This window comes from Pan paniscus, chromosome 8 (genome assembly GCF_029289425.2).
Source record: "Pan paniscus chromosome 8, NHGRI_mPanPan1-v2.0_pri, whole genome shotgun sequence".
In the NCBI taxonomy this organism is placed as follows: Eukaryota; Metazoa; Chordata; class Mammalia; order Primates; family Hominidae; genus Pan; species Pan paniscus.
Window position 1 is genome coordinate 53,227,850 of NC_073257.2, and position 144,179 is coordinate 53,372,028.

Sequence of the window (144,179 nt, forward strand, 5' to 3'; positions counted from 1 at the left end):
CAAATCGCTTGAAATCTAAACTTGCCATTTCCACAAAAAGAGTGTTTCAAAACTGCTCTGTCGAAAGGAAGCTTCAACTCTGTGAGTTGAATACACACAACACAAAGAAGTTACTGAGAATTCATCTGTCTAGCTTTATATGAAGAAAGCCCGATTCCAACGAAGGCCACAAAGAGGTCTAAATATCCCCTTGCAGACTTAAGAAACAGAGTGTTTCCAAACTGCTCGATGAAAAGAGAGATGAAACTCTGTGAGTTGAACGCACACATCAGAAAGGAGTTTCTGAGAATGATTCTGTCTAGTTTTAAAACGAAGATATTTGCTTTACTACAATTATCCTCAAATCTCTTGAAATCTCCACTTGTAAAATCCACAAAAGGAGTGTTTCAAATCTGCTCTGTCTAAAGAAAGGTTCAACTCTGTGAGTTGAATACACACAACACAAAGAAGTTACTGAGAATTCATCTGTCTAGCTTTCTATGAAGAAATCCCGTTTCCAACGAAGGCCTCAAAGAGGTCTAAATATTCCCTTGCCGACTTAACAAACAGAGTCTTTCCAAACTGCTCTATGAAAAGAAAGGTTAAACTCCGTGAGTTGAACGCACACCTCACAAAGTGGTTTCTGAGAATGATTCAGTCTAGTTTTTATACAAAGATATTTCTATTTCTACGATAAGCGCCAAATCGCTTGAAATCTCCATTTGCAAATTCCAAAAAAAGAGTGTTTCAAAACTGCTCTGCCTAAAAGAAGGTTCAACTCTGTGAGTTGAATACACACAACACAAAGAAGTCACTGGGAATTCATCTGTCTAGCATTTAACTGAGAGATCCCGTTTCCAACGAAGGCGTCAAAGTGGTCCAAATATCCTCTTGCAACATATCAAACAGAGTGTTTCCAAACTGCTCTATGAAAAGAAAAGTTAAACTCTGTGAGTTGAACGCTCACATCACAAAGTGGTTTCTGAGAATGATTCTCTCTAGTTTTTTTGCAATGATATTTCGATTTCTAAGATTGGCCTCAAATCGCTGGAAATCTCCACTTGCAGATCCCACAAAAAGAGTGTTTCAAAACTGCTCTCTCGAAAGGAACGTTCAAATCTGTGAGTTGAATACACACAACACAAAGAAGTTACTGAGAATTCATCTGTCTAGCTTTATATGAAGAAATCCCGTTTCCAACGAAGGCCTCAAGGAGGTCTAAATATCCCCTTGCAGACTTAAGAAACAGAGTGTTTCCAAACTGCTCTGTGAAAGGAAAGGTGAAACTCTGTGAGTTGAACGCACACATCACAAAGTTTTTTCTGAGAATGATTCTGTCTAGTTTTTATACAAAGATATTTCGATTTCTAAGATTGGCCTCAAATCGCTTGAAATCTCCACTTGCAAATTCCACAAAAAGAGTGTTTCAAAACTGCTCTGTCTAAAGGAAGGTTCAACTCTGTGAGTTGAATGCACACAACGCAAAGATGTTACTGGGAATTCATCTGTCTAGCATTCAACTGAGAAATCCCGTTTCCAACGAAGGCCTCAAAATGGTCCAAATATTCTCTTGCAAACTTAACAAACAGAGTGTTTCCAAACTGCTCTATGAAAAGAAAGGTTAAACTCTGTGAGCTGAACGCACACATCACAAAGTGGTTTCTGAAAATGATTCTGTCTAGTTTTTATACAAAGATATTTCGATTTCTAAGATTGGCCTCAAATCGCTTCAAATCTCCACTTGCAAATTCCACAAAAAGAGTGTTTCAAAACTGCTCTGTCTAAAGGAAGGTTCAACTCTGTGAGTTGAATACACACAACACAAAGAAGTTACTGGGAATTCATCTGTCTAGCATTTAACTGAGAAATCCCGTTTCCAACGAAGGCCTCAAAGGGGTCCAAATATCCTCTTGAAACTTAACAAACAGAGTGTTTCCAAACTGCTCTATGAAAAGAAAGGTGAAACTCTGTGAGTTGAACGCACACATCACAAAGTAGTTTCTGAGAATGGTTCTGTCTAGTTTTAAAACGAAGATATTTCCTTTAATACAAAAGGCCACAAATCGTTTGAAATCTGCAATTGTAAAATCCACAAAAAGAGTGTTTCAAATCTGCTCTATCTAAAGAAAGGTTCAACTCTGTGAGTTGAATACACACAACACAAAGAAGTTACTGAGAATTCATCTGTCTAGCTTTACATGAAGAAATCCCGTTTCCAACGAAGGCCTCAAGGAGGTCTAAATATCCCCTTGCAGACTTAAGAAACGGAGTGTTTCCAAACTGCTCTGTGAAAAGAAAGGTTAAACTCTGTGAGTTGAACGCACACATCACAAAGTTTTTTCTGAGAATGATTCTGTCTAGTTTTTATACAAAGATATTTCGATTTCTAAGATTGGCCTCAAATCGCTTGAAATCTCCACTTGCAAATTCCACAAAAAGAGTGTTTCAAAACTGCTCTGTCTAAAGGAAGGTTCAGCTCTGTGAGTTGAATACACACAACGCAAAGAAGTTACTGGGAATTCATCTGTCTAGCATTCAACTGAGAAATCCCGTTTCCAACGAAGGCCTCAAAGTGGTCCAAATATTCTCTTGCAAACTTAACAAACAGAGTTTTTCCAAACTGCTCTATGAAAAGAAAGGTTAAACTCTGTGAGTTGAACGCACACATCACAAAGTGGTTTCTGAGAATGATTCGGTCTAATTTTTATACAAAGATATTTCGATTTCTAAGATTGGCCCCAAATCGCTTGAAATCTCCACTTGCAAATTCCACAAAAAGAGTGTTTCAAAACTGCTCTGTCTAAAGGAAGGTTCAACTCTGTGAGTTGAATACACACAACACAAAGAAGTTACTGGGAATTCATCTGTCTAGCATTTAACTGAGAAATCCTGTTTCCAACGAAGGCCTCAAAGGGGTCCAAATATCCTCCTGCAAACTGAACAAACAGAGTGTTTCCAAACTGCTCTATGAAAAGAAAGGTGAAACTCTGAGTTGAATGCACACATCACAAAGTAGTTTCTGAGAATGGTTCTGTCTAGTTTTAAAACGAAGATATTTCCTTTAATACAGTTGGCCTCAAATCGCTTGAAATCTCCACTTGTAAAATCCACAAAAAGAGTGTTTCAAATCTGCTCTGTCTAAAGAAAGGTTCCACTCTGTGAGTTGAATACACACAACACAAAGAAGTTACTGAGAATTCATCTGTCTAGCTTTATATGAAGAAATCCCGATTCCAACGAAGGCCTCAAGGAGGTCTAAGTATCCCCTTGCAGACTTAAGAAACAGAGTGTTTCCAAACTGCTCTATGAAAAGAAAGGTTAAACTCTGTGAGTTGAACGCACACATGACAAAGTTTTTTCTGAGAATGATTCTGTCTAGTTTTTATACAAAGATATTTCGATTTCTAAGATTGGCCTCAAATCGCTTGAAATCTCCACTTGCAAATTCCACAAAAAGTGTTTCAAAACTGCTCTGTCTAAAGGAAGGTTCAACTCTGTGAGTTGAATACACACAACGCAAAGAAGTTACTGGGAATTCATCTGTCTTGCATTTAACTGAGAAATCCCGTTTCCAACGAAGGCCTCAAAGTGGTCCAAATATTCTCTTGCAAATTTAACAAACAGAGTGTTTCCAAACTGCTCTATGAAAAGAAAGGTTAAACTCTGTGAGTTGAACGCACACATCACAAAGTGGTTTCTGAGAATCATTCTGTCTAGTTTTTATACAAAGTTATTTCGATTTCTAAGATTGGCCTCAAATCGCTTGAAATCTCCACTTGCAAATTCCACAAAAAGAGTGTTTCAAAACTGCTCTGTCGAAAGGAAGGTTCAACTCTGTGAGTTGAATACACACAACACAAAGAAGTTACTGGGAATTCATCTGTCTAGCATTTAAATGAGAAATCCCGTTTCAAACGAAGGCCTCAAAGGGGTCCAAATATCCTCTTGCAAACTTAACAAACAGAGTGTTTCCAAACTGCTGTATGAAAAGAAAGGTGAAACTCTGTGAGTTGAACGCACACATCACAAAGTAGTTTCTGAGAATGGTTCTGTCTAGTTTTAAACGAAGATAGTTCCTTTAATACAATAGGCCTCAAATCGTTTGAAATCTCCAATTGTAAAATCCACAAAAAGAGTGTTTCAAATCTGCTCTGTCTAAAGAAAGGTTCAACTCTGTGAGTTGAATACACACAACACAAAGAAGTTACTGAGAATTCATCTGTCAAGCTTTATATGAAGAAATCCCGTTTCCAACGAAGGCCTCAAGGAGGTCAAAATATCCCCTTGCTGACTTAAGAAACAGAGTGTTTCCAAACTGCTCTGTGAAAAGAAAGGTTAAACTCTGTGAGTTGAATGCACACATCACAAAGTTTTTTCTGAGAATGATTCTGTCTAGTTTTTATACAAAGATACTTCGATTTCTAAGATTGGCCTCAAATCGCTTGAAATCTCCACTTGCAAATTCCACAAAAAGTGTTTCACAACTGCTCTGTCTAAAGGAAGGTTCAACTCTGTGAGTTGAATACACACAACACAAAGAAGTTACTGGGAATTCATCTGTCTAGCATTTAAATGAGAAATCCCGTTTCAAACGAAGGCCTCAAAGGGGTCCAAATATCCTCTTGCAAATTTAACAAACAGAGTGTTTCCAAACTGCTCTGTGAAAAGAAAGGTTAAACTCTGTGAGTTGAATGCACACATCACAAAGTTTTTTCTGAGAATGATTCGGTCTAATTTTTATACAAAGATATTTCGATTTCTAAGATTGGCCTCAAATCGCTTGAAATCTCCACTTGCAGATCCCACAAAAAGAGTGTTTCAAATCTGCTCTGTCTAAAGAAAGGTTCAACTCTGTGAGTTGAATACACACAACACAAAGAAGTTACTGGGAGTTCATCTGTCTAGCATTTAACTGAGAAATCCCGTTTCCAAGGAAGGCCTCAAAGTGGTCCAAATATCCTCTTGCCAACTTAACAGAGTGTTTCCAAACTGCTCTATGCAAAGAAAGGTGAAACTCTGTGAGTTGAACGCACACATCACGAAGTAGTTTCTGAGAGTGATTCTGTGTAGTTTTAAACGAAGATATTTCCTTTACTACAATTGTCCTCAAATCGCTTGAAATCTCCACTTGTAAAATCCACAAAAAGAGTGTTTCAAATCTGCTCTCTCTAAAGAAATGTTCAACTCTGTGAGTTGAATAAACACAACACGAATAAGGTATTGAGAATTCATCTGTCTAGCTGTGTATGAAGAAATCCCGTTTCCAACGAAGGCCTCAAAGAGGTCTAAATATCCCCTGGCAGACTTAAGAAACAGAGTGTTTCCAAACTGCTCTATGAAAAGAAAGGTTAAACTCTGTGAGTTGAACGCTCACATCACAAAGTGGTTTCTGAGAATGATTCTGTCTAGTTTTTATGCAATGATATTTCGATTTCTAAGATTGGCCTCAAATCGCTTGAAATCTCCACTTGCAGAACCCACAAAAAGAGTGTTTCAAAACTGCTCTTTCAAAAGGAACGTTCAAATCTGTGAGTTGAATACACACAACACAAAGAAGTTACTGAGAATTCATCTGTCTAGATTTATATGAAGAAAGCCCGATTCCAACGAAGGCCACAAATAGGTCTAAATATCCCCTTGCAGACTTAAGAAACAGAGTGTCCCCAAACTGCTCGATGAAAAGAGAGATGAAACTCTGTGAGTTGAACGCACACATCACAAAGTAGTTTCTGAGAATGATTCTGTCTTGTTTTTAAACGAAGATATTTCCTTTACTACAATTGGCCTCAAATCGCTTGAAATCTCCACTTGTAAAATCCACAAAAAGAGTGTTTCAAATCTGCTCTGTCTAAAGAAAGGTTCAACTCTGTGAGTTGAATACACACAACACAAAGAAGTTACTGAGAATTCATCTGTGTAGCTTTATATGAAGAAATCCTGTTTCCAACGAAGGCCTCAAAGAGGTCTAAATATCCCCTTGCAGACTTAAGAAACAGAGTGTTTCCAAACTGCTCTATGAAAAGAAAGGTTAAACTCTGTGAGTTGAACGCTCACATCACAAAGTGGTTTCTGAGAATGATTCTGTCTAGTTTTTATGCAATGATATTTCGATTTCTAAGATTGGCCCCAAATCGCTTGAAATCTCCCCTTGCAGATCCCACAAAAAGAGTGTTTCAAAACTTCTCTCTCGAAAGGAACGTTCAAATCTGTGAGTTGAATACACACAACAAAAAGAAGTTACTGGGAATTCATCTGTCTAGCATTTAACAGAGAAACCACGTTTCCAAGGAAGGCCTCAAAGTGGTCCAAATATCCTCTTGCCAACTTAACAGAGTGTTTCCAAACTGCTCTATGAAAAGAAAGGTGAATCTCTGTGAGTTGAACGCACACATCACGAAGTAGTTTCTGAGAATGATTCTGTCCAGTTTTTAAACGAAGATATTTCCTTTACTACAATTGGCCTCAAATCGCTTGAAATCTCCACTTGTGAAATCCACAAAAAGAGTGTTTCAAATCTGCTCTGTCTAAAGAAAGGTTCAACTCTGTGAGTTGAATACACACAACACAAAGAAGTTACTGAGAATTCATCTGTCTAGCTTTATATGAAGAAATCCCGTTTCCAACGAAGGCCTCAAAGAGGTCTAAATATCCCCTTGCAGACTTAAGAAACAGAGTGTTTCCAAACTGCTCTATGAAAAGAAAGGTTAAACTCTATGAGTTGAACGCACACATCACAAAGTGGTTTCTGAGAATGATTCTGCCTACTTTTTGTACAAAGATATTTCGGTTTCTAAGATTGGCCTCAAATCGCTTGAAATCTCCACTTGCCATTTCCACAAAAAGAGTGTTTCAAAACTGCTCTGTCTAAAGGAAGCTTCAACTCTGTGAGTTGAATACACACAACACAAAGAAGTTACTGAGAATTCATCTGTCTAGCTTTATATGAAGAAAGCCCGATTCCAACGAAGGCCACAAAGAGGTCTAAATATCCCCTTGCAGACTTAAGAAACAGAGTGTTTCCAAACAGCTCGATGAAAAGAGAGATGAAACTCTGTGAGTTGAACGCACACATCAGAAAGGAGTTTCTGAGAATGATTCTGTCTAGTTTTTAAACGAAGATATTTGCTTTACTACAATTATCCTCAAATCTCTTGAAATCTCCACTTGTAAAATCCACAAAAGGAGTGTTTCAAATCTGCTCTGTCTAAAGAAAGGTTCAACTCTGTGAGTTGAATACACACAACACAAAGAAGTTACTGAGAATTCATCTGTCTAGCTTTCTATGAAGAAATCCCGTTTCCAACGAAGGCCTCAAAGAGGTCTAAATATTCCCTTGCCGACTTAACAAACAGAGTCTTTCCAAACTGCTCTATGAAAAGAAAGGTTAAACTCTGTGAATTGAACGCACACCTCACAAAGTGGTTTCTGAGAATGATTCAGTCTAGTTTTTATACAAAGATATTTCTATTTCTACGATAAGCGCCAAATCGCTTGAAATCTCCATTTGAAATTCCAAAAAAAGAGTGTTTCAAAACTGCTCTGCCTAAAGGAAGGTTCAACTCTGTGAGTTGAATACACACAACACAAAGAAGTTACTGGGAATTCATCTGTGTAGCATTTAACTGAGAGATCCCGTTTCCAACGAAGGCGACAAAGTGGTCCAAATATCCTCTTGCAACATAACAAACAGAGTGTTTCCAAACTGCTCTATGAAAAGAAAGGTTAAACTCTGTGAGTTAAACGCTCACATAACAAAGTGATTTCTGAGAATGATTCTGTCTAGTTTTTATGCAATGATATTTCGATTTCTAAGATTGGCCTCAAATCGCTTGAAATCTCCACTTGCAGATCCCACAAAAAGAGTGTTTCAAAACTGCTCTCTCGAATGGAACGTTCAAATCTGTGAGTTGAATACACACAACACAAAGAAGTTACTGGGAATTCATCTCTCTAGCATTTAACTGAGAAATCCCGCTTCCAACGAAGGCCTCAAAGTGGTCCAAATATCCTCTTGCCAACTTAACAGAGTGTTTCCAAACTGCTGTATGAAAAGAAAGGTGAAACTCTGTGAGTTGAACGCACACATCACAAAGTAGTTTCTGAGAATGATTCCGTACAGTTTTTAAACGAAGATATTTCCTTTACTACAATTGGCCTCAAATCGCTTGAAATCTCCACTTGTAAAATCCACAAAAAAGAGTGTTTCAAATCTGCTCTGTCTAAAGAAAGCTTCAACTCTGTGAGTTGAATACACACAACACAAAGAAGTTACTGAGAATTCATCTGTCTAGCTTTATATGAAGAAAGCCCGATTCCAACGAAGGCCACAAAGAGGTCTAAATATCCCCTTGCAGACTTAAGAAACAGAGTGTTTCCAAACTGCTCGATGAAAAGAGAGATGAAACTCTGTGAGTTGAACGCACACATCACAAAGGAGTTTCTGAGAATGATTCTGTCTACTTTTTATACAAAGATATTTCGGTTTCTAAGATTGGCCATAAATCGCTTGAAATCTCCACTTGCCATTTCCACAAAAAGAGTGTTTCAAAACTGCTCTGTCTAAAGGAAGCTTCAACTCTGTGAGTTGAATACACACAACACAAAGAAGTTACTGAGAATTCATCTGTCTAGCTTTCTATGAAGAAATCCCGTTTCCAACGAAGGCCTCAAAGAGGTCTAAATATTCCCTTGCCGACTTAACAAACAGAGTCTTTCCAAACTGCTCTATGAAAAGAAAGGTTAAACTCTGTGAGTTGAACGCACACCTCACAAAGTGGTTTCTGAGAATGATTCAGTCTAGTTTTTATACAAAGATATTTCTATTTCTACGATAAGCGCCAAATTGCTTGAAATCTCCATTTGCAAATTCCACAAAAAGAGTGTTTCAAAACTGCTCTGCCTAAAGGAAGGTTCAAATCTGTGAGTTGAATACACACAACACAAAGAAGTTACTGGGAATTCATCTGTCTAGCATTTAACTGAGAGATCCCGTTTCCAACGAAGGCGTCAAAGAGGTCCAATTACCCTCTTGCAACATAACAAACAGAGTGTTTCCAAACTGCTCTATGAAAAGAAAGGTGAAACTCTGTGAGTTGAACGCTCACATCACAAAGTGGTTTCTGAGAATGATTCTGTCTAGTTTTTATGCAATGATATTTCGATTTCTAAGATTGGCCTCAAATCGCTTGAAATCTCCACTTGCAGATCCCACAAAAAGAGTGTTTCAAAACTGCTCTCTCGAAAGGAACGTTCAAATCTGTGAGTTGAATACACACAACACAAAGAAGTTACTGGGAATTCATCTGTCTAGCATTTAACTGAGAAATCCCGTTTCCAAGGAAGGCCTCAAAGTTGTCCAAATATCCTCTTGCCAACTTAACAGAGTGTTTCCAAACTGCTCTATGCAAAGAAAGGTGAAACTCTGTGAGTTGAACGCACACATCACGAAGTAGTTTCTGAGAATGATTCTGTGTAGTTTTAAACGAAGATATTTCCTTTACTACAATTGTCCTCAAAGCGCTTGAAATCTCCACTTGTAAAATCCACAAAAAGAGTGTTTCAAATCTGCTCTCTCTAAAGAAATGTTCAACTCTGTGAGTTGAATAAACACAACACGAATAAGGTATTGAGAATTCATCTGTCTAGCTGTGTATGAAGAAATCCCGTTTCCAACGAAGGCCTCAAAGAGGTCTAAATATCCCCTGGCAGACTTAAGAAACAGAGTGTTTCCAAACTGCTCTATGAAAAGAAAGGTTAAACTCTGTGAGTTGAACGCTCACATCACAAAGTGGTTTCTGAGAATGATTCTGTCTAGTTTTTATGCAATGATATTTCGATTTCTAAGATTGGCCTCAAATCGCTTGAAATCTCCACTTGCAGAACCCACAAAAAGAGTGTTTCAAAACTGCTCTTTCAAAAGGAACGTTCAACTCTGTGAGTTGAATACACACAACACAAAGAAGTTACTGAGAATTCATCTGTCTAGATTTATATGAAGAAAGCCCGATTCCAACGAAGGCCACAAATAGGTCTAAATATCCCCTTGCAGACTTAAGAAACAGAGTGTTTCCAAACTGCTCGATGAAAAGAGAGATGAAACCCTGTGAGTTGAACGCACACATCACAAAGTAGTTTCTGAGAATGATTCTGTCTAGTTTTTAAACGAAGATATTTCCTTTACTACAATTATCCTCAAATCTCTTGAAATCTCCACTTGTAAAATCCACAAAAGGAGTGTTTCAAATCTGCTCTGTCTAAAGAAATGTTCAACTCTGTGAGTTGAATACACACAACACAAAGAAGTTACTGAGAATTCATCTGTCTAGCTTTCTATGAAGAAATCCCGTTTCCAACAAAGGCCTCAAAGAGGTCTAAATATTCTCTTGCCGACTTAACAAACAGAGTCTTTCCAAACTGCTCTATGAAAAGAAAGATTAAACTCTGTGAGTTGAACGCACACCTCACCAAGTGGTTTCTGAGAATGATTCAGTCTAGTTTTTACACAAAGATATTTCTATTTCTACGATAAGCGCCATATCGCTTGAAATCTCCATTTGCAAATTCCAAAAAAAGAGTGTTTCAAAACTGGTCTGCCTAAAGGAAGGTTCAACTCTGTGAGTTGAATACACACAACACAAAGAAGTTACTGGGAAATCATCTGTCTAGCATTTAACTGAGAAATCCCGTTTCCAACGAAGGCGTCAAAGTGGTCCAAATATCCTCTTGCAACAGAACAAACAGAGTGTTTCCAAACTGCTCTATGAAAAGAAAAGTTAAACTCTGTGAGTTGAATGCTCACATCACAAAGTGGTTTCTGAGAATGATTCTGTCTAGTTTTTATGCAAGGATATTTCGATTTCTAAGATTGGCCTCAAATCGCTAGAAATCTCCACTTGCAGATCCCACAATAAGAGTGTTTCAAAACTGCTCTCTCGAAAGGAACGTTCAAATCCGTGAGTTGAATACACACAACACAAAGAAGTTACTGGGAATTCATCTGTCTAGCATTTAACTGAGAAATCCCGTTTCCAAGGACGTCTTCAAAGTGGTCCAAATATCCTCTTGCCAACTTAACAGAGTGTTTCCAAACTGCTCTATGAAAAGAAAGGTGAAACTCTGTGAGTTGAACGCACACATCACAAAGTAGTTTCTGAGAATGATTCTGTGTAGTTTTAAACGAAGATATTTCCTTTACTACAATTGTCCTCAAATCGCTTGAAATCTCCACTTGCCATTTGCACAAAAAGAGTGTTTCAAAACTGCTCTGTCTAAAGGAAGCTTCAAATCTGTGAGTTGAATACACACAACACAAAGAAGTTTCTGGGAATTCATCTGTCTAGCTTTATATGAAGAAAGCCCGATTCCAACGAAGGCCACAAAGAGGTCTAAATATCCCCTTGCAGACTTAAGAAACAGAGTGTTTCCAAACGCAAACAGAGTTGAATGCACACATCACAAAGTAGTTTCTGAGAATGATTCTGTCTAGTTTTTAAACGAAGATATTTCCTTTACTAGAATTATCCTCAAATCTCTTGAAATCTCCACTTGTAAAATCCACAAAAGGAGTGTTTCAAATCTGCTCTGTCTAAAGGAAGGTTCAACTCTGTGAGTTGAATACAGACATCAGAAAGAAGTTACTGAGAATTCGTCTGTCTAGCTTTATATGAAGAAATCCCGTTTCCAACGAAGGCCTCAAAAGGTGTAAATATTCCCTTGCAGACTTAATAAACAGAGTCTTTCCAAACTTTATGAAAAGAAAGGTTAAACTCTGTGAGTTGAACGCACACATCACAAAGTGGTTTCTGAGAATGATTCAGTCTAGTTTTTATACAAAGATATTTCTACTTTTACGATAAGCGCCAAATCACTTGAAATCTCCATTTGCAAATTCCAAAAAAAGAGTGTTTCAAAACTGCTCTGCCTAAAGGAAGGTTCAACTCTGTGAGTTGAATACACACAACACAAAGAAGTTACTGGGAATTCATCTGTCTAGCATTTAAATGAGAAATCCCGTTTCCAACGAAGGCGTCATAGTGGGCCAAATATCCTCTTGCAACATAACAAACAGAGTGTTTCAAAAGTGCTCTATGAAAAGAAAGGTGAAACTCTGTGAGTTGAACGCACACATCACGAAGTAGTTTCTGAGAATGATTCTGTGTAGTTTTAAACGAAGATATTTCCTTTACTACAATTGTCCTCAAATCGCTTGAAATGTCCACTTGTAAAATCCACAAAAAGAGTGTTTCAAATCTGCTCTCTATAAAGAAATGTCCAACTCTGTGAGTTGAATAAACACAAAACGTTATTGAGAATTCATCTGTCTAGGTGTGTATGAAGAAATCCCGTTTCCAACGAAGGCCTCAAAGAGGTCTAAATATCCCCTGGCAGACTTAAGAAACAGAGTGTTTCCAAACTGCTCTATGAAAAGAATGGTTAAACTCTGTGAGTCGAACGCTCACATCACAAACAGGTTTCTGAGAATGATTCTGTCTAGTTTTTATGCAATGATATTTCGATTTCTAAGATTGGCCTCAAATCGCTTGAAATCTCCCCCAGCAGATCTCACAAAAAGAGTGTTTCAAAACTGCTCTCTCGAAAGGAACGTTCAAATCTGTGATTTGAATACACACAACACAAAGAAGTTACTGGGAATTCATATGTCTAGCATTTAACTGAGAAATCCCGTTTCCAACGAAGGCCTCAAAGTGGTCCAAATATACTCTTGCCAACTTAACAGAGTGTTTCCAAACTGCTCTATGAAAAGAAAGGTGAAACTCTGTGAGTGGAACGCACACATCACAAAGTAGTTTCTGAGAATGATTCTGTCCAGTTTTTACACGAAGATATTTCCTTTACTACAATTGGCCTCAAATCGATTGAAATCTCCACTTGTAAAATCCACAAAAAGAGTGTTTCAAATCTGCTCCGTCTAAAGAAAGTTTCTACTCTGTGAGTTGAATACACACAACACAAAGAAGTTACTGAGAATTCATCCGTCTAGCTTTATATGAAGAAATCCCGTTTCCAACGAAGGCCTCAAAGAGGTCTAAATATCCCCTTGCAGACTTAAGAAACAGAGTGTTTCCAAACTGCTCTATGAAAAGAAAGGTTAAACTCTGTGAGTTGAACGCACACATCACAAAGTGGTTTCTGAGAATGATTCTGTCTACCTTTTATACAAAGATATTTCGGTTTCTAAGATTGGCCTCAAATCGCTTGAAATCTCCAATTGCCATTTCCACAAAAAGAGTGTTTCAAAACTGCTCTCTCAAAAAGAACGTTCAAATCTGTGAGTTGAATACACACAACACAAAGAAGTTACTGCGAATTCATCTGTCTAGCATTTAACTGAGAAATCCCGTTTCCAACGAAGGCCTCAAAGTGGTCCAAATATCCTCTTGCCAACTTAACAGAGTGTTTCCAAAATGCTCTATGAAAAGATAGGTGAAACTCTGTGAGTTGAACGCACACATCACAAAGTAGTTTCTGAGAATGATTCTGTCCAGATTTTAAACGAAGATATTTCCTTTACTACAATTGGCCTCAAATCGCTTGAAATCTCCACTTGTAAAATCCACAAAAAGAGTGTTTCAAATCTGCTCCATCTAAAGAAAGGTTCAATTCTGTGAGTTGAATACACACAACACAAAGAAGTTACTGAGAATTCATCTGTCTAGCTTTATATGAAGAAATCCCGTTTCCAACGAAGGCCTCAAAGAGGTCTAAATATCCTCTTGCAAACTTAACAAACAGAGTGTTTCCAAACTGCTCTATGAAAAGAAAGGTGAAACTCTGTGAGTTGAACGCACACATCACAAAGTAGTTTCTGAGAATGGTTCTGTCTAGTTTTAAAACGAAGATATTTCCTTTAATATAAAAGGCCTCAAATCGTTTGAAATCTCCAATTGTAAAATCCACAAAAAGAGTGTTTCAAATCTGCTCTGTCTAAAGAAAGGTTAAACTCTGTGAGTTGAATACACACAACACAAAGAAGTTACTGAGAATTCATCTGTCTAGCTTTATATGAAGAAATCCCGTTTCCAACGAAGGCCAGAAGGCGGTATAAATATCCCCTTGCAGACTTAAGAAACAGAGTGTTTCCAAACTGCTCTGTGAAAAGAAACGTTAAACTCTGTGAGTTGAACGCACACATCACAAAGTTTTTTCTGAGAATGATTCTGTCTAGTTTTTATACAAAGATATTTCGATTTCTAAGATTGGCCTCAAATCGCTTGAAATCTCCACTTGCAAATTCCACGAAAAGAGTGTTTCAAAACTGCTCTGTCTAAAGGAAGGTTCAACTCTGTGAGTTGAATACACACAACGCAAAGATGTTACTGGGAATTCATCTGTCTAGCATTCAACTGAGAAATCCCGTTTCCAACGAAGGCCTCAAAATGGTCCAAATATTCTCTTGCAAACTTAACAAACAGAGTGTTTCCAAACTGCTCTATGAAAAGAAAGGTTAAACTCTGTGAGTTGAACGCACACATCACAAAGTTTTTTCTGAGAATGATTCTGTCTAGTTTTTATACAAAGATATTTCGATTTCTAAGATTGGCCTCAAATCGCTTGAAATCTCCACTTGCAAATTCCACAAAAAGAGTGTTTCAAAACTGCTCTGTCTAAAGGAAGGTTCAACTCTGTGAGTTGAATACACACAACACAAAGAAGTTACTGGGAATTCATCTCTCTAGCATTTAACTGAGAAATCCCGTTTCCAACGAAGGCCTCAAAGGGGTCCAAATATCCTCTTGCAAACTTAACAAACAGAGTGTTTCCAAACTGCTCTATGAAAAGAAAGGTTAAACTCTGTGAGTTGAACGCACACATCACAAAGTAGTTTCTGAGAATGGTTCTGTCTAGTTTTAAAACGAAGATATTTCCTTTAATACAAAAGGCCTAAAATCGTTTGAAATCTCCAATTGTAAAATTCACAAAAAGAGTGTTTCAAAACTGCTCTGTCTAAAGGAAGGTTCAACTCTGTGAGTTGATTACACACAACACAAAGAAGTTACTGAGAATTCATCTGTCTAGCTTTATATGAAGAAATCCCGTTTTCAACGAAGGCCACAAGGCGGTATAAATATCCCCTTGCAGACTTAAGAAACAGAGTGTTTCCAAACTGCTCTGTGAAAAGAAACGTTAAACTCTGTGAGTTGAACGCACACATCACAAAGTTTTTTCTGAGAATGATTCTGTCTAGTTTTTATACAAAGATATTTCGATTTCTAAGATTGGCCTCAAATCGCTTGAAATCTCCACTTGCAAATTCCACGAAAAGAGTGTTTCAGAACTGCTCTGTCTAAAGGAAGGTTCAACTCTGTGAGTTGAATACACATAACGCAAAGATGTTACTGGGAATTCATCTGTCTAGCATTCAACTGAGAAATCCCGTTTCCAACGAAGGCCTCAAAATGGTCCAAATATTCTCTTGCAAACTTAACAAACAGAGTGTTTCCAAACTGCTCTATGAAAAGAAAGGTTAAACTCTGTGAGTTGAACGCACACATCACAAAGTGGTTTCTGAGAATGATTCTGTCTAGTTTTTATACAAAGATATTTCGATTTCTAAGATTGGCCTCAAATCGCTTGAAATCTCCACTTGCAAATTCCACAAAAAGAGTGTTTCAAAACTGCTCTGTCTAAAGGAAGGTTCAACTCTGTGAGTTGAATACACACAACACAAAGAAGTTACTGGGAATTCATCTCTCTAGCATTTAACTGAGAAATCCCGTTTCCAACGAAGGCCTCAAAGGGGTCCAAATATCCTCTTGAAACTTAACAAACAGAGTGTTTCCAAACTGCTCTATGAAAAGAAAGGTGAAACTCTGTGAGTTGAACGCACACATCACAAAGTAGTTTCTGAGAATGGTTCTTTCTAGTTTTAAAACGAAGATATTTCCTTTAATACAAAAGGCCTCAAATCGTTTGAAATCTCCAATTGTAAAATCCACAAAAAGAGTGTTTCAAATCTGCTCTGTCTAAAGAAAGGTTCAACTCTGTGAGTTGAATACACACAACACAAAGAAGTTACTGAGAATTCATCTGTCTAGCTTTATATGAAGAAATCCCGTTTCCAACGAAGGCCACAAGGCGGTATAAATATCCCCTTGCAGACTTAAGAAACAGAGTGTTTCCAAACTGCTCTGTGAAAAGAAACGTTAAACTCTGTGAGTTGAACGCACACATCACAAAGTTTTTTCTGAGAATGATTCTGTCTAGTTTTTATACAAAGATATTTCGATTTCTAAGATTGGCCTCAAATCGCTTAAAATCTCCACTTGCAAATTCCACAAAAAGAGTGTTTCAAAACTGCTCTGTCTAAAGGAAGGTTCAACTCTGTGAGTTGAATACACACAACGCAAAGATGTTACTGGGAATTCATCTGTCTAGCATTCAACTGAGAAATCCCGTTTCCAACGAAGGCCTCAAAATGGTCCAAATATTCTCTTGCAAACTTAACAAACAGAGTGTTTCCAAACTGCTCTATGAAAAGAAAGGTTAAACTCTGTGAGTTGAACGCACACATCACAAAGTGGTTTCTGAGAATGATTCTGTCTAGTTTTTATACAAAGATATTTCGATTTCTAAGATTGGCCTCAAATCGCTTGAAATCTCCACTTGCAAATTCCACAAAAAGAGTGTTTCAAAACTGCTCTGTCTAAAGGAAGGTTCAACTCTGTGAGTTGAATACACACAACACAAAGAAGTTACTGGGAATTCATCTCTCTAGCATTTAACTGAGAAATCCCGTTTCCAACGAAGGCCTCAAAGGGGTCCAAATATCCTCTTGCAAACTTAACAAACAGAGTGTTTCCAAACTGCTCTATGAAAAGAAAGGTTAAACTCTGTGAGTTGAACGCACACATCACAAAGTAGTTTCTGAGAATGGTTCTGTCTAGTTTTAAAACGAAGATATTTCCTTTAATACAAAAGGCCTAAAATCGTTTGAAATCTCCAATTGTAAAATCCACAAAAAGAGTGTTTCAAAACTGCTCTGTCTAAAGGAAGGTTCAACTCTGTGAGTTGAATACACACAACACAAAGAAGTTACTGAGAATTCATCTGTCTAGCTTTATATGAAGAAATCCCGTTTCCAACGAAGGCCACAAGGCGGTATAAATATCCCCTTGCAGACTTAAGAAACAGAGTGTTTCCAAACTGCTCTGTGAAAAGAAACGTTAAACTCTGTGAGTTGAACGCACACATCACAAAGTTTTTTCTGAGAATGATTCTGTCTAGTTTTTATACAAAGATATTTCGATTTCTAAGATTGGCCTCAAATCGCTTGAAATCTCCACTTGCAAATTCCACGAAAAGAGTGTTTCAAAACTGCTCTGTCTAAAGGAAGGTTCAACTCTGTGAGTTGAATACACACAACGCAAAGATGTTACTGGGAATTCATCTGTCTAGCATTCAACTGAGAAATCCCGTTTCCAACGAAGGCCTCAAAATGGTCCAAATATTCTCTTGCAAACTTAACAAACAGAGTGTTTCCAAACTGCTCTATGAAAAGAAAGGTTAAACTCTGTGAGTTGAACGCACACATCACAAAGTGGTTTCTGAGAATGATTCTGTCTAGTTTTTATACAAAGATATTTCGATTTCTAAGATTGGCCTCAAATCGCTTGAAATCTCCACTTGCAAATTCCACAAAAAGAGTGTTTCAAAACTGCTCAGTCTAAAGGAAGGTTCAACTCTGTGAGTTGAATACACACAACACAAAGAAGTTACTGGGAATTCATCTCTCTAGCATTTAACTGAGAAATCCCGTTTCCAACGAAGGCCTCAAAGGGGTCCAAATATCCTCTTGCAAACTTAACAAACAGAGTGTTTCCAAACTGCTCTATGAAAAGAAAGGTGAAACTCTGTGAGTTGAACGCACACATCACAAAGTAGTTTCTGAGAATCGTTCTGTCTAGTTTTAAACGAAGATATTTCCTTTAATACAAAAGGCCTCAAATCGTTTGAAATCTCCAATTGTAAAATCCACAAAAAGATTGTTTCAAATCTGCTCTGTCTAAAGAAAGGTTCAACTCTGTGAGTTGAATACACACAACACAAAGAAGTTACTGAGAATTCATCTGTCTAGCTTTATATGAAGAAATCCCGTTTCCAACGAAGGCCTCAAGGAGGTCTAAATATCCCCTTGCAGACTTAACAAACAGAGTGTTTCCAAACTGCTCTGTGAAAGAAAGGTTAAACTCTGTGAGTTGAACGCACACATCACAAAGTTTTTTCTGAGAATGATTCTGTCTAGTTTTTATACAAAGATATTTCGATTTTTAGATTGGCCTCAAATCGCTTGAAATCTCCACTTGCAAATTCCACAAAAAGAGTGTTTCAAACCTGCTCTGTCTAAAGGAAGGTTCAACTCTGTGAGTTGAATACACACAACGCAAAGATGTTACTGGGAATTCATCTGTCTAGCATTCAACTGAGAAATCCCGTTTCCAACGAAGGCCTCAAAATGGTCCAAATATTCTCTTGCAAACTTAACAAACAGAGTGTTTCCAAACTGCTCTATGAAAAGAAAGGTTAAACTCTGTGAGTTGAACGCACACATCACAAAGTAGTTTCTGAGAATGGTTCTGTCTAGTTTTAAAACGAAGATATTTCCTTTAATACAAAAGGCCTCAAATCGTTTGAAATCTCCACTTGTAAAATCCAGAAAAAGAGTGTTTCAAATCTGCTCTGTCTAAAGAAAGGTTCAAATCTGTGAGTTGAATACACACAACACAAAGAAGTTACTGAGAATTCATCTGTCTAGCTTTATATGAAGAAATCCCGTTTCCAACGAAGGCCTCAAGGAGGTCAAAATATCCCCTTGCAGACTTAACAAACAGAGTGTTTCCAAACTGCTCTGTGAAAAGAAAGGTTAAACTCTGTGAGTTGAACGCACACATCACAAAGTTTTTTCTGAGAATGATTCTGTCTAGTTTTTATACAAAGATATTTCGATTTCTAAGATTGGCCTCAAATCGCTTGAAATCTCCACTTGCAAATTCCACAAAAAGAGTGTTTCAAAATTGCTCTGTCTAAAGGAAGGTTCAACTCTGTGAGTTGAATACACACAATGCAAAGAAGTTACTGGGAATTCATCTGTCTAGCATTCAACTGAGAAATCCCGTTTCCAACGAAGTCCTCAAAGTGGTCCAAATATTCTCTTGCAAACTTAGCAAACAGAGTGCTTCCAAACTGCTCTATGAAAAGAAAGGTTAAACTCTGTGAGTTGAACGCACACATCACAAAGTGGTTTCTGAGAATGATTCGGTCTAATTTTTATACAAAGATATTTCGATTTCTAAGATTGGCCTCAAATCGCTTGAAATCTCCACTTGCAGATCCCACAAAAAGAGTGTTTCAAATCTGCTCTGTCTAAAGAAAGGTTCAACTCTGTGAGTTGAATACACACAACACAAAGAAGTTACTGGGAGTTCATCTGTCTAGCATTTAACTGAGAAATCCCGTTTCCAAGGAAGGCCTCAAAGTGGTCCAAATATCCTCTTGCCAACTTAACAGAGTGTTTCCAAACTGCTCTATGCAAAGAAAGGTGAAACTCTGTGAGTTGAACGCACACATCACGAAGTAGTTTCTGAGAGTGATTCTGTGTAGTTTTAAACGAAGATATTTCCTTTACTACAATTGTCCTCAAATCGCTTGAAATCTCCACTTGTAAAATCCACAAAAAGAGTGTTTCAAATCTGCTCTCTCTAAAGAAATGTTCAACTCTGTGAGTTGAATAAACACAACACGAATAAGGTATTGAGAATTCATCTGTCTAGCTGTGTATGAAGAAATCCCGTTTCCAACGAAGGCCTCAAAGAGGTCTAAATATCCCCTGGCAGACTTAAGAAACAGAGTGTTTCCAAACTGCTCTATGAAAAGAAAGGTTAAACTCTGTGAGTTGAACGCTCACATCACAAAGTGGTTTCTGAGAATGATTCTGTCTAGTTTTTATGCAATGATATTTCGATTTCTAAGATTGGCCTCAAATCGCTTGAAATCTCCACTTGCAGAACCCACAAAAAGAGTGTTTCAAAACTGCTCTTTCAAAAGGAACGTTCAAATCTGTGAGTTGAATACACACAACACAAAGAAGTTACTGAGAATTCATCTGTCTAGATTTATATGAAGAAAGCCCGATTCCAACGAAGGCCACAAATAGGTCTAAATATCCCCTTGCAGACTTAAGAAACAGAGTGTCCCCAAAATGCTCGATGAAAAGAGAGATGAAACTCTGTGAGTTGAACGCACACATCACAAAGTAGTTTCTGAGAATGATTCTGTCTTGTTTTTAAACGAAGATATTTCCTTTACTACAATTGGCCTCAAATCGCTTGAAATCTCCACTTGTGAAATCCACAAAAAGAGTGTTTCAAATCTGCTCTGTCTAAAGAAAGGTTCAACTCTGTGAGTTGAATACACACAACACAAAGAAGTTACTGAGAATTCATCTGTCTAGCTTTATATGAAGAAATCCCGTTTCCAACGAAGGCCTCAAAGAGGTCTAAATATCCCCTTGCAGACTTAAGAAACAGAGTGTTTCCAAACTGCTCTATGAAAAGAAAGGTTAAACTCTGTGAGTTGAACGCACACATCACAAAGTGGTTTCTGAGAATGATTCTGCCTACTTTTTGTACAAAGATATTTCGGTTTCTAAGATTGGCCTCAAATCGCTTGAAATCTCCACTTGCCATTTCCACAAAAAGAGTGTTTCAAAACTGCTCTGTCTAAAGGAAGCTTCAACTCTGTGAGTTGAATACACACAACACAAAGAAGTTACTGAGAATTCATCTGTCTAGCTTTATATGAAGAAAGCCCGATTCCAACGAAGGCCACAAAGAGGTCTAAATATCCCCTTGCAGACTTAAGAAACAGAGTGTTTCCAAACAGCTCGATGAAAAGAGAGATGAAACTCTGTGAGTTGAACGCACACATCAGAAAGGAGTTTCTGAGAATGATTCTGTCTAGTTTTTAAACGAAGATATTTGCTTTACTACAATTATCCTCAAATCTCTTGAAATCTCCACTTGTAAAATCCACAAAAGGAGTGTTTCAAATCTGCTCTGTCTAAAGAAAGGTTCAACTCTGTGAGTTGAATACACACAACACAAAGAAGTTACTGAGAATTCATCTGTGTAGCTTTCTATGAAGAAATCCCGTTTCCAACGAAGGCCTCAAAGAGGTCTAAATATTCCCTTGCCGACTTAACAAACAGAGTCTTTCCAAACTGCTCTATGAAAAGAAAGGTTAAACTCTGTGAGTTGAACGCACACCTCACAAAGTGGTTTCTGAGAATGATTCTGTCTAGTTTTTATACAAAGATATTTCGATTTCTAAGATTGGCCACAAATCGCTTGAAATCTCCATTTGCAAATTCCACAAAAAGAGTGCTTCAAAACTGCTCTGTCTAAAGGAAGGTTCAACTCTGTGAGTTGAATACACACAACACAAAGAAGTTACTGGGAATTCATCTGTCTAGCATTTAACTGAGAAATCCCGTTTCCAACGAAGGTGTCAAAGGGGTCCAAATATCCTCTTGCAAACTTAACAAACAGAGTGTTTCCAAACTGCTCTATGAAAAGAATGGTGAAACTCTGTGAGTTGAACGCACACATCACAAAGTAGTTTCTGAGAATGGTTCTGTCTAGTTTTAAAACGAAGATATTTCCTTTAATACAAAAGGCCTCAAATCGTTTGAAATCTCCACTTGTAAAATCCAGAAAAAGAGTGTTTCAAATCTGCTCTGTCTAAAGAAAGGTTCAACTCTGTGAGTTGAATACACACAACACAAAGAAGTTACTGAGAATTCATCTGTCTAGCTTTATATGAAGAAATCCCGTTTCCAACGAAGGCCTCAAGGAGGTCTAAATATCCCCTTGCAGACTTAAGAAACAGAGTGTTTCCAAACTGCTCTGTGAAAAGAAAGGTTAAACTCTGTGAGTTGAACGCAGACATCACAAAGTTTTTTCTGAGAATGATTCTGTCTAGTTTTTATACAAAGATATTTCGATTTCTAAGATTGGCCTCAAATCGCTTGAAATCTCCACTTGCAAATTCCACAAAAAGAGTGTTTCAAAACTGCTCTGTCTAAAGGAAGGTTCAACTCTGTGAGTTGAATACACACAACGCAAAGATGTTACTGGGAATTCATCTGTCTAGCATTCAACTGAGAAATCCCGTTTCCAACGAAGGCCTCAAAATGGTCCAAATATTCTCTTGCAAACTTAACAAACAGAGTGTTTCCAAACTGCTCTATGAAAAGAAAGGTTAAACTCTGTGAGTTGAACGCACACATCACAAAGTTTTTTCTGAGAATGATTCTGTCTAGTTTTTATACAAAGATATTACGATTTCTAAGATTGGCCCCAAATCGCTTGAAATCTCCACTTGCAAATTCCACAAAAAGAGTGTTTCAAAACTGCTCTGTCTAAAGGAAGGTTCAACTCTGTGAGTTGAATACACACAACACAAAGAAGTTACTGGGAATTCATCTCTCTAGCATTTAACTGAGAAATCCCGTTTCCAACGAAGGCCTCAAAGGGGTCCAAATATCCTCTTGCAAACTTAACAAACAGAGTGTTTCCAAACTGCTCTATGAAAAGAAAGGTGAAACTCTGTGAGTTGAACGCACACATCACAAAGTAGTTTCTGAGAATGGTTCTGTCTAGTTTCAAAACGAAGATATTTCCTTTAATACAAAAGTCCTCAAATCGTTTGAAATCTCCAATTGTAAAATCCACAAAAAGAGTGTTTCAAATCTGCTCTGTCTAAAGAAAGGTTCAACTCTGTGAGTTGAATACACACAACACAAAGAAGTTACTGAGAATTCATCTGTCTAGCTTTATATGAAGAAATCCCGTTTCCAACGAAGGCCTCAAGGAGGTCTAAATATCCCCTTGCTGACTTAAGAAACAGAGTGTTTCCAAACTGCTCTGTGAAAAGAAAGGTTAAACTCTGTGAGTTGAATGCACACATCACAAAGTTTTTTCTGAGAATGATTCTGTCTAGTTTTTATACAAAGATATTTCGATTTCTAAGATTGGCCTCAAATCGCTTGAAATCTGCACTTGCAAATTCCACGAAAAGAGTGTTTCAAAACTGCTCTGTCTAAAGGAAGGTTCAACTCTGTGAATTGAATACACACAACGCAAAGATGTTACTGGGAATTCATCTGTCTAGCATTCAACTGAGAAATCCCGTTTCCAACGAAGGCCTCAAAATGGTCCAAATATTCTCTTGCAAACTTAACAAACAGAGTGTTTCCAAACTGCTCTATGAAAAGAAAGGTTAAACTCTGTGAGTTGAACGCACACATCACAAAGTGGTTTCTGAGAATGATTCTGTCTAGTTTTTATACAAAGATATTTCGATTTCTAAGATTGGCCTCAAATCGCTTGAAATCTCCACTTGCAAATTCCACAAAAAGAGTGTTTCAAAACTGCTCTGTCTAAAGGAAGGTTCAACTCTGTGAGTTGAATACACACAACACAAAGAAGTTACTGGGAATTCATCTCTCTAGCATTTAACTGAGAAATCCCGTTTCCAACGAAGGCCTCAGAGGGGTCCAAATATCCTCTTGCAAACTTCACAAACAGAGTGTTTCCAAACTGCTCTATGAAAAGAAAGGTTAAACTCTGTGAGTTGAACGCACACATCACAAAGTAGTTTCTGAGAATGGTTCTGTCTAGTTTTAAAACGAAGATATTTCCTTTAATACAAAAGGCCTAAAATCGTTTGAAATCTCCAATTGTAAAATCCACAAAAAGAGTGTTTCAAAACTGCTCTGTCTAAAGGAAGGTTCAACTCTGTGAGTTGAATACACACAACACAAAGAAGTTACTGAGAATTCATCTGTCTAGCTTTATATGAAGAAATCTCGTTTCCAACGAAGGCCTCAAGGAGGTCTAAATATCCCCTTGCAGACTTAAGAAACAGAGTGCTTCCAAACTGCTCTGTGAAAAGAAAGGTTAACTCTGTGAGTTGAACGCACACATCACAAAATTTTTTCTGAGAATGATTCTGTCTAGTTTTTATACAAAGATATTTCGATTTCTAAGATTGGCCTCAAATCGCTTGAAATCTCCACTTGCAAATTCCACAAAAAGAGTGTTTCAAAACTGCTCTGTCTAAAGGAAGGTTCAACTCTGTGAGTTGAATGCACAAAACGCAAAGATGTTACTGGGAATTCATCTGTCTAGCATTCAACTGAGAAATCCCGTTTCCAACGAAGGCCTCAAAATGGTCCAAATATTCTCTTGCAAACTTAACAAACAGAGTGTTTCCAAACTGCTCTATGAAAAGAAAGGTGAAACTCTGTGAGTTGAACGCACACATCACAAAGTGGTTTCTGAGAATGATTCTGTCTAGTTTTTATACAAAGATATTTCGATTTCTAAGATTGGCCTCAAATCGCTTGAAATCTCCACTTGCAAATTCCACAAAAAGAGTGTTTCAAAACTGCTCTGTCTAAAGGAAGGTTCAACTCTGTGAGTTGAATACACACAACACAAAGAAGTTACTGGGAATTCATCTGTCTAGCATTTAACTGAGAAATCCCGTTTCCAACGAAGGCCTCAAAGGGGTCCAAATATCCTCTTGAAACTTAACAAACAGAGTGTTTCCAAACTGCTCTATGAAAAGAAAGGTGAAACTCTGTGAGTTGAACGCACACATCACAAAGTAGTTTCTGAGAATGGTTCTGTCTAGTTTTAAAACGAAGATATTTCCTTTAATACAAAAGGCCACAAATCGTTTGAAATCTGCAATTGTAAAATCCACAAAAAGAGTGTTTCAAATCTGCTCTATCTAAAGAAAGGTTCAACTCTGTGAGTTGAATACACACAACACAAAGAAGTTACTGAGAATTCATCTGTCTAGCTTTATATGAAGAAATCCCGTTTCCAACGAAGGCCTCAAGGAGGTCTAAATATCCCCTTGCAGACTTAAGAAACGGAGTGTTTCCAAACTGCTCTGTGAAAAGAAAGGTTAAACTCTGTGAGTTGAACGCACACATCACAAAGTTTTTTCTGAGAATGATTCTGTCTAGTTTTTATACAAAGATATTTCGATTTCTAAGATTGGCCTCAAATCGCGTGAAATCTGCACTTGCAAATTCCACAAAAAGAGTGTTTCAAAACTGCTCTGTCTAAAGGAAGGTTCAGCTCTGTGAGTTGAATACACACAACGCAAAGAAGTTACTGGGAATTCATCTGTCTAGCATTCAACTGAGAAATCCCGTTTCCAACGAAGGCCTCAAAGTGCTCCAAATATTCTCTTGCAAACTTAACAAACAGAGTTTTTCCAAACTGCTCTATGAAAAGAAAGGTTAAACTCTGTGAGTTGAACGCACACATCACAAAGTGGTTTCTGAGAATGATTCGGTCTAATTTTTATACAAAGATATTTCGATTTCTAAGATTGGCCCCAAATCGCTTGAAATCTCCACTTGCAAATTCCACAAAAAGAGTGTTTCAAAACTGCTCTGTCTAAAGGAAGGTTCAACTCTGTGAGTTGAATACACACAACACAAAGAAGTTAGTGGGAATTCATCTGTCTAGCATTTAACTGAGAAATCCTGTTTCCAACGAAGGCCTCAAAGGGGTCCAAATATCCTCCTGCAAACTGAACAAACAGAGTGTTTCCAAACTGCTCTATGAAAAGAAAGGTGAAACTCTGAGTTGAACGCACACATCACAAAGTAGTTTCTGAGAATGGTTCTGTCTAGTTTTAAAACGAAGATATTTCCTTTAATACAGTTGGCCTCAAATCGCTTGAAATCTCCACTTGTAAAATCCACAAAAAGAGTGTTTCAAATCTGCTCTGTCTAAAGAAAGGTTCCACTCTGTGAGTTGAATACACACAACACAAAGAAGTTACTGAGAATTCATCTGTCTAGCTTTATATGAAGAAATCCCGATTCCAACGAAGGCCTCAAGGAGGTCTAAATATCCCCTTGCAGACTTAAGAAACAGAGTGTTTCCAAACTGCTCTATGAAAAGAAAGGTTAAACTCTGTGAGTTGAACGCACACATGACAAAGTTTTTTCTGAGAATGATTCTGTCTAGTTTTTATACAAAGATATTTCGATTTCTAAGATTGGCCTCAAATCGCTTGAAATCTCCACTTGCAAATTCCACAAAAAGAGTGTTTCAAAACTGCTCTGTCTAAAGGAAGGTTCAACTCTGTGAGTTGAATACACACAATGCAAAGAAGTTACTGGGAATTCATCTGTCTAGCATTCAACTGAGAAATCCCGTTTCCAACGAAGTCCTCAAAGTGGTCCAAATATTCTCTTGCAAACTTAGCAAACAGAGTGCTTCCAAACTGCTCTATGAAAAGAAAGGTTAAACTCTGTGAGTTGAACGCACACATCACAAAGTGGTTTCTGAGAATGATTCGGTCTAATTTTTATACAAAGATATTTCGATTTCTAAGATTGGCCTCAAATCGCTTGAAATCTCCACTTGCAGATCCCACAAAAAGAGTGTTTCAAATCTGCTCTGTCTAAAGAAAGGTTCAACTCTGTGAGTTGAATACACACAACACAAAGAAGTTACTGGGAGTTCATCTGTCTAGCATTTAACTGAGAAATCCCGTTTCCAAGGAAGGCCTCAAAGTGGTCCAAATATCCTCTTGCCAACTTAACAGAGTGTTTCCAAACTGCTCTATGCAAAGAAAGGTGAAACTCTGTGAGTTGAACGCACACATCACGAAGTAGTTTCTGAGAGTGATTCTGTGTAGTTTTAAACGAAGATATTTCCTTTACTACAATTGTCCTCAAATCGCTTGAAATCTCCACTTGTAAAATCCACAAAAAGAGTGTTTCAAATCTGCTCTCTCTAAAGAAATGTTCAACTCTGTGAGTTGAATAAACACAACACGAATAAGGTATTGAGAATTCATCTGTCTAGCTGTGTATGAAGAAATCCCGTTTCCAACGAAGGCCTCAAAGAGGTCTAAATATCCCCTGGCAGACTTAAGAAACAGAGTGTTTCCAAACTGCTCTATGAAAAGAAAGGTTAAACTCTGTGAGTTGAACGCTCACATCACAAAGTGGTTTCTGAGAATGATTCTGTCTAGTTTTTATGCAATGATATTTCGATTTCTAAGATTGGCCTCAAATCGCTTGAAATCTCCCCCAGCAGATCTCACAAAAAGAGTGTTTCAAAACTGCTCTCTCGAAAGGAACGTTCAAATCTGTGATTTGAATACACACAACACAAAGAAGTTACTGGGAATTCATATGTCTAGCATTTAACTGAGAAATCCCGTTTCCAACGAAGGCCTCAAAGTGGTCCAAATATACTCTTGCCAACTTAACAGAGTGTTTCCAAACTGCTCTATGAAAAGAAAGGTGAAACTCTGTGAGTGGAACGCACACATCACAAAGTAGTTTCTGAGAATGATTCTGTCCAGTTTTTACACGAAGATATTTCCTTTACTACAATTGGCCTCAAATCGATTGAAATCTCCACTTGTAAAATCCACAAAAAGAGTGTTTCAAATCTGCTCCGTCTAAAGAAAGTTTCTACTCTGTGAGTTGAATACACACAACACAAAGAAGTTACTGAGAATTCATCCGTCTAGCTTTATATGAAGAAATCCCGTTTCCAACGAAGGCCTCAAAGAGGTCTAAATATCCCCTTGCAGACTTAAGAAACAGAGTGTTTCCAAACTGCTCTATGAAAAGAAAGGTTAAACTCTGTGAGTTGAACGCACACATCACAAAGTGGTTTCTGAGAATGATTCTGTCTACCTTTTATACAAAGATATTTCGGTTTCTAAGATTGGCCTCAAATCGCTTGAAATCTCCAATTGCCATTTCCACAAAAAGAGTGTTTCAAAACTGCTCTCTCAAAAAGAACGTTCAAATCTGTGAGTTGAATACACACAACACAAAGAAGTTACTGCGAATTCATCTGTCTAGCATTTAACTGAGAAATCCCGCTTCCAACGAAGGCCTCAAAGTGGTCCAAATATCCTCTTGCCAACTTAACAGAGTGTTTCCAAAATGCTCTATGAAAAGATAGGTGAAACTCTGTGAGTTGAACGCACACATCACAAAGTAGTTTCTGAGAATGATTCTGTCCAGATTTTAAACGAAGATATTTCCTTTACTACAATTGGCCTCAAATCGCTTGAAATCTCCACTTGTAAAATCCACAAAAAGAGTGTTTCAAATCTGCTCTATCTAAAGAAAGGTTCAATTCTGTGAGTTGAATACACACAACACAAAGAAGTTACTGAGAATTCATCTGTCTAGCTTTATATGAAGAAATCCCGTTTCCAACGAAGGCCTCAAAGAGGTCTAAATATCCTCTTGCAAACTTAACAAACAGAGTGTTTCCAAACTGCTCTATGAAAAGAAAGGTGAAACTCTGTGAGTTGAACGCACACATCACAAAGTAGTTTCTGAGAATGGTTCTGTCTAGTTTTAAAACGAAGATATTTCCTTTAATACAAAAGGCCTCAAATCGTTTGAAATCTCCAATTGTAAAATCCACAAAAAGAGTGTTTCAAATCTGCTCTGTCTAAAGAAAGGTTAAACTCTGTGAGTTGAATACACACAACACAAAGAAGTTACTGAGAATTCATCTGTCTAGCTTTATATGAAGAAATCCCGTTTCCAACGAAGGCCAGAAGGCGGTATAAATATCCCCTTGCAGACTTAAGAAACAGAGTGTTTCCAAACTGCTCTGTGAAAAGAAACGTTAAACTCTGTGAGTTGAACGCACACATCACAAAGTTTTTTCTGAGAATGATTCTGTCTAGTTTTTATACAAAGATATTTCGATTTCTAAGATTGGCCTCAAATCGCTTGAAATCTCCACTTGCAAATTCCACGAAAAGAGTGTTTCAAAACTGCTCTGTCTAAAGGAAGGTTCAACTCTGTGAGTTGAATACACACAACGCAAAGATGTTACTGGGAATTCATCTGTCTAGCATTCAACTGAGAAATCCCGTTTCCAACGAAGGCCTCAAAATGGTCCAAATATTCTCTTGCAAACTTAACAAACAGAGTGTTTCCAAACTGCTCTATGAAAAGAAAGGTTAAACTCTGTGAGTTGAACGCACACATCACAAAGTTTTTTCTGAGAATGATTCTGTCTAGTTTTTATACAAAGATATTTCGATTTCTAAGATTGGCCTCAAATCGCTTGAAATCTCCACTTGCAAATTCCACAAAAAGAGTGTTTCAAAACTGCTCTGTCTAAAGGAAGGTTCAACTCTGTGAGTTGAATACACACAACACAAAGAAGTTACTGGGAATTCATCTCTCTAGCATTTAACTGAGAAATCCCGTTTCCAACGAAGGCCTCAAAGGGGTCCAAATATCCTCTTGCAAACTTAACAAACAGAGTGTTTCCAAACTGCTCTATGAAAAGAAAGGTTAAACTCTGTGAGTTGAACGCACACATCACAAAGTAGTTTCTGAGAATGGTTCTGTCTAGTTTTAAAACGAAGATATTTCCTTTAATACAAAAGGCCTAAAATCGTTTGAAATCTCCAATTGTAAAATTCACAAAAAGAGTGTTTCAAAACTGCTCTGTCTAAAGGAAGGTTCAACTCTGTGAGTTGATTACACACAACACAAAGAAGTTACTGAGAATTCATCTGTCTAGCTTTATATGAAGAAATCCCGTTTTCAACGAAGGCCACAAGGCGGTATAAATATCCCCTTGCAGACTTAAGAAACAGAGTGTTTCCAAACTGCTCTGTGAAAAGAAACGTTAAACTCTGTGAGTTGAACGCACACATCACAAAGTTTTTTCTGAGAATGATTCTGTCTAGTTTTTATACAAAGATATTTCGATTTCTAAGATTGGCCTCAAATCGCTTGAAATCTCCACTTGCAAATTCCACGAAAAGAGTGTTTCAGAACTGCTCTGTCTAAAGGAAGGTTCAACTCTGTGAGTTGAATACACATAACGCAAAGATGTTACTGGGAATTCATCTGTCTAGCATTCAACTGAGAAATCCCGTTTCCAACGAAGGCCTCAAAATGGTCCAAATATTCTCTTGCAAACTTAACAAACAGAGTGTTTCCAAACTGCTCTATGAAAAGAAAGGTTAAACTCTGTGAGTTGAACGCACACATCACAAAGTGGTTTCTGAGAATGATTCTGTCTAGTTTTTATACAAAGATATTTCGATTTCTAAGATTGGCCTCAAATCGCTTGAAATCTCCACTTGCAAATTCCACAAAAAGAGTGTTTCAAAACTGCTCTGTCTAAAGGAAGGTTCAACTCTGTGAGTTGAATACACACAACACAAAGAAGTTACTGGGAATTCATCTCTCTAGCATTTAACTGAGAAATCCCGTTTCCAACGAAGGCCTCAAAGGGGTCCAAATATCCTCTTGAAACTTAACAAACAGAGTGTTTCCAAACTGCTCTATGAAAAGAAAGGTGAAACTCTGTGAGTTGAACGCACACATCACAAAGTAGTTTCTGAGAATGGTTCTTTCTAGTTTTAAAACGAAGATATTTCCTTTAATACAAAAGGCCTCAAATCGTTTGAAATCTCCAATTGTAAAATCCACAAAAAGAGTGTTTCAAATCTGCTCTGTCTAAAGAAAGGTTCAACTCTGTGAGTTGAATACACACAACACAAAGAAGTTACTGAGAATTCATCTGTCTAGCTTTATATGAAGAAATCCCGTTTCCAACGAAGGCCACAAGGCGGTATAAATATCCCCTTGCAGACTTAAGAAACAGAGTGTTTCCAAACTGCTCTGTGAAAAGAAACGTTAAACTCTGTGAGTTGAACGCACACATCACAAAGTTTTTTCTGAGAATGATTCTGTCTAGTTTTTATACAAAGATATTTCGATTTCTAAGATTGGCCTCAAATCGCTTAAAATCTCCACTTGCAAATTCCACAAAAAGAGTGTTTCAAAACTGCTCTGTCTAAAGGAAGGTTCAACTCTGTGAGTTGAATACACACAACGCAAAGATGTTACTGGGAATTCATCTGTCTAGCATTCAACTGAGAAATCCCGTTTCCAACGAAGGCCTCAAAATGGTCCAAATATTCTCTTGCAAACTTAACAAACAGAGTGTTTCCAAACTGCTCTATGAAAAGAAAGGTTAAACTCTGTGAGTTGAACGCACACATCACAAAGTGGTTTCTGAGAATGATTCTGTCTAGTTTTTATACAAAGATATTTCGATTTCTAAGATTGGCCTCAAATCGCTTGAAATCTCCACTTGCAAATTCCACAAAAAGAGTGTTTCAAAACTGCTCTGTCTAAAGGAAGGTTCAACTCTGTGAGTTGAATACACACAACACAAAGAAGTTACTGGGAATTCATCTCTCTAGCATTTAACTGAGAAATCCCGTTTCCAACGAAGGCCTCAAAGGGGTCCAAATATCCTCTTGCAAACTTAACAAACAGAGTGTTTCCAAACTGCTCTATGAAAAGAAAGGTTAAACTCTGTGAGTTGAACGCACACATCACAAAGTAGTTTCTGAGAATGGTTCTGTCTAGTTTTAAAACGAAGATATTTCCTTTAATACAAAAGGCCTAAAATCGTTTGAAATCTCCAATTGTAAAATCCACAAAAAGAGTGTTTCAAAACTGCTCTGTCTAAAGGAAGGTTCAACTCTGTGAGTTGAATACACACAACACAAAGAAGTTACTGAGAATTCATCTGTCTAGCTTTATATGAAGAAATCCCGTTTCCAACGAAGGCCACAAGGCGGTATAAATATCCCCTTGCAGACTTAAGAAACAGAGTGTTTCCAAACTGCTCTGTGAAAAGAAACGTTAAACTCTGTGAGTTGAACGCACACATCACAAAGTTTTTTCTGAGAATGATTCTGTCTAGTTTTTATACAAAGATATTTCGATTTCTAAGATTGGCCTCAAATCGCTTGAAATCTCCACTTGCAAATTCCACGAAAAGAGTGTTTCAAAACTGCTCTGTCTAAAGGAAGGTTCAACTCTGTGAGTTGAATACACACAACGCAAAGATGTTACTGGGAATTCATCTGTCTAGCATTCAACTGAGAAATTCCGTTTCCAACGAAGGCCTCAAAATGGTCCAAATATTCTCTTGCAAACTTAACAAACAGAGTGTTTCCAAACTGCTCTATGAAAAGAAAGGTTAAACTCTGTGAGTTGAACGCACACATCACAAAGTGGTTTCTGAGAATGATTCTGTCTAGTTTTTATACAAAGATATTTCGATTTCTAAGATTGGCCTCAAATCGCTTGAAATCTCCACTTGCAAATTCCACAAAAAGAGTGTTTCAAAACTGCTCAGTCTAAAGGAAGGTTCAACTCTGTGAGTTGAATACACACAACACAAAGAAGTTACTGGGAATTCATCTCTCTAGCATTTAACTGAGAAATCCCGTTTCCAACGAAGGCCTCAAAGGGGTCCAAATATCCTCTTGCAAACTTAACAAACAGAGTGTTTCCAAACTGCTCTATGAAAAGAAAGGTGAAACTCTGTGAGTTGAACGCACACATCACAAAGTAGTTTCTGAGAATCGTTCTGTCTAGTTTTAAACGAAGATATTTCCTTTAATACAAAAGGCCTCAAATCGTTTGAAATCTCCAATTGTAAAATCCACAAAAAGATTGTTTCAAATCTGCTCTGTCTAAAGAAAGGTTCAACTCTGTGAGTTGAATACACACAACACAAAGAAGTTACTGAGAATTCATCTGTCTAGCTTTATATGAAGAAATCCCGTTTCCAACGAAGGCCTCAAGGAGGTCTAAATATCCCCTTGCAGACTTAACAAACAGAGTGTTTCCAAACTGCTCTGTGAAAGAAAGGTTAAACTCTGTGAGTTGAACGCACACATCACAAAGTTTTTTCTGAGAATGATTCTGTCTAGTTTTTATACAAAGATATTTCGATTTTTAGATTGGCCTCAAATCGCTTGAAATCTCCACTTGCAAATTCCACAAAAAGAGTGTTTCAAACCTGCTCTGTCTAAAGGAAGGTTCAACTCTGTGAGTTGAATACACACAACGCAAAGATGTTACTGGGAATTCATCTGTCTAGCATTCAACTGAGAAATCCCGTTTCCAACGAAGGCCTCAAAATGGTCCAAATATTCTCTTGCAAACTTAACAAACAGAGTGTTTCCAAACTGCTCTATGAAAAGAAAGGTGAAACTCTGTGAGTTGAACGCACACATCACAAAGTGGTTTCTGAGAATGATTCTGTCTAGTTTTTATACAAAGATATTTCGATTTCTAAGATTGGCCTCAAATCGCTTGAAATCTCCACTTGCAAATTCCACAAAAAGAGTGTTTCAAAACTGCTCTGTCTAAAGGAAGGTTCAACTCTGTGAGTTGAATACACACAACACAAAGAAGTTACTGGGAATTCATCTGTCTAGCATTTAACTGAGAAATCCCGTTTCCAACGAAGGCCTCAAAGGGGTCCAAATATCCTCTTGAAACTTAACAAACAGAGTGTTTCCAAACTGCTCTATGAAAAGAAAGGTGAAACTCTGTGAGTTGAACGCACACATCACAAAGTAGTTTCTGAGAATGGTTCTGTCTAGTTTTAAAACGAAGATATTTCCTTTAATACAAAAGGCCACAAATCGTTTGAAATCTGCAATTGTAAAATCCACAAAAAGAGTGTTTCAAATCTGCTCTATCTAAAGAAAGGTTCAACTCTGTGAGTTGAATACACACAACACAAAGAAGTTACTGAGAATTCATCTGTCTAGCTTTATATGAAGAAATCCCGTTTCCAACGAAGGCCTCAAGGAGGTCTAAATATCCCCTTGCAGACTTAAGAAACGGAGTGTTTCCAAACTGCTCTGTGAAAAGAAAGGTTAAACTCTGTGAGTTGAACGCACACATCACAAAGTTTTTTCTGAGAATGATTCTGTCTAGTTTTTATACAAAGATATTTCGATTTCTAAGATTGGCCTCAAATCGCGTGAAATCTCCACTTGCAAATTCCACAAAAAGAGTGTTTCAAAACTGCTCTGTCTAAAGGAAGGTTCAGCTCTGTGAGTTGAATACACACAACGCAAAGAAGTTACTGGGAATTCATCTGTCTAGCATTCAACTGAGAAATCCCGTTTCCAACGAAGGCCTCAAAGTGCTCCAAATATTCTCTTGCAAACTTAACAAACAGAGTTTTTCCAAACTGCTCTATGAAAAGAAAGGTTAAACTCTGTGAGTTGAACGCACACATCACAAAGTGGTTTCTGAGAATGATTCGGTCTAATTTTTATACAAAGATATTTCGATTTCTAAGATTGGCCCCAAATCGCTTGAAATCTCCACTTGCAAATTCCACAAAAAGAGTGTTTCAAAACTGCTCTGTCTAAAGGAAGGTTCAACTCTGTGAGTTGAATACACACAACACAAAGAAGTTAGTGGGAATTCATCTGTCTAGCATTTAACTGAGAAATCCTGTTTCCAACGAAGGCCTCAAAGGGGTCCAAATATCCTCCTGCAAACTGAACAAACAGAGTGTTTCCAAACTGCTCTATGAAAAGAAAGGTGAAACTCTGAGTTGAACGCACACATCACAAAGTAGTTTCTGAGAATGGTTCTGTCTAGTTTTAAAACGAAGATATTTCCTTTAATACAGTTGGCCTCAAATCGCTTGAAATCTCCACTTGTAAAATCCACAAAAAGAGTGTTTCAAATCTGCTCTGTCTAAAGAAAGGTTCCACTCTGTGAGTTGAATACACACAACACAAAGAAGTTACTGAGAATTCATCTGTCTAGCTTTATATGAAGAAATCCCGATTCCAACGAAGGCCTCAAGGAGGTCTAAATATCCCCTTGCAGACTTAAGAAACAGAGTGTTTCCAAACTGCTCTATGAAAAGAAAGGTTAAACTCTGTGAGTTGAACGCACACATGACAAAGTTTTTTCTGAGAATGATTCTGTCTAGTTTTTATACAAAGATATTTCGATTTCTAAGATTGGCCTCAAATCGCTTGAAATCTCCACTTGCAAATTCCACAAAAAGAGTGTTTCAAAACTGCTCTGTCTAAAGGAAGGTTCAACTCTGTGAGTTGAATACACACAATGCAAAGAAGTTACTGGGAATTCATCTGTCTAGCATTCAACTGAGAAATCCCGTTTCCAACGAAGTCCTCAAAGTGGTCCAAATATTCTCTTGCAAACTTAGCAAACAGAGTGCTTCCAAACTGCTCTATGAAAAGAAAGGTTAAACTCTGTGAGTTGAACGCACACATCACAAAGTGGTTTCTGAGAATGATTCGGTCTAATTTTTATACAAAGATATTTCGATTTCTAAGATTGGCCTCAAATCGCTTGAAATCTCCACTTGCAGATCCCACAAAAAGAGTGTTTCAAATCTGCTCTGTCTAAAGAAAGGTTCAACTCTGTGAGTTGAATACACACAACACAAAGAAGTTACTGGGAGTTCATCTGTCTAGCATTTAACTGAGAAATCCCGTTTCCAAGGAAGGCCTCAAAGTGGTCCAAATATCCTCTTGCCAACTTAACAGAGTGTTTCCAAACTGCTCTATGCAAAGAAAGGTGAAACTCTGTGAGTTGAACGCACACATCACGAAGTAGTTTCTGAGAGTGATTCTGTGTAGTTTTAAACGAAGATATTTCCTTTACTACAATTGTCCTCAAATCGCTTGAAATCTCCACTTGTAAAATCCACAAAAAGAGTGTTTCAAATCTGCTCTCTCTAAAGAAATGTTCAACTCTGTGAGTTGAATAAACACAACACGAATAAGGTATTGAGAATTCATCTGTCTAGCTGTGTATGAAGAAATCCCGTTTCCAACGAAGGCCTCAAAGAGGTCTAAATATCCCCTGGCAGACTTAAGAAACAGAGTGTTTCCAAACTGCTCTATGAAAAGAAAGGTTAAACTCTGTGAGTTGAACGCTCACATCACAAAGTGGTTTCTGAGAATGATTCTGTCTAGTTTTTATGCAATGATATTTCGATTTCTAAGATTGGCCTCAAATCGCTTGAAATCTCCCCCAGCAGATCTCACAAAAAGAGTGTTTCAAAACTGCTCTCTCGAAAGGAACGTTCAAATCTGTGATTTGAATACACACAACACAAAGAAGTTACTGGGAATTCATATGTCTAGCATTTAACTGAGAAATCCCGTTTCCAACGAAGGCCTCAAAGTGGTCCAAATATACTCTTGCCAACTTAACAGAGTGTTTCCAAACTGCTCTATGAAAAGAAAGGTGAAACTCTGTGAGTGGAACGCACACATCACAAAGTAGTTTCTGAGAATGATTCTGTCCAGTTTTTACACGAAGATATTTCCTTTACTACAATTGGCCTCAAATCGATTGAAATCTCCACTTGTAAAATCCACAAAAAGAGTGTTTCAAATCTGCTCCGTCTAAAGAAAGTTTCTACTCTGTGAGTTGAATACACACAACACAAAGAAGTTACTGAGAATTCATCCGTCTAGCTTTATATGAAGAAATCCCGTTTCCAACGAAGGCCTCAAAGAGGTCTAAATATCCCCTTGCAGACTTAAGAAACAGAGTGTTTCCAAACTGCTCTATGAAAAGAAAGGTTAAACTCTGTGAGTTGAACGCACACATCACAAAGTGGTTTCTGAGAATGATTCTGTCTACCTTTTATACAAAGATATTTCGGTTTCTAAGATTGGCCTCAAATCGCTTGAAATCTCCAATTGCCATTTCCACAAAAAGAGTGTTTCAAAACTGCTCTCTCAAAAAGAACGTTCAAATCTGTGAGTTGAATACACACAACACAAAGAAGTTACTGCGAATTCATCTGTCTAGCATTTAACTGAGAAATCCCGTTTCCAACGAAGGCCTCAAAGTGGTCCAAATATCCTCTTGCCAACTTAACAGAGTGTTTCCAAAATGCTCTATGAAAAGATAGGTGAAACTCTGTGAGTTGAACGCACACATCACAAAGTAGTTTCTGAGAATGATTCTGTCCAGATTTTAAACGAAGATATTTCCTTTACTACAATTGGCCTCAAATCGCTTGAAATCTCCACTTGTAAAATCCACAAAAAGAGTGTTTCAAATCTGCTCTATCTAAAGAAAGGTTCAATTCTGTGAGTTGAATACACACAACACAAAGAAGTTACTGAGAATTCATCTGTCTAGCTTTATATGAAGAAATCCCGTTTCCAACGAAGGCCTCAAAGAGGTCTAAATATCCTCTTGCAAACTTAACAAACAGAGTGTTTCCAAACTGCTCTATGAAAAGAAAGGTGAAACTCTGTGAGTTGAACGCACACATCACAAAGTAGTTTCTGAGAATGGTTCTGTCTAGTTTTAAAACGAAGATATTTCCTTTAATACAAAAGGCCTCAAATCGTTTGAAATCTCCAATTGTAAAATCCACAAAAAGAGTGTTTCAAATCTGCTCTGTCTAAAGAAAGGTTAAACTCTGTGAGTTGAATACACACAACACAAAGAAGTTACTGAGAATTCATCTGTCTAGCTTTATATGAAGAAATCCCGTTTCCAACGAAGGCCAGAAGGCGGTATAAATATCCCCTTGCAGACTTAAGAAACAGAGTGTTTCCAAACTGCTCTGTGAAAAGAAACGTTAAACTCTGTGAGTTGAACGCACACATCACAAAGTTTTTTCTGAGAATGATTCTGTCTAGTTTTTATACAAAGATATTTCGATTTCTAAGATTGGCCTCAAATCGCTTGAAATCTCCACTTGCAAATTCCACGAAAAGAGTGTTTCAAAACTGCTCTGTCTAAAGGAAGGTTCAACTCTGTGAGTTGAATACACACAACGCAAAGATGTTACTGGGAATTCATCTGTCTAGCATTCAACTGAGAAATCCCGTTTCCAACGAAGGCCTCAAAATGGTCCAAATATTCTCTTGCAAACTTAACAAACAGAGTGTTTCCAAACTGCTCTATGAAAAGAAAGGTTAAACTCTGTGAGTTGAACGCACACATCACAAAGTTTTTTCTGAGAATGATTCTGTCTAGTTTTTATACAAAGATATTTCGATTTCTATGATTGGCCTCAAATCGCTTGAAATCTCCACTTGCAAATTCCACAAAAAGAGTGTTTCAAAACTGCTCTGTCTAAAGGAAGGTTCAACTCTGTGAGTTGAATACACACAACACAAAGAAGTTACTGGGAATTCATCTCTCTAGCATTTAACTGAGAAATCCCGTTTCCAACGAAGGCCTCAAAGGGGTCCAAATATCCTCTTGCAAACTTAACAAACAGAGTGTTTCCAAACTGCTCTATGAAAAGAAAGGTTAAACTCTGTGAGTTGAACGCACACATCACAAAGTAGTTTCTGAGAATGGTTCTGTCTAGTTTTAAAACGAAGATATTTCCTTTAATACAAAAGGCCTAAAATCGTTTGAAATCTCCAATTGTAAAATTCACAAAAAGAGTGTTTCAAAACTGCTCTGTCTAAAGGAAGGTTCAACTCTGTGAGTTGATTACACACAACACAAAGAAGTTACTGAGAATTCATCTGTCTAGCTTTATATGAAGAAATCCCGTTTTCAACGAAGGCCACAAGGCGGTATAAATATCCCCTTGCAGACTTAAGAAACAGAGTGTTTCCAAACTGCTCTGTGAAAAGAAACGTTAAACTCTGTGAGTTGAACGCACACATCACAAAGTTTTTTCTGAGAATGATTCTGTCTAGTTTTTATACAAAGATATTTCGATTTCTAAGATTGGCCTCAAATCGCTTGAAATCTCCACTTGCAAATTCCACGAAAAGAGTGTTTCAGAACTGCTCTGTCTAAAGGAAGGTTCAACTCTGTGAGTTGAATACACATAACGCAAAGATGTTACTGGGAATTCATCTGTCTAGCATTCAACTGAGAAATCCCGTTTCCAACGAAGGCCTCAAAATGGTCCAAATATTCTCTTGCAAACTTAACAAACAGAGTGTTTCCAAACTGCTCTATGAAAAGAAAGGTTAAACTCTGTGAGTTGAACGCACACATCACAAAGTGGTTTCTGAGAATGATTCTGTCTAGTTTTTATACAAAGATATTTCGATTTCTAAGATTGGCCTCAAATCGCTTGAAATCTCCACTTGCAAATTCCACAAAAAGAGTGTTTCAAAACTGCTCTGTCTAAAGGAAGGTTCAACTCTGTGAGTTGAATACACACAACACAAAGAAGTTACTGGGAATTCATCTCTCTAGCATTTAACTGAGAAATCCCGTTTCCAACGAAGGCCTCAAAGGGGTCCAAATATCCTCTTGAAACTTAACAAACAGAGTGTTTCCAAACTGCTCTATGAAAAGAAAGGTGAAACTCTGTGAGTTGAACGCACACATCACAAAGTAGTTTCTGAGAATGGTTCTTTCTAGTTTTAAAACGAAGATATTTCCTTTAATACAAAAGGCCTAAAATCGTTTGAAATCTCCAATTGTAAAATCCACAAAAAGAGTGTTTCAAATCTGCTCTGTCTAAAGAAAGGTTCAACTCTGTGAGTTGAATACACACAACACAAAGAAGTTACTGAGAATTCATCTGTCTAGCTTTATATGAAGAAATCCCGTTTCCAACGAAGGCCACAAGGCGGTATAAATATCCCCTTGCAGACTTAAGAAACAGAGTGTTTCCAAACTGCTCTGTGAAAAGAAACGTTAAACTCTGTGAGTTGAACGCACACATCACAAAGTTTTTTCTGAGAATGATTCTGTCTAGTTTTTATACAAAGATATTTCGATTTCTAAGATTGGCCTCAAATCGCTTAAAATCTCCACTTGCAAATTCCACAAAAAGAGTGTTTCAAAACTGCTCTGTCTAAAGGAAGGTTCAACTCTGTGAGTTGAATACACACAACGCAAAGATGTTACTGGGAATTCATCTGTCTAGCATTCAACTGAGAAATCCCGTTTCCAACGAAGGCCTCAAAATGGTCCAAATATTCTCTTGCAAACTTAACAAACAGAGTGTTTCCAAACTGCTCTATGAAAAGAAAGGTTAAACTCTGTGAGTTGAACGCACACATCACAAAGTGGTTTCTGAGAATGATTCTGTCTAGTTTTTATACAAAGATATTTCGATTTCTAAGATTGGCCTCAAATCGCTTGAAATCTCCACTTGCAAATTCCACAAAAAGAGTGTTTCAAAACTGCTCTGTCTAAAGGAAGGTTCAACTCTGTGAGTTGAATACACACAACACAAAGAAGTTACTGGGAATTCATCTCTCTAGCATTTAACTGAGAAATCCCGTTTCCAACGAAGGCCTCAAAGGGGTCCAAATATCCTCTTGCAAACTTAACAAACAGAGTGTTTCCAAACTGCTCTATGAAAAGAAAGGTTAAACTCTGTGAGTTGAACGCACACATCACAAAGTAGTTTCTGAGAATGGTTCTGTCTAGTTTTAAAACGAAGTTATTTCCTTTAATACAAAAGGCCTAAAATCGTTTGAAATCTCCAATTGTAAAATCCACAAAAAGAGTGTTTCAAAACTGCTCTGTCTAAAGGAAGGTTCAACTCTGTGAGTTGAATACACACAACACAAAGAAGTTACTGAGAATTCATCTGTCTAGCTTTATATGAAGAAATCCCGTTTCCAACGAAGGCCACAAGGCGGTATAAATATCCCCTTGCAGACTTAAGAAACAGAGTGTTTCCAAACTGCTCTGTGAAAAGAAACGTTAAACTCTGTGAGTTGAACGCACACATCACAAAGTTTTTTCTGAGAATGATTCTGTCTAGTTTTTATACAAAGATATTTCGATTTCTAAGATTGGCCTCAAATCGCTTGAAATCTCCACTTGCAAATTCCACGAAAAGAGTGTTTCAAAACTGCTCTGTCTAAAGGAAGGTTCAACTCTGTGAGTTGAATACACACAACGCAAAGATGTTACTGGGAATTCATCTGTCTAGCATTCAACTGAGAAATTCCGTTTCCAACGAAGGCCTCAAAATGGTCCAAATATTCTCTTGCAAACTTAACAAACAGAGTGTTTCCAAACTGCTCTATGAAAAGAAAGGTTAAACTCTGTGAGTTGAACGCACACATCACAAAGTGGTTTCTGAGAATGATTCTGTCTAGTTTTTATACAAAGATATTTCGATTTCTAAGATTGGCCTCAAATCGCTTGAAATCTCCACTTGCAAATTCCACAAAAAGAGTGTTTCAAAACTGCTCAGTCTAAAGGAAGGTTCAACTCTGTGAGTTGAATACACACAACACAAAGAAGTTACTGGGAATTCATCTCTCTAGCATTTAACTGAGAAATCCCGTTTCCAACGAAGGCCTCAAAGGGGTCCAAATATCCTCTTGCAAACTTAACAAACAGAGTGTTTCCAAACTGCTCTATGAAAAGAAAGGTGAAACTCTGTGAGTTGAACGCACACATCACAAAGTAGTTTCTGAGAATCGTTCTGTCTAGTTTTAAACGAAGATATTTCCTTTAATACAAAAGGCCTCAAATCGTTTGAAATCTCCAATTGTAAAATCCACAAAAAGATTGTTTCAAATCTGCTCTGTCTAAAGAAAGGTTCAACTCTGTGAGTTGAATACACACAACACAAAGAAGTTACTGAGAATTCATCTGTCTAGCTTTATATGAAGAAATCCCGTTTCCAACGAAGGCCTCAAGGAGGTCTAAATATCCCCTTGCAGACTTAAGAAACAGAGTGTTTCCAAACTGCTCTGTGAAAGAAAGGTTAAACTCTGTGAGTTGAACGCACACATCACAAAGTTTTTTCTGAGAATGATTCTGTCTAGTTTTTATACAAAGATATTTCGATTTTTAGATTGGCCTCAAATCGCTTGAAATCTCCACTTGCAAATTCCACAAAAAGAGTGTTTCAAACCTGCTCTGTCTAAAGGAAGGTTCAACTCTGTGAGTTGAATACACACAACGCAAAGATGTTACTGGGAATTCATCTGTCTAGCATTCAACTGAGAAATCCCGTTTCCAACGAAGGCCTCAAAATGGTCCAAATATTCTCTTGCAAACTTAACAAACAGAGTGTTTCCAAACTGCTCTATGAAAAGAAAGGTTAAACTCTGTGAGTTGAACGCACACATCACAAAGTAGTTTCTGAGAATGGTTCTGTCTAGTTTTAAAACGAAGATATTTCCTTTAATACAAAAGGCCTCAAATCGTTTGAAATCTCCACTTGTAAAATCCAGAAAAAGAGTGTTTCAAATCTGCTCTGTCTAAAGAAAGGTTCAAATCTGTGAGTTGAATACACACAACACAAAGAAGTTACTGAGAATTCATCTGTCTAGCTTTATATGAAGAAATCCCGTTTCCAACGAAGGCCTCAAGGAGGTCAAAATATCCCCTTGCAGACTTAACAAACAGAGTGTTTCCAAACTGCTCTGTGAAAAGAAAGGTTAAACTCTGTGAGTTGAACGCACACATCACAAAGTTTTTTCTGAGAATGATTCTGTCTAGTTTTTATACAAAGATATTTCGATTTCTAAGATTGGCCTCAAATCGCTTGAAATCTCCACTTGCAAATTCCACAAAAAGAGTGTTTCAAAATTGCTCTGTCTAAAGGAAGGTTCAACTCTGTGAGTTGAATACACACAATGCAAAGAAGTTACTGGGAATTCATCTGTCTAGCATTCAACTGAGAAATCCCGTTTCCAACGAAGTCCTCAAAGTGGTCCAAATATTCTCTTGCAAACTTAGCAAACAGAGTGCTTCCAAACTGCTCTATGAAAAGAAAGGTTAAACTCTGTGAGTTGAACGCACACATCACAAAGTGGTTTCTGAGAATGATTCGGTCTAATTTTTATACAAAGATATTTCGATTTCTAAGATTGGCCTCAAATCGCTTGAAATCTCCACTTGCAGATCCCACAAAAAGAGTGTTTCAAATCTGCTCTGTCTAAAGAAAGGTTCAACTCTGTGAGTTGAATACACACAACACAAAGAAGTTACTGGGAGTTCATCTGTCTAGCATTTAACTGAGAAATCCCGTTTCCAAGGAAGGCCTCAAAGTGGTCCAAATATCCTCTTGCCAACTTAACAGAGTGTTTCCAAACTGCTCTATGCAAAGAAAGGTGAAACTCTGTGAGTTGAACGCACACATCACGAAGTAGTTTCTGAGAGTGATGCTGTGTAGTTTTAAACGAAGATATTTCCTTTACTACAATTGTCCTCAAATCGCTTGAAATCTCCACTTGTAAAATCCACAAAAAGAGTGTTTCAAATCTGCTCTCTCTAAAGAAATGTTCAACTCTGTGAGTTGAATAAACACAACACGAATAAGGTATTGAGAATTCATCTGTCTAGCTGTGTATGAAGAAATCCCGTTTCCAACGAAGGCCTCAAAGAGGTCTAAATATCCCCTGGCAGACTTAAGAAACAGAGTGTTTCCAAACTGCTCTATGAAAAGAAAGGTTAAACTCTGTGAGTTGAACGCTCACATCACAAAGTGGTTTCTGAGAATGATTCTGTCTAGTTTTTATGCAATGATATTTCGATTTCTAAGATTGGCCTCAAATCGCTTGAAATCTCCACTTGCAGAACCCACAAAAAGAGTGTTTCAAAACTGCTCTTTCAAAAGGAACGTTCAAATCTGTGAGTTGAATACACACAACACAAAGAAGTTACTGAGAATTCATCTGTCTAGATTTATATGAAGAAAGCCCGATTCCAACGAAGGCCACAAATAGGTCTAAATATCCCCTTGCAGACTTAAGAAACAGAGTGTCCCCAAAATGCTCGATGAAAAGAGAGATGAAACTCTGTGAGTTGAACGCACACATCACAAAGTAGTTTCTGAGAATGATTCTGTCTTGTTTTTAAACGAAGATATTTCCTTTACTACAATTGGCCTCAAATCGCTTGAAATCTCCACTTGTGAAATCCACAAAAAGAGTGTTTCAAATCTGCTCTGTCTAAAGAAAGGTTCAACTCTGTGAGTTGAATACACACAACACAAAGAAGTTACTGAGAATTCATCTGTCTAGCTTTATATGAAGAAATCCCGTTTCCAACGAAGGCCTCAAAGAGGTCTAAATATCCCCTTGCAGACTTAAGAAACAGAGTGTTTCCAAACTGCTCTATGAAAAGAAAGGTTAAACTCTGTGAGTTGAACGCACACATCACAAAGTGGTTTCTGAGAATGATTCTGCCTACTTTTTGTACAAAGATATTTCGGTTTCTAAGATTGGCCTCAAATCGCTTGAAATCTCCACTTGCCATTTCCACAAAAAGAGTGTTTCAAAACTGCTCTGTCTAAAGGAAGCTTCAACTCTGTGAGTTGAATACACACAACACAAAGAAGTTACTGAGAATTCATCTGTCTAGCTTTATATGAAGAAAGCCCGATTCCAACGAAGGCCACAAAGAGGTCTAAATATCCCCTTGCAGACTTAAGAAACAGAGTGTTTCCAAACAGCTCGATGAAAAGAGAGATGAAACTCTGTGAGTTGAACGCACACATCAGAAAGGAGTTTCTGAGAATGATTCTGTCTAGTTTTTAAACGAAGATATTTGCTTTACTACAATTATCCTCAAATCTCTTGAAATCTCCACTTGTAAAATCCACAAAAGGAGTGTTTCAAATCTGCTCTGTCTAAAGAAAGGTTCAACTCTGTGAGTTGAATACACACAACACAAAGAAGTTACTGAGAATTCATCTGTCTAGCTTTCTATGAAGAAATCCCGTTTCCAACGAAGGCCTCAAAGAGGTCTAAATATTCCCTTGCCGACTTAACAAACAGAGTCTTTCCAAACTGCTCCATGAAAAGAAAGGTTAAACTCTGTGAGTTGAACGCACACCTCACAAAGTGGTTTCTGAGAATGATTCTGTCTAGTTTTTATACAAAGATATTTCGATTTCTAAGATTGGCCACAAATCGCTTGAAATCTCCATTTGCAAATTCCACAAAAAGAGTGCTTCAAAACTGCTCTGTCTAAAGGAAGGTTCAACTCTGTGAGTTGAATACACACAACACAAAGAAGTTACTGGGAATTCATCTGTCTAGCATTTAACTGAGAAATCCCGTTTCCAACGAAGGCCTCAAAGGGGTCCAAATATCCTCTTGCAAACTTAACAAACAGAGTGTTTCCAAACTGCTCTATGAAAAGAAAGGTGAAACTCTGTGAGTTGAACGCACACATCACAAAGTAGTTTCTGAGAATGGTTCTGTCTAGTTTCAAAACGAAGATATTTCCTTTAATACAAAAGTCCTCAAATCGTTTGAAATCTCCAATTGTAAAATCCACAAAAAGAGTGTTTCAAATCTGCTCTGTCTAAAGAAAGGTTCAACTCTGTGAGTTGAATACACACAACACAAAGAAGTTACTGAGAATTCATCTGTCTAGCTTTATATGAAGAAATCCCGTTTCCAACGAAGGCCTCAAGGAGGTCTAAATATCCCCTTGCTGACTTAAGAAACAGAGTGTTTCCAAACTGCTCTGTGAAAAGAAAGGTTAAACTCTGTGAGTTGAATGCACACATCACAAAGTTTTTTCTGAGAATGATTCTGTCTAGTTTTTATACAAAGATATTTCGATTTCTAAGATTGGCCTCAAATCGCTTGAAATCTGCACTTGCAAATTCCACGAAAAGAGTGTTTCAAAACTGCTCTGTCTAAAGGAAGGTTCAACTCTGTGAATTGAATACACACAACGCAAAGATGTTACTGGGAATTCATCTGTCTAGCATTCAACTGAGAAATCCCGTTTCCAACGAAGGCCTCAAAATGGTCCAAATATTCTCTTGCAAACTTAACAAACAGAGTGTTTCCAAACTGCTCTATGAAAAGAAAGGTTAAACTCTGTGAGTTGAACGCACACATCACAAAGTGGTTTCTGAGAATGATTCTGTCTAGTTTTTATACAAAGATATTTCGATTTCTAAGATTGGCCTCAAATCGCTTGAAATCTCCACTTGCAAATTCCACAAAAAGAGTGTTTCAAAACTGCTCTGTCTAAAGGAAGGTTCAACTCTGTGAGTTGAATACACACAACACAAAGAAGTTACTGGGAATTCATCTCTCTAGCATTTAACTGAGAAATCCCGTTTCCAACGAAGGCCTCAGAGGGGTCCAAATATCCTCTTGCAAACTTCACAAACAGAGTGTTTCCAAACTGCTCTATGAAAAGAAAGGTTAAACTCTGTGAGTTGAACGCACACATCACAAAGTAGTTTCTGAGAATGGTTCTGTCTAGTTTTAAAACGAAGATATTTCCTTTAATACAAAAGGCCTAAAATCGTTTGAAATCTCCAATTGTAAAATCCACAAAAAGAGTGTTTCAAAACTGCTCTGTCTAAAGGAAGGTTCAACTCTGTGAGTTGAATACACACAACACAAAGAAGTTACTGAGAATTCATCTGTCTAGCTTTATATGAAGAAATCCCGTTTCCAACGAAGGCCTCAAGGAGGTCTAAATATCCCCTTGCAGACTTAAGAAACAGAGTGCTTCCAAACTGCTCTGTGAAAAGAAAGGTTAACTCTGTGAGTTGAACGCACACATCACAAAATTTTTTCTGAGAATGATTCTGTCTAGTTTTTATACAAAGATATTTCGATTTCTAAGATTGGCCTCAAATCGCTTGAAATCTCCACTTGCAAATTCCACAAAAAGAGTGTTTCAAAACTGCTCTGTCTAAAGGAAGGTTCAACTCTGTGAGTTGAATGCACAAAACGCAAAGATGTTACTGGGAATTCATCTGTCTAGCATTCAACTGAGAAATCCCGTTTCCAACGAAGGCCTCAAAATGGTCCAAATATTCTCTTGCAAACTTAACAAACAGAGTGTTTCCAAACTGCTCTATGAAAAGAAAGGTGAAACTCTGTGAGTTGAACGCACACATCACAAAGTGGTTTCTGAGAATGATTCTGTCTAGTTTTTATACAAAGATATTTCGATTTCTAAGATTGGCCTCAAATCGCTTGAAATCTCCACTTGCAAATTCCACAAAAAGAGTGTTTCAAAACTGCTCTGTCTAAAGGAAGGTTCAACTCTGTGAGTTGAATACACACAACACAAAGAAGTTACTGGGAATTCATCTGTCTAGCATTTAACTGAGAAATCCCGTTTCCAACGAAGGCCTCAAAGGGGTCCAAATATCCTCTTGAAACTTAACAAACAGAGTGTTTCCAAACTGCTCTATGAAAAGAAAGGTGAAACTCTGTGAGTTGAACGCACACATCACAAAGTAGTTTCTGAGAATGGTTCTGTCTAGTTTTAAAACGAAGATATTTCCTTTAATACAAAAGGCCACAAATCGTTTGAAATCTGCAATTGTAAAATCCACAAAAAGAGTGTTTCAAATCTGCTCTATCTAAAGAAAGGTTCAACTCTGTGAGTTGAATACACACAACACAAAGAAGTTACTGAGAATTCATCTGTCTAGCTTTATATGAAGAAATCCCGTTTCCAACGAAGGCCTCAAGGAGGTCTAAATATCCCCTTGCAGACTTAAGAAACGGAGTGTTTCCAAACTGCTCTGTGAAAAGAAAGGTTAAACTCTGTGAGTTGAACGCACACATCACAAAGTTTTTTCTGAGAATGATTCTGTCTAGTTTTTATACAAAGATATTTCGATTTCTAAGATTGGCCTCAAATCGCGTGAAATCTCCACTTGCAAATTCCACAAAAAGAGTGTTTCAAAACTGCTCTGTCTAAAGGAAGGTTCAGCTCTGTGAGTTGAATACACACAACGCAAAGAAGTTACTGGGAATTCATCTGTCTAGCATTCAACTGAGAAATCCCGTTTCCAACGAAGGCCTCAAAGTGCTCCAAATATTCTCTTGCAAACTTAACAAACAGAGTTTTTCCAAACTGCTCTATGAAAAGAAAGGTTAAACTCTGTGAGTTGAACGCACACATCACAAAGTGGTTTCTGAGAATGATTCGGTCTAATTTTTATACAAAGATATTTCGATTTCTAAGATTGGCCCCAAATCGCTTGAAATCTCCACTTGCAAATTCCACAAAAAGAGTGTTTCAAAACTGCTCTGTCTAAAGGAAGGTTCAACTCTGTGAGTTGAATACACACAACACAAAGAAGTTACTGGGAATTCATCTGTCTAGCATTTAACTGAGAAATCCTGTTTCCAACGAAGGCCTCAAAGGGGTCCAAATATCCTCCTGCAAACTGAACAAACAGAGTGTTTCCAAACTGCTCTATGAAAAGAAAGGTGAAACTCTGAGTTGAACGCACACATCACAAAGTAGTTTCTGAGAATGGTTCTGTCTAGTTTTAAAACGAAGATATTTCCTTTAATACAGTTGGCCTCAAATCGCTTGAAATCTCCACTTGTAAAATCCACAAAAAGAGTGTTTCAAATCTGCTCTGTCTAAAGAAAGGTTCCACTCTGTGAGTTGAATACACACAACACAAAGAAGTTACTGAGAATTCATCTGTCTAGCTTTATATGAAGAAATCCCGATTCCAACGAAGGCCTCAAGGAGGTCTAAATATCCCCTTGCAGACTTAAGAAACAGAGTGTTTCCAAACTGCTCTATGAAAAGAAAGGTTAAACTCTGTGAGTTGAACGCACACATGACAAAGTTTTTTCTGAGAATGATTCTGTCTAGTTTTTATACAAAGATATTTCGATTTCTAAGATTGGCCTCAAATCGCTTGAAATCTCCACTTGCAAATTCCACAAAAAGAGTGTTTCAAAACTGCTCTGTCTAAAGGAAGGTTCAACTCTGTGAGTTGAATACACACAATGCAAAGAAGTTACTGGGAATTCATCTGTCTAGCATTCAACTGAGAAATCCCGTTTCCAACGAAGTCCTCAAAGTGGTCCAAATATTCTCTTGCAAACTTAGCAAACAGAGTGCTTCCAAACTGCTCTATGAAAAGAAAGGTTAAACTCTGTGAGTTGAACGCACACATCACAAAGTGGTTTCTGAGAATGATTCGGTCTAATTTTTATACAAAGATATTTCGATTTCTAAGATTGGCCTCAAATCGCTTGAAATCTCCACTTGCAGATCCCACAAAAAGAGTGTTTCAAATCTGCTCTGTCTAAAGAAAGGTTCAACTCTGTGAGTTGAATACACACAACACAAAGAAGTTACTGGGAGTTCATCTGTCTAGCATTTAACTGAGAAATCCCGTTTCCAAGGAAGGCCTCAAAGTGGTCCAAATATCCTCTTGCCAACTTAACAGAGTGTTTCCAAACTGCTCTATGCAAAGAAAGGTGAAACTCTGTGAGTTGAACGCACACATCACGAAGTAGTTTCTGAGAGTGATTCTGTGTAGTTTTAAACGAAGATATTTCCTTTACTACAATTGTCCTCAAATCGCTTGAAATCTCCACTTGTAAAATCCACAAAAAGAGTGTTTCAAATCTGCTCTCTCTAAAGAAATGTTCAACTCTGTGAGTTGAATAAACACAACACGAATAAGGTATTGAGAATTCATCTGTCTAGCTGTGTATGAAGAAATCCCGTTTCCAACGAAGGCCTCAAAGAGGTCTAAATATCCCCTGGCAGACTTAAGAAACAGAGTGTTTCCAAACTGCTCTATGAAAAGAAAGGTTAAACTCTGTGAGTTGAACGCTCACATCACAAAGTGGTTTCTGAGAATGATTCTGTCTAGTTTTTATGCAATGATATTTCGATTTCTAAGATTGGCCTCAAATCGCTTGAAATCTCCACTTGCAGAACCCACAAAAAGAGTGTTTCAAAACTGCTCTTTCAAAAGGAACGTTCAAATCTGTGAGTTGAATACACACAACACAAAGAAGTTACTGAGAATTCATCTGTCTAGATTTATATGAAGAAAGCCCGATTCCAACGAAGGCCACAAATAGGTCTAAATATCCCCTTGCAGACTTAAGAAACAGAGTGTCCCCAAAATGCTCGATGAAAAGAGAGATGAAACTCTGTGAGTTGAACGCACACATCACAAAGTAGTTTCTGAGAATGATTCTGTCTTGTTTTTAAACGAAGATATTTCCTTTACTACAATTGGCCTCAAATCGCTTGAAATCTCCACTTGTAAAATCCACAAAAAGAGTGTTTCAAATCTGCTCTGTCTAAAGAAAGGTTCAACTCTGTGAGTTGAATACACACAACACAAAGAAGTTACTGAGAATTCATCTGTGTAGCTTTATATGAAAAAATCCTGTTTCCAACGAAGGCCTCAAAGAGGTCTAAATATCCCCTTGCAGACTTAAGAAACAGAGTGTTTCCAAACTGCTCTATGAAAAGAAAGGTTAAACTCTGTGAGTTGAACGCTCACATCACAAAGTGGTTTCTGAGAATGATTCTGTCTAGTTTTTATGCAATGATATTTCGATTTCTAAGATTGGACCCAAATCGCTTGAAATCTCCACTTGCAGATCCCACAAAAAGAGTGTTTCAAAACTTCTCTCTCGAAAGGAACGTTCAAATCTGTGAGTTGAATACACACAACAAAAAGAAGTTACTGGGAATTCATCTGTCTAGCATTTAACAGAGAAACCACGTTTCCAAGGAAGGCCTCAAAGTGGTCCAAATATCCTCTTGCCAACTTAACAGAGTGTTTCCAAACTGCTCTATGAAAAGAAAGGTGAAACTCTGTGAGTTGAACGCACACATCACGAAGTAGTTTCTGAGAATGATTCTGTCCGGTTTTTAAACGAAGATATTTCCTTTACTACAATTGGCCTCAAATCGCTTGAAATCTCCACTTGTGAAATCCACAAAAAGAGTGTTTCAAATCTGCTCTGTCTAAAGGAAGGTTCAACTCTGTGAGTTGAATACACACAACACAAAGAAGTTACTGAGAATTCATCTGTCTAGCTTTATATGAAGAAATCCCGTTTCCAACGAAGGCCTCAAAGAGGTCTAAATATCCCCTTGCAGACTTAAGAAACAGAGTGTTTCCAAACTGCTCTATGAAAAGAAAGGTTAAACTCTGTGAGTTGAACGCACACATCACAAAGTGGTTTCTGAGAATGATTCTGCCTACTTTTTGTACAAAGATATTTCGGTTTCTAAGATTGGCCTCAAATCGCTTGAAATCTCCACTTGCCATTTCCACAAAAAGAGTGTTTCAAAACTGCTCTGTCTAAAGGAAGCTTCAACTCTGTGAGTTGAATACACACAACACAAAGAAGTTACTGAGAATTCATCTGTCTAGCATTATATGAAGAAAGCCCGATTCCAACGAAGGCCACAAAGAGGTCTAAATATCCCCTTGCAGACTTAAGAAACAGAGTGTTTCCAAACTGCTCTGTGAAAAGAAAGGTTAAACTCTGTGAGTTGAACGCACACATCACAAAGTTTTTTCTGAGAATGATTCTGTCTAGTTTTTATACAAAGATATTTCGATTTCTAAGATTGGCCTCAAATCGCTTGAAATCTCCACTTGCAAATTCCACAAAAAGAGTGTTTCAAAACTGCTCTGTCTAAAGGAAGGTTCAACTCTGTGAGTTGAATGCACACAACGCAAAGATGTTACTGGGAATTCATCTGTCTAGCATTCAACTGAGAAAACCCGTTTCCAACGAAGGCCTCAAAATGGTCCAAATACTCTCTTGCAAACTTAACAAACAGAGTGTTTCCAAACTGCTCTATGAAAAGAAAGGTGAAACTCTGTGAGTTGAACGCACACATCACAGAGTGGTTTCTGAGAATGATTCTGTCTAGTTTTTATACAAAGATATTTCGATTTCTAAGATTGGCCTCAAATCGCTTGAAATCTCCACTTGCAAATTCCACAAAAAGAGTGTTTCAAAACTGCTCTGTCTAAAGGAAGTTTCAACTCTGTGAGTTGAATACACACAACACAAAGAAGTTACTGGGAATTCATCTGTCTAGCATTTAACTGAGAAATCCCGTTTCCAACGAAGGCCTCAAAGGGGTCCAAATATCCTCTTGAAACTTAACAAACAGAGTGTTTCCAAACTGCTCTATGAAAAGAAAGGTGAAACTCTGTGAGTTGAACGCACACATCACAAAGTAGTTTCTGAGAATGGTTCTGTCTAGTTTTAAAACGAAGATATTTCCTTTAATACAAAAGGCCACAAATCGTTTGAAATCTGCAATTGTAAAATCCACAAAAAGAGTGTTTCAAATCTGCTCTATCTAAAGAAAGTTTCAACTCTGTGAGTTGAATACACACAACACAAAGAAGTTACTGAGAATTCATCTGTCTAGCTTTATATGAAGAAATCCCGTTTCCAACGAAGGCCTCAAGGAGGTCTAAATATCCCCTTGCAGACTTAAGAAACGGAGTGTTTCCAAACTGCTCTGTGAAAAGAAAGGTTAAACTCTGTGAGTTGAACGCACACATCACAAAGTTTTTTCTGAGAATGATTCTGTCTAGTTTTTATACAAAGATATTTCGATTTCTAAGATTGGCCTCTAATCGCGTGAAATCTCCACTTGCAAATTCCACAAAAAGAGTGTTTCAAAACTGCTCTGTCTAAAGGAAGGTTCAGCTCTGTGGGTTGAATACACACAACGCAAAGAAGTTACTGGGAATTCATCTGTCTAGCATTCAACTGAGAAATCCCGTTTCCAACGAAGGCCTCAAAGTGGTCCAAATATTCTCTTGCAAACTTAACAAACAGAGTTTTTCCAAACTGCTCTATGAAAAGAAAGGTTAAACTCTGTGAGTTGAACGCACACATCACAAAGTGGTTTCTGAGAATGATTCGGTCTAATTTTTATACAAAGATATTTCGATTTCTAAGATTGGCCCCAAATCGCTTGAAATCTCCACTTGCAAATTCCACAAAAAGAGTGTTTCAAAACTGCTCTGTCTAAAGGAAGGTTCAACTCTGTGAGTTGAATACACACAACACAAAGAAGTTACTGGGAATTCATCTGTCTAGCATTTAACTGAGAAATCCTGTTTCCAACGAAGGCCTCAAAGGGGTCCAAATATCCTCCTGCAAACTGAACAAACAGAGTGTTTCCAAACTGCTCTATGAAAAGAAAGGTGAAACTCTGAGTTGAACGCACACATCACAAAGTAGTTTCTGAGAATGGTTCTGTCTAGTTTTAAAACGAAGATATTTCCTTTAATACAGTTGGCCTCAAATCGCTTGAAATCTCCACTTGTAAAATCCACAAAAAGAGTGTTTCAAATCTGCTCTGTCTAAAGAAAGGTTCCACTCTGTGAGTTGAATACACACAACACAAAGAAGTTACTGAGAATTCATCTGTCTAGCTTTATATGAAGAAATCCCGATTCCAACGAAGGCCTCAAGGAGGTCTAAATATCCCCTTGCAGACTTAAGAAACAGAGTGTTTCCAAACTGCTCTATGAAAAGAAAGGTTAAACTCTGTGAGTTGAACGCACACATGACAAAGTTTTTTCTGAGAATGATTCTGTCTAGTTTTTATACAAAGATATTTCGATTTCTAAGATTGGCCTCAAATCGCTTGAAATCTCCACTTGCAAATTCCACAAAAAGAGTGTTTCAAAACTGCTCTGTCTAAAGGAAGGTTCAACTCTGTGAGTTGAATACACACAATGCAAAGAAGTTACTGGGAATTCATCTGTCTAGCATTCAACTGAGAAATCCCGTTTCCAACGAAGTCCTCAAAGTGGTCCAAATATTCTCTTGCAAACTTAGCAAACAGAGTGCTTCCAAACTGCTCTATGAAAAGAAAGGTTAAACTCTGTGAGTTGAACGCACACATCACAAAGTGGTTTCTGAGAATGATTCGGTCTAATTTTTATACAAAGATATTTCGATTTCTAAGATTGGCCTCAAATCGCTTGAAATCTCCACTTGCAGATCCCACAAAAAGAGTGTTTCAAATCTGCTCTGTCTAAAGAAAGGTTCAACTCTGTGAGTTGAATACACACAACACAAAGAAGTTACTGGGAGTTCATCTGTCTAGCATTTAACTGAGAAATCCCGTTTCCAAGGAAGGCCTCAAAGTGGTCCAAATATCCTCTTGCCAACTTAACAGAGTGTTTCCAAACTGCTCTATGCAAAGAAAGGTGAAACTCTGTGAGTTGAACGCACACATCACGAAGTAGTTTCTGAGAGTGATTCTGTGTAGTTTTAAACGAAGATATTTCCTTTACTACAATTGTCCTCAAATCGCTTGAAATCTCCACTTGTAAAATCCACAAAAAGAGTGTTTCAAATCTGCTCTCTCTAAAGAAATGTTCAACTCTGTGAGTTGAATAAACACAACACGAATAAGGTATTGAGAATTCATCTGTCTAGCTGTGTATGAAGAAATCCCGTTTCCAACGAAGGCCTCAAAGAGGTCTAAATATCCCCTGGCAGACTTAAGAAACAGAGTGTTTCCAAACTGCTCTATGAAAAGAAAGGTTAAACTCTGTGAGTTGAACGCTCACATCACAAAGTGGTTTCTGAGAATGATTCTGTCTAGTTTTTATGCAATGATATTTCGATTTCTAAGATTGGCCTCAAATCGCTTGAAATCTCCACTTGCAGAACCCACAAAAAGAGTGTTTCAAAACTGCTCTTTCAAAAGGAACGTTCAAATCTGTGAGTTGAATACACACAACACAAAGAAGTTACTGAGAATTCATCTGTCTAGATTTATATGAAGAAAGCCCGATTCCAACGAAGGCCACAAATAGGTCTAAATATCCCCTTGCAGACTTAAGAAACAGAGTGTCCCCAAAATGCTCGATGAAAAGAGAGATGAAACTCTGTGAGTTGAACGCACACATCACAAAGTAGTTTCTGAGAATGATTCTGTCTTGTTTTTAAACGAAGATATTTCCTTTACTACAATTGGCCTCAAATCGCTTGAAATCTCCACTTGTAAAATCCACAAAAAGAGTGTTTCAAATCTGCTCTGTCTAAAGAAAGGTTCAACTCTGTGAGTTGAATACACACAACACAAAGAAGTTACTGAGAATTCATCTGTGTAGCTTTATATGAAGAAATCCTGTTTCCAACGAAGGCCTCAAAGAGGTCTAAATATCCCCTTGCAGACTTAAGAAACAGAGTGTTTCCAAACTGCTCTATGAAAAGAAAGGTTAAACTCTGTGAGTTGAACGCTCACATCACAAAGTGGTTTCTGAGAATGATTCTGTCTAGTTTTTATGCAATGATATTTCGATTTCTAAGATTGGACCCAAATCGCTTGAAATCTCCACTTGCAGATCCCACAAAAAGAGTGTTTCAAAACTTCTCTCTCGAAAGGAACGTTCAAATCTGTGAGTTGAATACACACAACAAAAAGAAGTTACTGGGAATTCATCTGTCTAGCATTTAACAGAGAAACCACGTTTCCAAGGAAGGCCTCAAAGTGGTCCAAATATCCTCTTGCCAACTTAACAGAGTGTTTCCAAACTGCTCTATGAAAAGAAAGGTGAAACTCTGTGAGTTGAACGCACACATCACGAAGTAGTTTCTGAGAATGATTCTGTCCGGTTTTTAAACGAAGATATTTCCTTTACTACAATTGGCCTCAAATCGCTTGAAATCTCCACTTGTGAAATCCACAAAAAGAGTGTTTCAAATCTGCTCTGTCTAAAGAAAGGTTCAACTCTGTGAGTTGAATACACACAACACAAAGAAGTTACTGAGAATTCATCTGTCTAGCTTTATATGAAGAAATCCCGTTTCCAACGAAGGCCTCAAAGAGGTCTAAATATCCCCTTGCAGACTTAAGAAACAGAGTGTTTCCAAACTGCTCTATGAAAAGAAAGGTTAAACTCTGTGAGTTGAACGCACACATCACAAAGTGGTTTCTGAGAATGATTCTGCCTACTTTTTGTACAAAGATATTTCGGTTTCTAAGATTGGCCTCAAATCGCTTGAAATCTCCACTTGCCATTTCCACAAAAAGAGTGTTTCAAAACTGCTCTGTCTAAAGGAAGCTTCAACTCTGTGAGTTGAATACACACAACACAAAGAAGTTACTGAGAATTCATCTGTCTAGCATTATATGAAGAAAGCCCGATTCCAACGAAGGCCACAAAGAGGTCTAAATATCCCCTTGCAGACTTAAGAAACAGAGTGTTTCCAAACTGCTCTGTGAAAAGAAAGGTTAAACTCTGTGAGTTGAACGCACACATCACAAAGTTTTTTCTGAGAATGATTCTGTCTAGTTTTTATACAAAGATATTTCGATTTCTAAGATTGGCCTCAAATCGCTTGAAATCTCCACTTGCAAATTCCACAAAAAGAGTGTTTCAAAACTGCTCTGTCTAAAGGAAGGTTCAACTCTGTGAGTTGAATGCACACAACGCAAAGATGTTACTGGGAATTCATCTGTCTAGCATTCAACTGAGAAAACCCGTTTCCAACGAAGGCCTCAAAATGGTCCAAATACTCTCTTGCAAACTTAACAAACAGAGTGTTTCCAAACTGCTCTATGAAAAGAAAGGTGAAACTCTGTGAGTTGAACGCACACATCACAGAGTGGTTTCTGAGAATGATTCTGTCTAGTTTTTATACAAAGATATTTCGATTTCTAAGATTGGCCTCAAATCGCTTGAAATCTCCACTTGCAAATTCCACAAAAAGAGTGTTTCAAAACTGCTCTGTCTAAAGGAAGTTTCAACTCTGTGAGTTGAATACACACAACACAAAGAAGTTACTGGGAATTCATCTGTCTAGCATTTAACTGAGAAATCCCGTTTCCAACGAAGGCCTCAAAGGGGTCCAAATATCCTCTTGAAACTTAACAAACAGAGTGTTTCCAAACTGCTCTATGAAAAGAAAGGTGAAACTCTGTGAGTTGAACGCACACATCACAAAGTAGTTTCTGAGAATGGTTCTGTCTAGTTTTAAAACGAAGATATTTCCTTTAATACAAAAGGCCACAAATCGTTTGAAATCTGCAATTGTAAAATCCACAAAAAGAGTGTTTCAAATCTGCTCTATCTAAAGAAAGTTTCAACTCTGTGAGTTGAATACACACAACACAAAGAAGTTACTGAGAATTCATCTGTCTAGCTTTATATGAAGAAATCCCGTTTCCAACGAAGGCCTCAAGGAGGTCTAAATATCCCCTTGCAGACTTAAGAAACGGAGTGTTTCCAAACTGCTCTGTGAAAAGAAAGGTTAAACTCTGTGAGTTGAACGCACACATCACAAAGTTTTTTCTGAGAATGATTCTGTCTAGTTTTTATACAAAGATATTTCGATTTCTAAGATTGGCCTCTAATCGCGTGAAATCTCCACTTGCAAATTCCACAAAAAGAGTGTTTCAAAACTGCTCTGTCTAAAGGAAGGTTCAGCTCTGTGGGTTGAATACACACAACGCAAAGAAGTTACTGGGAATTCATCTGTCTAGCATTCAACTGAGAAATCCCGTTTCCAACGAAGGCCTCAAAGTGGTCCAAATATTCTCTTGCAAACTTAACAAACAGAGTTTTTCCAAACTGCTCTATGAAAAGAAAGGTTAAACTCTGTGAGTTGAACGCACACATCACAAAGTGGTTTCTGAGAATGATTCGGTCTAATTTTTATACAAAGATATTTCGATTTCTAAGATTGGCCCCAAATCGCTTGAAATCTCCACTTGCAAATTCCACAAAAAGAGTGTTTCAAAACTGCTCTGTCTAAAGGAAGGTTCAACTCTGTGAGTTGAATACACACAACACAAAGAAGTTACTGGGAATTCATCTGTCTAGCATTTAACTGAGAAATCCTGTTTCCAACGAAGGCCTCAAAGGGGTCCAAATATCCTCCTGCAAACTGAACAAACAGAGTGTTTCCAAACTGCTCTATGAAAAGAAAGGTGAAACTCTGAGTTGAACGCACACATCACAAAGTAGTTTCTGAGAATGGTTCTGTCTAGTTTTAAAACGAAGATATTTCCTTTAATACAGTTGGCCTCAAATCGCTTGAAATCTCCACTTGTAAAATCCACAAAAAGAGTGTTTCAAATCTGCTCTGTCTAAAGAAAGGTTCCACTCTGTGAGTTGAATACACACAACACAAAGAAGTTACTGAGAATTCATCTGTCTAGCTTTATATGAAGAAATCCCGATTCCAACGAAGGCCTCAAGGAGGTCTAAATATCCCCTTGCAGACTTAAGAAACAGAGTGTTTCCAAACTGCTCTATGAAAAGAAAGGTTAAACTCTGTGAGTTGAACGCACACATGACAAAGTTTTTTCTGAGAATGATTCTGTCTAGTTTTTATACAAAGATATTTCGATTTCTAAGATTGGCCTCAAATCGCTTGAAATCTCCACTTGCAAATTCCACAAAAAGAGTGTTTCAAAACTGCTCTGTCTAAAGGAAGGTTCAACTCTGTGAGTTGAATACACACAATGCAAAGAAGTTACTGGGAATTCATCTGTCTAGCATTCAACTGAGAAATCCCGTTTCCAACGAAGTCCTCAAAGTGGTCCAAATATTCTCTTGCAAACTTAGCAAACAGAGTGCTTCCAAACTGCTCTATGAAAAGAAAGGTTAAACTCTGTGAGTTGAACGCACACATCACAAAGTGGTTTCTGAGAATGATTCGGTCTAATTTTTATACAAAGATATTTCGATTTCTAAGATTGGCCTCAAATCGCTTGAAATCTCCACTTGCAGATCCCACAAAAAGAGTGTTTCAAATCTGCTCTGTCTAAAGAAAGGTTCAACTCTGTGAGTTGAATACACACAACACAAAGAAGTTACTGGGAGTTCATCTGTCTAGCATTTAACTGAGAAATCCCGTTTCCAAGGAAGGCCTCAAAGTGGTCCAAATATCCTCTTGCCAACTTAACAGAGTGTTTCCAAACTGCTCTATGCAAAGAAAGGTGAAACTCTGTGAGTTGAACGCACACATCACGAAGTAGTTTCTGAGAGTGATTCTGTGTAGTTTTAAACGAAGATATTTCCTTTACTACAATTGTCCTCAAATCGCTTGAAATCTCCACTTGTAAAATCCACAAAAAGAGTGTTTCAAATCTGCTCTCTCTAAAGAAATGTTCAACTCTGTGAGTTGAATAAACACAACACGAATAAGGTATTGAGAATTCATCTGTCTAGCTGTGTATGAAGAAATCCCGTTTCCAACGAAGGCCTCAAAGAGGTCTAAATATCCCCTTGCAGACTTAAGAAACAGAGTGTTTCCAAACTGCTCTATGAAAAGAAAGGTTAAACTCTGTGAGTTGAACGCTCACATCACAAAGTGGTTTCTGAGAATGATTCTGTCTAGTTTTTATGCAATGATATTTCGATTTCTAAGATTGGCCTCAAATCGCTTGAAATCTCCACTTGCAGAACCCACAAAAAGAGTGTTTCAAAACTGCTCTTTCAAAAGGAACGTTCAAATCTGTGAGTTGAATACACACAACACAAAGAAGTTACTGAGAATTCATCTGTCTAGATTTATATGAAGAAAGCCCGATTCCAACGAAGGCCACAAATAGGTCTAAATATCCCCTTGCAGACTTAAGAAACAGAGTGTCCCCAAAATGCTCGATGAAAAGAGAGATGAAACTCTGTGAGTTGAACGCACACATCACAAAGTAGTTTCTGAGAATGATTCTGTCTTGTTTTTAAACGAAGATATTTCCTTTACTACAATTGGCCTCAAATCGCTTGAAATCTCCACTTGTAAAATCCACAAAAAGAGTGTTTCAAATCTGCTCTGTCTAAAGAAAGGTTCAACTCTGTGAGTTGAATACACACAACACAAAGAAGTTACTGAGAATTCATCTGTGTAGCTTTATATGAAGAAATCCTGTTTCCAACGAAGGCCTCAAAGAGGTCTAAATATCCCCTTGCAGACTTAAGAAACAGAGTGTTTCCAAACTGCTCTATGAAAAGAAAGGTTAAACTCTGTGAGTTGAACGCTCACATCACAAAGTGGTTTCTGAGAATGATTCTGTCTAGTTTTTATGCAATGATATTTCGATTTCTAAGATTGGCCCCAAATCGCTTGAAATCTCCACTTGCAGATCCCACAAAAAGAGTGTTTCAAAACTTCTCTCTCGAAAGGAACGTTCAAATCTGTGAGTTGAATACACACAACAAAAAGAAGTTACTGGGAATTCATCTGTCTAGCATTTAACAGAGAAACCACGTTTCCAAGGAAGGCCTCAAAGTGGTCCAAATATCCTCTTGCCAACTTAACAGAGTGTTTCCAAACTGCTCTATGAAAAGAAAGGTGAAACTCTGTGAGTTGAACGCACACATCACGAAGTAGTTTCTGAGAATGATTCTGTCCGGTTTTTAAACGAAGATATTTCCTTTACTACAATTGGCCTCAAATCGCTTGAAATCTCCACTTGTGAAATCCACAAAAAGAGTGTTTCAAATCTGCTCTGTCTAAAGAAAGGTTCAACTCTGTGAGTTGAATACACACAACGCAAAGATGTTACTGGGAATTCATCTGTCTAGCATTCAACTGAGAAATCCCGTTTCCAACGAAGGCCTCAAAATGGTCCAAATATTCTCTTGCAAACTTAACAAACAGAGTGTTTCCAAACTGCTCTATGAAAAGAAAGGTTAAACTCTGTGAGTTGAACGCACACATCACAAAGTGGTTTCTGAGAATGATTCTGTCTAGTTTTTATACAAAGATATTTCGATTTCTAAGATTGGCCTCAAATCGCTTGAAATCTCCACTTGCAAATTCCACAAAAAGAGTGTTTCAAAACTGCTCTGTCTAAAGGAAGGTTCAACTCTGTGAGTTGAATACACACAACACAAAGAAGTTACTGGGAATTCATCTGTCTAGCATTTAACTGAGAAATCCCGTTTCCAACGAAGGCCTCAAAGGGGTCCAAATATCCTCTTGAAACTTAACAAACAGAGTGTTTCCAAACTGCTCTATGAAAAGAAAGGTGAAACTCTGTGAGTTGAACGCACACATCACAAAGTAGTTTCTGAGAATGGTTCTGTCTAGTTTCAAAACGAAGATATTTCCTTTAATACAAAAGGCCTCAAATCGTTTGAAATCTCCAATTGTAAAATCCACAAAAAGAGTGTTTCAAATCTGCTCTGTCTAAAGAAAGGTTCTACTCTGTGAGTTGAATACACACAACACAAAGAAGTTACTGAGAATTCATCTGTCTAGCTTTATATGAAGAAATCCCGTTTCCAACGAAGGCTACAAGGCGGTATAAATATCCCCTTGCAGACTTAAGAAACAGTGTGTTTCCAAACTGCTCTGTGAAAAGAAACGTTAAACTCTGTGAGTTGAACGCACACATCACAAAGTTTTTTCTGAGAATGATTCTGTCTAGTTTTTATACAAAGATATTTCGATTTCTAAGATTGGCCTCAAATCGCTTAAAATCTCCACTTGCAAATTCCACAAAAAGAGTGTTTCAAAACTGCTCTATCTAAAGGAAGGTTCAACTCTGTGAGTTGAATACACACAACGCAAAGATGTTACTGGGAATTCATCTGTCTAGCATTCAACTGAGAAATCCCGTTTCCAACGAAGGCCTCAAAATGGTCCAAATATTCTCTTGCAAACTTAACAAACAGAGTGTTTCCAAACTGCTCTATGAAAAGAAAGGTTAAACTCTGTGAGTTGAACGCACACATCACAAAGTGGTTTCTGAGAATGATTCTGTCTAGTTTTTATACAAAGATATTTCGATTTCTCAGATTGGCCTCAAATCGCTTAAAATCTCCACTTGCAAATTCCACAAAAAGAGTGTTTCAAAACTGCTCTGTCTAAAGGAAGGTTCAACTCTGTGAGTTGAATACACACAACACAAAGAAGTTACTGGGAATTCATCTGTCTAGCATTTAACTGAGAAATCCCGTTTCCAACGAAGGCCTCAAAGGGGTCCAAATATCCTCTTGCAAACTTAACAAACAGAGTGTTTCCAAACTGCTCTATGAAAAGAAAGGTTAAACTCTGTGAGTTGAACGCACACATCACAAAGTAGTTTCTGAGAATGGTTCTGTCTAGTTTTAAAACGAAGATATTTCCTTTAATACAAAAGGCCTAAAATCGTTTGAAATCTCCAATTGTAAAATCCACAAAAAGAGTGTTTCAAAACTGCTCTGTCTAAAGGAAGGTTCAACTCCGTGAGTTGAATACACACAACACAAAGAAGTTACTGAGAATTCATCTGTCTAGCTTTATATGAAGAAATCCCGTTTCCAACGAAGGCCACAAGGCGGTATAAATATCCCCTTGCAGACTTAAGAAACAGAGTGTTTCCAAACTGCTCTGTGAAAAGAAACGTTAAACTCTGTGAGTTGAACGCACACATCACAAAGTTTTTTCTGAGAATGAGTCTGTCTAGTTTTTATACAAAGATATTTCGATTTCTAAGATTGGCCTCAAATCGCTTGAAATCTCCACTTGCAAATTCCACAAAAAGAGTGTTTCAAAACTGCTCTGTCTAAAGGAAGGTTCAACTCTGTGAGTTGAATACACACAACGCAAAGATGTTACTGGGAATTCATCTGTCTAGCATTCAACAGAGAATTCCCGTTTCCAACGAAGGCCTCAAAATGGTCCAAATATTCTCTTGCAAACTTAACAAACAGAGTGTTTCCAAACTGCTCTATGAAAAGAAAGGTGAAACTCTGTGAGTTGAACGCACACATCACAAAGTGGTTTCTGAGAATGATTCTGTCTAGTTTTTATACAAAGATATTTCGATTTCTAAGATTGGCCTCAAATCGCTTGAAATCTCCACTTGCAAATTCCACAAAAAGAGTGTTTCAAAACTGCTCTGTCTAAAGGAAGGTTCAACTCTGTGAGTTGAATACACACAACACAAAGAAGTTACTGGGAATTCATCTCTCTAGCATTTAACTGAGAAATCCCGTTTCCAACGAAGGCCTCAAAGGGGTCCAAATATCCTCTTGCAAACTTAACAAACAGAGTGTTTCCAAACTGCTCTATGAAAAGAAAGGTGAAACTCTGTGAGTTGAACGCACACATCACAAAGTAGTTTCTGAGAATGGTTCTGTCTAGTTTTAAACGAAGATATTTCCTTTAATACAAAAGGCCTCAAATCGTTTGAAATCTCCAATTGTAAAATCCACAAAAAGATTGTTTCAAATCTGCTCTGTCTAAAGAAAGGTTCAACTCTGTGAGTTGAATACACACAACACAAAGAAGTTACTGAGAATTCATCTGTCTAGCTTTATATGAAGAAATCCCGTTTCCAACGAAGGCGTCAAGGAGGTCTAAATATCCCCTTGCAGACTTAACAAACAGAGTGTTTCCAAACTGCTCTGTGAAAGAAAGGTTAAACTCTGTGAGTTGAACGCACACATCACAAAGTTTTTTCTGAGAATGATTCTGTCTAGTTTTTATACAAAGATATTTCGATTTCTAAGATTGGCCTCAAATCGCTTGAAATCTCCACTTGCAAATTCCACAAAAAGAGTGTTTCAAACCTGCTCTGTCTAAAGGAAGGTTCAACTCTGTGAGTTGAATACACACAACGCAAAGATGTTACTGGGAATTCATCTGTCTAGCATTCAACTGAGAAATCCCGTTTCCAACGAAGGCCTCAAAATGGTCCAAATATTCTCTTGCAAACTTAACAAACAGAGTGTTTCCAAACTGCTCTATGAAAAGAAAGGTTAAACTCTGTGAGTTGAACGCACACATCACAAAGTGGTTTCTGAGAATGATTCTGTCTAGTTTTTATACAAAGATATTTCGATTTCTAAGATTGGCCTCAAATCGCTTGAAATCTCCATTTGCAAATTCCACAAAAAGAGTGTTTCAAAACTGCTCTGTCTAAAGGAAGGTTCAACTCTGTGAGTTGAATACACACAACACAAAGAAGTTACTGGGAATTCATCTGTCTAGCATTTAACTGAGAAATCCCGTTTCCAACGAAGGCCTCAAAGGGGTCCAAATATCCTCTTGAAACTTAACAAACAGAGTGTTTCCAAACTGCTCTATGAAAAGAAAGGTGAAACTCTGTGAGTTGAACGCACACATCACAAAGTAGTTTCTGAGAATGGTTCTGTCTAGTTTTAAAACGAAGATATTTCCTTTAATACAAAAGGCCTCAAATCGTTTGAAATCTCCAATTGTAAAATCCACAAAAAGAGTGTTTCAAATCTGCTCTGTCTAAAGAAAGGTTCAACTCTGTGAGTTGAATACACACAACACAAAGAAGTTACTGAGAATTCATCTGTCTAGCTTTATATGAAGAAATCCCGTTTCCAACGAAGGCCTCAAGGAGGTCTAAATATCCCCTTGCAGACTTAAGAAACAGAGTGTTTCCAAACTGCTCTGTGAAAAGAAAGGTTAAACTCTGTGAGTTGAACGCACACATCACAAAGTTTTTTCTGAGAATGATTCTGTCTAGTTTTTATACAAAGGTATTTCGATTTCTAAGATTGGCCTCAAATCGCTTGAAATCTCCACTTGCAAATTCCACAAAAAGAGTGTTTCAAAACTGCTCTATCGAAAGGAAGGTTCAACTCTGTGAGTTGAATACACACAAGGCAAAGATATTACTGGGAATTCATCTGTCTAGCATTCAACTGAGAAATCCCGTTTCCAACGAAGGCCTCAAAATGGTCCAAATATTCTCTTGCAAACTTAACAAAGAGAGTGTTTCCAAACTGCTCTATGAAAAGAAAGGTTAAACTCTGTGAGTTGAATGCACACATCACAAAGTGGTTTCTGAGAATGATTCTGTCTAGTTTTTATACAAAGATATTTCGATTTCTAAGATTGGCCTCAAATCGCTTGAAATCTCCACTTGCAAATTCCATAAAAAGAGTGTTTCAAAACTGCTCTGTCTAAAGGAAGGTTCAAATCTGTGAGTTGAATACACACAACACAAAGAAGTTACTGGGAATTCATCTGTCTAGCATTTAACTGAGAAATCCCGTTTCCAACGAAGGTCTCAAAGGGTTCCAAATATCCTCTTGCAAACTTAACAAACAGAGTGTTTCCAAACTGCTCTATGAAAAGAAAGGTGAAACTCTGTGAGTTGAACGCACACATCACAAAGTAGTTTCTGAGAATGGTTCTGTCTAGTTTTAAAACGAAGATATTTCCTTTAATACAAAAGGCCTCAAATAGTTTGAAATCTCCACTTGTAAAATCCAGAAAAAGAGTGTTTCAAATCTGCTCTGTCTAAAGAAAGGTTCAACTCTGTCAGTTGAATACACACAACACAAAGAAGTTACTGAGAATTCATCTGTCTAGCTTTATATGAAGAAATCCCGTTTCCAACGAAGGCCTCAAGGAGGTCTAAATATCCCCTTGCAGACTTAAGAAACAGAGTGTTTCCAAACTGCTCTGTGAAAAGAAAGGTTAAACTCTGTGAGTTGAACGCAGACATCACAAAGTTTTTTCTGAGAATGATTCTGTCTAGTTTTTATACAAAGATACTTCGATTTCCAAGATTGGCCTCAAATCGCTTGAAATCTCCACTTGCAAATTCCACAAAAAGAGTGTTTCAAACCTGCTCTGTCTAAAGGAAGGTTCAACTCTGTGAGTTGAATACACACAACGCAAAGAAGTTACTGGGAATTCATCTGTCTAGCATTCAACTGAGAAATCCCGTTTCCAACGAAGGCCTCAAAATGGTCCAAATATTCTCTTGCAAACTTAACAAACAGAGTGTTTCCAAACTGCTCTATGAAAAGAAAGGTTAAACTCTGTGAGTTGAACGCACACATCACAAAGTGGTTTCTGAGAATGATTCTGTCTAGTTTTTATACAAAGATATTTCGATTTCTAAGATTGGCCTCAAATCGCTTGAAATCTCCTTTTGCAAATTCCACAAAAAGAGTGTTTCAAAACTGCTCTGTCTAAAGGAAGGTTCAACTCTGTGAGTTGAATACACACAACACAAAGAAGTTACTGGGAATTCATCTGTCTAGCATTTAACTGAGAAATCCCGTTTCCAACGAAGGCCTCAAAGGGGTCCAAATATCCTCTTGAAACTTAACAAACAGAGTGTTTCCAAACTGCTCTATGAAAAGAAAGGTGAAACTCTGTGAGTTGAACGCACACATCACAAAGTAGTTTCTGAGAATGGTTCTGTCTAGTTTTAAAACGAAGATATTTCCTTTAATACAAAAGGCCTCAAATCGTTTGAAATCTCCAATTGTAAAATCCACAAAAAGAGTGTTTCAAATCTGCTCTGTCTAAAGAAAGGTTCAACTCTGTGAGTTGAATACACACAACACAAAGAAGTTACTGAGAATTCATCTGTCTAGCTTTATATGAAGAAATCCCGTTTCCAACGAAGGCCTCAAGGAGGTCTAAATATCCCCTTGCAGACTTAAGAAACAGAGTGTTTCCAAACTGCTCTGTGAAAAGAAAGGTTAAACTCTGTGAGTTGAACGCACACATCACAAAGTTTTTTCTGAGAATGATTCTGTCTAGTTTTTATACAAAGGTATTTCGATTTCTAAGATTGGCCCCAAATCGCTTGAAATCTCCACTTGCAAATTCCACAAAAAGAGTGTTTCAAAACTGCTCTATCGAAAGGAAGGTTCAACTCTGTGAGTTGAATACACAAGGCAAAGATATTACTGGGAATTCATCTGTCTAGCATTCAACTGAGAAATCCCGTTTCCAACGAAGGCCTCAAAATGGTCCAAATATTCTCTTGCAAACTTAACAAAGAGAGTGTTTCCAAACTGCTCTATGAAAAGAAAGGTTAAACTCTGTGAGTTGAATGCACACATCACAAAGTGGTTTCTGAGAATGATTCTGTCTAGTTTTTATACAAAGATATTTCGATTTCTAAGATTGGCCTCAAATCGCTTGAAATCTCCACTTGCAAATTCCATAAAAAGAGTGTTTCAAAACTGCTCTGTCTAAAGGAAGGTTCAACTCTGTGAGTTGAATACACACAACACAAAGAAGTTACTGGGAATTCATCTGTCTAGCATTTAACTGAGAAATCCCGTTTCCAACGAAGGTCTCAAAGGGGTCCAAATATCCTCTTGCAAACTTAACAAACAGAGTGTTTCCAAACTGCTCTATGAAAAGAAAGGTGAAACTCTGTGAGTTGAACGCACACATCACAAAGTAGTTTCTGAGAATGGTTCTGTCTAGTTTTAAAACGAAGATATTTCCTTTAATACAAAAGGCCTCAAATCGTTTGAAATCTCCACTTGTAAAATCCAGAAAAAGAGTGTTTCAAATCTGCTCTGTCTAAAGAAAGGTTCAACTCTGTGAGTTGAATACACACAACACAAAGAAGTTACTGAGAATTCATCTGTCTAGCTTTATATGAAGAAATCCCGTTTCCAACGAAGGCCTCAAGGAGGTCTAAATATCCCCTTGCAGACTTAAGAAACAGAGTGTTTCCAAACTGCTCTGTGAAAAGAAAGGATAAACTCTGTGAGTTGAACGCAGACATCACAAACTTTTTTCTGAGAATGATTCTGTCTAGTTTTTATACAAAGATATTTCGATTTCTAAGATTGGCCTCAAATCGCTTGAAATCTCCACTTGCAAATTCCACAAAAAGAGTGTTTCAAAACTGCTCTGTCTAAAGGAAGGTTCAACTCTGTGAGTTGAATACACACAACGCAAAGATGTTACTGGGAATTCATCTGTCTAGCATTCAACTGAGAAATCCCGTTTCCAACGAAGGCCTCAAAATGGTCCAAATATTCTCTTGCAAACTTAACAAACAGAGTGTTTCCAAACTGCTCTATGAAAAGAAAGGTTAAACTCTGTGAGTTGAACGCACACATCACAAAGTGGTTTCTGAGAATGATTCTGTCTAGTTTTTATACAAAGATATTACGATTTCTAAGATTGGCCTCAAATCGCTTGAAATCTCCACTTGCAAATTCCACAAAAAGAGTGTTTCAAAACTGCTCTGTCTAAAGGAAGGTTCAACTCTGTGAGTTGAATACACACAACACAAAGAAGTTACTGGGAATTCATCTGTCTAGCATTTAACTGAGAAATCCCGTTTCCAACGAAGGCCTCAAAGGGGTCCAAATATTCTCTTGCAAACTTAACAAACAGAGTGTTTCCAAACTGCTCTATGAAAAGAAAGGTGAAACTCTGTGAGTTGAACGCACACATCACAAAGTAGTTTCTGAGAATGGTTCTGTCTAGTTTTAAAACGAAGATATTTCCTTTAATAAAAAAGGCCTAAAATCGTTTGAAATCTCCAATTGTAAAATCCACAAAAAGAGTGTTTCAAAACTGCTCTGTCTAAAGGAAGGTTCAACTCTGTGAGTTGAATACACACAACACAAAGAAGTTACTGAGAATTCATCTGTCTAGCTTTATATGAAGAAATCCCGTTTCCAACGAAGGCCTCAAGGAGGTCTAAATATCCCCTTGCAGACTTAAGAAACAGAGTGTTTCCAAACTGCTCTGTGAAAAGAAAGGTTAAACTCTGTGAGTTTAACGCACACATCACAAAGTTTTTTCTGAGAATGATTCTGTCTAGTTTTATACAAAGGTATTTCGATTTCTAAGATTGGCCCCAAATCGCTTGAAATCTCCACTTGCAAATTCCACAAAAAGAGTGTTTCAAAACTGCTCTATCGAAAGGAAGGTTCAACTCTGTGAGTTGAATACACAAGGCAAAGATATTACTGGGAATTCATCTGTCTAGCATTCAACTGAGAAATCCCGTTTCCAACGAAGGCCTCAAAATGGTCCAAATATTCTCTTGCAAACTTAACAAAGAGAGTGTTTCCAAACTGCTCTATGAAAAGAAAGGTTAAACTCTGTGAGTTGAATGCACACATCACAAAGTGGTTTCTGAGAATGATTCTGTCTAGTTTTTATACAAAGATATTTCGATTTCTAAGATTGGCCTCAAATCGCTTGAAATCTCCACTTGCAAATTCCATAAAAAGAGTGTTTCAAAACTGCTCTGTCTAAAGGAAGGTTCAACTCTGTGAGTTGAATACACACAACACAAAGAAGTTACTGGGAATTCATCTGTCTAGCATTTAACTGAGAAATCCCGTTTCCAACGAAGGTCTCAAAGGGGTCCAAATATCCTCTTGCAAACTTAACAAACAGAGTGTTTCCAAACTGCTCTATGAAAAGAAAGGTGAAACTCTGTGAGTTGAACGCACACATCACAAAGTAGTTTCTGAGAATGGTTCTGTCTAGTTTTAAAACGAAGATATTTCCTTTAATACAAAAGGCCTCAAATCGTTTGAAATCTCCAATTGTAAAATCCAGAAAAAGAGTGCTTCAAATCTGCTCTGTCTAAAGAAAGGTTCAACTCTGTGAGTTGAATACACACAACACAAAGAAGTTACTGAGAATTCATCTGTCTAGCTTTATATGAAGAAATCCCGTTTCCAACGAAGGCCTCAAGGAGGTCTAAATATCCCCTTGCAGACTTAAGAAACAGAGTGTTTCCAAACTGCTCTGTGAAAAGAAAGGATAAACTCTGTGAGTTGAACGCAGACATCACAAAGTTTTTTCTGAGAATGATTCTGTCTAGTTTTTATACAAAGATATTTCGATTTCTAAGATTGGCCTCAAATCGCTTGAAATCTCCACTTGCAAATTCCACAAAAAGAGGGTTTCAAAACTGCTCTGTCTAAAGGAAGGTTCAACTCTGTGAGTTGAATACACACAACGCAAAGATGTTACTGGGAATTCATCTGTCTAGCATTCAACTGAGAAATCCCGTTTCCAACGAAGGCCTCAAAATGGTCCAAATATTCTCTTGCAAACTTAACAAACAGAGTGTTTCCAAACTGCTCTATGAAAAGAAAGGTTAAACTCTGTGAGTTGAACGCACACATCACAAAGTGGTTTCTGAGAATGATTCTGTCTAGTTTTTATACAAAGATATTACGATTTCTAAGATTGGCCTCAAATCGCTTGAAATCTCCACTTGCAAATTCCACAAAAAGAGTGTTTCAAAACTGCTCTGTCTAAAGGAAGGTTCAACTCTGTGAGTTGAATACACACAACACAAAGAAGTTACTGGGAATTCATCTGTCTAGCATTTAACTGAGAAATCCCGTTTCCAACGAAGGCCTCAAAGGGGTCCAAATATCCTCTTGCAAACTTAACAAACAGAGTGTTTCCAAACTGCTCTATGAAAAGAAAGGTGAAACTCTGTGAGTTGAACGCACACATCACAAAGTAGTTTCTGAGAATGGTTCTGTCTAGTTTTAAAACGAAGATATTTCCTTTAATAAAAAAGGCCTAAAATCGTTTGAAATCTCCAATTGTAAAATCCACAAAAAGAGTGTTTCAAAACTGCTCTGTCTAAAGGAAGGTTCAACTCTGTGAGTTGAATACACACAACACAAAGAAGTTACTGAGAATTCATCTGTCTAGCTTTATATGAAGAAATCCCGTTTCCAACGAAGGCCTCAAGGAGGTCTAAATATCCCCTTGCAGACTTAAGAAACAGAGTGTTTCCAAACTGCTCTGTGAAAAGAAAGGTTAAACTCTGTGAGTTGAACGCACACATCACAAAGTTTTTTCTGAGAATGAGTCTGTCTAGTTTTTATACAAAGATATTTCGATTTCTAAGATTGGCCTCAAATCGCTTGAAATCTCCACTTGCAAATTCCACAAAAAGAGTGTTTCAAAACTGGTCTGTCTAAAGGAAGGTTCAACTCTGTGAGTTGAATACACACAACGCAAAGATGTTACTGGGAATTCATCTGTCTAGCATTCAACTGAGAAATCCCGTTTCCAACGAAGACCTCAAAATGGTCCAAATATTCTCTTGCAAACTTAACAAACAGAGTGTTTCCAAACTGCTCTATGAAAAGAAAGGTTAAACTCTGTGAGTTGAACGCACACATCACAAAGTGGTTTCTGAGAATGATTCTGTCTAGTTTTTATACAAAGATATTTCGATTTCTAAGATTGGCCTCAAATCGCTTGAAATCTCCACTTGCAAATTCCACAAAAAGAGTGCTTCAAAACTGCTCTGTCTAAAGGAAGGTTCAACTCTGTGAGTTGAATACACACAACACAAAGAAGTTACTGGGAATTCATCTGTCTAGCATTTAACTGAGAAATCCCGTTTCAAACGAAGGCCTCAAAGGGGTCCAAATATCCTCTTGAAACTTAACAAACAGAGTGTTTCCAAACTGCTCTATGAAAAGAAAGGTGAAACTCTGTGAGTTGAACGCACACATCACAAAGTAGTTTCTGAGAATGGTTCTGTCTAGTTTTAAAACGAAGATATTTCCTTTAATACAAAAGGCCTCAAATCGTTTGAAATCTCCAATTGTAAAATCCACAAAAAGAGTGTTTCAAATCTGCTCTGTCTAAAGAAAGGTTCAACTCTGTGAGTTGAATACACACAACACAAAGAAGTTACTGAGAATTCATCTGTCTAGCTTTATATGAAGAAATCCCGTTACCAACGAAGGCCTCAAGGAGGTCTAAATATCCCCTTGCAGACTTAAGAAACAGAGTGTTTCCAAACTGCTCTGTGAAAAGAAAGGTTAAACTCTGTGAGTTGAACGCACACATCACAAAGTTTTTTCTGAGAATGATTCTGTCTAGTTTTTATACAAAGATATTTCGATTTCTAAGATTGGCCTCAAATCGCTTGAAATCTCCACTTGCAAATTCCACAAAAAGAGTGTTTCAAAACTGCTCTGTCTAAAGGAAGGTTCAACTCTGTGAGTTGAATACACACAACGCAAAGAAGTTACTGGGAATTCATCTGTCTAGCATTCAAATGAGAAATCCCGTTTCCAACGAAGGCCTCAAAGTGGTCCAAATATTCTCTTGCAAACTTAACAAACAGAGTGTTTCCAAACTGCTCTATGAAAAGAAAGGTGAAACTCTGTGAGTTGAACGCACACATCACAAAGTAGTTGCTGAGAATGGTTCTGTCTAGTTTTAAAACGAAGATATTTCCTTTAATACAAAAGGCCTCAAATCGTTTGAAATCTCCAATTGTAAAATCCACAAAAAGAGTGTTTCAAATCTGCTCTGTCTAAAGAAAGGTTCAACTCTGTGAGTTGAATACACACAACACAAAGAAGTTACTGAGAATTCATCTGTCTAGCTTTATATGAAGAAATCCCGTTTCCAACGAAGGCCTCAAGGAGGTCTAAATATCCCCTTGCAGACTTAAGAAACAGAGTGTTTCCAAACTGCTCTGTGAAAAGAAAGGTTAAACTCTGTGAGTTGAACGCACACATCACAATGTTTTTTCTGAGAATGATTCTGTCTAGTTTTTACACAAAGATATTTCGATTTCTAAGATTGGCCTCAAATCGCTTGAAATCTCCACTTGCAAATTCCACAAAAAGAGTGTTTCAAAACTGCTCTGTCTAAAGGAAGGTTCAACTCTGTGAGTTGAATACACACAACGCAAAGAAGATACTGGGAATTCATCTGTCTAGCATTCAACTGAGAAATCCCGTTTCCAACGAAGGCCTCAAAGTGGTCCAAATATTCTCTTGCAAACTTAACAAACAGAGTGTTTCCAAACTGCTCTATGAAAAGAAAGGTTAAACTCTGTGAGTTGAACGCACACATCACAAAGTGGTTTCTGAGAATGATTCTGTCTAGTTTTTATACAAAGATATTTCGATTTCTAAGATTGGCCTCAAATCGCTTGAAATCTCCCCTTGCAAATTCCACAAAAAGAGTGTTTCAAAACTGCTCTGTCTAAAGGAAGGTTCAACTCTGTGAGTTGAATACACACAACACAAAGAAGTTACTGGGAATTCATCTGTCTAGCATTTAACTGAGAAATCCCGTTTCCAACGAAGGCCTCAAAGGGGTCCAAATATCCTCTTACAAACTTAACAAACAGAGTGTTTCCAAACTGCTCTATGAAAAGAAAGGTGAAACTCTGTGAGTTGAACGCACACATCACAAAGTAGTTTCTGAGAATGGTTCTGTCTAGTTTTAAAACGAAGATAGTTCCTTTAATACAAAAGGCCTCAAATCGTTTGAAATCTCCAATTGTAAAATCCACAAAAAGAGTGTTTCAAATCTGCTCTGTCTAAAGAAAGGTTCAACTCTGTGAGTTGAATACACACAACACAAAGAAGTTACTGAGAATTCATCTGTCTAGCTTTATATTAAGAAATCCTGTTTCCAACGAAGGCCTCAAGGAGGTCTAAATATCCCCTTGCAGACTTAAGAAACAGAGTGTTTCCAAACTGCTCTGTGAAAAGAAAGGTTAAACTCTGTGAGTTGAACGCACACATCACAAAGTTTTTTCTGAGAATGATTCTGTCTAGTTTTTATACAAAGATATTTCGATTTCTAAGATTGGCCTCAAATCGCTTGAAATCTCCACTTGCAAATTCCACAAAAAGAGTGTTTCAAAACTGCTCTGTCTAAAGGAAGGTTCAACTCTGTGAGTTGAATACACACAATGCAAAGAAGTTACTGGGAATTCATCTGTCTAGCATTCAACTGAGAAATCCCGTTTCCAACGAAGGCCTCAAAGTGGTCCAAATATTCTCTTGCAAACTTAACAAACAGAGTGTTTCCAAACTGCTCTATGAAAAGAAAGGTTAAACTCTGTGAGTTGAACGCTCACATCACAAAGTGGTTTCTGAGAATGATTCTGTCTAATTTTTATGCAATGATATTTCGATTTCTAAGATTGGCCTCAAATCGCTTGAAATCTCCACTTGCAGATCCCACAAAAAGAGTGTTTCAAAACTGCTCTCTCGAAAGGAACGTTCCAATCTGTGAGTTGAATACACACAACACGAAGAAGTTACTGGGAATTCATCTGTCTAGCATTTAACTGAGAAATCCCGTTTCCAAGGAAGGCCTCAAAGTGGTCCAAATATCCTCTTGCCAACTTAACAGAGTGTTTCCAAACTGCTCTATGAAAAGAAAGGTGAAACTCTGTGAGTTGAACGCACACATCACAAAGTAGTTTCTGAGAATGATTCTGTCCAGTTGTTAAACGAAGATATTTCCTTTTCTACAATTGGCCTCAAATCGCTTGAAATCTCCACTTGCAGATCCCACAAAAAGAGTGTTTCAAATCTGCTCTGTCTAAAGAAAGGTTCAACTGTGTGTGTTGAATACACACAACACAAAGAAGTTACTGCGAATTCATCTGTCTAGCATTTAACTGAGAAATCCCGTTTCCAAGGAAGGCCTCAAAGTGGTCCAAATATCCTCTTGCCAACTTAACAGAGTGTTTCCAAACTGCTCTATGCAAAGAAAGGTGAAACTCTGTGAGTTGAACGCACACATCACGAAGTAGTTTCTGAGAGTGATTCTGTGTAGTTTTAAACGAAGATATTTCCTTTACTACAATTGTCCTCAAATCGCTTGAAATCTCCACTTGTAAAATCCACAAAAAGAGTGTTTTAAATCTGCTCTCTCTAAAGAAATGTTCAACTCTGTGAGTTGAATAAACACAACACGAATAAGGTATTGAGAATTCATCTGTCTAGCTGTGTATGAAGAAGTCCCGTTTCCATCGAAGGCCTCAAAGAGGTCTAAATATCCCCTGGCAGACTTAAGAAACAGAGTGTTTCCAAACTGCTCTATGAAAAGAAAGGTTAAACTCTGTGAGTTGAATGCTCACATCACAAAGTGGTTTCTGAGAATGATTCTGTCTAGTTTTTATGCAATGATATTTCGATTTCTAAGATTGGCCTCAAATCGCTTCAAATCTCCACTTGCAGAACCCACAAAAAGAGTGTTTCAAAACTGCTCTTTCAAAAGGAACGTTCAAATCTGTGAGTTGAATACACACAACACAAAGAAGTTACTGAGAATTCATCTGTCTAGACTTATATGAAGAAAGCCCGATTTCAACAAAGGCCACAAATAGGTCTAAATATCCCCTTGCAGAGTTAAGAAACAGAGTGTTCCCAAACTGCTCGATGAAAAGAGAGATGAAACTCTGTGAGTTGAACGCACACATCACAAAGTAGTTTCTGAGAATGATTCTGTCTAGTTTTTAAAGGAAGATATTTCCTTTACTACAATTGGCCTCAAATCGCTTGAAATCTCCACTTGTAAAATCCACAAAAAGAGTGTTTCAAATCTGCTCTGTCTAAAGAAAGGTTCAACTCTGTGAGTTGAATACACACAAAACAAAGAAGTTACTGAGAATTCATCTGTCTAGCTTTATATGAAGAAATCCTGTTTCCAACGAAGGCCTCAAAGAGGTCTAAATATCTCCTTGCAGACTTAAGAAACAGAGTGTTTCCAAACTGCTCTATGAAAAGAAAGGTTAAACTCTGGGAGTTGAACGCTCACATCACAAAGTGGTTTCTGACAATGATTCTGTCTAGTTTTTTGCAATGATATTTCGATTTCTAAGATTGGCCCCAAATCGCTTGAAATCTCCACTTGCAGATCCCACAAAAAGAGTGTTTCAAAACTTGTCTCTCGAAAGGAACGTTCAAATCTGTGAGTTGAATACACACAACAAAAAGAAGTTACTGGGAATTCATCTGTCTATCATTTAACAGAGAAATCCCGTTTCCAAGGAAGGCTTCAAAATGGTCCAAATATCCTCTTGCCAACTTAACAGAGTGTTTCCTAACTGCTCTATGAAAAGAAAGGTGAAACTGTGTGAGTTGAAAGCACACATCACGAAGTAGTTTCTGAGAATGATTCTGTCCAGTTTTTAAACGAAGATATTTCCTTTACTACAATTGGCCTCAAATCGCTTGAAATCTCCACTTGTAAAAACCACAAAAGGAGTGTTTCAAATCTGCTCTGTCTAAAGAAAGGTTCAACTCTGTGAGTTGAATACACACAACACAAAGAAGTTACTGAGAATTCATCTGTCTAGCTTTATATGAAGAAATCCCGTTTCCAACGAAGGCCTCAAAGAGGTCTAAATATCCCCTTGCAGACTTAAGAAACAGAGTGTTTCCAAACTGCTCTATGAAAAGAAAGGTTAAACTCTGTGAGTTGAACGCACACATCACAAAGTTTTTTCTGAGAATGATTCTGTCTACTTTTTGTACAAAGATATTTCGGTTTCTAAGATTGGCCTCAAATCGCTTGAAATCTCCACTTGCCATTTCCACAAAAAGAGTGTTTCAAAACTGCTCTGTCTAAAGGAAGCTTCAACTCTGTGAGTTGAATACACACAACACAAAGAAGTTACTGAGAATTCATCTGTCTAGCTTTATATGAAGAAAGCCCGAATCCTACGAAGGCCACAAAGAGGTCTAAATATCCCCTTGCAGACTTAAGAAACAGAGTGTTTCCAAACAGCTCGATGAAAAGAGAGATGAAACTCTGTGAGTTGAACGCACACATCAGAAAGGAGTTTCTGAGAATGATTCTGTCTAGTTTTTAAACGAAGATATTTGCTTTACTACAATTATCCTCAAATCTCTTGAAATCTCCACTTGTAAAATCCACAAAAGGAGTGTTTCAAATCTGCTCTGTCTAAAGAAAGGTTCAACTCTGTGAGTTGAATACACACAACACAAAGAAGTTACTGAGAATTCATTTGTCTAGCTTTCTATGAAGAAATCCCGTTTCCAACGAAGGCCTCAAAGAGGTCTAAATATTCCCTTGCCGACTTAACAAACAGAGTCTTTCCAAACTGCTCTATGAAAAGAAAGGTTAAACTCTGTGAGTTGAACGCACACCTCACAAAGTGGTTTCTGAGAATGATTCAGTCTAGTTTTTATACAAAGATATTTCTATTTCTACGATAAGCGCCAAATCGCTTGAAATCTTCATTTGAAATTCCAAAAAAAGAGTGTTTCAAAACTGCTCTGCCTAAAGGAAGGTTCAACTCTGTGAGTTGAATACACACAACACAAAGAAGTTACTGGGAATTCATATGTCTAGCATTTAACTGAGAGATCCCGTTTCCAACGAAGGCGTCAAAGTGGTCCAAATATCCTCTTGCAACATAAGAAACAGAGTGTTTCCAAACTGCTCTATGAAAAGAAAGGTTAAACTCTGTGAGTTGAACGCACACATCACAAAGTGGTTTCTGAGAATGATTCTGTCTACTCTTTATACAAAGATATTTCGGTTTCTAAGATTGGCCTCAAATCGCTTGAAATCTCCAATTGCCATTTCCACAAAAAGAGTGTTTCAAAACTGCTCTGTCTAAAGGAAGCTTCAACTCTGTGAGTTGAATACACACAACACAAAGAAGTTACTGAGAATTCATCTGTCTAGCTTTATATGAAGAAAGCCCGATTCCAACGAAGGCCACAAAGAGGTCTAAATATCCCCTTTCAGACTTAAGAAACAGAGTGTTTCCAAACTGCTCGATGAAAAGAGATATGAAACTCTGTGAGTTGAACACACACATCACAAAGGAGTTTCTGAGAACGATTCTGTCTACTTTTTATACAAAGATATTTCGGTTTCTAAGATTGGCCTCAAATCGCTTATAATCTCCACTTGCCATTTCCACAAAAAGGGTGTTTCAAAACTGCTCTGTCTAAAGGAAGCTTCAACTCTGTGAGTTGAATACACACAACACAAAGAAGTTACTGAGAATTCATCTGTCTAGCTTTCTATGAAGAAATCCCGTTTCCAACGAAGGCCTCAAATAGGTCTAAATATTCCCTTGCCGACTTAACAAACAGTGTCTTTCCAAACTGCTCTATGAAAAGAAAGGTTAAACTCTGTGAGTTGAACGCACACCTCACAAAGTGGTTTCTGAGAATGATTCAGTCTAGTTTTTATACAAAGATATTTCTATTTCTACGATAAGCGCCAAATTGCTTGAAATCTCCATTTGCAAATTCCAAAAAAAGAGTGTTTCAAAACTGCTCTGCCTAAAGGAAGGTTCAACTCTGTGAGTTGAATACACACAACACAAAGAAGTTACTGGGAATTCATCTGTCTAGCATTTAACTGAGAGAACCCGTTTCCAATGAAGGCGTCAAAGTGGTCCAAATATCCTCTTGCAACATAACAAACAGAGTGTTTCCAAACTGCTCTATGAAAAGAAAGGTGAAACTCTGTGAGTTGAACGCACACATCACGAAGTAGTTTCTGAGAATGATTCTGTGTAGTTTTAAACGAAGATATTTCCTTTACTACAATTGTCCTCAAATCGCTTGAAATGTCCACTTGTAAAATCCACAAAAAGAGTGTTTCAAATCTGCTCTCTCTAAAGAAATGTTCAACTGTGTGAGTTGAATAAACACAACACGAATAAGTTATTGATAATTCATCTGTATAGCTGTGTATGAAGAAATCCCGTTTCCAACGAAGGCCACAAGGCGGTATAAATATCCCCTTGCAGACTTAAGAAACAGAGTGTTTCCAAACTGCTCTGTGAAAAGAAACGTTAAACTCTGTGAGTTGAACGCACACATCACAAAGTTTTTTCTGAGAATGATTCTGTCTAGTTTTTATACAAAGATATTTCGATTTCTAAGATTGGCCTCAAATCGCTTAAAATCTCCACTTGCAAATTCCACAAAAAGAGTGTTTCAAAACTGCTCTATCTAAAGGAAGGTTCAACTCTGTGAGTTGAATACACACAACGCAAAGATGTTACTGGGAATTCATCTGTCTAGCATTCAACTGAGAAATCCCGTTTCCAACGAAGGCCTCAAAATGGTCCAAATATTCTCTTGCAAACTTAACAAACAGAGTGTTTCCAAACTGCTCTATGAAAAGAAAGGTTAAACTCTGTGAGTTGAACGCACACATCACAAAGTGGTTTCTGAGAATGATTCTGTCTAGTTTTTATACAAAGATATTTCGATTTCTCAGATTGGCCTCAAATCGCTTGAAATCTCCACTTGCAAATTCCACAAAAAGAGTGTTTCAAAACTGCTCTGTCTAAAGGAAGGTTCAACTCTGTGAGTTGAATACACACAACACAAAGAAGTTACTGGGAATTCATCTGTCTAGCATTTAACTGAGAAATCCCGTTTCCAACGAAGGCCTCAAAGGGGTCCAAATATCCTCTTGCAAACTTAACAAACAGAGTGTTTCCAAACTGCTCTATGAAAAGAAAGGTTAAACTCTGTGAGTTGAACGCACACATCACAAAGTAGTTTCTGAGAATGGTTCTGTCTAGTTTTAAAACGAAGATATTTCCTTTAATACAAAAGGCCTAAAATCGTTTGAAATCTCCAATTGTAAAATCCACAAAAAGAGTGTTTCAAAACTGCTCTGTCTAAAGGAAGGTTCAACTCCGTGAGTTGAATACACACAACACAAAGAAGTTACTGAGAATTCATCTGTCTAGCTTTATATGAAGAAATCCCGTTTCCAACGAAGGCCACAAGGCGGTATAAATATCCCCTTGCAGACTTAAGAAACAGAGTGTTTCCAAACTGCTCTGTGAAAAGAAACGTTAAACTCTGTGAGTTGAACGCACACATCACAAAGTTTTTTCTGAGAATGAGTCTGTCTAGTTTTTATACAAAGATATTTCGATTTCTAAGATTGGCCTCAAATCGCTTGAAATCTCCACTTGCAAATTCCACAAAAAGAGTGTTTCAAAACTGCTCTGTCTAAAGGAAGGTTCAACTCTGTGAGTTGAATACACACAACGCAAAGATGTTACTGGGAATTCATCTGTCTAGCATTCAACAGAGAATTCCCGTTTCCAACGAAGGCCTCAAAATGGTCCAAATATTCTCTTGCAAACTTAACAAACAGAGTGTTTCCAAACTGCTCTATGAAAAGAAAGGTGAAACTCTGTGAGTTGAACGCACACATCACAAAGTGGTTTCTGAGAATGATTCTGTCTAGTTTTTATACAAAGATATTTCGATTTCTAAGATTGGCCTCAAATCGCTTGAAATCTCCACTTGCAAATTCCACAAAAAGAGTGTTTCAAAACTGCTCTGTCTAAAGGAAGGTTCAACTCTGTGAGTTGAATACACACAACACAAAGAAGTTACTGGGAATTCATCTCTCTAGCATTTAACTGAGAAATCCCGTTTCCAACGAAGGCCTCAAAGGGGTCCAAATATCCTCTTGCAAACTTAACAAACAGAGTGTTTCCAAACTGCTCTATGAAAAGAAAGGTGAAACTCTGTGAGTTGAACGCACACATCACAAAGTAGTTTCTGAGAATGGTTCTGTCTAGTTTTAAACGAAGATATTTCCTTTAATACAAAAGGCCTCAAATCGTTTGAAATCTCCAATTGTAAAATCCACAAAAAGATTGTTTCAAATCTGCTCTGTCTAAAGAAAGGTTCAACTCTGTGAGTTGAATACACACAACACAAAGAAGTTACTGAGAATTCATCTGTCTAGCTTTATATGAAGAAATCCCGTTTCCAACGAAGGCGTCAAGGAGGTCTAAATATCCCCTTGCAGACTTAACAAACAGAGTGTTTCCAAACTGCTCTGTGAAAGAAAGGTTAAACTCTGTGAGTTGAACGCACACATCACAAAGTTTTTTCTGAGAATGATTCTGTCTAGTTTTTATACAAAGATATTTCGATTTCTAAGATTGGCCTCAAATCGCTTGAAATCTCCACTTGCAAATTCCACAAAAAGAGTGTTTCAAACCTGCTCTGTCTAAAGGAAGGTTCAACTCTGTGAGTTGAATACACACAACGCAAAGATGTTACTGGGAATTCATCTGTCTAGCATTCAACTGAGAAATCCCGTTTCCAACGAAGGCCTCAAAATGGTCCAAATATTCTCTTGCAAACTTAACAAACAGAGTGTTTCCAAACTGCTCTATGAAAAGAAAGGTTAAACTCTGTGAGTTGAACGCACACATCACAAAGTGGTTTCTGAGAATGATTCTGTCTAGTTTTTATACAAAGATATTTCGATTTCTAAGATTGGCCTCAAATCGCTTGAAATCTCCATTTGCAAATTCCACAAAAAGAGTGTTTCAAAACTGCTCTGTCTAAAGGAAGGTTCAACTCTGTGAGTTGAATACACACAACACAAAGAAGTTACTGGGAATTCATCTGTCTAGCATTTAACTGAGAAATCCCGTTTCCAACGAAGGCCTCAAAGGGGTCCAAATATCCTCTTGAAACTTAACAAACAGAGTGTTTCCAAACTGCTCTATGAAAAGAAAGGTGAAACTCTGTGAGTTGAACGCACACATCACAAAGTAGTTTCTGAGAATGGTTCTGTCTAGTTTTAAAACGAAGATATTTCCTTTAATACAAAAGGCCTCAAATCGTTTGAAATCTCCAATTGTAAAATCCACAAAAAGAGTGTTTCAAATCTGCTCTGTCTAAAGAAAGGTTCAACTCTGTGAGTTGAATACACACAACACAAAGAAGTTACTGAGAATTCATCTGTCTAGCTTTATATGAAGAAATCCCGTTTCCAACGAAGGCCTCAAGGAGGTCTAAATATCCCCTTGCAGACTTAAGAAACAGAGTGTTTCCAAACTGCTCTGTGAAAAGAAAGGTTAAACTCTGTGAGTTGAACGCACACATCACAAAGTTTTTTCTGAGAATGATTCTGTCTAGTTTTTATACAAAGGTATTTCGATTTCTAAGATTGGCCTCAAATCGCTTGAAATCTCCACTTGCAAATTCCACAAAAAGAGTGTTTCAAAACTGCTCTATCGAAAGGAAGGTTCAACTCTGTGAGTTGAATACACACAAGGCAAAGATATTACTGGGAATTCATCTGTCTAGCATTCAACTGAGAAATCCCGTTTCCAACGAAGGCCTCAAAATGGTCCAAATATTCTCTTGCAAACTTAACAAAGAGAGTGTTTCCAAACTGCTCTATGAAAAGAAAGGTTAAACTCTGTGAGTTGAATGCACACATCACAAAGTGGTTTCTGAGAATGATTCTGTCTAGTTTTTATACAAAGATATTTCGATTTCTAAGATTGGCCTCAAATCGCTTGAAATCTCCACTTGCAAATTCCATAAAAAGAGTGTTTCAAAACTGCTCTGTCTAAAGGAAGGTTCAAATCTGTGAGTTGAATACACACAACACAAAGAAGTTACTGGGAATTCATCTGTCTAGCATTTAACTGAGAAATCCCGTTTCCAACGAAGGTCTCAAAGGGTTCCAAATATCCTCTTGCAAACTTAACAAACAGAGTGTTTCCAAACTGCTCTATGAAAAGAAAGGTGAAACTCTGTGAGTTGAACGCACACATCACAAAGTAGTTTCTGAGAATGGTTCTGTCTAGTTTTAAAACGAAGATATTTCCTTTAATACAAAAGGCCTCAAATAGTTTGAAATCTCCACTTGTAAAATCCAGAAAAAGAGTGTTTCAAATCTGCTCTGTCTAAAGAAAGGTTCAACTCTGTCAGTTGAATACACACAACACAAAGAAGTTACTGAGAATTCATCTGTCTAGCTTTATATGAAGAAATCCCGTTTCCAACGAAGGCCTCAAGGAGGTCTAAATATCCCCTTGCAGACTTAAGAAACAGAGTGTTTCCAAACTGCTCTGTGAAAAGAAAGGTTAAACTCTGTGAGTTGAACGCAGACATCACAAAGTTTTTTCTGAGAATGATTCTGTCTAGTTTTTATACAAAGATACTTCGATTTCCAAGATTGGCCTCAAATCGCTTGAAATCTCCACTTGCAAATTCCACAAAAAGAGTGTTTCAAACCTGCTCTGTCTAAAGGAAGGTTCAACTCTGTGAGTTGAATACACACAACGCAAAGAAGTTACTGGGAATTCATCTGTCTAGCATTCAACTGAGAAATCCCGTTTCCAACGAAGGCCTCAAAATGGTCCAAATATTCTCTTGCAAACTTAACAAACAGAGTGTTTCCAAACTGCTCTATGAAAAGAAAGGTTAAACTCTGTGAGTTGAACGCACACATCACAAAGTGGTTTCTGAGAATGATTCTGTCTAGTTTTTATACAAAGATATTTCGATTTCTAAGATTGGCCTCAAATCGCTTGAAATCTCCTTTTGCAAATTCCACAAAAAGAGTGTTTCAAAACTGCTCTGTCTAAAGGAAGGTTCAACTCTGTGAGTTGAATACACACAACACAAAGAAGTTACTGGGAATTCATCTGTCTAGCATTTAACTGAGAAATCCCGTTTCCAACGAAGGCCTCAAAGGGGTCCAAATATCCTCTTGAAACTTAACAAACAGAGTGTTTCCAAACTGCTCTATGAAAAGAAAGGTGAAACTCTGTGAGTTGAACGCACACATCACAAAGTAGTTTCTGAGAATGGTTCTGTCTAGTTTTAAAACGAAGATATTTCCTTTAATACAAAAGGCCTCAAATCGTTTGAAATCTCCAATTGTAAAATCCACAAAAAGAGTGTTTCAAATCTGCTCTGTCTAAAGAAAGGTTCAACTCTGTGAGTTGAATACACACAACACAAAGAAGTTACTGAGAATTCATCTGTCTAGCTTTATATGAAGAAATCCCGTTTCCAACGAAGGCCTCAAGGAGGTCTAAATATCCCCTTGCAGACTTAAGAAACAGAGTGTTTCCAAACTGCTCTGTGAAAAGAAAGGTTAAACTCTGTGAGTTGAACGCACACATCACAAAGTTTTTTCTGAGAATGATTCTGTCTAGTTTTTATACAAAGGTATTTCGATTTCTAAGATTGGCCCCAAATCGCTTGAAATCTCCACTTGCAAATTCCACAAAAAGAGTGTTTCAAAACTGCTCTATCGAAAGGAAGGTTCAACTCTGTGAGTTGAATACACAAGGCAAAGATATTACTGGGAATTCATCTGTCTAGCATTCAACTGAGAAATCCCGTTTCCAACGAAGGCCTCAAAATGGTCCAAATATTCTCTTGCAAACTTAACAAACAGAGTGTTTCCAAACTGCTCTATGAAAAGAAAGGTTAAACTCTGTGAGTTGAACGCACACATCACAAAGTGGTTTCTGAGAATGATTCTGTCTAGTTTTTATACAAAGATATTACGATTTCTAAGATTGGCCTCAAATCGCTTGAAATCTCCACTTGCAAATTCCACAAAAAGAGTGTTTCAAAACTGCTCTGTCTAAAGGAAGGTTCAACTCTGTGAGTTGAATACACACAACACAAAGAAGTTACTGGGAATTCATCTGTCTAGCATTTAACTGAGAAATCCCGTTTCCAACGAAGGCCTCAAAGGGGTCCAAATATTCTCTTGCAAACATAACAAACAGAGTGTTTCCAAACTGCTCTATGAAAAGAAAGGTGAAACTCTGTGAGTTGAACGCACACATCACAAAGTAGTTTCTGAGAATGGTTCTGTCTAGTTTTAAAACGAAGATATTTCCTTTAATAAAAAAGGCCTAAAATCGTTTGAAATCTCCAATTGTAAAATCCACAAAAAGAGTGTTTCAAAACTGCTCTGTCTAAAGGAAGGTTCAACTCTGTGAGTTGAATACACACAACACAAAGAAGTTACTGAGAATTCATCTGTCTAGCTTTATATGAAGAAATCCCGTTTCCAACGAAGGCCTCAAGGAGGTCTAAATATCCCCTTGCAGACTTAAGAAACAGAGTGTTTCCAAACTGCTCTGTGAAAAGAAAGGTTAAACTCTGTGAGTTGAACGCACACATCACAAAGTTTTTTCTGAGAATGATTCTGTCTAGTTTTATACAAAGGTATTTCGATTTCTAAGATTGGCCCCAAATCGCTTGAAATCTCCACTTGCAAATTCCACAAAAAGAGTGTTTCAAAACTGCTCTATCGAAAGGAAGGTTCAACTCTGTGAGTTGAATACACAAGGCAAAGATATTACTGGGAATTCATCTGTCTAGCATTCAACTGAGAAATCCCGTTTCCAACGAAGGCCTCAAAATGGTCCAAATATTCTCTTGCAAACTTAACAAAGAGAGTGTTTCCAAACTGCTCTATGAAAAGAAAGGTTAAACTCTGTGAGTTGAATGCACACATCACAAAGTGGTTTCTGAGAATGATTCTGTCTAGTTTTTATACAAAGATATTTCGATTTCTAAGATTGGCCTCAAATCGCTTGAAATCTCCACTTGCAAATTCCATAAAAAGAGTGTTTCAAAACTGCTCTGTCTAAAGGAAGGTTCAACTCTGTGAGTTGAATACACACAACACAAAGAAGTTACTGGGAATTCATCTGTCTAGCATTTAACTGAGAAATCCCGTTTCCAACGAAGGTCTCAAAGGGGTCCAAATATCCTCTTGCAAACTTAACAAACAGAGTGTTTCCAAACTGCTCTATGAAAAGAAAGGTGAAACTCTGTGAGTTGAACGCACACATCACAAAGTAGTTTCTGAGAATGGTTCTGTCTAGTTTTAAAACGAAGATATTTCCTTTAATACAAAAGGCCTCAAATCGTTTGAAATCTCCAATTGTAAAATCCAGAAAAAGAGTGCTTCAAATCTGCTCTGTCTAAAGAAAGGTTCAACTCTGTGAGTTGAATACACACAACACAAAGAAGTTACTGAGAATTCATCTGTCTAGCTTTATATGAAGAAATCCCGTTTCCAACGAAGGCCTCAAGGAGGTCTAAATATCCCCTTGCAGACTTAAGAAACAGAGTGTTTCCAAACTGCTCTGTGAAAAGAAAGGATAAACTCTGTGAGTTGAACGCAGACATCACAAAGTTTTTTCTGAGAATGATTCTGTCTAGTTTTTATACAAAGATATTTCGATTTCTAAGATTGGCCTCAAATCGCTTGAAATCTCCACTTGCAAATTCCACAAAAAGAGTGTTTCAAAACTGCTCTGTCTAAAGGAAGGTTCAACTCTGTGAGTTGAATACACACAACGCAAAGATGTTACTGGGAATTCATCTGTCTAGCATTCAACTGAGAAATCCCGTTTCCAACGAAGGCCTCAAAATGGTCCAAATATTCTCTTGCAAACTTAACAAACAGAGTGTTTCCAAACTGCTCTATGAAAAGAAAGGTTAAACTCTGTGAGTTGAACGCACACATCACAAAGTGGTTTCTGAGAATGATTCTGTCTAGTTTTTATACAAAGATATTACGATTTCTAAGATTGGCCTCAAATCGCTTGAAATCTCCACTTGCAAATTCCACAAAAAGAGTGTTTCAAAACTGCTCTGTCTAAAGGAAGGTTCAACTCTGTGAGTTGAATACACACAACACAAAGAAGTTACTGGGAATTCATCTGTCTAGCATTTAACTGAGAAATCCCGTTTCCAACGAAGGCCTCAAAGGGGTCCAAATATCCTCTTGCAAACTTAACAAACAGAGTGTTTCCAAACTGCTCTATGAAAAGAAAGGTGAAACTCTGTGAGTTGAACGCACACATCACAAAGTAGTTTCTGAGAATGGTTCTGTCTAGTTTTAAAACGAAGATATTTCCTTTAATAAAAAAGGCCTAAAATCGTTTGAAATCTCCAATTGTAAAATCCACAAAAAGAGTGTTTCAAAACTGCTCTGTCTAAAGGAAGGTTCAACTCTGTGAGTTGAATACACACAACACAAAGAAGTTACTGAGAATTCATCTGTCTAGCTTTATATGAAGAAATCCCGTTTCCAACGAAGGCCTCAAGGAGGTCTAAATATCCCCTTGCAGACTTAAGAAACAGAGTGTTTCCAAACTGCTCTGTGAAAAGAAAGGTTAAACTCTGTGAGTTGAACGCACACATCACAAAGTTTTTTCTGAGAATGAGTCTGTCTAGTTTTTATACAAAGATATTTCGATTTCTAAGATTGGCCTCAAATCGCTTGAAATCTCCACTTGCAAATTCCACAAAAAGAGTGTTTCAAAACTGGTCTGTCTAAAGGAAGGTTCAACTCTGTGAGTTGAATACACACAACGCAAAGATGTTACTGGGAATTCATCTGTCTAGCATTCAACTGAGAAATCCCGTTTCCAACGAAGACCTCAAAATGGTCCAAATATTCTCTTGCAAACTTAACAAACAGAGTGTTTCCAAACTGCTCTATGAAAAGAAAGGTTAAACTCTGTGAGTTGAACGCACACATCACAAAGTGGTTTCTGAGAATGATTCTGTCTAGTTTTTATACAAAGATATTTCGATTTCTAAGATTGGCCTCAAATCGCTTGAAATCTCCACTTGCAAATTCCACAAAAAGAGTGCTTCAAAACTGCTCTGTCTAAAGGAAGGTTCAACTCTGTGAGTTGAATACACACAACACAAAGAAGTTACTGGGAATTCATCTGTCTAGCATTTAACTGAGAAATCCCGTTTCAAACGAAGGCCTCAAAGGGGTCCAAATATCCTCTTGAAACTTAACAAACAGAGTGTTTCCAAACTGCTCTATGAAAAGAAAGGTGAAACTCTGTGAGTTGAACGCACACATCACAAAGTAGTTTCTGAGAATGGTTCTGTCTAGTTTTAAAACGAAGATATTTCCTTTAATACAAAAGGCCTCAAATCGTTTGAAATCTCCAATTGTAAAATCCACAAAAAGAGTGTTTCAAATCTGCTCTGTCTAAAGAAAGGTTCAACTCTGTGAGTTGAATACACACAACACAAAGAAGTTACTGAGAATTCATCTGTCTAGCTTTATATGAAGAAATCCCGTTACCAACGAAGGCCTCAAGGAGGTCTAAATATCCCCTTGCAGACTTAAGAAACAGAGTGTTTCCAAACTGCTCTGTGAAAAGAAAGGTTAAACTCTGTGAGTTGAACGCACACATCACAAAGTTTTTTCTGAGAATGATTCTGTCTAGTTTTTATACAAAGATATTTCGATTTCTAAGATTGGCCTCAAATCGCTTGAAATCTCCACTTGCAAATTCCACAAAAAGAGTGTTTCAAAACTGCTCTGTCTAAAGGAAGGTTCAACTCTGTGAGTTGAATACACACAACGCAAAGAAGTTACTGGGAATTCATCTGTCTAGCATTCAAATGAGAAATCCCGTTTCCAACGAAGGCCTCAAAGTGGTCCAAATATTCTCTTGCAAACTTAACAAACAGAGTGTTTCCAAACTGCTCTATGAAAAGAAAGGTGAAACTCTGTGAGTTGAACGCACACATCACAAAGTAGTTGCTGAGAATGGTTCTGTCTAGTTTTAAAACGAAGATATTTCCTTTAATACAAAAGGCCTCAAATCGTTTGAAATCTCCAATTGTAAAATCCACAAAAAGAGTGTTTCAAATCTGCTCTGTCTAAAGAAAGGTTCAACTCTGTGAGTTGAATACACACAACACAAAGAAGTTACTGAGAATTCATCTGTCTAGCTTTATATGAAGAAATCCCGTTTCCAACGAAGGCCTCAAGGAGGTCTAAATATCCCCTTGCAGACTTAAGAAACAGAGTGTTTCCAAACTGCTCTGTGAAAAGAAAGGTTAAACTCTGTGAGTTGAACGCACACATCACAATGTTTTTTCTGAGAATGATTCTGTCTAGTTTTTACACAAAGATATTTCGATTTCTAAGATTGGCCTCAAATCGCTTGAAATCTCCACTTGCAAATTCCACAAAAAGAGTGTTTCAAAACTGCTCTGTCTAAAGGAAGGTTCAACTCTGTGAGTTGAATACACACAACGCAAAGAAGATACTGGGAATTCATCTGTCTAGCATTCAACTGAGAAATCCCGTTTCCAACGAAGGCCTCAAAGTGGTCCAAATATTCTCTTGCAAACTTAACAAACAGAGTGTTTCCAAACTGCTCTATGAAAAGAAAGGTTAAACTCTGTGAGTTGAACGCACACATCACAAAGTGGTTTCTGAGAATGATTCTGTCTAGTTTTTATACAAAGATATTTCGATTTCTAAGATTGGCCTCAAATCGCTTGAAATCTCCCCTTGCAAATTCCACAAAAAGAGTGTTTCAAAACTGCTCTGTCTAAAGGAAGGTTCAACTCTGTGAGTTGAATACACACAACACAAAGAAGTTACTGGGAATTCATCTGTCTAGCATTTAACTGAGAAATCCCGTTTCCAACGAAGGCCTCAAAGGGGTCCAAATATCCTCTTACAAACTTAACAAACAGAGTGTTTCCAAACTGCTCTATGAAAAGAAAGGTGAAACTCTGTGAGTTGAACGCACACATCACAAAGTAGTTTCTGAGAATGGTTCTGTCTAGTTTTAAAACGAAGATAGTTCCTTTAATACAAAAGGCCTCAAATCGTTTGAAATCTCCAATTGTAAAATCCACAAAAAGAGTGTTTCAAATCTGCTCTGTCTAAAGAAAGGTTCAACTCTGTGAGTTGAATACACACAACACAAAGAAGTTACTGAGAATTCATCTGTCTAGCTTTATATTAAGAAATCCTGTTTCCAACGAAGGCCTCAAGGAGGTCTAAATATCCCCTTGCAGACTTAAGAAACAGAGTGTTTCCAAACTGCTCTGTGAAAAGAAAGGTTAAACTCTGTGAGTTGAACGCACACATCACAAAGTTTTTTCTGAGAATGATTCTGTCTAGTTTTTATACAAAGATATTTCGATTTCTAAGATTGGCCTCAAATCGCTTGAAATCTCCACTTGCAAATTCCACAAAAAGAGTGTTTCAAAACTGCTCTGTCTAAAGGAAGGTTCAACTCTGTGAGTTGAATACACACAATGCAAAGAAGTTACTGGGAATTCATCTGTCTAGCATTCAACTGAGAAATCCCGTTTCCAACGAAGGCCTCAAAGTGGTCCAAATATTCTCTTGCAAACTTAACAAACAGAGTGTTTCCAAACTGCTCTATGAAAAGAAAGGTTAAACTCTGTGAGTTGAACGCTCACATCACAAAGTGGTTTCTGAGAATGATTCTGTCTAATTTTTATGCAATGATATTTCGATTTCTAAGATTGGCCTCAAATCGCTTGAAATCTCCACTTGCAGATCCCACAAAAAGAGTGTTTCAAAACTGCTCTCTCGAAAGGAACGTTCCAATCTGTGAGTTGAATACACACAACACGAAGAAGTTACTGGGAATTCATCTGTCTAGCATTTAACTGAGAAATCCCGTTTCCAAGGAAGGCCTCAAAGTGGTCCAAATATCCTCTTGCCAACTTAACAGAGTGTTTCCAAACTGCTCTATGAAAAGAAAGGTGAAACTCTGTGAGTTGAACGCACACATCACAAAGTAGTTTCTGAGAATGATTCTGTCCAGTTGTTAAACGAAGATATTTCCTTTTCTACAATTGGCCTCAAATCGCTTGAAATCTCCACTTGCAGATCCCACAAAAAGAGTGTTTCAAATCTGCTCTGTCTAAAGAAAGGTTCAACTGTGTGTGTTGAATACACACAACACAAAGAAGTTACTGCGAATTCATCTGTCTAGCATTTAACTGAGAAATCCCGTTTCCAAGGAAGGCCTCAAAGTGGTCCAAATATCCTCTTGCCAACTTAACAGAGTGTTTCCAAACTGCTCTATGCAAAGAAAGGTGAAACTCTGTGAGTTGAACGCACACATCACGAAGTAGTTTCTGAGAGTGATTCTGTGTAGTTTTAAACGAAGATATTTCCTTTACTACAATTGTCCTCAAATCGCTTGAAATCTCCACTTGTAAAATCCACAAAAAGAGTGTTTTAAATCTGCTCTCTCTAAAGAAATGTTCAACTCTGTGAGTTGAATAAACACAACACGAATAAGGTATTGAGAATTCATCTGTCTAGCTGTGTATGAAGAAGTCCCGTTTCCATCGAAGGCCTCAAAGAGGTCTAAATATCCCCTGGCAGACTTAAGAAACAGAGTGTTTCCAAACTGCTCTATGAAAAGAAAGGTTAAACTCTGTGAGTTGAATGCTCACATCACAAAGTGGTTTCTGAGAATGATTCTGTCTAGTTTTTATGCAATGATATTTCGATTTCTAAGATTGGCCTCAAATCGCTTCAAATCTCCACTTGCAGAACCCACAAAAAGAGTGTTTCAAAACTGCTCTTTCAAAAGGAACGTTCAAATCTGTGAGTTGAATACACACAACACAAAGAAGTTACTGAGAATTCATCTGTCTAGACTTATATGAAGAAAGCCCGATTTCAACAAAGGCCACAAATAGGTCTAAATATCCCCTTGCAGAGTTAAGAAACAGAGTGTTCCCAAACTGCTCGATGAAAAGAGAGATGAAACTCTGTGAGTTGAACGCACACATCACAAAGTAGTTTCTGAGAATGATTCTGTCTAGTTTTTAAAGGAAGATATTTCCTTTACTACAATTGGCCTCAAATCGCTTGAAATCTCCACTTGTAAAATCCACAAAAAGAGTGTTTCAAATCTGCTCTGTCTAAAGAAAGGTTCAACTCTGTGAGTTGAATACACACAAAACAAAGAAGTTACTGAGAATTCATCTGTCTAGCTTTATATGAAGAAATCCTGTTTCCAACGAAGGCCTCAAAGAGGTCTAAATATCTCCTTGCAGACTTAAGAAACAGAGTGTTTCCAAACTGCTCTATGAAAAGAAAGGTTAAACTCTGGGAGTTGAACGCTCACATCACAAAGTGGTTTCTGACAATGATTCTGTCTAGTTTTTTGCAATGATATTTCGATTTCTAAGATTGGCCCCAAATCGCTTGAAATCTCCACTTGCAGATCCCACAAAAAGAGTGTTTCAAAACTTGTCTCTCGAAAGGAACGTTCAAATCTGTGAGTTGAATACACACAACAAAAAGAAGTTACTGGGAATTCATCTGTCTATCATTTAACAGAGAAATCCCGTTTCCAAGGAAGGCTTCAAAATGGTCCAAATATCCTCTTGCCAACTTAACAGAGTGTTTCCTAACTGCTCTATGAAAAGAAAGGTGAAACTGTGTGAGTTGAAAGCACACATCACGAAGTAGTTTCTGAGAATGATTCTGTCCAGTTTTTAAACGAAGATATTTCCTTTACTACAATTGGCCTCAAATCGCTTGAAATCTCCACTTGTAAAAACCACAAAAGGAGTGTTTCAAATCTGCTCTGTCTAAAGAAAGGTTCAACTCTGTGAGTTGAATACACACAACACAAAGAAGTTACTGAGAATTCATCTGTCTAGCTTTATATGAAGAAATCCCGTTTCCAACGAAGGCCTCAAAGAGGTCTAAATATCCCCTTGCAGACTTAAGAAACAGAGTGTTTCCAAACTGCTCTATGAAAAGAAAGGTTAAACTCTGTGAGTTGAACGCACACATCACAAAGTTTTTTCTGAGAATGATTCTGTCTACTTTTTGTACAAAGATATTTCGGTTTCTAAGATTGGCCTCAAATCGCTTGAAATCTCCACTTGCCATTTCCACAAAAAGAGTGTTTCAAAACTGCTCTGTCTAAAGGAAGCTTCAACTCTGTGAGTTGAATACACACAACACAAAGAAGTTACTGAGAATTCATCTGTCTAGCTTTATATGAAGAAAGCCCGAATCCTACGAAGGCCACAAAGAGGTCTAAATATCCCCTTGCAGACTTAAGAAACAGAGTGTTTCCAAACAGCTCGATGAAAAGAGAGATGAAACTCTGTGAGTTGAACGCACACATCAGAAAGGAGTTTCTGAGAATGATTCTGTCTAGTTTTTAAACGAAGATATTTGCTTTACTACAATTATCCTCAAATCTCTTGAAATCTCCACTTGTAAAATCCACAAAAGGAGTGTTTCAAATCTGCTCTGTCTAAAGAAAGGTTCAACTCTGTGAGTTGAATACACACAACACAAAGAAGTTACTGAGAATTCATTTGTCTAGCTTTCTATGAAGAAATCCCGTTTCCAACGAAGGCCTCAAAGAGGTCTAAATATTCCCTTGCCGACTTAACAAACAGAGTCTTTCCAAACTGCTCTATGAAAAGAAAGGTTAAACTCTGTGAGTTGAACGCACACCTCACAAAGTGGTTTCTGAGAATGATTCAGTCTAGTTTTTATACAAAGATATTTCTATTTCTACGATAAGCGCCAAATCGCTTGAAATCTTCATTTGAAATTCCAAAAAAAGAGTGTTTCAAAACTGCTCTGCCTAAAGGAAGGTTCAACTCTGTGAGTTGAATACACACAACACAAAGAAGTTACTGGGAATTCATATGTCTAGCATTTAACTGAGAGATCCCGTTTCCAACGAAGGCGTCAAAGTGGTCCAAATATCCTCTTGCAACATAAGAAACAGAGTGTTTCCAAACTGCTCTATGAAAAGAAAGGTTAAACTCTGTGAGTTGAACGCACACATCACAAAGTGGTTTCTGAGAATGATTCTGTCTACTCTTTATACAAAGATATTTCGGTTTCTAAGATTGGCCTCAAATCGCTTGAAATCTCCAATTGCCATTTCCACAAAAAGAGTGTTTCAAAACTGCTCTGTCTAAAGGAAGCTTCAACTCTGTGAGTTGAATACACACAACACAAAGAAGTTACTGAGAATTCATCTGTCTAGCTTTATATGAAGAAAGCCCGATTCCAACGAAGGCCACAAAGAGGTCTAAATATCCCCTTTCAGACTTAAGAAACAGAGTGTTTCCAAACTGCTCGATGAAAAGAGATATGAAACTCTGTGAGTTGAACACACACATCACAAAGGAGCTTCTGAGAACGATTCTGTCTACTTTTTATACAAAGATATTTCGGTTTCTAAGATTGGCCTCAAATCGCTTATAATCTCCACTTGCCATTTCCACAAAAAGGGTGTTTCAAAACTGCTCTGTCTAAAGGAAGCTTCAACTCTGTGAGTTGAATACACACAACACAAAGAAGTTACTGAGAATTCATCTGTCTAGCTTTCTATGAAGAAATCCCGTTTCCAACGAAGGCCTCAAATAGGTCTAAATATTCCCTTGCCGACTTAACAAACAGTGTCTTTCCAAACTGCTCTATGAAAAGAAAGGTTAAACTCTGTGAGTTGAACGCACACCTCACAAAGTGGTTTCTGAGAATGATTCAGTCTAGTTTTTATACAAAGATATTTCTATTTCTACGATAAGCGCCAAATTGCTTGAAATCTCCATTTGCAAATTCCAAAAAAAGAGTGTTTCAAAACTGCTCTGCCTAAAGGAAGGTTCAACTCTGTGAGTTGAATACACACAACACAAAGAAGTTACTGGGAATTCATCTGTCTAGCATTTAACTGAGAGAACCCGTTTCCAATGAAGGCGTCAAAGTGGTCCAAATATCCTCTTGCAACATAACAAACAGAGTGTTTCCAAACTGCTCTATGAAAAGAAAGGTGAAACTCTGTGAGTTGAACGCACACATCACGAAGTAGTTTCTGAGAATGATTCTGTGTAGTTTTAAACGAAGATATTTCCTTTACTACAATTGTCCTCAAATCGCTTGAAATGTCCACTTGTAAAATCCACAAAAAGAGTGTTTCAAATCTGCTCTCTCTAAAGAAATGTTCAACTGTGTGAGTTGAATAAACACAACACGAATAAGTTATTGAGAATTCATCTGTATAGCTGTGTATGAAGAAATCCCGTTTCCAACGAAGGCCACAAAGTGGTCTAAATATCCCCTGGCAGACTTAAGAAACAGAGTGTTTCCAATCTGCTCTATGAAAAGAAAGGTTAAACTCTGTGAGTTGAACGCTCACATCACAAAGTGGTTTCTGAGAATGATTCTGTCTAGTTTTTATGCAATGATATTTCGATTTCTAAGATTGGCCTCAAATCGCTTGAAATCTCCACTTGCAGATCCCACAAAAAGAGTGTTGCAAAACTGCTCTCTCGAAAGGAACGTTCAAATCTGTGAGTTGAATACACACAACACAAAGAAGTCACTGGGAATTCATCTGTCTAGCATTTAACTGAGAAATCCCGTTTCCAAGGAAGGCCTCAAAGTGGTCCAAATATCCTCTTGCCAACTTAACAGAGTGTTTCCAAACGGCTCTATGAAAAGAAAGGTGAAACTGTGAGTTGAACGCACACATCACGAAGTAGTTTCTGAGAATGATTCTGTCCAGTTTTTAAACGAAGATATTTCCTTTACTACAATTGGCCTCAAATCGCTTGAAATCTCCACTTGTAAAATCCACAAAAAGAGTGTTTCAAATCTGCTCTGTCTAAAGAAAGGTTCAACTCTGTGAGTTGAATACACACAACACAAAGAAGTTACTGAGAATTCATCTGTCTACTTTATATGAAGAAATCCCGTTTCCAACGAAGGCCTCAAAGAGGTCTAAATATCCCCTTGCAGACTTAAGAAACAGAGTGTTTCCAAACTGCTCTATGAAAAGAAAGGTTAAACTCTGTGAGTTGAACGCACACATCACAAAGTTTTTTCTGAGAATGATTCTGTCTACTTTTTGTACAAAGATATTTCGGTTTCTAAGATTGGCCTCAAATCGCTTGAAATCTCCACTTGCCATTTCCACAAAAAGAGTGTTTCAAAACTGCTCTGTCTAAAGGAAGCTTCAACTCTGTGAGTTGAATACACACAACACAAAGAAGTTACTGAGAATTCATCTGTCTAGCTTTATATGAAGAAAGCCCGAATCCTACGAAGGCCACAAAGAGGTCTAAATATCCCCTTGCAGACTTAAGAAACAGAGTGTTTCCAAACAGCTCGATGAAAAGAGAGATGAAACTCTGTGAGTTGAACGCACACATCAGAAAGGAGTTTCTGAGAATGATTCTGTCTAGTTTTTAAACGAAGATATTTGCTTTACTACAATTATCCTCAAATCTCTTGAAATCTCCACTTGTAAAATCCACAAAAGGAGTGTTTCAAATCTGCTCTGTCTAAAGAAAGGTTCAACTCTGTGAGTTGAATACACACAACACAAAGAAGTTACTGAGAATTCATTTGTCTAGCTTTCTATGAAGAAATCCCGTTTCCAACGAAGGCCTCAAAGAGGTCTAAATATTCCCTTGCCGACTTAACAAACAGAGTCTTTCCAAACTGCTCTATGAAAAGAAAGGTTAAACTCTGTGAGTTGAACGCACACCTCACAAAGTGGTTTCTGAGAATGATTCAGTCTAGTTTTTATACAAAGATATTTCTATTTCTACGATAAGCGCCAAATCGCTTGAAATCTTCATTTGAAATTCCAAAAAAAGAGTGTTTCAAAACTGCTCTGCCTAAAGGAAGGTTCAACTCTGTGAGTTGAATACACACAACACAAAGAAGTTACTGGGAATTCATATGTCTAGCATTTAACTGAGAGATCCCGTTTCCAACGAAGGCGTCAAAGTGGTCCAAATATCCTCTTGCAACATAAGAAACAGAGTGTTTCCAAACTGCTCTATGAAAAGAAAGGTTAAACTCTGTGAGTTGAACGCACACATCACAAAGTGGTTTCTGAGAATGATTCTGTCTACTCTTTATACAAAGATATTTCGGTTTCTAAGATTGGCCTCAAATCGCTTGAAATCTCCAATTGCCATTTCCACAAAAAGAGTGTTTCAAAACTGCTCTGTCTAAAGGAAGCTTCAACTCTGTGAGTTGAATACACACAACACAAAGAAGTTACTGAGAATTCATCTGTCTAGCTTTATATGAAGAAAGCCCGATTCCAACGAAGGCCACAAAGAGGTCTAAATATCCCCTTTCAGACTTAAGAAACAGAGTGTTTCCAAACTGCTCGATGAAAAGAGATATGAAACTCTGTGAGTTGAACACACACATCACAAAGGAGTTTCTGAGAACGATTCTGTCTACTTTTTATACAAAGATATTTCGGTTTCTAAGATTGGCCTCAAATCGCTTATAATCTCCACTTGCCATTTCCACAAAAAGGGTGTTTCAAAACTGCTCTGTCTAAAGGAAGCTTCAACTCTGTGAGTTGAATACACACAACACAAAGAAGTTACTGAGAATTCATCTGTCTAGCTTTCTATGAAGAAATCCCGTTTCCAACGAAGGCCTCAAATAGGTCTAAATATTCCCTTGCCGACTTAACAAACAGAGTCTTTCCAAACTGCTCTATGAAAAGAAAGGTTAAACTCTGTGAGTTGAACGCACACCTCACAAAGTGGTTTCTGAGAATGATTCAGTCTAGTTTTTATACAAAGATATTTCTATTTCTACGATAAGCACCAAATCGCTTGGAATCTCCATTTGAAATTCCAAAAAAAGAGTGTTTCAAAACTGCTCTGCCTAAAGGAAGGTTCAACTCTGTGAGTTGAATACACACAACACAAAGAAGTTACTGGGAATTCATCTGTCTAGCATTTAACTGAGAGATCCCGTTTCCTACGAAGGCGTCAAAGTGGTCCAAATATCCTCTTGCAACATAACAAACAGAGTGTTTCCAAACTGCTCTATGAAAAGAAAGGTTAAACTCTGTGAGTTAAACGCTCACATCACAAAGTGGTTTCTGAGAATGATTCTGTCTAGTTTTTATGCAATGATATTTCGATTTCTAAGATTGGCCTCAAATCGCTTGAAATCTCCACTTGCAGATCCCACAAAAAGAGTGTTTCAAAACTGCTCTCTCGAAAGGAACGTTCAAATCTGTGAGTTGAATACACACAACACAAAGAAGTTACTGGGAATTCATCTGTCTAGCATTTAACTGATAAATCCCGCTTCCAACGAAGGCCTCAAAGTGGTCCAAATATCCTCTTGCCAACTTAACAGAGTGTTTCCAAACTGCTCTATGAAAAGAAAGGTGAAACTCTGTGAGTTCAACGCACACATCACGAAGTAGTTTCTGAGAATGATTCTGTGTAGATTTAAACGAAGATATTTCCTTTACTACAATTGTCCTCAAATCGCTTGAAATCTCCACTTGTAAAATCCCCAAAAAGAGTGTTTCAAATCTGCTCTCTCTAAAGAAATGTTAAACTCTGCGAGTTGAATATACACAACACGAATAATTTATTGAGAATTCATCTGTCTAGCTGTGTATGGAGAAATCCCGTTTCCAACGAAGGCCTCAAAGAGGTCAAAATATCCCCTGGCAGACTTAAGAAACAGAGTGTTTCCAAACTGCTCTATGAAAAGAAAGGTTAAACTCTGTGAGTTGAACGCTCACATCACAAAGTGGTTTCTGAGAATGATTCTGTCTAGTTTTTATGCAATGATATTTCGATTTCTAAGATTGGCCTCAAATCCCTTGAAATCTCCACTTGCAGATCCCACAAAAAGAGTGTTTCAAAACTGCTCTCTCGAAAGGAACGTTCAAATCTGTGAGTTGAATACACACAACACAAAGAAGTTACTGGGAATTCATCTGTCTAGAATTTAACTGAGAAATCCCGTTTCCAAGGAAGGCCTCAAAGTGGTCCAAATATCCTCTTGCCAAGTTAACAGAGTGTTTCCAAACTGCTCTATGAAAAGAAAGGCGAAACTCTGTGAGTTGAACGCACACATCACGAAGTAGTTTCTGAGAATGATTCTGTCCAGTTTTTAAACGAAGATATTTCCTTTACTACAATTGGCCTCAAATCGGTTGAAATCTCCACTTGTAAAATCCACAAAAAGAGTGTTTCAAATCTGCTCTGTCAAAAGAAAGGTTCAAATCTGTGAGTTGAATACACACAACACAAAGAAGTTACTGGGAATTCATCTGTCTAGCATTTAACTGAGAAATCCCGTTTCCAAGGAAGGCCTCAAAGTGGTCCAAATATCCTCTTGCCAACTTAACAGAGTGTTTCCAAACTGCTCTATGCAAAGAAAGGTGAAACTCTGTGAGTTGAACGCACACATCACGAAGTAGTTTCTGAGAATGATTCTGTGTAGTTTTAAACGAAGATATTTCCTTTACTACAATTGTCCTCAAATCGCTTGAAATCTCCACTTGTAAAATCCACAAAAAGAGTGTTTCAAATCTGCTCTCTCTAAAGAAATGTTCAACTCTGTGAGTTGAATACACACAACACAAAGAAGTTACTGAGAATTCATCTGTCTAGCTTTATATGAAGAAATCCCGTTTCCAACGAAGGCCTCAAAGAGGTGGAAATATCCCCTTGCAGACTTAAGAAACAGAGTGTTTCCAAACTGCTCTATGCAAAGAAAGGTTAAACTCTGTGAGTTGAACGCACGCATCACAAAGTGGTTTCTGAGAATGATTCTGTCTACTTTTTGTTCAAAGATATTTCGGTTTCTAAGATTGGCCACAAATCGCTTGAAATCTCCACTTGCCATTTCCACAAAAAGAGTGTTTCAAAACTGCTCTGTCTAAAGGAAGCTTCAACTCTGTGAGTTGAATACACACAACACAAAGAAGTTACTGAGAATTCATCTGTCTAGCTTTATATGAAGAAAGCCCGATTCCAACGAAGGCCACAAAGAGGTCTAAATATCCCCTTGCAGACTTAAGAAACAGAGTGTTTCCAAACTGCTCGATGAAAAGAGAGATGGAACTCTGTGAGTTGAACGCACACATCAGAAAGGAGTTTCTGAGAATGATTCTGTCTAGTTTTTAAACGAAGATATTTGCTTTACTACAATTATCCTCAAATCTCTTGAAATCTCCACTTGTAAAATCCACAAAAGGAGTGTTTCAAATCTGCTCTGTCTAAAGAAAGGTTCAACTCTGTGAGTTGAATACACACAACACAAAGAAGTTACTGAGAATTCATCTGTCTAGCTTTCTATGAAGAAATCCCGTTTCCAACGAAGGCCTCAAAGAGGTCTAAATATTCCCTTGCCGACTTAACAAACAGAGTCTTTCCAAACTGCTCTATGAAAAGAAAGGTTAAACTCCGTGAGTTGAACGCACACCTCACAAAGTTGTTTCTGAGAATGATTCAGTCTAGTTTTTATACAAAGATATTTCTATTTCTACTATAAGCGCCAAATCGCTTGGAATCTCCATTTGCAAATTCCAAAAAAAGAGTGTTTCAAAACTGCTCTGCCTAAAAGAAGGTTCAACTCTGTGAGTTGAATACACACAACACAAAGAAGTTACTGGGAATTCATCTGTCTAGCATTTAACTGAGAGATCCCGTTTCCAACGAAGGCGTCAAAGTGGTCCAAATATCCTCTTGCAACATATCAAACAGAGTGTTTCCAAACTGCTCTATGAAAAGAAAGGTTAAACTCTGTGAGTTGAACGCTCACATCACAAAGTGGTTTCTGAGAATGATTCTGTCTAGTTTTTATGCAATGATATTTCGATTTCTAAGATTGGCCTCAAATCGCTGGAAATCTCCACTTGCAGATCCCACAAAAAGAGTGTTTCAAAACTGCTCTCTCGAAAGGAACGTTCAAATCTGTGAGTTGAATACACACAACACAAAGAAGTTACTGAGAATTCATCTGTCTAGCTTTATATGAAGAAATCCCGTTTCCAACGAAGGCCTCAAGGAGGTCTAAATATCCCCTTGTAGACTTAAGAAACAGAGTGTTTCCAAACTGCTCTGTGAAAGGAAAGGTTAAACTCTGTGAGTTGAACGCACACATCACAAAGTTTTTTCTGAGAATGATTCTGTCTAGGTTTTATACAAAGATATTTCGATTTCTAAGATTGGCCTCAAATCGCTTGAAATCTCCACTTGCAAATTCCACAAAAAGAGTGTTTCAAAACTGCTCTGTCTAAAGGAAGGTTCAACTCTGTGAGTTGAATGCACACAACGCAAAGATGTTACTGGGAATTCATCTGTCTAGCATTCAACTGAGAAATCCCGTTTCCAACGAAGGCCTCAAAATGGTCCAAATATTCTCTTGCAAACTTAACAAACAGAGTGTTTCCAAACTGCTCTATGAAAAGAAAGGTTAAACTCTGTGAGTTGAACGCACACATCACAAAGTGGTTTCTGAGAATGATTCTGTCTAGTTTTTATACAAAGATATTTCGATTTCTAAGATTGGCCTCAAATCGCTTGAAATCTCCACTTGCAAATTCCACAAAAAGAGTGTTTGAAAACTGCTCTGTCTAAAGGAAGGTTCAACTCTGTGAGTTGAATACACACAACACAAAGAAGTTACTGGGAATTCATCTGTCTAGCATTTAACTGAGAAATCCCGTTTCCAACGAAGGCCTCAAAGGGGTCCAAATATCCTCTTGAAACTTAACAAACAGAGTGTTTCCAAACTGCTCTATGAAAAGAAAGGTGAAACTCTGTGAGTTGAACGCACACATCACAAAGTAGTTTCTGAGAATGGTTCTGTCTAGTTTTAAAACGAAGATATTTCCTTTAATACAAAAGGCCACAAATCGTTTGAAATCTGCAATTGTAAAATCCACAAAAAGAGTGTTTCAAATCTGCTCTATCTAAAGAAAGGTTCAACTCTGTGAGTTGAATACACACAACACAAAGAAGTTACTGAGAATTCATCTGTCTAGCTTTATATGAAGAAATCCCGTTTCCAACGAAGGCCTCAAGGAGGTCTAAATATCCCCTTGCAGACTTAAGAAACGGAGTGTTTCCAAACTGCTCTGTGAAAAGAAAGGTTAAACTCTGTGAGTTGAACGCACACATCACAAAGTGGTTTCTGAGAATGATTCTGTCTAGTTTTTATACAAAGATATTTCGATTTCTAAGATTGGCCTCAAATCGCTTGAAATCTCCACTTGCAAATTCCACAAAAAGAGTGTTTCAAAACTGCTCTGTCTAAAGGAAGGTTCAGCTCTGTGAGTTGAATACACAGAACGCAAAGAAGTTACTGGGAATTCATCTGTCTAGCATTCAACTGAGAAATCCCGTTTCCAACGAAGGCCTCAAAGTGGTCCAAATATTCTCTTGCAAACTTAACAAACAGAGTTTTTCCAAACTGCTCTATGAAAAGAAAGGTTAAACTCTGTGAGTTGAACGCACACATCACAAACTGGTTTCTGAGAAAGATTCGGTCTAATTTTTATACAAAGATATTTCGATTTCTAAGATTGGCCCCAAATCGCTTGAAATCTCCACTTGCAAATTCCACAAAAAGAGTGTTTCAAAACTGCTCTGTCTACAGGAAGGTTCAACTCTGTGAGTTGAATACACACAACACAAAGAAGTTACTGGGAATTCATCTGTCTAGCATTTAACTGAGAAATTCTGTTTCCAACGAAGGCCTCAAAGGGGTCCAAATATCCTCCTGCAAACTGAACAAACAGAGTGTTTCCAAACTGCTCTATGAAAAGAAAGGTGAAACTCTGAGTTGAACGCACACATCACAAAGTAGTTTGCTGAGAATGGTTCTGTCTAGTTTTAAAACGAAGATATTTCCTTTAATACAGTTGGCCTCAAATCGCTTGAAATCTCCACTTGTAAAATCCACAAAAAGAGTGTTTCAAATCTGCTCTGTCTAAAGAAAGGTTCCACTCTGTGAGTTGAATACACACAACACAAAGAAGTTACTGAGAATTCATCTGTCTAGCTTTATATGAAGAAATCCCGATTCCAACGAAGGCCTCAAGGAGGTCTAAATATCCCCTTGCAGACTTAAGAAACAGAGTGTTTCCAAACTGCTCTATGAAAAGAAAGGTTAAACTCTGTGAGTTGAACGCACACATGACAAAGTTTTTTCTGAGAATGATTCTGTCTAGTTTTTATACAAAGATATTTCGATTTCTAAGATTGGCCTCAAATCCCTTGAAATCTCCACTTGCAAATTCCACAAAAAGTGTTTCAAAACTGCTCTGTCTAAAGGAAGGTTCAACTCTGTGAGTTGAATACACACAACGCAAAGAAGTTACTGGGAATTCATCTGTCTTGCATTTAACTGAGAAATCCCGTTTCCAACGATGGCCTCAAAGTGGTCCAAATATTCTCTTGCAAATTTAACAAACAGAGTGTTTCCAAACTGCTCTATGAAAAGAAAGGTTAAACTCTGTGAGTTGAACGCACACATCACAAAGTGGTTTCTGAGAATGATTCTGTCTAGTTTTTATACAAAGATATTTCGATTTCTAAGATTGGCCTCAAATCGCTTGAAATCTCCACTTGCAAATTCCACAAAAAGAGTGTTTCAAAACTGCTCTGTCGAAAGGAAGGTTCAACTCTGTGAGTTGAATACACACAACACAAAGAAGTTACTGGGAATTCATCTGTCTAGCATTTAAATGAGAAATCCCGTTTCAAACGAAGGCCTCAAAGGGGTCCAAATATCCTCTTGCAAACTTAACAAACAGAGTGTTTCCAAACTGCTGTATGAAAAGAAAGGTGAAACTCTGTGAGTTGAACGCACACATCACAAAGTAGTTTCTGAGAATGGTTCTGTCTAGTTTTAAACGAAGATAGTTCCTTTAATACAATAGGCCTCAAATCGTTTGAAATCTCCACTTGTAAAATCCAGAAAAAGAGTGTTTCAAATCTGCTCTGTCTAAAGAAAGGTTCAACTCTGTGAGTTGAATACACACAACACAAAGAAGTTACTGAGAATTCATCTGTCAAGCTTTATATGAAGAAATCCCGTTTCCAACGAAGGCCTCAAGGAGGTCAAAATATCCCCTTGCAGACTTAACAAACAGAGTGTTTCCAAACTGCTCTGTGAAAAGAAAGGTTAAACTCTGTGAGTTGAACGCACACATCACAAAGTTTTTTCTGAGAATGATTCTGTCTAGTTTTTATACAAAGATATTTCGATTTCTAAGATTGGCCTCAAATCGCTTGAAATCTCCACTTGCAAATTCCACAAAAAGAGTGTTTCAAAACTGCTCTGTCTAAAGGAAGGTTCAACTCTGTGAGTTGAATACACACAATGCAAAGAAGTTACTGGGAATTCATCTGTCTAGCATTCAACTGAGAAATCCCGTTTCCAACGAAGTCCTCAAAGTGGTCCAAATATTCTCTTGCAAACTTAGCAAACAGAGTGCTTCCAAACTGCTCTATGAAAAGAAAGGTTAAACTCTGTGAGTTGAACGCACACATCACAAACTGGTTTCTGAGAAAGATTCGGTCTAATTTTTATACAAAGATATTTCGATTTCTAAGATTGGCCCCAAATCGCTTGAAATCTCCACTTGCAAATTCCACAAAAAGAGTGTTTCAAAACTGCTCTGTCTAAAGGAAGGTTCAACTCTGTGAGTTGAATACACACAACACAAAGAAGTTACTGGGAATTCATCTGTCTAGCATTTAACTGAGAAATTCTGTTTCCAACGAAGGCCTCAAAGGGGTCCAAATATCCTCCTGCAAACTGAACAAACAGAGTGTTTCCAAACTGCTCTATGAAAAGAAAGGTGAAACTCTGAGTTGAACGCACACATCACAAAGTAGTTTCTGAGAATGGTTCTGTCTAGTTTTAAAACGAAGCTATTTCCTTTAATACAGTTGGCCTCAAATCGCTTGAAATCTCCACTTGTAAAATCCACAAAAAGAGTGTTTCAAATCTGCTCTGTCTAAAGAAAGGTTCCACTCTGTGAGTTGAATACACACAACACAAAGAAGTTACTGAGAATTCATCTGTCTAGCTTTATATGAAGAAATCCCGATTCCAACGAAGGCCTCAAGGAGGTCTAAATATCCCCTTGCAGACTTAAGAAACAGAGTGTTTCCAAACTGCTCTATGAAAAGAGAGGTTAAACTCTGTGAGTTGAACGCACACATGACAAAGTTTTTTCTGAGAATGATTCTGTCTAGTTTTTATACAAAGATATTTCGATTTCTAAGATTGGCCTCAAATCCCTTGAAATCTCCACTTGCAAATTCCACAAAAAGTGTTTCAAAACTGCTCTGTCTAAAGGAAGGTTCAACTCTGTGAGTTGAATACACACAACGCAAAGAAGTTACTGGGAATTCATCTGTCTTGCATTTAACTGAGAAATCCCGTTTCCAACGAAGGCCTCAAAGTGGTCCAAATATTCTCTTGCAAATTTAACAAACAGAGTGTTTCCAAACTGCTGTATGAAAAGAAAGGTGAAACTCTGTGTTGAACGCACACATCACAAAGTAGTTTCTGAGAATGGTTCTGTCTAGTTTTAAACGAAGATAGTTCCTTTAATACAATAGGCCTCAAATCGTTTGAAATCTCCAATTGTAAAATCCACAAAAAGAGTGTTTCAAATCTGCTCTGTCTAAAGAAAGGTTCAACTCTGTGAGATGAATACACACAACACAAAGAAGTTACTGAGAATTCATCTGTCAAGCTTTATATGAAGAAATCCCGTTTCCAACGAAGGCCTCAAGGAGGTCAAAATATCCCCTTGCAGACTTAACAAACAGAGTGTTTCCAAACTGCTCTGTGAAAAGAAAGGTTAAACTCTGTGAGTTGAACGCACACATCACAAAGTTTTTTCTGAGAATGATTCTGTCTAGTTTTTATACAAAGATATTTCGATTTCTAAGATTGGCCTCAAATCGCTTGAAATCTCCACTTGCAAATTCCACAAAAAGAGTGTTTCAAAACTGCTCTGTCTAAAGGAAGGTTCAACTCTGTGAGTTGAATACACACAATGAAAAGAAGTTACTGGGAATTCATCTGTCTAGCATTCAACTGAGAAATCCCGTTTCCAACGAAGTCCTCAAAGTGGTCCAAATATTCTCTTGCAAACTTAGCAAACAGAGTGCTTCCAAACTGCTCTATGAAAAGAAAGGTTAAACTCTGTGAGTTGAACGCACACATCACAAAGTGGTTTCTGAGAATGATTCGGTCTAATTTTTATACAAAGATATTTCGATTTCTAAGATTGGCCTCAAATCGCTTGAAATCTCCACTTGCAGATCCCACAAAAAGAGTGTTTCAAATCTGCTCTGTCTAAAGAAAGGTTCAACTCTGTGAGTTGAATACACACAACACAAAGAAGTTACTGGGAGTTCATCTGTCTAGCATTTAACTGAGAAATCCCGTTTCCAAGGAAGGCCTCAAAGTGGTCCAAATATCCTCTTGCCAACTTAACAGAGTGTTTCCAAACTGCTCTATGCAAAGAAAGGTGAAACTCTGTGAGTTGAACGCACACATCACGAAGTAGTTTCTGAGAGTGATTCTGTGTAGTTTTAAACGAAGATATTTCCTTTACAACAATTGTCCTCAAATCGCTTGAAATCTCCACTTGTAAAATCCACAAAAAGAGTGTTTCAAATCTGCTCTCTCTAAAGAAATGTTCAACTCTGTGAGTTGAATAAACACAACACGAATAAGGTATTGAGAATTCATCTGTCTAGCTGTGTATGAAGAAATCCCGTTTCCAACGAAGGCCTCAAAGAGGTCTAAATATCCCCTGGCAGACTTAAGAAACAGAGTGTTTCCAAACTGCTCTATGAAAAGAAAGGTTAAACTCTGTGAGTTGAACGCTCACATCACAAAGTGGTTTCTGAGAATGATTCTGTCTAGTTTTTATGCAATGATATTTCGATTTCTAAGATTGGCCTCAAATCGCTTGAAATCTCCACTTGCAGAACGCACAAAAAGAGTGTTTCAAAACTGCTCTTTCAAAAGGAACGTTCAAATCTGTGAGTTGAATACACACAACACAAAGAAGTTACTGAGAATTCATCTGTCTAGATTTATATGAAGAAAGCCCGATTCCAACGAAGGCCACAAATAGGTCTAAATATCCTCTTGCAAACTTAACAAACAGAGTGTTTCCAAACTGCTCTATGAAAAGAAAGGTTAAACTCTGTGAGTTGAACGCACACATCACAAAGTAGTTTCTGAGAATGGTTCTGTCTAGTTTTAAAACGAAGATATTTCCTTTAATACGAAAGGCCTAAAATCGTTTGAAATCTCCAATTGTAAAATCCACAAAAAGAGTGTTTCAAAACTGCTCTGTCTAAAGGAAGGTTCAACTCTGTGAGTTGAATACACACAACACAAAGAAGTTACTGAGAATTCATCTGTCTAGCTTTATATGAAGAAATCCCGTTTCCAACGAAGGCCACAAGGCGGTATAAATATCCCCTTGCAGACTTAAGAAACAGAGTGTTTCCAAACTGCTCTGTGAAAAGAAACGTTAAACTCTGTGAGTTGAACGCACACATCACAAAGTTTTTTCTGAGAATGATTCTGTCTAGTTTTTATACAAAGATATTTCGATTTCTAAGATTGGCCTCAAATCGCTTGAAATCTCCACTTGCAAATTCCACAAAAAGAGTGTTTCAAAACTGCTCTGTCTAAAGGAAGGTTCAACTCTGTGAGTTGAATACACACAACGCAAAGATGTTACTGGGAATTCATCTGTCTAGCATTCAACAGAGAATTCCCGTTTCCAACGAAGGCCTCAAAATGGTCCAAATATTCTCTTGCAAACTTAACAAACAGAGTGTTTCCAAACTGCTCTATGAAAAGAAAGGTTAAACTCTGTGAGTTGAACGCACACATCACAAAGTGGTTTCTGAGAATGATTCTGTCTAGTTTTTATACAAAGATATTTCGATTTCTAAGATTGGCCTCAAATCGCTTGAAATCTCCACTTGCAAATTCCACAAAAAGAGTGTTTCAAAACTGCTCTGTCTAAAGGAAGGTTCAACTCTGTGAGTTGAATACACACAACACAAAGAAGTTACTGGGAATTCATCTCTCTAGCATTTAACTGAGAAATCCCGTTTCCAACGAAGGCCTCAAAGGGGTCCAAATATCCTCTTGAAACTTAACAAACAGAGTGTTTCCAAACTGCTCTATGAAAAGAAAGGTGAAACTCTGTGAGTTGAACGCACACATCACAAAGTAGTTTCTGAGAATGGTTCTGTCTAGTTTCAAAACGAAGATATTTCCTTTAATACAAAAGGCCTCAAATCGTTTGAAATCTCCAATTGTAAAATCCACAAAAAGAGTGTTTCAAATCTGCTCTGTCTAAAGAAAGGTTCAACTCTGTGAGTTGAATACACACAACACAAAGAAGTTAATGAGAATTCATCTGTCTAGCTTTATATGAAGAAATCCCGTTTCCAACGAAGGCCTCAAGGAGGTCTAAATATCCCCTTGCTGACTTAAGAAACAGAGTGTTTCCAAACTGCTCTGTGAAAAGAAAGGTTAAACTCTGTGAGTTGAACGCACACATCACAAAGTTTTTTCTGAGAATGATTCTGTCTAGTTTTTATACAAAGATATTTCGATTTCTAAGATTGGCCTCAAATCGCTTGAAATCTCCACTTGCAAATTCCACGAAAAGAGTGTTTCAAAACTGCTCTGTCTAAAGGAAGGTTCAACTCTGTGAGTTGAATACACACAAGGCAAAGATATTACTGGGATTCATCTGTCTAGCATTCAACTGAGAAATCCCGTTTCCAACGAAGGCCTCAAAATGGTCCAAATATTCTCTTGCAAACTTAACAAAGAGAGTGTTTCCAAACTGCTCTATGAAAAGAAAGGTTAAACTCTGTGAGTTGAATGCACACATCACAAAGTGGTTTCTGAGAATGATTCTGTCTAGTTTTTATACAAAGATATTTCGATTTCTAAGATTGGCCTCAAATCGCTTGAAATCTCCACTTGCAAATTCCATAAAAAGAGTGTTTCAAAACTGCTCTGTCTAAAGGAAGGTTCAACTCTGTGAGTTGAATACACACAACACAAAGAAGTTACTGGGAATTCATCTGTCTAGCATTTAACTGAGAAATCCCGTTTCCAACGAAGGCCTCAAAGGGGTCCAAATATCCTCTTGAAACTTAACAAACAGAGTGTTTCCAAACTGCTCTATGAAAAGAAAGGTGAAACTCTGTGAGTTGAACGCACACATCACAAAGTAGTTTCTGAGAATGGTTCTGTCTAGTTTTAAAACGAAGATATTTCCTTTAATACAAAAGGCCTCAAATCGTTTGAAATCTCCAATTGTAAAATCCACAAAAAGAGTGTTTCAAATCTGCTCTGTCTAAAGAAAGGTTCAACTCTGTGAGTTGAATACACACAACACAAAGAAGTTACTGAGAATTCATCTGTCTAGCTTTATATGAAGAAATCCCGTTTCCAACGAAGGCCTCAAGGAGGTCTAAATATCCCCTTGCAGACTTAAGAAACAGAGTGTTTCCAAACTGCTCTGTGAAAAGAAAGGTTAAACTCTGTGAGTTGAACGCACACATCACAAAGTTTTTTCTGAGAATGATTCTGTCTAGTTTTTATACAAAGGTATTTCGATTTCTAAGATTGGCCCCAAATCGCTTGAAATCTCCACTTGCAAATTCCACAAAAAGAGTGTTTCAAAACTGCTCTATCGAAAGGAAGGTTCAACTCTGTGAGTTGAATACACAAGGCAAAGATATTACTGGGAATTCATCTGTCTAGCATTCAACTGAGAAATCCCGTTTCCAACGAAGGCCTCAAAATGGTCCAAATATTCTCTTGCAAACTTAACAAAGAGAGTGTTTCCAAACTGCTCTATGAAAAGAAAGGTTAAACTCTGTGAGTTGAATGCACACATCACAAAGTGGTTTCTGAGAATGATTCTGTCTAGTTTTTATACAAAGATATTTCGATTTCTAAGATTGGCCTCAAATCGCTTGAAATCTCCACTTGCAAATTCCATAAAAAGAGTGTTTCAAAACTGCTCTGTCTAAAGGAAGGTTCAACTCTGTGAGTTGAATACACACAACACAAAGAAGTTACTGGGAATTCATCTGTCTAGCATTTAACTGAGAAATCCCGTTTCCAACGAAGGTCTCAAAGGGGTCCAAATATCCTCTTGCAAACTTAACAAACAGAGTGTTTCCAAACTGCTCTATGAAAAGAAAGGTGAAACTCTGTGAGTTGAACGCACACATCACAAAGTAGTTTCTGAGAATGGTTCTGTCTAGTTTTAAAACGAAGATATTTCCTTTAATACAAAAGGCCTCAAATCGTTTGAAATCTCCACTTGTAAAATCCAGAAAAAGAGTGTTTCAAATCTGCTCTGTCTAAAGAAAGGTTCAACTCTGTGAGTTGAATACACACAACACAAAGAAGTTACTGAGAATTCATCTGTCTAGCTTTATATGAAGAAATCCCGTTTCCAACGAAGGCCTCAAGGAGGTCTAAATATCCCCTTGCAGACTTAAGAAACAGAGTGTTTCCAAACTGCTCTGTGAAAAGAAAGGATAAACTCTGTGAGTTGAACGCAGACATCACAAACTTTTTTCTGAGAATGATTCTGTCTAGTTTTTATACAAAGATATTTCGATTTCTAAGATTGGCCTCAAATCGCTTGAAATCTCCACTTGCAAATTCCACAAAAAGAGTGTTTCAAAACTGCTCTGTCTAAAGGAAGGTTCAACTCTGTGAGTTGAATACACACAACGCAAAGATGTTACTGGGAATTCATCTGTCTAGCATTCAACTGAGAAATCCCGTTTCCAACGAAGGCCTCAAAATGGTCCAAATATTCTCTTGCAAACTTAACAAACAGAGTGTTTCCAAACTGCTCTATGAAAAGAAAGGTTAAACTCTGTGAGTTGAACGCACACATCACAAAGTGGTTTCTGAGAATGATTCTGTCTAGTTTTTATACAAAGATATTACGATTTCTAAGATTGGCCTCAAATCGCTTGAAATCTCCACTTGCAAATTCCACAAAAAGAGTGTTTCAAAACTGCTCTGTCTAAAGGAAGGTTCAACTCTGTGAGTTGAATACACACAACACAAAGAAGTTACTGGGAATTCATCTGTCTAGCATTTAACTGAGAAATCCCGTTTCCAACGAAGGCCTCAAAGGGGTCCAAATATTCTCTTGCAAACTTAACAAACAGAGTGTTTCCAAACTGCTCTATGAAAAGAAAGGTGAAACTCTGTGAGTTGAACGCACACATCACAAAGTAGTTTCTGAGAATGGTTCTGTCTAGTTTTAAAACGAAGATATTTCCTTTAATAAAAAAGGCCTAAAATCGTTTGAAATCTCCAATTGTAAAATCCACAAAAAGAGTGTTTCAAAACTGCTCTGTCTAAAGGAAGGTTCAACTCTGTGAGTTGAATACACACAACACAAAGAAGTTACTGAGAATTCATCTGTCTAGCTTTATATGAAGAAATCCCGTTTCCAACGAAGGCCTCAAGGAGGTCTAAATATCCCCTTGCAGACTTAAGAAACAGAGTGTTTCCAAACTGCTCTGTGAAAAGAAAGGTTAAACTCTGTGAGTTGAACGCACACATCACAAAGTTTTTTCTGAGAATGATTCTGTCTAGTTTTATACAAAGGTATTTCGATTTCTAAGATTGGCCCCAAATCGCTTGAAATCTCCACTTGCAAATTCCACAAAAAGAGTGTTTCAAAACTGCTCTATCGAAAGGAAGGTTCAACTCTGTGAGTTGAATACACAAGGCAAAGATATTACTGGGAATTCATCTGTCTAGCATTCAACTGAGAAATCCCGTTTCCAACGAAGGCCTCAAAATGGTCCAAATATTCTCTTGCAAACTTAACAAAGAGAGTGTTTCCAAACTGCTCTATGAAAAGAAAGGTTAAACTCTGTGAGTTGAATGCACACATCACAAAGTGGTTTCTGAGAATGATTCTGTCTAGTTTTTATACAAAGATATTTCGATTTCTAAGATTGGCCTCAAATCGCTTGAAATCTCCACTTGCAAATTCCATAAAAAGAGTGTTTCAAAACTGCTCTGTCTAAAGGAAGGTTCAACTCTGTGAGTTGAATACACACAACACAAAGAAGTTACTGGGAATTCATCTGTCTAGCATTTAACTGAGAAATCCCGTTTCCAACGAAGGTCTCAAAGGGGTCCAAATATCCTCTTGCAAACTTAACAAACAGAGTGTTTCCAAACTGCTCTATGAAAAGAAAGGTGAAACTCTGTGAGTTGAACGCACACATCACAAAGTAGTTTCTGAGAATGGTTCTGTCTAGTTTTAAAACGAAGATATTTCCTTTAATACAAAAGGCCTCAAATCGTTTGAAATCTCCAATTGTAAAATCCAGAAAAAGAGTGCTTCAAATCTGCTCTGTCTAAAGAAAGGTTCAACTCTGTGAGTTGAATACACACAACACAAAGAAGTTACTGAGAATTCATCTGTCTAGCTTTATATGAAGAAATCCCGTTTCCAACGAAGGCCTCAAGGAGGTCTAAATATCCCCTTGCAGACTTAAGAAACAGAGTGTTTCCAAACTGCTCTGTGAAAAGAAAGGATAAACTCTGTGAGTTGAACGCAGACATCACAAAGTTTTTTCTGAGAATGATTCTGTCTAGTTTTTATACAAAGATATTTCGATTTCTAAGATTGGCCTCAAATCGCTTGAAATCTCCACTTGCAAATTCCACAAAAAGAGTGTTTCAAAACTGCTCTGTCTAAAGGAAGGTTCAACTCTGTGAGTTGAATACACACAACGCAAAGATGTTACTGGGAATTCATCTGTCTAGCATTCAACTGAGAAATCCCGTTTCCAACGAAGGCCTCAAAATGGTCCAAATATTCTCTTGCAAACTTAACAAACAGAGTGTTTCCAAACTGCTCTATGAAAAGAAAGGTTAAACTCTGTGAGTTGAACGCACACATCACAAAGTGGTTTCTGAGAATGATTCTGTCTAGTTTTTATACAAAGATATTACGATTTCTAAGATTGGCCTCAAATCGCTTGAAATCTCCACTTGCAAATTCCACAAAAAGAGTGTTTCAAAACTGCTCTGTCTAAAGGAAGGTTCAACTCTGTGAGTTGAATACACACAACACAAAGAAGTTACTGGGAATTCATCTGTCTAGCATTTAACTGAGAAATCCCGTTTCCAACGAAGGCCTCAAAGGGGTCCAAATATCCTCTTGCAAACTTAACAAACAGAGTGTTTCCAAACTGCTCTATGAAAAGAAAGGTGAAACTCTGTGAGTTGAACGCACACATCACAAAGTAGTTTCTGAGAATGGTTCTGTCTAGTTTTAAAACGAAGATATTTCCTTTAATAAAAAAGGCCTAAAATCGTTTGAAATCTCCAATTGTAAAATCCACAAAAAGAGTGTTTCAAAACTGCTCTGTCTAAAGGAAGGTTCAACTCTGTGAGTTGAATACACACAACACAAAGAAGTTACTGAGAATTCATCTGTCTAGCTTTATATGAAGAAATCCCGTTTCCAACGAAGGCCTCAAGGAGGTCTAAATATCCCCTTGCAGACTTAAGAAACAGAGTGTTTCCAAACTGCTCTGTGAAAAGAAAGGTTAAACTCTGTGAGTTGAACGCACACATCACAAAGTTTTTTCTGAGAATGAGTCTGTCTAGTTTTTATACAAAGATATTTCGATTTCTAAGATTGGCCTCAAATCGCTTGAAATCTCCACTTGCAAATTCCACAAAAAGAGTGTTTCAAAACTGGTCTGTCTAAAGGAAGGTTCAACTCTGTGAGTTGAATACACACAACGCAAAGATGTTACTGGGAATTCATCTGTCTAGCATTCAACTGAGAAATCCCGTTTCCAACGAAGACCTCAAAATGGTCCAAATATTCTCTTGCAAACTTAACAAACAGAGTGTTTCCAAACTGCTCTATGAAAAGAAAGGTTAAACTCTGTGAGTTGAACGCACACATCACAAAGTGGTTTCTGAGAATGATTCTGTCTAGTTTTTATACAAAGATATTTCGATTTCTAAGATTGGCCTCAAATCGCTTGAAATCTCCACTTGCAAATTCCACAAAAAGAGTGCTTCAAAACTGCTCTGTCTAAAGGAAGGTTCAACTCTGTGAGTTGAATACACACAACACAAAGAAGTTACTGGGAATTCATCTGTCTAGCATTTAACTGAGAAATCCCGTTTCAAACGAAGGCCTCAAAGGGGTCCAAATATCCTCTTGAAACTTAACAAACAGAGTGTTTCCAAACTGCTCTATGAAAAGAAAGGTGAAACTCTGTGAGTTGAACGCACACATCACAAAGTAGTTTCTGAGAATGGTTCTGTCTAGTTTTAAAACGAAGATATTTCCTTTAATACAAAAGGCCTCAAATCGTTTGAAATCTCCAATTGTAAAATCCACAAAAAGAGTGTTTCAAATCTGCTCTGTCTAAAGAAAGGTTCAACTCTGTGAGTTGAATACACACAACACAAAGAAGTTACTGAGAATTCATCTGTCTAGCTTTATATGAAGAAATCCCGTTACCAACGAAGGCCTCAAGGAGGTCTAAATATCCCCTTGCAGACTTAAGAAACAGAGTGTTTCCAAACTGCTCTGTGAAAAGAAAGGTTAAACTCTGTGAGTTGAACGCACACATCACAAAGTTTTTTCTGAGAATGATTCTGTCTAGTTTTTATACAAAGATATTTCGATTTCTAAGATTGGCCTCAAATCGCTTGAAATCTCCACTTGCAAATTCCACAAAAAGAGTGTTTCAAAACTGCTCTGTCTAAAGGAAGGTTCAACTCTGTGAGTTGAATACACACAACGCAAAGAAGTTACTGGGAATTCATCTGTCTAGCATTCAAATGAGAAATCCCGTTTCCAACGAAGGCCTCAAAGTGGTCCAAATATTCTCTTGCAAACTTAACAAACAGAGTGTTTCCAAACTGCTCTATGAAAAGAAAGGTGAAACTCTGTGAGTTGAACGCACACATCACAAAGTAGTTGCTGAGAATGGTTCTGTCTAGTTTTAAAACGAAGATATTTCCTTTAATACAAAAGGCCTCAAATCGTTTGAAATCTCCAATTGTAAAATCCACAAAAAGAGTGTTTCAAATCTGCTCTGTCTAAAGAAAGGTTCAACTCTGTGAGTTGAATACACACAACACAAAGAAGTTACTGAGAATTCATCTGTCTAGCTTTATATGAAGAAATCCCGTTTCCAACGAAGGCCTCAAGGAGGTCTAAATATCCCCTTGCAGACTTAAGAAACAGAGTGTTTCCAAACTGCTCTGTGAAAAGAAAGGTTAAACTCTGTGAGTTGAACGCACACATCACAATGTTTTTTCTGAGAATGATTCTGTCTAGTTTTTACACAAAGATATTTCGATTTCTAAGATTGGCCTCAAATCGCTTGAAATCTCCACTTGCAAATTCCACAAAAAGAGTGTTTCAAAACTGCTCTGTCTAAAGGAAGGTTCAACTCTGTGAGTTGAATACACACAACGCAAAGAAGATACTGGGAATTCATCTGTCTAGCATTCAACTGAGAAATCCCGTTTCCAACGAAGGCCTCAAAGTGGTCCAAATATTCTCTTGCAAACTTAACAAACAGAGTGTTTCCAAACTGCTCTATGAAAAGAAAGGTTAAACTCTGTGAGTTGAACGCACACATCACAAAGTGGTTTCTGAGAATGATTCTGTCTAGTTTTTATACAAAGATATTTCGATTTCTAAGATTGGCCTCAAATCGCTTGAAATCTCCCCTTGCAAATTCCACAAAAAGAGTGTTTCAAAACTGCTCTGTCTAAAGGAAGGTTCAACTCTGTGAGTTGAATACACACAACACAAAGAAGTTACTGGGAATTCATCTGTCTAGCATTTAACTGAGAAATCCCGTTTCCAACGAAGGCCTCAAAGGGGTCCAAATATCCTCTTACAAACTTAACAAACAGAGTGTTTCCAAACTGCTCTATGAAAAGAAAGGTGAAACTCTGTGAGTTGAACGCACACATCACAAAGTAGTTTCTGAGAATGGTTCTGTCTAGTTTTAAAACGAAGATAGTTCCTTTAATACAAAAGGCCTCAAATCGTTTGAAATCTCCAATTGTAAAATCCACAAAAAGAGTGTTTCAAATCTGCTCTGTCTAAAGAAAGGTTCAACTCTGTGAGTTGAATACACACAACACAAAGAAGTTACTGAGAATTCATCTGTCTAGCTTTATATTAAGAAATCCTGTTTCCAACGAAGGCCTCAAGGAGGTCTAAATATCCCCTTGCAGACTTAAGAAACAGAGTGTTTCCAAACTGCTCTGTGAAAAGAAAGGTTAAACTCTGTGAGTTGAACGCACACATCACAAAGTTTTTTCTGAGAATGATTCTGTCTAGTTTTTATACAAAGATATTTCGATTTCTAAGATTGGCCTCAAATCGCTTGAAATCTCCACTTGCAAATTCCACAAAAAGAGTGTTTCAAAACTGCTCTGTCTAAAGGAAGGTTCAACTCTGTGAGTTGAATACACACAATGCAAAGAAGTTACTGGGAATTCATCTGTCTAGCATTCAACTGAGAAATCCCGTTTCCAACGAAGGCCTCAAAGTGGTCCAAATATTCTCTTGCAAACTTAACAAACAGAGTGTTTCCAAACTGCTCTATGAAAAGAAAGGTTAAACTCTGTGAGTTGAACGCTCACATCACAAAGTGGTTTCTGAGAATGATTCTGTCTAATTTTTATGCAATGATATTTCGATTTCTAAGATTGGCCTCAAATCGCTTGAAATCTCCACTTGCAGATCCCACAAAAAGAGTGTTTCAAAACTGCTCTCTCGAAAGGAACGTTCCAATCTGTGAGTTGAATACACACAACACGAAGAAGTTACTGGGAATTCATCTGTCTAGCATTTAACTGAGAAATCCCGTTTCCAAGGAAGGCCTCAAAGTGGTCCAAATATCCTCTTGCCAACTTAACAGAGTGTTTCCAAACTGCTCTATGAAAAGAAAGGTGAAACTCTGTGAGTTGAACGCACACATCACAAAGTAGTTTCTGAGAATGATTCTGTCCAGTTGTTAAACGAAGATATTTCCTTTTCTACAATTGGCCTCAAATCGCTTGAAATCTCCACTTGCAGATCCCACAAAAAGAGTGTTTCAAATCTGCTCTGTCTAAAGAAAGGTTCAACTGTGTGTGTTGAATACACACAACACAAAGAAGTTACTGCGAATTCATCTGTCTAGCATTTAACTGAGAAATCCCGTTTCCAAGGAAGGCCTCAAAGTGGTCCAAATATCCTCTTGCCAACTTAACAGAGTGTTTCCAAACTGCTCTATGCAAAGAAAGGTGAAACTCTGTGAGTTGAACGCACACATCACGAAGTAGTTTCTGAGAGTGATTCTGTGTAGTTTTAAACGAAGATATTTCCTTTACTACAATTGTCCTCAAATCGCTTGAAATCTCCACTTGTAAAATCCACAAAAAGAGTGTTTTAAATCTGCTCTCTCTAAAGAAATGTTCAACTCTGTGAGTTGAATAAACACAACACGAATAAGGTATTGAGAATTCATCTGTCTAGCTGTGTATGAAGAAGTCCCGTTTCCATCGAAGGCCTCAAAGAGGTCTAAATATCCCCTGGCAGACTTAAGAAACAGAGTGTTTCCAAACTGCTCTATGAAAAGAAAGGTTAAACTCTGTGAGTTGAATGCTCACATCACAAAGTGGTTTCTGAGAATGATTCTGTCTAGTTTTTATGCAATGATATTTCGATTTCTAAGATTGGCCTCAAATCGCTTCAAATCTCCACTTGCAGAACCCACAAAAAGAGTGTTTCAAAACTGCTCTTTCAAAAGGAACGTTCAAATCTGTGAGTTGAATACACACAACACAAAGAAGTTACTGAGAATTCATCTGTCTAGACTTATATGAAGAAAGCCCGATTTCAACAAAGGCCACAAATAGGTCTAAATATCCCCTTGCAGAGTTAAGAAACAGAGTGTTCCCAAACTGCTCGATGAAAAGAGAGATGAAACTCTGTGAGTTGAACGCACACATCACAAAGGAGTTTCTGAGAATGATTCTGTCTAGTTTTTAAAGGAAGATATTTCCTTTACTACAATTGGCCTCAAATCGCTTGAAATCTCCACTTGTAAAATCCACAAAAAGAGTGTTTCAAATCTGCTCTGTCTAAAGAAAGGTTCAACTCTGTGAGTTGAATACACACAAAACAAAGAAGTTACTGAGAATTCATCTGTCTAGCTTTATATGAAGAAATCCTGTTTCCAACGAAGGCCTCAAAGAGGTCTAAATATCTCCTTGCAGACTTAAGAAACAGAGTGTTTCCAAACTGCTCTATGAAAAGAAAGGTTAAACTCTGGGAGTTGAACGCTCACATCACAAAGTGGTTTCTGACAATGATTCTGTCTAGTTTTTTGCAATGATATTTCGATTTCTAAGATTGGCCCCAAATCGCTTGAAATCTCCACTTGCAGATCCCACAAAAAGAGTGTTTCAAAACTTGTCTCTCGAAAGGAACGTTCAAATCTGTGAGTTGAATACACACAACAAAAAGAAGTTACTGGGAATTCATCTGTCTATCATTTAACAGAGAAATCCCGTTTCCAAGGAAGGCTTCAAAATGGTCCAAATATCCTCTTGCCAACTTAACAGAGTGTTTCCTAACTGCTCTATGAAAAGAAAGGTGAAACTGTGTGAGTTGAAAGCACACATCACGAAGTAGTTTCTGAGAATGATTCTGTCCAGTTTTTAAACGAAGATATTTCCTTTACTACAATTGGCCTCAAATCGCTTGAAATCTCCACTTGTAAAAACCACAAAAGGAGTGTTTCAAATCTGCTCTGTCTAAAGAAAGGTTCAACTCTGTGAGTTGAATACACACAACACAAAGAAGTTACTGAGAATTCATCTGTCTAGCTTTATATGAAGAAATCCCGTTTCCAACGAAGGCCTCAAAGAGGTCTAAATATCCCCTTGCAGACTTAAGAAACAGAGTGTTTCCAAACTGCTCTATGAAAAGAAAGGTTAAACTCTGTGAGTTGAACGCACACATCACAAAGTTTTTTCTGAGAATGATTCTGTCTACTTTTTGTACAAAGATATTTCGGTTTCTAAGATTGGCCTCAAATCGCTTGAAATCTCCACTTGCCATTTCCACAAAAAGAGTGTTTCAAAACTGCTCTGTCTAAAGGAAGCTTCAACTCTGTGAGTTGAATACACACAACACAAAGAAGTTACTGAGAATTCATCTGTCTAGCTTTATATGAAGAAAGCCCGAATCCTACGAAGGCCACAAAGAGGTCTAAATATCCCCTTGCAGACTTAAGAAACAGAGTGTTTCCAAACAGCTCGATGAAAAGAGAGATGAAACTCTGTGAGTTGAACGCACACATCAGAAAGGAGTTTCTGAGAATGATTCTGTCTAGTTTTTAAACGAAGATATTTGCTTTACTACAATTATCCTCAAATCTCTTGAAATCTCCACTTGTAAAATCCACAAAAGGAGTGTTTCAAATCTGCTCTGTCTAAAGAAAGGTTCAACTCTGTGAGTTGAATACACACAACACAAAGAAGTTACTGAGAATTCATTTGTCTAGCTTTCTATGAAGAAATCCCGTTTCCAACGAAGGCCTCAAAGAGGTCTAAATATTCCCTTGCCGACTTAACAAACAGAGTCTTTCCAAACTGCTCTATGAAAAGAAAGGTTAAACTCTGTGAGTTGAACGCACACCTCACAAAGTGGTTTCTGAGAATGATTCAGTCTAGTTTTTATACAAAGATATTTCTATTTCTACGATAAGCGCCAAATCGCTTGAAATCTTCATTTGAAATTCCAAAAAAAGAGTGTTTCAAAACTGCTCTGCCTAAAGGAAGGTTCAACTCTGTGAGTTGAATACACACAACACAAAGAAGTTACTGGGAATTCATATGTCTAGCATTTAACTGAGAGATCCCGTTTCCAACGAAGGCGTCAAAGTGGTCCAAATATCCTCTTGCAACATAAGAAACAGAGTGTTTCCAAACTGCTCTATGAAAAGAAAGGTTAAACTCTGTGAGTTGAACGCACACATCACAAAGTGGTTTCTGAGAATGATTCTGTCTACTCTTTATACAAAGATATTTCGGTTTCTAAGATTGGCCTCAAATCGCTTGAAATCTCCAATTGCCATTTCCACAAAAAGAGTGTTTCAAAACTGCTCTGTCTAAAGGAAGCTTCAACTCTGTGAGTTGAATACACACAACACAAAGAAGTTACTGAGAATTCATCTGTCTAGCTTTATATGAAGAAAGCCCGATTCCAACGAAGGCCACAAAGAGGTCTAAATATCCCCTTTCAGACTTAAGAAACAGAGTGTTTCCAAACTGCTCGATGAAAAGAGATATGAAACTCTGTGAGTTGAACACACACATCACAAAGGAGTTTCTGAGAACGATTCTGTCTACTTTTTATACAAAGATATTTCGGTTTCTAAGATTGGCCTCAAATCGCTTATAATCTCCACTTGCCATTTCCACAAAAAGGGTGTTTCAAAACTGCTCTGTCTAAAGGAAGCTTCAACTCTGTGAGTTGAATACACACAACACAAAGAAGTTACTGAGAATTCATCTGTCTAGCTTTCTATGAAGAAATCCCGTTTCCAACGAAGGCCTCAAATAGGTCTAAATATTCCCTTGCCGACTTAACAAACAGTGTCTTTCCAAACTGCTCTATGAAAAGAAAGGTTAAACTCTGTGAGTTGAACGCACACCTCACAAAGTGGTTTCTGAGAATGATTCAGTCTAGTTTTTATACAAAGATATTTCTATTTCTACGATAAGCGCCAAATTGCTTGAAATCTCCATTTGCAAATTCCAAAAAAAGAGTGTTTCAAAACTGCTCTGCCTAAAGGAAGGTTCAACTCTGTGAGTTGAATACACACAACACAAAGAAGTTACTGGGAATTCATCTGTCTAGCATTTAACTGAGAGAACCCGTTTCCAATGAAGGCGTCAAAGTGGTCCAAATATCCTCTTGCAACATAACAAACAGAGTGTTTCCAAACTGCTCTATGAAAAGAAAGGTGAAACTCTGTGAGTTGAACGCACACATCACGAAGTAGTTTCTGAGAATGATTCTGTGTAGTTTTAAACGAAGATATTTCCTTTACTACAATTGTCCTCAAATCGCTTGAAATGTCCACTTGTAAAATCCACAAAAAGAGTGTTTCAAATCTGCTCTCTCTAAAGAAATGTTCAACTGTGTGAGTTGAATAAACACAACACGAATAAGTTATTGAGAATTCATCTGTATAGCTGTGTATGAAGAAATCCCGTTTCCAACGAAGGCCACAAAGTGGTCTAAATATCCCCTGGCAGACTTAAGAAACAGAGTGTTTCCAATCTGCTCTATGAAAAGAAAGGTTAAACTCTGTGAGTTGAACGCTCACATCACAAAGTGGTTTCTGAGAATGATTCTGTCTAGTTTTTATGCAATGATATTTCGATTTCTAAGATTGGCCTCAAATCGCTTGAAATCTCCACTTGCAGATCCCACAAAAAGAGTGTTGCAAAACTGCTCTCTCGAAAGGAACGTTCAAATCTGTGAGTTGAATACACACAACACAAAGAAGTCACTGGGAATTCATCTGTCTAGCATTTAACTGAGAAATCCCGTTTCCAAGGAAGGCCTCAAAGTGGTCCAAATATCCTCTTGCCAACTTAACAGAGTGTTTCCAAACGGCTCTATGAAAAGAAAGGTGAAACTGTGAGTTGAACGCACACATCACGAAGTAGTTTCTGAGAATGATTCTGTCCAGTTTTTAAACGAAGATATTTCCTTTACTACAATTGGCCTCAAATCGCTTGAAATCTCCACTTGTAAAATCCACAAAAAGAGTGTTTCAAATCTGCTCTGTCTAAAGAAAGGTTCAACTCTGTGAGTTGAATACACACAACACAAAGAAGTTACTGAGAATTCATCTGTCTACTTTATATGAAGAAATCCCGTTTCCAACGAAGGCCTCAAAGAGGTCTAAATATCCCCTTGCAGACTTAAGAAACAGAGTGTTTCCAAACTGCTCTATGAAAAGAAAGGTTAAACTCTGTGAGTTGAACGCACACATCACAAAGTTTTTTCTGAGAATGATTCTGTCTACTTTTTGTACAAAGATATTTCGGTTTCTAAGATTGGCCTCAAATCGCTTGAAATCTCCACTTGCCATTTCCACAAAAAGAGTGTTTCAAAACTGCTCTGTCTAAAGGAAGCTTCAACTCTGTGAGTTGAATACACACAACACAAAGAAGTTACTGAGAATTCATCTGTCTAGCTTTATATGAAGAAAGCCCGAATCCTACGAAGGCCACAAAGAGGTCTAAATATCCCCTTGCAGACTTAAGAAACAGAGTGTTTCCAAACAGCTCGATGAAAAGAGAGATGAAACTCTGTGAGTTGAACGCACACATCAGAAAGGAGTTTCTGAGAATGATTCTGTCTAGTTTTTAAACGAAGATATTTGCTTTACTACAATTATCCTCAAATCTCTTGAAATCTCCACTTGTAAAATCCACAAAAGGAGTGTTTCAAATCTGCTCTGTCTAAAGAAAGGTTCAACTCTGTGAGTTGAATACACACAACACAAAGAAGTTACTGAGAATTCATTTGTCTAGCTTTCTATGAAGAAATCCCGTTTCCAACGAAGGCCTCAAAGAGGTCTAAATATTCCCTTGCCGACTTAACAAACAGAGTCTTTCCAAACTGCTCTATGAAAAGAAAGGTTAAACTCTGTGAGTTGAACGCACACCTCACAAAGTGGTTTCTGAGAATGATTCAGTCTAGTTTTTATACAAAGATATTTCTATTTCTACGATAAGCGCCAAATCGCTTGAAATCTTCATTTGAAATTCCAAAAAAAGAGTGTTTCAAAACTGCTCTGCCTAAAGGAAGGTTCAACTCTGTGAGTTGAATACACACAACACAAAGAAGTTACTGGGAATTCATATGTCTAGCATTTAACTGAGAGATCCCGTTTCCAACGAAGGCGTCAAAGTGGTCCAAATATCCTCTTGCAACATAAGAAACAGAGTGTTTCCAAACTGCTCTATGAAAAGAAAGGTTAAACTCTGTGAGTTGAACGCACACATCACAAAGTGGTTTCTGAGAATGATTCTGTCTACTCTTTATACAAAGATATTTCGGTTTCTAAGATTGGCCTCAAATCGCTTGAAATCTCCAATTGCCATTTCCACAAAAAGAGTGTTTCAAAACTGCTCTGTCTAAAGGAAGCTTCAACTCTGTGAGTTGAATACACACAACACAAAGAAGTTACTGAGAATTCATCTGTCTAGCTTTATATGAAGAAAGCCCGATTCCAACGAAGGCCACAAAGAGGTCTAAATATCCCCTTTCAGACTTAAGAAACAGAGTGTTTCCAAACTGCTCGATGAAAAGAGATATGAAACTCTGTGAGTTGAACACACACATCACAAAGGAGTTTCTGAGAACGATTCTGTCTACTTTTTATACAAAGATATTTCGGTTTCTAAGATTGGCCTCAAATCGCTTATAATCTCCACTTGCCATTTCCACAAAAAGGGTGTTTCAAAACTGCTCTGTCTAAAGGAAGCTTCAACTCTGTGAGTTGAATACACACAACACAAAGAAGTTACTGAGAATTCATCTGTCTAGCTTTCTATGAAGAAATCCCGTTTCCAACGAAGGCCTCAAATAGGTCTAAATATTCCCTTGCCGACTTAACAAACAGAGTCTTTCCAAACTGCTCTATGAAAAGAAAGGTTAAACTCTGTGAGTTGAACGCACACCTCACAAAGTGGTTTCTGAGAATGATTCAGTCTAGTTTTTATACAAAGATATTTCTATTTCTACGATAAGCACCAAATCGCTTGGAATCTCCATTTGAAATTCCAAAAAAAGAGTGTTTCAAAACTGCTCTGCCTAAAGGAAGGTTCAACTCTGTGAGTTGAATACACACAACACAAAGAAGTTACTGGGAATTCATCTGTCTAGCATTTAACTGAGAGATCCCGTTTCCTACGAAGGCGTCAAAGTGGTCCAAATATCCTCTTGCAACATAACAAACAGAGTGTTTCCAAACTGCTCTATGAAAAGAAAGGTTAAACTCTGTGAGTTAAACGCTCACATCACAAAGTGGTTTCTGAGAATGATTCTGTCTAGTTTTTATGCAATGATATTTCGATTTCTAAGATTGGCCTCAAATCGCTTGAAATCTCCACTTGCAGATCCCACAAAAAGAGTGTTTCAAAACTGCTCTCTCGAAAGGAACGTTCAAATCTGTGAGTTGAATACACACAACACAAAGAAGTTACTGGGAATTCATCTGTCTAGCATTTAACTGATAAATCCCGCTTCCAACGAAGGCCTCAAAGTGGTCCAAATATCCTCTTGCCAACTTAACAGAGTGTTTCCAAACTGCTCTATGAAAAGAAAGGTGAAACTCTGTGAGTTCAACGCACACATCACGAAGTAGTTTCTGAGAATGATTCTGTGTAGATTTAAACGAAGATATTTCCTTTACTACAATTGTCCTCAAATCGCTTGAAATCTCCACTTGTAAAATCCCCAAAAAGAGTGTTTCAAATCTGCTCTCTCTAAAGAAATGTTAAACTCTGCGAGTTGAATATACACAACACGAATAATTTATTGAGAATTCATCTGTCTAGCTGTGTATGGAGAAATCCCGTTTCCAACGAAGGCCTCAAAGAGGTCAAAATATCCCCTGGCAGACTTAAGAAACAGAGTGTTTCCAAACTGCTCTATGAAAAGAAAGGTTAAACTCTGTGAGTTGAACGCTCACATCACAAAGTGGTTTCTGAGAATGATTCTGTCTAGTTTTTATGCAATGATATTTCGATTTCTAAGATTGGCCTCAAATCCCTTGAAATCTCCACTTGCAGATCCCACAAAAAGAGTGTTTCAAAACTGCTCTCTCGAAAGGAACGTTCAAATCTGTGAGTTGAATACACACAACACAAAGAAGTTACTGGGAATTCATCTGTCTAGAATTTAACTGAGAAATCCCGTTTCCAAGGAAGGCCTCAAAGTGGTCCAAATATCCTCTTGCCAAGTTAACAGAGTGTTTCCAAACTGCTCTATGAAAAGAAAGGCGAAACTCTGTGAGTTGAACGCACACATCACGAAGTAGTTTCTGAGAATGATTCTGTCCAGTTTTTAAACGAAGATATTTCCTTTACTACAATTGGCCTCAAATCGGTTGAAATCTCCACTTGTAAAATCCACAAAAAGAGTGTTTCAAATCTGCTCTGTCAAAAGAAAGGTTCAAATCTGTGAGTTGAATACACACAACACAAAGAAGTTACTGGGAATTCATCTGTCTAGCATTTAACTGAGAAATCCCGTTTCCAAGGAAGGCCTCAAAGTGGTCCAAATATCCTCTTGCCAACTTAACAGAGTGTTTCCAAACTGCTCTATGCAAAGAAAGGTGAAACTCTGTGAGTTGAACGCACACATCACGAAGTAGTTTCTGAGAATGATTCTGTGTAGTTTTAAACGAAGATATTTCCTTTACTACAATTGTCCTCAAATCGCTTGAAATCTCCACTTGTAAAATCCACAAAAAGAGTGTTTCAAATCTGCTCTCTCTAAAGAAATGTTCAACTCTGTGAGTTGAATACACACAACACAAAGAAGTTACTGAGAATTCATCTGTCTAGCTTTATATGAAGAAATCCCGTTTCCAACGAAGGCCTCAAAGAGGTGGAAATATCCCCTTGCAGACTTAAGAAACAGAGTGTTTCCAAACTGCTCTATGCAAAGAAAGGTTAAACTCTGTGAGTTGAACGCACGCATCACAAAGTGGTTTCTGAGAATGATTCTGTCTACTTTTTGTTCAAAGATATTTCGGTTTCTAAGATTGGCCACAAATCGCTTGAAATCTCCACTTGCCATTTCCACAAAAAGAGTGTTTCAAAACTGCTCTGTCTAAAGGAAGCTTCAACTCTGTGAGTTGAATACACACAACACAAAGAAGTTACTGAGAATTCATCTGTCTAGCTTTATATGAAGAAAGCCCGATTCCAACGAAGGCCACAAAGAGGTCTAAATATCCCCTTGCAGACTTAAGAAACAGAGTGTTTCCAAACTGCTCGATGAAAAGAGAGATGGAACTCTGTGAGTTGAACGCACACATCAGAAAGGAGTTTCTGAGAATGATTCTGTCTAGTTTTTAAACGAAGATATTTGCTTTACTACAATTATCCTCAAATCTCTTGAAATCTCCACTTGTAAAATCCACAAAAGGAGTGTTTCAAATCTGCTCTGTCTAAAGAAAGGTTCAACTCTGTGAGTTGAATACACACAACACAAAGAAGTTACTGAGAATTCATCTGTCTAGCTTTCTATGAAGAAATCCCGTTTCCAACGAAGGCCTCAAAGAGGTCTAAATATTCCCTTGCCGACTTAACAAACAGAGTCTTTCCAAACTGCTCTATGAAAAGAAAGGTTAAACTCCGTGAGTTGAACGCACACCTCACAAAGTGGTTTCTGAGAATGATTCAGTCTAGTTTTTATACAAAGATATTTCTATTTCTACTATAAGCGCCAAATCGCTTGGAATCTCCATTTGCAAATTCCAAAAAAAGAGTGTTTCAAAACTGCTCTGCCTAAAAGAAGGTTCAACTCTGTGAGTTGAATACACACAACACAAAGAAGTTACTGGGAATTCATCTGTCTAGCATTTAACTGAGAGATCCCGTTTCCAACGAAGGCGTCAAAGTGGTCCAAATATCCTCTTGCAACATATCAAACAGAGTGTTTCCAAACTGCTCTATGAAAAGAAAGGTTAAACTCTGTGAGTTGAACGCTCACATCACAAAGTGGTTTCTGAGAATGATTCTGTCTAGTTTTTATGCAATGATATTTCGATTTCTAAGATTGGCCTCAAATCGCTGGAAATCTCCACTTGCAGATCCCACAAAAAGAGTGTTTCAAAACTGCTCTCTCGAAAGGAACGTTCAAATCTGTGAGTTGAATACACACAACACAAAGAAGTTACTGAGAATTCATCTGTCTAGCTTTATATGAAGAAATCCCGTTTCCAACGAAGGCCTCAAGGAGGTCTAAATATCCCCTTGTAGACTTAAGAAACAGAGTGTTTCCAAACTGCTCTGTGAAAGGAAAGGTTAAACTCTGTGAGTTGAACGCACACATCACAAAGTTTTTTCTGAGAATGATTCTGTCTAGGTTTTATACAAAGATATTTCGATTTCTAAGATTGGCCTCAAATCGCTTGAAATCTCCACTTGCAAATTCCACAAAAAGAGTGTTTCAAAACTGCTCTGTCTAAAGGAAGGTTCAACTCTGTGAGTTGAATGCACACAACGCAAAGATGTTACTGGGAATTCATCTGTCTAGCATTCAACTGAGAAATCCCGTTTCCAACGAAGGCCTCAAAATGGTCCAAATATTCTCTTGCAAACTTAACAAACAGAGTGTTTCCAAACTGCTCTATGAAAAGAAAGGTTAAACTCTGTGAGTTGAACGCACACATCACAAAGTGGTTTCTGAGAATGATTCTGTCTAGTTTTTATACAAAGATATTTCGATTTCTAAGATTGGCCTCAAATCGCTTGAAATCTCCACTTGCAAATTCCACAAAAAGAGTGTTTGAAAACTGCTCTGTCTAAAGGAAGGTTCAACTCTGTGAGTTGAATACACACAACACAAAGAAGTTACTGGGAATTCATCTGTCTAGCATTTAACTGAGAAATCCCGTTTCCAACGAAGGCCTCAAAGGGGTCCAAATATCCTCTTGAAACTTAACAAACAGAGTGTTTCCAAACTGCTCTATGAAAAGAAAGGTGAAACTCTGTGAGTTGAACGCACACATCACAAAGTAGTTTCTGAGAATGGTTCTGTCTAGTTTTAAAACGAAGATATTTCCTTTAATACAAAAGGCCACAAATCGTTTGAAATCTGCAATTGTAAAATCCACAAAAAGAGTGTTTCAAATCTGCTCTATCTAAAGAAAGGTTCAACTCTGTGAGTTGAATACACACAACACAAAGAAGTTACTGAGAATTCATCTGTCTAGCTTTATATGAAGAAATCCCGTTTCCAACGAAGGCCTCAAGGAGGTCTAAATATCCCCTTGCAGACTTAAGAAACGGAGTGTTTCCAAACTGCTCTGTGAAAAGAAAGGTTAAACTCTGTGAGTTGAACGCACACATCACAAAGTGGTTTCTGAGAATGATTCTGTCTAGTTTTTATACAAAGATATTTCGATTTCTAAGATTGGCCTCAAATCGCTTGAAATCTCCACTTGCAAATTCCACAAAAAGAGTGTTTCAAAACTGCTCTGTCTAAAGGAAGGTTCAGCTCTGTGAGTTGAATACACAGAACGCAAAGAAGTTACTGGGAATTCATCTGTCTAGCATTCAACTGAGAAATCCCGTTTCCAACGAAGGCCTCAAAGTGGTCCAAATATTCTCTTGCAAACTTAACAAACAGAGTTTTTCCAAACTGCTCTATGAAAAGAAAGGTTAAACTCTGTGAGTTGAACGCACACATCACAAACTGGTTTCTGAGAAAGATTCGGTCTAATTTTTATACAAAGATATTTCGATTTCTAAGATTGGCCCCAAATCGCTTGAAATCTCCACTTGCAAATTCCACAAAAAGAGTGTTTCAAAACTGCTCTGTCTACAGGAAGGTTCAACTCTGTGAGTTGAATACACACAACACAAAGAAGTTACTGGGAATTCATCTGTCTAGCATTTAACTGAGAAATTCTGTTTCCAACGAAGGCCTCAAAGGGGTCCAAATATCCTCCTGCAAACTGAACAAACAGAGTGTTTCCAAACTGCTCTATGAAAAGAAAGGTGAAACTCTGAGTTGAACGCACACATCACAAAGTAGTTTGCTGAGAATGGTTCTGTCTAGTTTTAAAACGAAGATATTTCCTTTAATACAGTTGGCCTCAAATCGCTTGAAATCTCCACTTGTAAAATCCACAAAAAGAGTGTTTCAAATCTGCTCTGTCTAAAGAAAGGTTCCACTCTGTGAGTTGAATACACACAACACAAAGAAGTTACTGAGAATTCATCTGTCTAGCTTTATATGAAGAAATCCCGATTCCAACGAAGGCCTCAAGGAGGTCTAAATATCCCCTTGCAGACTTAAGAAACAGAGTGTTTCCAAACTGCTCTATGAAAAGAAAGGTTAAACTCTGTGAGTTGAACGCACACATGACAAAGTTTTTTCTGAGAATGATTCTGTCTAGTTTTTATACAAAGATATTTCGATTTCTAAGATTGGCCTCAAATCCCTTGAAATCTCCACTTGCAAATTCCACAAAAAGTGTTTCAAAACTGCTCTGTCTAAAGGAAGGTTCAACTCTGTGAGTTGAATACACACAACGCAAAGAAGTTACTGGGAATTCATCTGTCTTGCATTTAACTGAGAAATCCCGTTTCCAACGATGGCCTCAAAGTGGTCCAAATATTCTCTTGCAAATTTAACAAACAGAGTGTTTCCAAACTGCTCTATGAAAAGAAAGGTTAAACTCTGTGAGTTGAACGCACACATCACAAAGTGGTTTCTGAGAATGATTCTGTCTAGTTTTTATACAAAGATATTTCGATTTCTAAGATTGGCCTCAAATCGCTTGAAATCTCCACTTGCAAATTCCACAAAAAGAGTGTTTCAAAACTGCTCTGTCGAAAGGAAGGTTCAACTCTGTGAGTTGAATACACACAACACAAAGAAGTTACTGGGAATTCATCTGTCTAGCATTTAAATGAGAAATCCCGTTTCAAACGAAGGCCTCAAAGGGGTCCAAATATCCTCTTGCAAACTTAACAAACAGAGTGTTTCCAAACTGCTGTATGAAAAGAAAGGTGAAACTCTGTGAGTTGAACGCACACATCACAAAGTAGTTTCTGAGAATGGTTCTGTCTAGTTTTAAACGAAGATAGTTCCTTTAATACAATAGGCCTCAAATCGTTTGAAATCTCCACTTGTAAAATCCAGAAAAAGAGTGTTTCAAATCTGCTCTGTCTAAAGAAAGGTTCAACTCTGTGAGTTGAATACACACAACACAAAGAAGTTACTGAGAATTCATCTGTCAAGCTTTATATGAAGAAATCCCGTTTCCAACGAAGGCCTCAAGGAGGTCAAAATATCCCCTTGCAGACTTAACAAACAGAGTGTTTCCAAACTGCTCTGTGAAAAGAAAGGTTAAACTCTGTGAGTTGAACGCACACATCACAAAGTTTTTTCTGAGAATGATTCTGTCTAGTTTTTATACAAAGATATTTCGATTTCTAAGATTGGCCTCAAATCGCTTGAAATCTCCACTTGCAAATTCCACAAAAAGAGTGTTTCAAAACTGCTCTGTCTAAAGGAAGGTTCAACTCTGTGAGTTGAATACACACAATGCAAAGAAGTTACTGGGAATTCATCTGTCTAGCATTCAACTGAGAAATCCCGTTTCCAACGAAGTCCTCAAAGTGGTCCAAATATTCTCTTGCAAACTTAGCAAACAGAGTGCTTCCAAACTGCTCTATGAAAAGAAAGGTTAAACTCTGTGAGTTGAACGCACACATCACAAACTGGTTTCTGAGAAAGATTCGGTCTAATTTTTATACAAAGATATTTCGATTTCTAAGATTGGCCCCAAATCGCTTGAAATCTCCACTTGCAAATTCCACAAAAAGAGTGTTTCAAAACTGCTCTGTCTAAAGGAAGGTTCAACTCTGTGAGTTGAATACACACAACACAAAGAAGTTACTGGGAATTCATCTGTCTAGCATTTAACTGAGAAATTCTGTTTCCAACGAAGGCCTCAAAGGGGTCCAAATATCCTCCTGCAAACTGAACAAACAGAGTGTTTCCAAACTGCTCTATGAAAAGAAAGGTGAAACTCTGAGTTGAACGCACACATCACAAAGTAGTTGCTGAGAATGGTTCTGTCTAGTTTTAAAACGAAGATATTTCCTTTAATACAGTTGGCCTCAAATCGCTTGAAATCTCCACTTGTAAAATCCACAAAAAGAGTGTTTCAAATCTGCTCTGTCTAAAGAAAGGTTCCACTCTGTGAGTTGAATACACACAACACAAAGAAGTTACTGAGAATTCATCTGTCTAGCTTTATATGAAGAAATCCCGATTCCAACGAAGGCCTCAAGGAGGTCTAAATATCCCCTTGCAGACTTAAGAAACAGAGTGTTTCCAAACTGCTCTATGAAAAGAGAGGTTAAACTCTGTGAGTTGAACGCACACATGACAAAGTTTTTTCTGAGAATGATTCTGTCTAGTTTTTATACAAAGATATTTCGATTTCTAAGATTGGCCTCAAATCCCTTGAAATCTCCACTTGCAAATTCCACAAAAAGTGTTTCAAAACTGCTCTGTCTAAAGGAAGGTTCAGCTCTGTGAGTTGAATACACACAACGCAAAGAAGTTACTGGGAATTCATCTGTCTTGCATTTAACTGAGAAATCCCGTTTCCAACGAAGGCCTCAAAGTGGTCCAAATATTCTCTTGCAAATTTAACAAACAGAGTGTTTCCAAACTGCTGTATGAAAAGAAAGGTGAAACTCTGTGTTGAACGCACACATCACAAAGTAGTTTCTGAGAATGGTTCTGTCTAGTTTTAAACGAAGATAGTTCCTTTAATACAATAGGCCTCAAATCGTTTGAAATCTCCAATTGTAAAATCCACAAAAAGAGTGTTTCAAATCTGCTCTGTCTAAAGAAAGGTTCAACTCTGTGAGATGAATACACACAACACAAAGAAGTTACTGAGAATTCATCTGTCAAGCTTTATATGAAGAAATCCCGTTTCCAACGAAGGCCTCAAGGAGGTCAAAATATCCCCTTGCAGACTTAACAAACAGAGTGTTTCCAAACTGCTCTGTGAAAAGAAAGGTTAAACTCTGTGAGTTGAACGCACACATCACAAAGTTTTTTCTGAGAATGATTCTGTCTAGTTTTTATACAAAGATATTTCGATTTCTAAGATTGGCCTCAAATCGCTTGAAATCTCCACTTGCAAATTCCACAAAAAGAGTGTTTCAAAACTGCTCTGTCTAAAGGAAGGTTCAACTCTGTGAGTTGAATACACACAATGAAAAGAAGTTACTGGGAATTCATCTGTCTAGCATTCAACTGAGAAATCCCGTTTCCAACGAAGTCCTCAAAGTGGTCCAAATATTCTCTTGCAAACTTAGCAAACAGAGTGCTTCCAAACTGCTCTATGAAAAGAAAGGTTAAACTCTGTGAGTTGAACGCACACATCACAAAGTGGTTTCTGAGAATGATTCGGTCTAATTTTTATACAAAGATATTTCGATTTCTAAGATTGGCCTCAAATCGCTTGAAATCTCCACTTGCAGATCCCACAAAAAGAGTGTTTCAAATCTGCTCTGTCTAAAGAAAGGTTCAACTCTGTGAGTTGAATACACACAACACAAAGAAGTTACTGGGAGTTCATCTGTCTAGCATTTAACTGAGAAATCCCGTTTCCAAGGAAGGCCTCAAAGTGGTCCAAATATCCTCTTGCCAACTTAACAGAGTGTTTCCAAACTGCTCTATGCAAAGAAAGGTGAAACTCTGTGAGTTGAACGCACACATCACGAAGTAGTTTCTGAGAGTGATTCTGTGTAGTTTTAAACGAAGATATTTCCTTTACAACAATTGTCCTCAAATCGCTTGAAATCTCCACTTGTAAAATCCACAAAAAGAGTGTTTCAAATCTGCTCTCTCTAAAGAAATGTTCAACTCTGTGAGTTGAATAAACACAACACGAATAAGGTATTGAGAATTCATCTGTCTAGCTGTGTATGAAGAAATCCCGTTTCCAACGAAGGCCTCAAAGAGGTCTAAATATCCCCTGGCAGACTTAAGAAACAGAGTGTTTCCAAACTGCTCTATGAAAAGAAAGGTTAAACTCTGTGAGTTGAACGCTCACATCACAAAGTGGTTTCTGAGAATGATTCTGTCTAGTTTTTATGCAATGATATTTCGATTTCTAAGATTGGCCTCAAATCGCTTGAAATCTCCACTTGCAGAACGCACAAAAAGAGTGTTTCAAAACTGCTCTTTCAAAAGGAACGTTCAAATCTGTGAGTTGAATACACACAACACAAAGAAGTTACTGAGAATTCATCTGTCTAGATTTATATGAAGAAAGCCCGATTCCAACGAAGGCCACAAATAGGTCTAAATATCCTCTTGCAAACTTAACAAACAGAGTGTTTCCAAACTGCTCTATGAAAAGAAAGGTTAAACTCTGTGAGTTGAACGCACACATCACAAAGTAGTTTCTGAGAATGGTTCTGTCTAGTTTTAAAACGAAGATATTTCCTTTAATACGAAAGGCCTAAAATCGTTTGAAATCTCCAATTGTAAAATCCACAAAAAGAGTGTTTCAAAACTGCTCTGTCTAAAGGAAGGTTCAACTCTGTGAGTTGAATACACACAACACAAAGAAGTTACTGAGAATTCATCTGTCTAGCTTTATATGAAGAAATCCCGTTTCCAACGAAGGCCACAAGGCGGTATAAATATCCCCTTGCAGACTTAAGAAACAGAGTGTTTCCAAACTGCTCTGTGAAAAGAAACGTTAAACTCTGTGAGTTGAACGCACACATCACAAAGTTTTTTCTGAGAATGATTCTGTCTAGTTTTTATACAAAGATATTTCGATTTCTAAGATTGGCCTCAAATCGCTTGAAATCTCCACTTGCAAATTCCACAAAAAGAGTGTTTCAAAACTGCTCTGTCTAAAGGAAGGTTCAACTCTGTGAGTTGAATACACACAACGCAAAGATGTTACTGGGAATTCATCTGTCTAGCATTCAACAGAGAATTCCCGTTTCCAACGAAGGCCTCAAAATGGTCCAAATATTCTCTTGCAAACTTAACAAACAGAGTGTTTCCAAACTGCTCTATGAAAAGAAAGGTTAAACTCTGTGAGTTGAACGCACACATCACAAAGTGGTTTCTGAGAATGATTCTGTCTAGTTTTTATACAAAGATATTTCGATTTCTAAGATTGGCCTCAAATCGCTTGAAATCTCCACTTGCAAATTCCACAAAAAGAGTGTTTCAAAACTGCTCTGTCTAAAGGAAGGTTCAACTCTGTGAGTTGAATACACACAACACAAAGAAGTTACTGGGAATTCATCTCTCTAGCATTTAACTGAGAAATCCCGTTTCCAACGAAGGCCTCAAAGGGGTCCAAATATCCTCTTGCAAACATAACAAACAGAGTGTTTCCAAACTGCTCTATGAAAAGAAAGGTGAAACTCTGTGAGTTGAACGCACACATCACAAAGTAGTTTCTGAGAATGGTTCTGTCTAGTTTTAAACGAAGATATTTCCTTTAATACAAAAGGCCTCAAATCGTTTGAAATCTCCAATTGTAAAATCCACAAAAAGATTGTTTCAAATCTGCTCTGTCTAAAGAAAGGTTCAACTCTGTGAGTTGAATACACACAACACAAAGAAGTTACTGAGAATTCATCTGTCTAGCTTTATATGAAGAAATCCCGTTTCCAACGAAGGCCTCAAGGAGGTCTAAATATCCCCTTGCAGACTTAACAAACAGAGTGTTTCCAAACTGCTCTGTGAAAGAAAGGTTAAACTCTGTGAGTTGAACGCACACATCACAAAGTTTTTTCTGAGAATGATTCTGTCTAGTTTTTATACAAAGATATTTCGATTTCTAAGATTGGCCTCAAATCGCTTGAAATCTCCACTTGCAAATTCCACAAAAAGAGTGTTTCAAACCTGCTCTGTCTAAAGGAAGGTTCAACTCTGTGAGTTGAATACACACAACGCAAAGATGTTACTGGGAATTCATCTGTCTAGCATTCAACTGAGAAATCCCGTTTCCAACGAAGGCCTCAAAATGGTCCAAATATTCTCTTGCAAACTTAACAAACAGAGTGTTTCCAAACTGCTCTATGAAAAGAAAGGTTAAACTCTGTGAGTTGAACGCACACATCACAAAGTGGTTTCTGAGAATGATTCTGTCTAGTTTTTATACAAAGATATTTCGATTTCTAAGATTGGCCTCAAATCGCTTGAAATCTCCATTTGCAAATTCCACAAAAAGAGTGTTTCAAAACTGCTCTGTCTAAAGGAAGGTTCAACTCTGTGAGTTGAATACACACAACACAAAGAAGTTACTGGGAATTCATCTGTCTAGCATTTAACTGAGAAATCCCGTTTCCAACGAAGGCCTCAAAGGGGTCCAAATATCCTCTTGAAACTTAACAAACAGAGTGTTTCCAAACTGCTCTATGAAAAGAAAGGTGAAACTCTGTGAGCTGAACGCACACATCACAAAGTAGTTTCTGAGAATGGTTCTGTCTAGTTTTAAAACGAAGATATTTCCTTTAATACAAAAGGCCTCAAATCGTTTGAAATCTCCAATTGTAAAATCCACAAAAAGAGTGTTTCAAATCTGCTCTGTCTAAAGAAAGGTTCAACTCTGTGAGTTGAATACACACAACACAAAGAAGTTACTGAGAATTCATCTGTCTAGCTTTATATGAAGAAAACCCGTTTCCAACGAAGGCCTCAAGGAGGTCTAAATATCCCCTTGCAGACTTAAGAAACAGAGTGTTTCCAAACTGCTCTGTGAAAAGAAAGGTTAAACTCTGTGAGTTGAACGCAGACATCACAAAGTTTTTTCTGAGAATGATTCTGTCTAGTTTTTATACAAAGGTATTTCGATTTCTAAGATTGGCCTCAAATCGCTTGAAATCTCCACTTGCAAATTCCACAAAAAGAGTGTTTCAAAACTGCTCTATCGAAAGGAAGGTTCAACTCTGTGAGTTGAATACACACAAGGCAAAGATATTACTGGGAATTCATCTGTCTAGCATTCAACTGAGAAATCCCGTTTCCAACGAAGGCCTCAAAATGGTCCAAATGTTCTCTTGCAAACTTAACAAAGAGAGTGTTTCCAAACTGCTCTATGAAAAGAAAGGTTAAACTCTGTGAGTTGAATGCACACATCACAAAGTGGTTTCTGAGAATGATTCTGTCTAGTTTTTATACAAAGATATTTCGATTTCTAAGATTGGCCTCAAATCGCTTGAAATCTCCACTTGCAAATTCCATAAAAAGAGTGTTTCAAAACTGCTCTGTCTAAAGGAAGGTTCAACTCTGTGAGTTGAATACACACAACACAAAGAAGTTACTGGGAATTCATCTGTCTAGCATTTAACTGAGAAATCCCGTTTCCAACGAAGGTCTCAAAGGGGTCCAAATATCCTCTTGCAAACTTAACAAACAGAGTGTTTCCAAACTGCTCTATGAAAAGAAAGGTGAAACTCTGTGAGTTGAACGCACACATCACAAAGTAGTTTCTGAGAATGGTTCTGTCTAGTTTTAAAACGAAGATATTTCCTTTAATAAAAAAGGCCTCAAATCGTTTGAAATCTCCACTTGTAAAATCCAGAAAAAGAGTATTTCAAATCTGCTCTGTCTAAAGAAAGGTTCAACTCTGTGAGTTGAATACACACAACACAAAGAAGTTACTGAGAATTCATCTGTCTAGCTTTATATGAAGAAATCCCGTTTCCAACGAAGGCCTCAAGGAGGTCTAAATATCCCCTTGCAGACTTAAGAAACAGAGTGTTTCCAAACTGCTCTGTGAAAAGAAAGGTTAAACTCTGTGAGTTGAACGCAGACATCACAAAGTTTTTTCTGAGAATGATTCTGTCTAGTTTTTATACAAAGATATTTCGATTTCTAAGATTGGCCTCAAATCGCTTGAAATCTCCACTTGCAAATTCCACAAAAAGAGTGTTTCAAACCTGCTCTGTCTAAAGGAAGGTTCAACTCTGTGAGTTGAATACACACAACGCAAAGATGTTACTGGGAATTCATCTGTCTAGCATTCAACTGAGAAATCCCGTTTCCAACGAAGGCCTCAAAATGGTCCAAATATTCTCTTGCAAACTTAACAAACAGAGTGTTTCCAAACTGCTCTATGAAAAGAAAGGTTAAACTCTGTGAGTTGAACGCACACATCACAAAGTGGTGTCTGAGAATGATTCTGTCTAGTTTTTATACAAAGATATTTCGATTTCTAAGATTGTCCTCAAATCGCTTGAAATCTCCATTTGCAAATTCCACAAAAAGAGTGTTTCAAAACTGCTCTGTCTAAAGGAAGGTTCAACTCTGTGAGTTGAATACACACAACACAAAGAAGTTACTGGGAATTCATCTGTCTAGCATTTAACTGAGAAATCCCGTTTCCAACGAAGGCCTCAAAGGGGTCCAAATATCCTCTTGAAACTTAACAAACAGAGTGTTTCCAAACTGCTCTATGAAAAGAAAGGTGAAACTCTGTGAGTTGAACGCACACATCACAAAGTAGTTTCTGAGAATGGTTCTGTCTAGTTTTAAAACGAAGATATTTCCTTTAATACAAAAGGCCTCATATCGTTTGAAATCTCCAATTGTAAAATCCACAAAAAGAGTGTTTCAAATCTGCTCTGTCTAAAGAAAGGTTCAACTCTGTGAGTTGAATACACACAACACAAAGAAGTTACTGAGAATTCATCTGTCTAGCTTTATATGAAGAAATCCCGTTTCCAACGAAGGCCTCAAGGAGGTCTAAATATCCCCTTGCAGACTTAAGAAACAGAGTGTTTCCAAACTGCTCTGTGAAAAGAAAGGTTAAACTCTGTGAGTTGAACGCACACATCACAAAGTTTTTTCTGAGAATGATTCTGTCTAGTTTTTATACAAAGGTATTTCGATTTCTAAGATTGGCCTCAAATCGCTTGAAATCTCCACTTGCAAATTCCACAAAAAGAGTGTTTCAAAACTGCTCTATCGAAAGGAAGGTTCAACTCTGTGAGTTGAATACACACAAGGCAAAGATATTACTGGGAATTCATCTGTCTAGCATTCAACTGAGAAATCCCGTTTCCAACGAAGGCCTCAAAATGGTCCAAATATTCTCTTGCAAACTTAACAAAGAGAGTGTTTCCAAACTGCTCTATGAAAAGAAAGGTTAAACTCTGTGAGTTGAATGCACACAGCACAAAGTGGTTTCTGAGAATGATTCTGTCTAGTTTTTATACAAAGATATTTCGATTTCTAAGATTGGCCTCAAATCGCTTGAAATCTCCACTTGCAAATTCCATAAAAAGAGTGTTTCAAAACTGCTCTGTCTAAAGGAAGGTTCAACTCTGTGAGTTGAATACACACAACACAAAGAAGTTACTGGGAATTCATCTCTCTAGCATTTAACTGAGAAATCCCGTTTCCAACGAAGGTCTCAAAGGGGTCCAAATATCCTCTTGCAAACTTAACAAACAGAGTGTTTCCAAACTGCTCTATGAAAAGAAAGGTGAAACTCTGTGAGTTGAACGCACACATCACAAAGTAGTTTCTGAGAATGGTTCTGTCTAGTTTTAAAACGAAGATATTTCCTTTAATACAAAAGGCCTCAAATCGTTTGAAATCTCCACTTGTAAAATCCAGAAAAAGAGTGTTTCAAATCTGCTCTGTCTAAAGAAAGGTTCAACTCTGTGAGTTGAATACACACAACACAAAGAAGTTACTGAGAATTCATCTGTCTAGCTTTATATGAAGAAATCCCGTTTCCAACGAAGGCCTCAAGGAGGTCTAAATATCCCCTTGCAGACTTAAGAAACAGAGTGTTTCCAAACTGCTCTGTGAAAAGAAAGGTTAAACTCTGTGAGTTGAACGCAGACATCACAAAGTTTTTTCTGAGAATGATTCTGTCTAGTTTTTATACAAAGATATTTCGATTTCTAAGATTGGCCTCAAATCGCTTGAAATCTCCACTTGCAAATTCCACAAAAAGAGTGTTTCAAAACTGCTCTGTCTAAAGGAAGGTTCAACTCTGTGAGTTGAATACACACAACGCAAAGATGTTACTGGGAATTCATCTGTCTAGCATTCAACTGAGAAATCCCGTTTCCAACGAAGGCCTCAAAATGGTCCAAATATTCTCTTGCAAACTTAACAAACAGAGTGTTTCCAAACTGCTCTATGAAAAGAAAGGTTAAACTCTGTGAGTTGAACGCACACATCACAAAGTGGTTTCTGAGAATGATTCTGTCTAGTTTTTATACAAAGATATTACGATTTCTAAGATTGGCCTCAAATCGCTTGAAATCTCCACTTGCAAATTCCACAAAAAGAGTGTTTCAAAACTGCTCTGTCTAAAGGAAGGTTCAACTCTGTGAGTTGAATACACACAACACAAAGAAGTTACTGGGAATTCATCTGTCTAGCATTTAACTGAGAAATCCCGTTTCCAACGAAGTCCTCAAAGGGGTCCAAATATCCTCTTGCAAACTTAACAAACAGAGTGTTTCCAAACTGCTCTATGAAAAGAAAGGTGAAACTCTGTGAGTTGAACGCACACATCACAAAGTAGTTTCTGAGAATGGTTCTGTCTAGTTTTAAAACGAAGATATTTCCTTTAATAAAAAAGGCCTAAAATCGTTTGAAATCTCCAATTGTAAAATCCACAAAAAGAGTGTTTCAAAACTGCTCTGTCTAAAGGAAGGTTCAACTCTGTGAGTTGAATACACACAACACAAAGAAGTTACTGAGAATTCATCTGTCTAGCTTTATATGAAGAAATCCCGTTTCCAACGAAGGCCTCAAGGAGGTCTAAATATCCCCTTGCAGACTTAAGAAACAGAGTGTTTCCAAACTGCTCTGTGAAAAGAAAGGTTAAACTCTGTGAGTTGAACGCACACATCACAAAGTTTTTTCTGAGAATGAGTCTGTCTAGTTTTTATACAAAGATATTTCGATTTCTAAGATTGGCCTCAAATCGCTTGAAATCTCCACTTGCAAATTCCACAAAAAGAGTGTTTCAAAACTGCTCTGTCTAAAGGAAGGTTCAACTCTGTGAGTTGAATACACACAACGCAAAGAAGTTACTGCAAAATCATCTGTCTAGCATTTAACTGAGAAATCCCGTTTCCAACGAAGGCCTCAAAGGTGTCCAAATATCCTCTTGCAAACTTAACAAACAGAGTGTTTGCAAACTGCTCTATGAAAAGAAAGGTGAAACTCTGTGAGTTGAACGCACATATCACAAAGTGGTTTCTGAGAATGATTCTGTCTAGTTTTTATACAAAGATATTTCGATTTCTAAGATTGGCCTCAAATCGCTTGAAATCTCTACTTGCAAATTCCACAAAAAGAGTGTTTCAAAACTGCTCTGTCGAAAGGAAGGTTCAACTCTGTGAGTTGAATACACACAACACAAAGAAGTTACTGGGAATTCATCTGTCTAGCATTTAACTGAGAAATCCCGTTTCCAACGAAGGCCTCAAAGGGGTCCAAATATCCTCTTGCAAACTTAACAAACAGAGTGTTTCCAAACTGCTCTATGAAAAGAAAGGTGAAACTCTGTGAGTTGAACGCACACATCACAAAGTAGTTTCTGAGAATGGTTCTGTCTAGTTTTAAAACGAAGATATTTCCTTTAATACAAAAGGCCTCAAATCGTTTGAAATCTCCAATTGTAAAATCCACAAAAAGAGTGTTTCAAATCTGCTCTGTCTAAAGAAAGGTTCAACTCTGTGAGTTGAATACACACAACACAAAGAAGTTACTGAGAATTCATCTGTCTAGCTTTATATGAAGAAATCCCGTTTCCAACGAAGGCCTCAAGGAGGTCTAAATATCCCCTTGCAGACTTAACAAACAGAGTGTTTCCAAACTGCTCTGTGAAAAGAAAGGTTAAACTCTGTGAGTTGAACGCACACATCACAAAGTTTTTTCTGAGAATGATTCTGTCTAGTTTTTATACAAAGATATTTCGATTTCTAAGATTGGCCTCAAATCGCTTGAAATCTCCACTTGCAAATTCCACAAAAAGAGTGTTTCAAAACTGCTCTGTCTAAAGGAAGGTTCAACTCTGTGAGTTGAATACACACAACGCAAAGATGTTACTGGGAATTCATCTGTCTAGCATTCAACTGAGAAATCCCGTTTCCAACGAAGACCTCAAAATGGTCCAAATATTCTCTTGCAAACTTAACAAACAGAGTGTTTCCAAACTGCTCTATGAAAAGAAAGGTTAAACTCTGTGAGTTGAACGAACACATCACAAAGTGGTTTCTGAGAATGATTCTGTCTAGTTTTTATACAAAGATATTTCGATTTCTAAGATTGGCCTCAAATCGCTTGAAATCTCCACTTGCAAATTCCACAAAAAGAGTGTTTCAAAACTGCTCTGTCTAAAGGAAGGTTCAACTCTGTGAGTTGAATACACACAACACAAAGAAGTTACTGGGTATTCATCTGTCTAGCATTTAACTGAGAAATCCCGTTTCCAACGAAGGCCTCAAAGGGGTCCAAATATCCTCTTGAAACTTAACAAACAGAGTGTTTCCAAACTGCTCTATGAAAAGAAAGGTGAAACTCTGTGAGTTGAACGCACACATCACAAAGTAGTTTCTGAGAATGGTTCTGTCTAGTTTTAAAACGAAGATATTTCCTTTAATACAAAAGGCCTCAAATCGTTTGAAATCTCCAATTGTAAAATCCACAAAAAGAGTGTTTCAAATCTGCTATGTCTAAAGAAAGGTTCAACTCTGTGAGTTGAATACACACAACACAAAGAAGTTACTGAGAATTCATCTGTCTAGCTTTATATGAAGAAATCCCGTTACCAACGAAGGCCTCAAGGAGGTCTAAATATCCCCTTGCAGACTTAAGAAACAGAGTGTTTCCAAACTGCTCTGTGAAAAGAAAGGTTAAACTCTGTGAGTTGAACGCACACATCACAAAGTTTTTTCTGAGAATGATTCTGTCTAGTTTTTATACAAAGATATTTCGATTTCTAAGATTGGCCTCAAATCGCTTGAAATCTCCACTTGCAAATTCCACAAAAAGAGTGTTTCAAAACTGCTCTGTCTAAAGGAAGGTTCAACTCTGTGAGTTGAATACACACAACGCAAAGAAGTTACTGGGAATTCATCTGTCTAGCATTCAACTGAGAAATCCCGTTTCCAACGAAGGCCTCAAAGTGGTCCAAATATTCTCTTGCAAACTTAACAAACAGAGTGTTTCCAAACTGCTCTATGAAAAGAAAGGTGAAACTCTGTGAGTTGAACGCACACATCACAAAGTAGTTTCTGAGAATGGTTCTGTCTAGTTTTAAAACGAAGATATTTCCTTTAATACAAAAGGCCTCAAATCGTTTGAAATCTCCAATTGTAAAATCCACAAAAAGAGTGTTTCAAATCTGCTCTGTCTAAAGAAAGGTTCAACTCTGTGAGTTGAATACACACAACACAAAGAAGTTACTGAGAATTCATCTGTCTAGCTTTATATGAAGAAATCCCGTTTCCAACGAAGGCCTCAAGGAGGTCTAAATATCCCCTTGCAGACTTAAGAAACAGAGTGTTTCCAAACTGCTCTGTGAAAAGAAAGGTTAAACTCTGTGAGTTGAACGCACACATCACAATGTTTTTTCTGAGAATGATTCTGTCTAGTTTTTACACAAAGATATTTCGATTTCTAAGATTGGCCTCAAATCGCTTGAAATCTCCACTTGCAAATTCCACAAAAAGAGTGTTTCAAAACTGCTCTGTCTAAAGGAAGGTTCAACTCTGTGAGTTGAATACACACAACGCAAAGAAGATACTGGGAATTCATCTGTCTAGCATTCAACTGAGAAATCCCGTTTCCAACGAAGGCCTCAAAGTGGTCCAAATATTCTCTTGCAAACTTAACAAACAGAGTGTTTCCAAACTGCTCTATGAAAAGAAAGGTTAAACTCTGTGAGTTGAACGCACACATCACAAAGTGGTTTCTGAGAATGATTCTGTCTAGTTTTTATACAAAGATATTTCGATTTCTAAGATTGGACTCAAATCGCTTGAAATCTCCCCTTGCAAATTCCGCAAAAAGAGTGTTTCAAAACTGCTCTGTCTAAAGGAAGGTTCAACTCTGTGAGTTGAATACACACAACGCAAAGAAGATACTGGGAATTCATCTGTCTAGCATTTAACTGAGAGATCCCGTTTCCTACGAAGGCGTCAAAGTGGTCCAAATATCCTCTTGCAACATAACAAACAGAGTGTTTCCAAACTGCTCTATGAAAAGAAAGGTTAAACTCTGTGAGTTAAACGCTCACATCACAAAGTGGTTTCTGAGAATGATTCTGTCTAGTTTTTATGCAATGATATTTCGATTTCTAATATTGGCCTCAAATCGCTTGAAATCTCCACTTGCAGATCCCACAAAAAGAGTGTTTCAAAACTGCTCTCTCGAAAGGAACGTTCAAATCTGTGAGTTGAATACACACAACACAAAGAAGTTACTGGGAATTCATCTGTCTAGCATTTAACTGAGAAATCCCGCTTCCAACGAAGGCCTCAAAGTGGTCCAAATATCCTCTTGCCAACTTAACAGAGTGTTTCCAAACTGCTCTATGAAAAGAAAGGTGAAACTCTGTGAGTTCAACGCACACATCACGAAGTAGTTTCTGAGAATGATTCTGTGTAGATTTAAACGAAGATATTTCCTTTACTACAATTGTCCTCAAATCGCTTGAAATCTCCACTTGTAAAATCCCCAAAAAGAGTGTTTCAAATCTGCTCTCTCTAAAGAAATGTTAAACTCTGCGAGTTGAATATACACAACACGAATAATTTATTGAGAATTCATCTGTCTAGCTGTGTATGGAGAAATCCCGTTTCCAACGAAGGCCTCAAAGAGGTCAAAATATCCCCTGGCAGACTTAAGAAACAGAGTGTTTCCAAACTGCTCTATGAAAAGAAAGGTTAAACTCTGTGAGTTGAACGCTCACATCACAAAGTGGTTTCTGAGAATGATTCTGTCTAGTTTTTATGCAATGATATTTCGATTTCTAAGATTGGCCTCAAATCCCTTGAAATCTCCACTTGCAGATCCCACAAAAAGAGTGTTTCAAAACTGCTCTCTCGAAAGGAACGTTCAAATCTGTGAGTTGAATACACACAACACAAAGAAGTTACTGGGAATTCATCTGTCTAGCATTTAACTGAGAAATCCCGTTTCCAAGGAAGGCCTCAAAGTGGTCCAAATATCCTCTTGCCAAGTTAACAGAGTGTTTCCAAACTGCTCTATGAAAAGAAAGGCGAAACTCTGTGAGTTGAACGCACACATCACGAAGTAGTTTCTGAGAATGATTCTGTCCAGTTTTTAAACGAAGATATTTCCTTTACTACAATTGGCCTCAAATCGGTTGAAATCTCCACTTGTAAAATCCACAAAAAGAGTGTTTCAAATCTGCTCTGTCTAAAGGAAGGTTCAACTCTGTGAGTTGAATACACACAACACAAAGAAGTTACTGGGAATTCATCTGTCTAGCATTTAACTGAGAAATCCCGTTTCCAACGAAGGCCTCAAAGGGGTCCAAATATCCTCTTGAAACTTAACAAACAGAGTGTTTCCAAACTGCTCTATGAAAAGAAAGGTGAAACTCTGTGAGTTGAACGCACACATCACAAAGTAGTTTCTGAGAATGGTTCTGTCTAGTTTTAAAACGAAGATATTTCCTTTAATACAAAAGGCCTCAAATCGTTTGAAATCTGCAATTGTAAAATCCACAAAAAGAGTGTTTCAAATCTGCTCTATCTAAAGAAAGGTTCAACTCTGTGAGTTGAATACACACAACACAAAGAAGTTACTGAGAATTCATCTGTCTAGCTTTATATGAAGAAATCCCGTTTCCAACGAAGGCCTCAAGGAGGTCTAAATATCCCCTTGCAGACTTAAGAAACGGAGTGTTTCCAAACTGCTCTGTGAAAAGAAAGGTTAAACTCTGTGAGTTGAACGCACACATCACAAAGTTTTTTCTGAGAATGATTCTGTCTAGTTTTTATACAAAGATATTTCGATTTCTAAGATTGGCCTCAAATCGCTTGAAATCTCCACTTGCAAATTCCACAAAAAGAGTGTTTCAAAACTGCTCTGTCTAAAGGAAGGTTCAGCTCTGTGAGTTGAATACACACAACGCAAAGAAGTTACTGGGAATTCATCTGTCTAGCATTCAACTGAGAAATCCCGTTTCCAACGAAGGCCTCAAAGTGGTCCAAATATTTTCTTGCAAACTTAACAAACAGAGTTTTTCCAAACTGCTCTATGAAAAGAAAGGTTAAACTCTGTGAGTTGAACGCACACATCACAAACTGGTTTCTGAGAAAGATTCGGTCTAATTTTTATACAAAGATATTTCGATTTCTAAGATTGGCCCCAAATCGCTTGAAATCTCCACTTGCAAATTCCACAAAAAGAGTGTTTCAAAACTGCTCTGTCTAAAGGAAGGTTCAACTCTGTGAGTTGAATACACAGAACACAAAGAAGTTACTGGGAATTCATCTGTCTAGCATTTAACTGAGAAATTCTGTTTCCAACGAAGGCCTCAAAGGGGTCCAAATATCCTCCTGCAAACTGAACAAACAGAGTGTTTCCAAACTGCTCTATGAAAAGAAAGGTGAAACTCTGAGTTGAACGCACACATCACAAAGTAGTTGCTGAGAATGGTTCTGTCTAGTTTTAAAACGAAGATATTTCCTTTAATACAGTTGGCCTCAAATCGCTTGAAATCTCCACTTGTAAAATCCACAAA